This window comes from Jaculus jaculus, chromosome 1 (assembly GCF_020740685.1).
Source record: "Jaculus jaculus isolate mJacJac1 chromosome 1, mJacJac1.mat.Y.cur, whole genome shotgun sequence".
NCBI lineage: Eukaryota > Metazoa > Chordata > Mammalia > Rodentia > Dipodidae > Jaculus > Jaculus jaculus.
In genome coordinates, this window is record NC_059102.1 from 223,682,497 (window position 1) to 223,811,665 (window position 129,169).

General features: G+C 50.8%; 5 protein-coding genes and 1 pseudogene across 9 annotated transcripts; 3 read left to right on the top strand and 3 right to left on the bottom strand.

Annotated features, from left to right (window-relative positions):
- Window positions 1-5,295: 5,295 nt before the first annotated feature.
- On the top strand, window positions 5,296-67,224 carry Ell (elongation factor for RNA polymerase II). The gene is made up of 12 exons (XM_004666019.2): window positions 5,296-5,452; window positions 47,842-47,889; window positions 53,243-53,364; window positions 53,518-53,681; window positions 53,998-54,263; window positions 56,813-56,937; window positions 57,902-57,989; window positions 58,309-58,780; window positions 64,379-64,439; window positions 64,553-64,724; window positions 65,544-65,588; window positions 65,713-67,224. Exons 1-12 carry the CDS (start codon window positions 5,318-5,320, stop codon window positions 65,827-65,829), a joined length of 1,815 nt encoding a protein of 604 aa, XP_004666076.1. The 5' UTR covers window positions 5,296-5,317; the 3' UTR covers window positions 65,830-67,224.
- LOC101593722 lies at window positions 35,809-37,097 on the bottom strand (annotated as a pseudogene).
- A 3,283-nt stretch (window positions 67,225-70,507) lies between the features above and the next one.
- Isyna1 (inositol-3-phosphate synthase 1) lies at window positions 70,508-73,387 on the top strand. Its single transcript, XM_004665928.2, has 11 exons — window positions 70,508-70,667; window positions 70,750-70,878; window positions 70,978-71,139; window positions 71,317-71,449; window positions 71,554-71,747; window positions 71,915-72,064; window positions 72,136-72,351; window positions 72,435-72,599; window positions 72,671-72,784; window positions 72,861-73,078; window positions 73,147-73,387. Exons 2-11 carry the CDS (start codon window positions 70,759-70,761, stop codon window positions 73,328-73,330), a joined length of 1,656 nt encoding a protein of 551 aa, XP_004665985.1. The 5' UTR covers window positions 70,508-70,667; window positions 70,750-70,758; the 3' UTR covers window positions 73,331-73,387.
- Window positions 73,388-73,427: 40 nt separating this feature from the next.
- On the bottom strand, window positions 73,428-82,702 carry Ssbp4 (single stranded DNA binding protein 4). Of its 3 annotated transcripts, XM_045147086.1 has the most exons (17): window positions 82,609-82,702; window positions 77,470-77,542; window positions 77,245-77,306; window positions 77,082-77,166; window positions 75,849-75,938; window positions 75,282-75,341; window positions 75,130-75,199; window positions 74,970-75,040; window positions 74,814-74,881; window positions 74,573-74,618; window positions 74,461-74,493; window positions 74,324-74,378; window positions 74,177-74,244; window positions 74,023-74,101; window positions 73,922-73,950; window positions 73,745-73,849; window positions 73,428-73,582 (listed from the first exon to the last, which is right to left on the bottom strand). In XM_045147086.1, exons 1-17 carry the CDS (start codon window positions 82,662-82,664, stop codon window positions 73,553-73,555), a joined length of 1,080 nt encoding a protein of 359 aa, XP_045003021.1. In that variant the 5' UTR covers window positions 82,665-82,702; the 3' UTR covers window positions 73,428-73,552. The 3 variants fall into 3 exon arrangements, with proteins under 3 accessions (XP_045003021.1, XP_045003013.1, XP_045003028.1); XM_045147078.1 differs by lacking the exon at window positions 73,428-73,582 and having other exon boundaries at window positions 73,622-73,849; XM_045147093.1 differs by lacking the exons at window positions 73,428-73,582; window positions 77,082-77,166; window positions 77,245-77,306; window positions 77,470-77,542; window positions 82,609-82,702 and adding an exon at window positions 76,861-77,055 and having other exon boundaries at window positions 73,622-73,849.
- Window positions 82,703-97,203: 14,501 nt separating this feature from the next.
- Window positions 97,204-105,468, top strand: Lrrc25 (leucine rich repeat containing 25). Of its 3 annotated transcripts, XR_006636073.1 has the most exons (4): window positions 97,204-97,361; window positions 97,825-98,642; window positions 103,136-103,454; window positions 105,452-105,468. XR_006636073.1 is itself a non-coding variant. In XM_045144783.1 (3 exons), exons 2-3 carry the CDS (start codon window positions 97,834-97,836, stop codon window positions 103,272-103,274), a joined length of 948 nt encoding a protein of 315 aa, XP_045000718.1. In that variant the 5' UTR covers window positions 97,204-97,361; window positions 97,825-97,833; the 3' UTR covers window positions 103,275-103,761. The 3 variants fall into 3 exon arrangements, 2 of the variants coding, with proteins under 2 accessions (XP_045000718.1, XP_004665987.2); XM_045144783.1 differs by lacking the exon at window positions 105,452-105,468 and having other exon boundaries at window positions 103,136-103,761; XM_004665930.2 differs by lacking the exons at window positions 97,204-97,361; window positions 105,452-105,468 and having other exon boundaries at window positions 97,574-98,642; window positions 103,136-103,761.
- Gdf15 (growth differentiation factor 15) lies at window positions 105,427-108,322 on the bottom strand. The gene is made up of 2 exons (XM_004666020.2): window positions 108,067-108,322; window positions 105,427-106,185 (listed from the first exon to the last, which is right to left on the bottom strand). The coding sequence occupies exons 1-2, from the start codon at window positions 108,320-108,322 to the stop codon at window positions 105,542-105,544; spliced, it is 900 nt and encodes a 299-aa protein (XP_004666077.2). The 3' UTR covers window positions 105,427-105,541.
- Between the last annotated feature and the right edge of the window lie 20,847 nt (window positions 108,323-129,169).

Sequence of the window (129,169 nt, forward strand, 5' to 3'; positions counted from 1 at the left end):
GGTAGTAGGATCGCTGTGAGTTTGAGGCCACCCTGAGACTACATAGTGCATTCCAGGTCAGAGTGAGACCCTACCTCAAAAAAAGAAAAAAAAAGATTGGGGGCCCCTGGCCTAGCATGCATGAGGCCCTGGGTTCCATCCCCAACACTCTAGAGAGAGAGCTGGGACCCAGTCAGGGAATGTGATCCACCTGGATAAGGTGTTTGGGGCCTGAAAGTCCTTGGCCACAGGGTGTGTGGGTGGAGCAAGCTGACAGCCCCACAGCTGAGCTCAGTGTTGTCAGTGCAAAGGCCTTGCGGGTGGGTCTTGTGCAGAAGATCAGTTTGGGGGAGGGTGCTTATTAGGCAGAACTGGGGCCTGCAGTGCTTATGGGGCATGGAGAAAGGAAGGAAGATGGGTTTCAGGGGCTCCCCCTTGTCCTGCAGGACTACCCATAGCCTGGGACTATTGTCAAACATTCTCCATAAACGCTGTCATGCATCATCCTTGCATGGTGGAGCTGGTGCAGGGCCTCAGCTCAGGGTGATCACCTGCTGTCTTTCCTGTTCCTGCTGCCTCTTGGATGAGGGGATCCCTTGTTGGTCCCCTATACTGAACAGAACAGTGATGGTTTGGCCATGAGTCCTATGTGCCCTGGGCTCATAGGACCTGGGTGGCACATAGCCTGTTTCTTCTCTATGCATGGTGCTCTCTGGCATCTCCTGTGTCTTCACAACATGGGGCTGGGTGACCCCACAGGCTGCCCCCTATTCTCTGTGTCACAAGGTGTCTACCTCTGTCCGCTGTGCACTGGCCTACACGGTGACTAGGGTGACCTTCCAGTTTCATCCTGCATGAAAACCAGAATTCTACTTGCTTTATTTTTGGTTTTCTGAGGTAGCATCTCACTCTAGCCTAGGCGGACCTGGAATTCACTATGTAGTCTCAGGCTGTTCTCAAACTCAGTTTCCTTTGCCTCCCTAGTGTTAGGATTAAAGGTGTGTGCCACCACGCCTGGCCTTGCTCTTTTATTTTTTAATTAATTTGTTTTTTGGTTTTTCAAGGTAGGGTTTTGCTCTAGCCCAGGGTGACCTGGAATTCACTGTGTAGTCTCAGATTGCTTTTTTTTTTTTTTTAATTGAATTTTAGCTTTTGAGACAGGATCTTATGTAGCCCAGGCTGGCCGCAACTCACTATGATTTAGGCAAGGATAACCTTGAATTCCCCGAATGCTGTGACATGTGCATCACAGCTGGCTTTTACTCCTTTAAACTTCCTTTTTTTTTTTTTTTTTTTTAGTGATTCTGGTGATGAAATGGGAGGTCTGCTGCTATTACTGTCCCATTTCCCAGGAACCCCCAGAGTTCAGAGAGAGACAGTGCATTTTGCAAGGTCACACAGTAAGCAGCTCAGCCACTGACCAGTTGTCAGTAGGTCCCTCCCATGTTCTCCTCCACTCAGCAGACACTGCTCCACCCTCCTGACCTTTGCTACAGATCTCTCTGGCCCCAGCCACCCTGCCCCTGCCCTTTTCTGGCCCTCTGGGCAGTGTAGCTCTGCTAACACAAGTATTGGTCTTGTCCAGCCCCCAGGATGAACAGCTGGGCACAGTGAGCCCACATGGCTTCCTCCCTGGGTAGAGCTGAAGTTCTGATGTTGGCAGCAGTTTGGGAGCCCTATAGTCTGTAGTCTCTTCAAGTCTCATCCAGGATCAGCTCAGAGCTATGATGGTCATCTATCTGCCCCGCTGGGCCCTGTCTAGGGATGTTCAGTGAGGAAATCATCCTTTGAGGGACATTGGGTCCAGAACCCTATGTGGATACCCAAATCTTCATGCCCACCTGTATATTATCTACACACATCCTTTTGCACACTTATGTACTTAGAAACAGTGTTGCTGTGTAGCCCTAGGTTCAGTTCTCCTGTCTTAACTGTCTGAGTAGCTAGGACCACAGACTTGTTCTACTAGGTCTAGCTTATTTTATTTTACAGAGCTGGCCAGGCTGAGAGTCCAGAGGCTTCATTAGGCAATCAACTGCAGAGCTGGGCCACCAGGCCCTTTCTGGGGATTCTAGGCTGGGCTGTAGCACTCTTGGAGGTTCAGCTGGTACTATGAAGAAGGCTGTGGAGCTATGTATTGTATACCTGTCATTAGCACTTGGCAGGTAGGTAGAGGCAGTAGGATTTGAAGTCCAGGCCTGCTTGGGCTATATAAGACCCAGATAAGGAGAGCCTGTCTCTTTTTTTATTATTATTAAGAATTTTTTTTACATATTTTTTATTTATTAAGTTGAGAGACAAAGAAGCAGAGAGAGGCAGATGCAGAAAGAATGAGTACGCCAGGGCCTCCAGGCACTGCAAATGAACTCTAGATGCATGTACCACTTTTTGCATCTGGCTTATGTGGGAATTGGGGAACTGAACCTGGGCTCTTAGGCTTTACAAGGAAATACCCTAACTGCTAAGCTCTCTCTCCAGCCCCCCCCCCTCCTTTTTTTTGAGACAGGGTTTTGCTCTAGGTCAGGAAGGCCTGGAAATCTCATGCATCCCAGATTGGCTTTGAATTTAGCTCAGCATCCCAAGTGCCAAAACCACAAGTGTTTGCCACACAGCGCAGCAATATAGTCTTGAAAAAAAAAATAGAGTTCTGAATAAAAAAAATATGTATCCAAATTCAAGCCCTAGTCTGATGGCTGCCTTTGTGGCTGAAGCTTCAGTATCTTCATATGTAGACAAGAGCATTAATGTCAGGCACCTGGAATGTCTGACTCAAGCATTTCCTTTGGAGTGAGATTCTGGGAGGAGGTTGTAGAACTAATGAAATGCCTGGAAATTACAAGACAGGCTCCCTCTATCCCTGCTTTTTTTTGAGGTGGGGTCTCATTCCTCACTCTAGCTCAGGCTGACCTGGTGGTATTCACTCTGCATTCTCGGGGTGGCCTTGAATTCATGCAATCCTCCTACCTCTGCCTCCTGAGTGCTGGGATTAAAGGCCTGTGCCACCATGCCTGGCGTGTTGTTGTTTTTTTTTTCTTTTTTGAGACAGGGTCTCACTCTAGCCGAGGTTGACCTGGAACTCAATGTGTAGCCCAGGATGGTCTTGAACTCATATCTCTGCTTCCTGAGTGCTGGGTTAAAGGTGTGTGCCACCACACCTAGCTCCAAGACAAGTCATGAACCTCACCTTCCTTGCTCACTTCAAACCATCATAAATTAGAAAAATCATAAAGCCTAATGTGGCCACACACCTGCTAATCGCAGCACTTGGGAGACTAGGGCAAGAGGAACACAAGTTAGAGGCCTATCTCAAAGAACTAAAAAAAAACAAAAAAAACAAAACACAACCACGAAAAAATTCATTATTTTATTAATGTCTGTGATTGGCTTAAAGCAATAGGGAAAAAGACCTAGTAGATTCCCTGTCATTGGCTCAGCCAGGAACCCCAGCAGTCACTTGCTGCATGAGTGCACAAGTCAGGCTAACAGCTCCAGCTCTGTGAACAGTACAGGAGAGATCCTGAGAGAAACAATTAGTATTTCCTCAAAAGGGACAATATAGACTTTCTGGGCAACTCAGCAATTCATCAATTAATTAGTGTGCACAGAGGCACAGAAGGAACTGAAAGTCTAGTTCATGTAATGGACTACCTATGTACTCACCTAAAAGGCACAAAGCAGAGAGGGAGGCAGGAGTTTGTACTGATAGAGGACAGGCCTCTTTTCTTGGGGGGGGACGACGACGTGGAGGACAGTGTTCCAGATTTGGACGCTCTTGGTGGTTTCCTAACATGCTGAAACCCACTAGTCCACACATGTTGAAGTAGGCGACTTTAGAAGTAAATTGTAAAAAGTTGGTGGAAGATGGAATATACTTAATCACTCAGGCAGGGCCTGTGGCCAGGTAGGTGGGAGTTTATCCTATTATTAAAAGAGCAAGGTGGTGCATGCCTTTAATTCCAGCACTTGGAAGGCAGAGATAGGGGGATCGCCTTGAGTTCGAGGCCACCCAGAGACTACATAGTGCATTCCAGGTCAGCCTGGGCTACAGTGACACTACCTTGAAGCCTCCCGCCCCCCAAAAAGCTACCCTTACCAGAAGAAAAGTTCAACGGACCGCCCTATTCTCAGCCCTCCCCCCCCCCCCGCCCCTCCCCGGGCCTAGCAACCCTGAGTCTGGGAATTCCACCCACCAGCCTTAAGGGAAACGCTAGGGGCACAACCCAGCGTTCCACGCGCGTGCCTCCTTTACATATCCACACCCAGCAAGGCTGGGTGCCTCAGGCCCGAGACCCGCCCTCCGCAGGTTGCGTGCTGACTGCGCGCCTCCATGCTCAGTCGGCGGATCGCCGCAGAAGCCTACGAGGGAAGATAAATCTCATAAATAATGCACTGCAGAGCGGGGCGTGGTGGCGCACGCATTTAATCCCAGCACTCCGGAGGCAGCGGTAGAAGGATCACCCTGAGTCAATTCCAGGTCAGCAAGGACTAGAGTGAGACCCTACCTCGAAAACCCAACCCCCCCCCAAAAAATCGCGTCAGTGCCCGAAGGGGCGTGTGTCGACGAGCCCAGAGAGTCAGGGTCAGGAGTAACAGAGGTGTGGCCTGGAGGATGCGCTTGTGTGGAGGCGGAGTTTGGAAGTGGAGACCTGGAGAGATGAAACCATCATTGCTTGATGAATATGCAAGATCAGGGGCAGAGACCTTGGGGCTCATTTTGTCCGTGGGGAGCGTGGTCAACCGCGCCTCAAGGACAACGTAGCACGGCCCGGCATCTACAGCGAGTGTGGTGACAGCTACGGGGTGTGGCCGGCCACGCTGAGCGCCAGCGATTGGTTTTGTCATCGAGAGCGGGCTCGGCGAGGGCCGAGCTCATGAATAATGCAGTAGGTCAGCGCGTCGCCTAGCCGCGAAGGAGGGCTTCCGGAGAGCCTGGGGGCGTGGTCAGCGTGCCGTGCGTCCGTGATTCGCTCGTCAGCGAGGGCGGGCTTCGTGGCTGCTCGTGGGGGCGTGGCCAACTCCTAGCGTGCGGCCAGTCCTTCGGGCCTCAAGCGCAGGATGGGCGAGAGCCTGGGGCATGAGCAGCTCGCCTCATGAATAATGCAGTAGGTTAGCGCGTCGCCTTGCCGCTAAGGCGGGCCTCTTGAACGTTCGGGGCGTGGCCAGCGTGGCAACAGGCGGGTGAGCGGTTCGTCAGTGCCGAGCGTCTTCATTGCGCATTGAGGGCGTGGCCAGATGCGCCTCATGAATAATACAGCACGTCAGCGGGCGGCGGGGCGGGGCCTTCCTGGCGCGCCGGCGCAAGACCGACTAGGGGAGGCGGGGGAACGATGGTCGCAAGATGGCGGCGCTGAAGGAGGCTCGGAGCTACGGGCTGTCGTGCGGGCGCGTGAGCGACGGCAGTAGGGTGTCGGTGTTCCACGTGAAGCTCACCGACAGTGCCCTGAAGGCTTTCGAGAGCTATCGTGCCAACCAGGTGAGCAGCGTGTCGTTCCGGGCCGCGTCCGGCCTCGCGTGCCTCGGGCCGCGGTGCTCTGGGTTCCGCGGTCCTCGTCAGTCCCGGGAGTTGACACTGGCGGGTGGCAGGGATCGCGACACGGGGGCTTCTGGCCCTGGGCGTTCCTATCGTGTCTGTCTTCCAGGGAAACAGTTTTCCTGCTCCCAGGCCTGAGGGCGAGACGGGCCACCGCCTTGGGGACACCTGTGGGGTCCATTTGGGGGGGGATTGCTGTGTCTGTTCCTGGAGGTCGTGCTGACACTTCCCAGTATCATACCTCCGGGTCAAAACACTCTTCCGATCTTTTCTAGAAGTCTCGCTATGTAGTCCAAGCTTGCCCGGAACTCGTGGCTATTCTCCTGCCTCAGCTTCTCGAGTAGTGTGTGCTGGGATGACAGGTGTGTGACACCTTGCTGGGTTTGGACCCAGTGTTGATTCTTGGAAGGCCATAGAGTAGGCAGAAACTGACAGCTTTTCCCTAGATCCTCCCACTGCAGGTGATCCTGTCTTCCTGTAGCTGTGTGGTGATGTTTTCTTGAAAGGGATTTGTTGGGGAGGGCATGTTGGCTATGGTGATTGAACACAGGCTGTGGCCGCCACACCTGGTCAGTGACGCTCACATTTCTCAGCCGATGTGGGCCATTCTGGGAAGTTTGAGGCTTTTCGGTTCCGTCGCCCGGCTGGGGATGGGGACACTCCTGAGTCCTTTATCTGGACACCTGGGTGCAATCACAAACTGGCATCTTCCCCTTTCTGCATGTGTCATGGCACTGTCCATCTGCTGGGACAGAAATTGCTAGTCCTTAGAGAGCAGGACTTGTGGTTTGAGAGTGTTATACCTTCTTTCCCAGAAAGTCTGGCCTTCATCTTTATGATAAAGTGCCTGGAGTATGGGGTCCGACCCAGGCTAGAAGATGTGTGTTTGTATCTGTAGGGGCGGGGCTGAGTGAGGGGAGGCGGGGGTTGAGAGAGTAAGGAGGAAGGAATGTGGCTTTCTTCCTGCTGAGGGCCATGAGCTCAGCTGGGAATTTCTTTCCCTGGATTCGCATTCCCCGGAGCCCACCCCTCCCTCGCGTTGTCCCACTTTTTTGGGCCACTTCCTGCCTGCCCTGAGTCTCAGCTTTCCCCTTTTTGGGAAGCGTCCTCGTCCTTCTTGCCTTGTCTTAAAGGTTCCCCAAGATGAGGCTTAAAGCGCCCCTGCAGGTGAGGAGGAGGAGTTGTGGCTGCCCGGTGACCAGCCAAGCCACTCTTCCTGGTGGCATTCCAACCCCCCTCCCCCCGCCCATTCTGACTCGTCCCTATGGAAGGCGGCTTTCCCAGAAACAGCTGAGACTAAGGTGTGACTCATGTCAGGTAGACTTGGTACCTGGTGGCTTCTCTTCAGCACTCTGTGCCATCCTATTTTAAACTATTTTTAAGACCGGTGTGGGTTACATCCCTACTCAGCCTGGGTTGCTCTTGTGTGCTGCTCGTGTGTTCCCTCAGGAGCCCAGCTGTGTGTGGCTGCCTACTTGACAACTGGCCAGAAGGGCTCCCTCAAAGAAAGAACTTGAGCCAGCCCCCCAGTGTGACCAACTGGGTTCAAATCTGGGGCAGCCCAATCTTGTGTTTATCCAGAAGGCTGACAGAGCATTGAAGTGGCCTGGCAACTGTCACATTGAATCTGTTGTTGGCATAGTAAACCCAGGCAGGCCTCAAACTACCCACTTTCCTGTCTCAGCCTCTCTTGTGCTGGGATGGTAGGTGCTACCAGCGTTCCTGGCTTCATAGTTAATCTTACCCTTGGACAGTTTGGGGAATTACGACTAGAGTATCTTTGTGTCATCAATTTCAGGATGTGTCTTGATTTACCCTGATTTGGGTGGTGGGCATGAGGAAATAGTGTGTGGGTTGTGGCAGCACTGTCAATCAGGTCGGGCATTTCTGCTCTCTGGGCTGTGGCTTGATTTTACTTTTGTTTCTTTTTTTAACCACTGAGCTTTATTCCTAGTCCTCAGTTTTACTTTGTTTTATGTAGCCCAGGTTGGCCTCAAACTCTAGATCCTCTTTCTTCTGCCTTGTGCATGCTGGGATGCCAGATGCACAGCATTGCACCTGACTTTTATTTTTTGTTTTATCTGTGGAGGCTTTTCCAGGGCTGGAAAGGAGCTTCCTGTTGAACGACACCAAGTCTCTGTGCAGGGCTGTCAGATGTGTGTGCACTGGCTCAGTGGCCATGCTAGGTTTTGGTGCAGTAATACCTGCAGCTTCTACTCACATTCATCTTGGCTTTGCGGTTTCTGTTTGAAAATGCCAACTTGTATCTGGGCTTGGTCTGGTGCTGCACCCCTTTCATCCCACAACTTAGGTGCTGAGACAGGAGAATCCTGAGTTTGAGGCCAGCATGGACTGCAGAGCAAGGCCCTGTCTCAAAAGAACAACTAAACTGGGTTTGGGCTGTAGTTCAATGGGTAGTGTGCTTGTCAAGCATTAGCAAAGCCCTGGGTTTGATCCCTAGCACGGCATAAAGTGGGTGTGGTAGTGCACACTTGTCACCCTAGAATTCTTGAGGTGGAGGCAGGATCAGAAGTTCAAGGAAAGCCTGCGCTACATGAGACCCCCATCTCCAAACAAATTCCCAACACTTCTAAGCTAATGGTTTGAACTCATGGCTATCCTACCTTTGCCTCCCAAGTGCTAGGTGTGCACCATCACACCCAGCTCATCTATACTTTTTGGTTCTGGTGGGTGGTTCATTGACACACTTTTTTTTTTTTCTTTTTTGGGTTTTCTAGATAGGGTCTCACTCTGGCACAGGCTGACCTGGAATTCACTATGTACTCTCAGGGTGGCCTCGAACTCACAGCAATCCTCCTACCTCTGCCTCCCAAGGGCTGGGATTAAAGGTGTGCACCACCACACCCTGCTTTTTTTTTTTTTTAATTTAAAATTTTTTGTTTATTTGAGAGTGACAGAGAAAGAGGGAGAATGGGAACATCAGGGCCTCCAGCCATTGCAAAGGTACTCCAGATGCATGTGCCACCTTGTGCATCTGGCTTATGTGGGTACTGAGGAATTGAGCCTCAAACCAGGGTCTGTAGGCTTCACAGGCAAGTGCTTAACTGCTAAGCCATCTCTCCAGCCCATCACTGACACTTTTTGGTCTTGCGGGTCACTTCTAGGAGAGAAAAGAGGAACACAACTCATTCTCCCAGGACAGAGCCCACCACCTCCTGGATTGCAGTTTGTCATTGTTGAGTTAGGAGGGGATCTGTAGTGACATGCCCTTTCCACATCCTTGGTGGAGAAGGGCAGAGTAGTTGGGCAAAATTGAGGGTTCAGGCAAGGTCCTATGAGCCCAGGGGATCAGAGCCTCTGTCTAGCTGGGCAGGGTGGTCACATGCCTTACCCCTCCACCTTCTAGTTCTGCACATCCCAGGCCTGATGCTCAGCTGACCTGGGGTGGCACCCCTAGAACTGGAGAGAAGGATCTAGAGCTGTGTCTCAGTTGGAGAGCCCTGCCAGTACAGGGCCAGTCCTTCGGGACTGGGCCCCACAGGCACCACCAGATGGGCTTCTTGTATTATGGGCAATAGAATCTTTGGGTGAGGAGAGGCCACAGAGATGGGCAAGACAGACTCTCCAGGGGTGGTGTTAGGAGGGAGGTAAAGTAGGTGGCATGACGGTGAGGGATCTGCTGGGCTGCCTGCTGCTAGGAGGGGCCTGGAGCCAAAATGGAAGCCCAGGCTTCCCAAGCACTGCAGGACAGTGCTCAGTTGGGAGGCTTCAAGCAGGCTTCAGAGTTCAGATCTGTGCTGTGGGTGGCAGTAGGAGTCCCAGTTCATCATGAACCCTCCTCAGGCTCTTCTCTCCCAGGTGGGTGCTGCCTCTTGGTCCTAAGCACCCTGTGTTTTCTGTCCTTCCTTAGAAGTCTCCCATGAATGTTTTCCGTGTGCCCAGCATTCCTGAAGCCTGAATGGAGGTGGCTTGTGGGTCTCCTTCATGAGGGCATGGCATCGTCCTCTGTCCAGCTGCCCTTCAGTGCCCATGCCATATTCTTGTTTGAGGCTGGGGTGGGAACTTGGGCACAAGGACACAAGTCTGAAAGGGAGACTCCTTATAAGCTTCACTACCAGTAACACATTTAGTGTTCCAGATCCCCATACATTAGTGACATAGGTGACCCTTGCAGGTTCTTCTTGTCACTGGTGCATCTGCTTTGTGCCCCATCCTCACAGTAAGCTACAAGGTGACAGAGGACCATCTTTATCTGGTAGCACCCCCTTGCCTGCCCCTTGTGCTGTCTTCCTATCACTTTACTGGCCCTTAGGGAAGTGTTGCCCATACTCCAGGTAAGGACACCAACAGTGGCTCTGGAGGCTGAGTCACCTCCTAGGACCTCCCAGGGGAGGTAGCCAAGAAGCCGAGCATTTCCCAGCCCAGCTGCAGCTGCTGCCTCAGAAGGACTGTATCCTGGCTGGCTGGGCTGGGTGGAGGAGGCTGGCATGGACATTAGGATTATGGTGGCCTTGTGTCTCTGGTTTGACAGGATGTGGATTCTGCTGTATGCGTGTGGTAAGGTGGGTGCTGGTGGTTCTGGGGATGAGTCCCACTCCCTGAAGGCCCATGACAGAGCCAGTCTGCAGCCGCCAGCTGATGTCTGTACATTGGTGGGTAAGGGTATATATGCCATGGGTGTTGGGGACTAGCCCTTCCCTGGCCATTGTGACCCTTGACCATGCTTCCGGCTGCCTGGCAATGCCACAGTGATGGTGTATAAACAGCAGGCAGATTGTGGAACCCACCCCTCTGTTGACTCATCACAGGTCAGAGTTCATCTTCCTCCAAGCAGTTTTGACATCACACTAGGATTGTGACATCCCTGCCAGGAACCAGCCAGCATACAAACAAGACTGCTCTTCCCTCTGCTCTACCTAGCCCTGAGCTGCAAACCAAACCTGTAGGAGAGCACTGGTGGGTGGCAGGATCATGTTGCCCTGTGACCTGTACAGGAGGTCAGGCCCCTAGTCTGAGGAAGGGAGCCTTCCTCATCTGCCCTGCAGGGTAGGAGAATGCTGACTGCTTAGCTGCACTGGGAGGATCTGTGCTCTCTCCCCTCTCTCAAAGATAGGATTTCTTTCTTTTTATTTTTTCGCTTTGTTTATTTATTTTATTTATTTGAGAGAGAGGCACATAGAGAGAAAATTGGCATGCCAGGGCCTTCAGCCTCTGAACAAACTCCAGAAGCATGCACCACCTTGTATGTCTGGCTTATGTAGGTCCTGGTGAATTGAACCTGGGTCCTTTGGCTTTTCAGGCAAGCACCTTAATCTCTCAGCCATCCCTCTAGCCCAAAGATAGAGTTTCATGTAGCTTGGAATGGCCTTGAACTTCCAGGTACTGAGTGTGACCCTGCACTCTTTGCCTCCACCTCCCAAGTGTCAGGCTCCATTGTGCCTGTTTTTCTCATTTTGTGTTGAGACAGGATCTGGCTTTATGGCCTAGGTTTTCCTGAACCTATGATCCTCCTGTCTCTGCCTTCGGAGTGCTGGAACTGTCAGCCTGTGCCACTGTGCCTGTTGCTTTACCCTTCTTCTTGAAACAGTGGCTTTTCCAGGAAATTGAGTTTCCTGCTATGGACCTCGTGGTCCTCCCACATCCGGGAGTGACTTCAGGTCCTGGCCAGGCTCAGTCACATTAGGCTGGCATGGTTTCCCTGCAGATAAGGTTATATGGGGAAGGTCTTTAGAAGTGCCTCCTGCCCTCAACCTCTCTGAAATGTCCCCAAGGTCCAGATGGGGTGGGGGGTTCGGCCAAAGTTGCATCCACCTCTGGTTGCTCCGTTTTTCCAGGAGATTAGTGTTGGGGCACATTTGGTCTCAGATCTCCCTGCTCCTCCGTTCTGTCCCAGCATCTGTAGGGAAGGTTCTCTGTGGTCTCTGTGATAGCATCATGTACCTGCTATCTCCTAGCTTCACAGAATCTGTAAGGACACTTGTAGCTGACTGTGGCCATGTAGTCTTTCTGGTGTCAATCTCTGAGTTGATACAAGCTGATTAAATTGTGGCTGGCCCTGGAGCCCAGCAGTCAGCCCTGTCTTTGTAGATAAAGGTCTTTTTGTTTTGTTTTGTTTTTGAGGTATGGGCTCACTCTAGCTCAGGCTGACCTGGAATTCACTATGTAGTCTCAGGGTGGCCTTGAACTCACAGCAATACTCTCACCTCTGCCTCCCAAGTGCTGGGATTAAAGGTGTGCACCACCATGCCTGACCTTAGATAAAGTTTTATCAGGACACTTGATGCCTGTGTGGGAAGGCTGCAAAGCTGGGAGCACTGGCTCTAGCCTTGCAGGGAAAGTCAGCTGTCTGTGTTCTTGAGTCCTTGGGCCAGCCAGGTCCACACTGAGGCTAGGAGCCTCCTGGTTCTAGCATCTTCATTTCACTAGTAGGCACCTGGAGGGTGACATCCAATTACATTATGTGGTCTGCACAGGTGAGTGACATCAACCTTTCTCAAGGACAGAGATAAGCCTGGGCAGCTTCCTTTATAGCTGTGACCTTTGCCATTTTAAAGTGGACAGCCCTGTGTATCCTGAACAGGAGGGCCAGCACCTTTCTTGCTGTGATAGAAGAGGAGCAGTGTGATGTGGAGGCCTTCTGGGCTCTTCTCTTGTAACAGAGTCCTGCTAGGGGTTCCCTTGCTGTGACCTGTGCATTCTGGGTCTGGCTGTCAATGGACAGTGACTATAATTCTCTGGTCCTGTGGAGCTGGAGCTGCAAGTCAAGATTCAGTGGTTTGCATGGTTAGGAGGGAGCTGCCCTCCTCAGGACCAGACAGCCATGTCAGGGCTTTCAACTCCAATGGCCCCTGTACATGGTGTTGGGTAGACATTGTTCTTCCTCGGGAGTGGGCTCACCCTATGCTAGGGGCTTTGGAGAACCTTCCAGAGCCTTCTCAGCTCAGGACAAGTGCTATATGTCATGATATTTGAGTCCCTGGTAGGAGTGTGGCTCATGTTGCCTGGTGGCCTCCTTATCATCTCTAGTTGTCCCTGTAATGGTGTAAAGGTGGGTGTGGCTAGCTAAGGGACCTTGCATAGAGCCATCTGAGGGCAGGGGCATGTCGCAGTGAGAATAGTGTGTTCTCTGCCCCTGTGGCACTATTTTTGGAGTTGGCACTAAGTGCTGGCCTCTTGTTCCAGGGAAATGTGCTTGGATTCCAAAGCCTCTGATGAATGGGAAGGGACACCAGCCCAGCTCAGGCAGCTGGCTGAAGAGGGTCCCATTGGGCAAGGGCCTGTGTGCAAACTCCATGAACTGAGGCTGTCCTGTTCCAGCTCCTTGCAGACAGGACACAGAACTGTGTTGAAGATTTTGAGGTGGCACCTGTTCTTCTCTGCTGTCCCTCCTGTCTCAACACCTCTGGAGCAAAGTGCCCCATTGTTTCTGAGCAGGTGTTCATAGCCCCTGCAGGGCATGGAGACTTGGCTGCTGTCCTTTGGTGAGGTGGCTGACCTGGGACTTAGCTGTGGATCTGAGGATACTTGTCCTGTGACGCCTGGTGCTCTTGTCATCTGCCTTCTCAACCATACTTGATATGTGAGCGCATCAAGGCTTAAGCACTCTAAGGTGACAGGAATGACCAGTGAGGACTTTTGGGCAGTGCCCAACTAGGCTCAGCTGTTGAAGGGTAGACCCTCGAGTGCTATGGGCATAGCCATCCCTGTGCCATATTCCTTGGGTTGAGTCAGGTGTGGCTGGTGTTTCAGGTGGAGGTGGAAAAGAGCCTGAGGGCATTGCAGGCAGGTGACCAGAGATGCCTGCCCAGGGCTGGCTCCCCACCTACCTGAAGGCATGGCCCAGCTCCAGAACAGCAGCCTGGCACACTACTAGCAGAAGCTGTTCACTCCCCACGGCCTCTCTAGTGTCCAGGCTGAGGCTGGGATGAGGGCCAGGCCCCCTCATTCCTTTCTCTGCAGTCAAAAGTCAGCCAAACACAGCTGTGGGGTCTGTGAGTATTACAAGGCCTGTCTATTGGGTGTGTTACTGGTAGGATCTCGTGGAGGGTGTACTAGAGCACGATTTTCTCATAAGAGGTCTTGGACATAGCTCACCTGTCACTACAACAGGGAGAGGTATATTTTTCCTTGTGACTTACTCACACTGATCTGCCCCATGGGTAGTGCCAGCCTCTGTTCAGGGTTGACTGTGCCCAGTGATAAATGTGTATTCTGGTTCTGAACCAGCCCCTCTCCAGCTGAGATGGATGCTTTGGGCAGGAGGTGGACAGTAAGGGATGTGTGCTGAGGACTTGGTAACCCTGAGTTCGTGATTGCAGTGCTGCACGCTGTCAGCACACTCACTCTATGGCCCACAGCCCCTGTGTCCAGAGGTTGCTCCTCGTTGCAGCAGCCCTCCTGCCCAGCCCTGATCCCTCTGTGCCAACTCAGGCACTTGGGCACAAGTAGGCAGGCTTGAGAGGCTGAAATGATACATTGTGTGCACAACAAAGATGGTACAGGCGTCACACTGCTCATTTGGACTGCCTGTGGAAGGATCTCCTGAACTGCAGGGGAGTGGTGCTGTGGGCAGGAGCGGGAGCCGCCAGCCACAGGGCTGTTGGCTTGTAGACCCAGGTCAGAATGGCATTGCGTTTAGTGGGGGCCATGTCTCTGATCTTGCTAGGCTCCCAGCTGTGACCTCCACAGCCTGGCACTGTAAGAGACAGCCTCTGCTCCCATCTAGCCTGCGTGCTGGAGGCTTCCCAGAGGAGGCATCATCGGGACCTGTAGTGCTGCCATCCCAGCACAGAGGGAGTGGCTAGTTTGATAGGGGACTGGCTGCCCAGCATCCTGTCACTTTGTGGCCATCTCTTTGTGTGGCCCAGACATGCTGTGAGGTTTGGAATCACATGTGGTGGCTTATTGTCCCCATAGACAGTGTATTGTGTCTGCACTGTCCAACTTGGGCTTCCCGGGCCACTTCTGGCCACATCTCCCACCACACTGTGTGCAGTCTGACTTGGCCACTGCGCCAGCGCTGCCAGGTGCCTTTACAAAAGAGCTGCACTGCCCCCTTGTCACGGGCTAATGGCTTTCACCTGCCAGGGGCCACACTTGCTTCCCACTGTCCAGCACTGCCTGGAAGGCCAGAGCCACAGTCCCTACCCTGACTGCTCACTTCTTGAATTGGGCACCAGCAGTTCTAGCACTTTCTGTTCTTTTGGGGGTGCTCGAGCCATGTGTGTGCCAGGCAAGCCTACTACTGCTGAGGCACTCTCACCTGGTACTTAATCTTTCTTGGGGTATGGAGGGAGTGCAGACAGGGTCTCACTCTAGCCCAGGCTGACTTGGAGCTCACTAGCCTCATAATTATGGTGCTCTTCCTGCCTTAGTTTCCCACCCAAGTGCCTGACTGCTGGGTTGCCTTTTTACCAATAAAATAAAACCAGCCACTAATGCCACCTTATTAAGCAGATGACAGCTGCTCTGAAAGAGGTTCTGCCCAGGAGCTATGGTCCTCTGCAGGTCCCACATAGTGTTCCTGTGTTGGCACCCCACTCCTGTGACTGACTGTGGTGGGCAAGCTGTCCATGGAGCCCTCACACTTCGGGTCTGAGGCCATTGCTTAGCTCTGGCCAGGTCTGACCAGTGGCCCAGATTCTCTCACAGGGTGGTAAGGTCTGCACCTTTATCCAGATTGTAGTGAAGGAAAGTCCTTAGGGTCCTGGACAGATCTACATTGGTCTGGCACCTATAAAGTGACAGGTGGCAGTTGTTGCTGGGCCCTCTCCTTTTTCCTTTTGATCTTGGAAAGGCCCCAGTTTTGGGTGCTCAGTTGGGGATATTTAACCATTGTCACATGTTGGCTCCTACTTTGGCTGCTTGTGGGTTTTTCCATGGTCAGGGTGGAGGTTCCCTATTGGAAGAAGCCACTCCAGGAAACTCAGCTCTGGGTCCTGGTGATCCCATCTGCAACACCACCCAGCACTGTGCACACAGGCTGTCCCCTCACTGTGTCCATGGCCCTCAGGACAGAGTGTTTGCAAGAGGGCTGGCCACACTGTAGGCTATTGGAGTGGGCTTCCTTTGGCTCAGTGTTGAAGTCAGGTTCTCATTGCTGGCTGAAAACACCTGACCAAGAACAGCTTGTAGGAGTAAAGGATTTATTTAGGTGTATAGACTCGAGGGGAAGCTCCATCATGGCAGGGGAAAATGATGGCATGAGCAGAGGGTGGACATCACCTCCTGGCCAACATCAAGTGGACAACAGCACCAGGAGAGTGTGCCAAACACTGCCAAGGGGAAGCTACTTATAATACTCAAAAACCCACCCCCAACAAGACACTGCCTTCAGGAGTTTCTAATTGCAAAATTGCCACCATCTGGGGGCCTAGCATTGAGAACACATAAGTTTATGGGGGACACCTGGATCAAATCACCACATTCAGGGTCTCTCCAAGCTGAGAAGAGCTGTCTGCGTGCAAGTTGCAGGACCCTCCTGTCTGTCATTTGCCATTCCCATTGGGTCATTGGAAGGGCCTTCCTACTACCCCTGCCTGTTGTAGCTGCCCAATTTCTAAGTGGCAGTAGGCTGCAGTTTGTGGGCTGTTTTGTGTCTTCTGTATTTTGCCACTCTGTTGGCACATAATTGCTATTTCTTGCTGGGTGTCTGGCCTGCTGTGGACATCTCTGACTCAGGTAACCCCACGACTATACCTCCACTGCTGGCTGAATGACAGAGGGGCAGGTGTTCTGGAAAACCCACTGGGCTTGCTGTGATGAGCATCTTGCCCCTTTCTGCTGTGAGGTTTTTTCGGAGTTTGCCAGTTGGAGGCTCTCCCATACTCCTCGTGGGACCCATGAGGATTCTATGGGACACTGGCATCCACGTGTCCTCTTATCAGTTGTGATCAGGGCACTGGTATATGTATGGTCATACCAGTGTCTCTTGCCACTGGAAATGCCTGTTCAGCTTTGTATGGGTGCCTGGGGGATTAAGCCTGGGCTAGCAGGCTTTGTAAGTAAGCGCCTTTAACCACTGAACTATCTTCTCTACCCCCAAGCTGGTGTTTTTTTTTTTTTTTTTTTGAGACAGGGTCTCACTCTGTAGCCCATGCTATCCCAGAGCAAGCTCACCATGAAGTCCTATGGCATTCTTGAGGGCAAGCCCACTCTGTTGCCAACATGCAGTAGCATTCTGGGAGTAAGTTCCTAGAGCCTGTCCTGATGTCAGCCTGGTTTTCTGGAAGGAAGCTGACCCATTTCTGTGTGCTCAGTGTATACAATCTCAGACCAGCTGACAAGGGGCTGGTGGAGTTATGGCCTGTGTCCTAGTTGTGAGCTCTCTCATCTGGCTCATGGGGTTCATTTGAAGTCTAAGACAGGCACAGGCATTCTCAGGCCACACCCACTATGTGCCATACCTGCCACAGGACACACCCACACAGATGTCTTCCTAGATGGCTAGTCTTCAAGGTCATGGGGACAGTTTTGGGAAAGGCCATTGTGCTGGTTCTGTGGTCAGACAACTCCCCCTGGCTGCTCTTCCTTATCTATTGTGGCCTGTCTAATCAATAGTGTGCCCAGAGCCCCAACTTGTCCTTCCCTCAGCCATTGTCCCCTGAGGTCCCACTGTGACCTTGGCAGGAGAGCAGATACTCTGAGTGGTGGGGCCCTGGCTCCCACAGTCCCTGCAAGGCCAGCTACCATTTCACAGATGATAAAACTGTCCTGTGTCAAGGTCATGAAGCAGGATATATCAGAGCATCTGTGGGGTTGGCCTTGCCCCAGGTAATGTCACTTGTTTTGTTTGAAGATTTTAAAGAACATTCAGAAAAGCAGGAGCTGGAGGGAGTTGAGGTCCTGATTGTCAAGTGTCACAGAGGCTGTTGCATGTATTGTTAATGCAGCCTGGCAAGTTATGATGATAATATCCAGGGAGGTTAAGTAGCTCACCAAGGTCACACAGATGAGAAATGGTCAATCCCAAGTTGGGACCAAGCCTTTTGATCTCAGATCTTTGCCCAAGATGGAAGCTTGGCTTTGATCTCTCAGCTTCTGCTGAGCCCAATGTCTCCTGCACTTGAGCCCTTCTGCCATGGCTCTGCTGGGTGGTTGAGACAGAAGCTACATGTGAATATTTGCCTCTCTCTCAAATAAATAAAATATTTTTAGAATATTTATTTATTTATATGAGAGAGAAAAAAATGAATGGGGTGCACCAGAGCCTCCAACCACTGCAGACAGACTCCAGATGCATGTGCCACTTTGTGCATCTGACTTTTACGTGGCTACTGGAGAATCAAACCTGGGTCCTTAGGCTTTGCAGGAAAGTGCCTTAACTGATAAGCCATCTCTCCAGTACAATAAAATATTTATTAAAAAGAATTCACAGCACTTGGGAGGCAGAGGTAGGAGGATCACCATGAGTTCGAGGCCACCCTGAGAATAAAGAGTGAATTCAAAGTCAGTCTGGACTAGAGTGAAACCCTACTGAGAAAAACAAAAACAAACAAACAAGCAAAAAGAAAAAAAAGAATTAAGATTTTTTTTCCCGAGATAGGGTCTTACTTTAGCCAAGGCTGGCCTCAACCTCATGGTGATCCTCCTACCTCTGCCTCCTGAATGCTGGGATTAAAGGTGTGTGCCACCATGCCTGACTCTGAAGGTTTTTCTGAATTTTTAATTTTGTTATTTATTCATTTGAGAGAGTCTGATAGAGGAAAAGAATGGATGCACCAGGGTTTCTAGCCATTGCAAACGAACTCCAGACACAGGCACCACCATGTGCATCTGGCTTACATGGATACTGGGGAATTAGACCTGGGTCCTTTGGCTGCTCAGGATAGTGCCTTAACTGCTAAGCCATCTCTCCAGCCCTGAAGGTTGTTTTTTTAATGCAGTTTTTAAGTTTTTAAAATTTATTTATTTATTTATTTGAGAGAAGAGAGAGAATATGGGCATGCCAGGGCCACCTTGTGTACCTGGCTTATATGGGTCCAGGGTAGAGTCAAACCTGGGTCCCTTGGCTTTGTAGGCAAGTGTCTTAAGTACTAAGCCATCTATCTCTCCAGCCCCTAAAAGTAGTTTTTAATTATAGAGATTTTATTAGATTAAAAGAAGGAAAGAGGAGGAAGTACAGAGCTTCTGCCCATAAGAAGGTGGGAGGGTGAAGCCCCTTGAAAGCAGTTTTACTCTTATAGTCCCCCACCTGTGGCTGTGAGGAAACCTGCATGGATGCAGCATTGTCCCACCTCAAGGCTCTGGTTAGATACTTTCCTCATCACATGACAGAATACCTGACAGAGGCGTCTTAAAGGAGAGAATCCCAGGGGCATGGTGATGGCACACCTTTAATTCCAGCACTCTGGGAGGCAGAGATAGGAGGATCACCATGAGGTCGTGGTCATCCTGAGATGACACAGTGAATTCTAGGTCAGCTTGGGCTAAAGTGAGATTCTACCTCAAAAAAAAAAAAAAAAAAAAAAACCACAAAGGAGAGAACCCCCAATATATGTGCATACCCCTTGTCCAGGTACTCTAGAGGGAGGCAGGAACAGGAGGCTTGCCATGAGTCCCACCCTATCACGAGGCCATGTGTCAAACAACTCTAGCCAGCCTTCCTTCCTTCCTTCCTTCCTTCCTTCCTTCCTTCCTTCCTTCCTTCCTTCCTTCCTTCCTTTCTTCTTTCCTTCCTTTCTTTTGAGGTAGGGTCTCACTTTAGCTCAAGCTGACCTGGAATTCATCATTGTAGTCTCAGGGTGGCCTCAAACTCATGGTGATCCTCTAACCTTTGCCTCCCAAGTGCTGCGATTAAAGGTGAGCACCATCATACCTGCCTGGCTTTTTTTGTTGTTTTGTTTTTTGATTTTCAAGGTAGGGTCTCACTAGCCCATGCTGACGTGGAATTCACTATGTAGTCTCAGGGTGGCCTGAACTCACAGTGATGTTCCTACCTCTGTCTCCCAAGTGCTGGGATTAAAGGCGTGTACTACCATGCCCAGCTATTTTTTCTTTTTTGAAAAATATTTTATTGATTTGAGGGAGAGGCAGAGAGAGAGAATGGGTACACCAGAATGTAGCCACTACAAAATGAGCTCCACTTACGTGTGCCACTTTGTGATCAGGCTTTATGTGGTTACTGGGGAATTGACCTGAGTCCTCAGGCTTCACAGGCAAGCTCCTTAACTGTTAAGCCATTTCTCTAGCCCCTTTCTGTATTTCTTTACTACTCTTTGTGCACAAGTGCTTCTTGCACATCTCTGTGGCAGGAAGGCCTGCAGTGGATGGTCTGGGTGGTGGGAGCAGCAGGTCACTGCAGCCCAGCAGCAGATAGGGAGCAAAACTCAGGTGGAAAGTAAGTTGTCTTAGAACAAGGCCTGCCCCCAGTGACCCACTTTCCCCACTCAGCACGACCATCTAGGGGTACATGAGCTCATGAGGGCATTCACAACCAAACTGTAACATTCTATCCATGGTTCTAACTTCAGAGGTGCTGTTAGTCTCAATAGTTTAAACACTGTTCAGAAGTCCAGAGTCATGGGGCAAACTCACAACAGCAAGTCACCAGCTGAGCGTGATGGTGCACACCTGTCATCCCAGTAATGGAATGGATGCCAGAGGATCAAGAGTTCAAGGTCATCCTTGGCTACATAGTGCTAGGCTAACCTGGGCTACGTGAGATTCCCCCCCCCCATTTCCAAAAAAACAAGCCAACAAACAGAAAACAAAACAAAAGTTACCTACTTCTCACATACAATGGTTCAGAGTAAACTTTCGTGTCCCCAGAGGGAATTGGAACAGTGCAAAGAAAGAATGGACCAAAGCAAGGCCCAAACCCAGGAGAGTGACACCAAACTGCACAGCTCATGTCCATTCCTGTGGCCTCACTCACTCACTCCATGCCCGTAGCTGTCCTTTGTGGATGTCCCTTGGTCCTGTCATTTCCAAGATCCTGGGATCTCCATTACAACTTAAGCTTCATACCTCTCCAAATCTGTCTGCAGGGCCTTCTGTGCCACACATAGCCTGACCACATGGACTTTTCTGAAACCTTGGTGCTGCCTCCGGAGCCGGTTGTGCTGGTATCCTGCAGGCAGGCCTGGAATATGGCTGCAGTGGCCTCTGATGTCTGTGTATCTGAGCCAGGGGGAGCATTTCCCTAGGCAGCTGTTTGGAGAAAAGCAACCCCCAGGCCTGCTGCTTCACTCACACTTTGCAAAAAGAAATGTTTTTCAGATGGGTTTTCAGTTTTGTACCCAGGAACCTTTGTTGGATAGCATCTTGCCTTTAAGGCACCTTTCCTGTTATCAGGATCTAAAGTATGTGGCTCTTGGCTGGTGTGATGGCACACACCTTTAATCCCAGAACATGAGATTGAGAGTACATAGTGGATTCCAGGTCAACCTGAGCTAGAGTGAGACCCTACCTCGGGGGGGGGGGGGGTTGGGGGTGGAAAAAAAAGTATGTAGCAGCTATCTTTAATGGTGCTGATCTGTGTTTTTTTTTTTTGTTTTCAAGGTAGGGTTTCACTCTAGCCCTTGGTGACCTGGAACTCATTCTGTAGTCTCAGGCTGGCCTCAAACTCACAGTGATCCTCTTACCTCTGCCTTCTAAATGGTGGGATTAAGGGCATGCACCATCACACCTGCAATAGTCTGTTCCTTTAGAATTGAGCCCAGTCAGGTTCTCAGGACACGGACAGGATGCAGCCTGCTAGACTGTAACACAAGTAGCCCAAGCCCAGTTCCCCATGGAGTCCTCCTGCCCCCTTAATCCTTATGAAGTGGGCTTTCACCATGTACATTGTGGGGGTTCTGGTTTGCCCAGCTCCCCAGGACAACCTGCTGTCCACCTACAATACTCTAGCTCTAAACTCCTCCACACTCCCCACCTTCACAGGCTTAGAGCCCCAGAGCCAGGTTCTTCACCACCACTGCCTCCTGCCCTTGGTTTTCTGTACTGGTCGCTTCTGACAGTAAGCACCCTAAAGCGGGAGAGATGTGTCATGGCATTCAGCTCAGGGGATACATATAGTCCATCATAGCAAGCAAGACGTAGTGGTTGAAGTGGCATGGTGTGTGGTAGCAGGAACTCATGGCTGGTCACATGTGGCAGCAGGCAGGAAATAGCTCAGGCTGGAAGTGGGGCCAGGCTGTAGCCCTCAAGGCTGGTCCCTCAGCCACCTATTTCCTCCAGCTAGGTCCCACTTCCTACTGGCTACATCACCTGCCAGTACCACCAGCTGGAGTCCAACCATGTGAGCCTGTAGGGAACATTTTATACCCATAACAGACTCACACATGGTTTATTCTGTGGGTTTCAGCAAATCTGTGATGAGCTGAACCTGCTGCATAGTCATAGACACTTAACTGCCCTGAAGGTCCCCATGCTTGTCCCTTCACACACCCAGCACCCTGGAACAACTTTATCTTCTGCTGTTTTAAAATGGTCTTACTGTGAAGCTGGAACTTGCACCTTGCCTGCCTTAGCCCCTCTTCTGCTTCTGGGCTTACAGCTGTGCACACATGTGCAGCCCCTCTGATCTTTCCATCATCTCATGGCGCCGGCCTTCTCCAGACAGATGGAGTCAGATTCAGGCACCTGGTGGCCTGGTCAAACCCCTTTATTTAGCTCGAGTTTGTGGGATCATGGCTTTTCACAGCTTGCTGGCTAGCTCATTTCTTTTTCTTTTTCTTCTTCTTCTTCTTCTTTTTTTTTTTTTTTTGTAGTGCTGTGAATAGAACCCAGGGCCTCATGCATACTGTGCAAGCACTTTACCACATACTGAGCTCTCCTTTAGTTTTTATTTATTTTTATTTTTATTTTTTAATTTTTATTAACATTTTCCATGATTATAAAATATATCCCATGGTAATTCCCTCCCTAGTTTTTATTTTTTGATGCCAGGTCTTACTGTAGCCCAGGCTGACCTGGAATTCACTCTGTAGTCTCAGGCTGGCTTCAGATTTATAGCAATCTTTCTACCTCTGTCTCTCGAGTGCTGGGATTAAAGGTGTGTGCCACTACACTGTGGCTTTTTTTTTTTTTTTTCAGTCAAACCATTTTGTTAGACATGAAGTTGGGGAGGGGCTTGAAGATATCCATGGAGTCCCATATCCTTCACAGCACTGATCTCCATCTTCCCCTTGTCACTGAAAGCCTGGCTCATTTTTTTAATTGTTAAAATTTATTTGTGTGTGTGTGTGTGTGTGTGTGTATTTGTGTATATGTGCGAGTGCAGGTGTGTGTGTGTCATGATGCATCTGTGGAGGTCAGAGACAATTCTCAGATCTATACTTGCCATTCCACCTTATCTGAGGCTAGATTTCTTTCTATATTGCTTGGTGTTACCCTTGGCTGAGCTCACTGAGAAGTTCTGGGAGATTCTGTTTCTACCTTACACCTAGTGGGATTACAGAAGCCCACCATGATTTCCAGCTTTTTATGTTGGGTTTGAGGATTGGACTTGGATACTCAAGATTGAGTGGCAAGTGCTTTATCCATTGAGCCATCTCCCCAGCCCCTAATGTTAATTTTCTTAGATTTTATCTATTTATTTTGAGGCTGGGGTGGGTATTCTAGGGTCTCTTGCCATTGCAAAGGAACATCCAGCTTTAGAGAATTTAGTGAATTGGATCTGGGCTAGCATGCTTTGTAAATAAGTACCTATAACTGTAGAGCCATCCACCCCCCCCCCCAGCCCATTTATTTAGATTTTTTTTTTTTTAAACTTTGTGCCTCCCAGGAAAGATTTGGTGTCACAAGCCACAATAATAGGCCGCTGTGCTGCCTGACGTTGGGCAGGGCTTTCTCCAACCCAGACAGAGCAGCTAGGGGCTGGCCTCAGTTGCTGATGGCAGTGCTGGAAGGGTCCTGCACCTTTTCTGTATCTCTCTGTTGCCTGCCCTTGAGCTTGAGCCAGGGAGAAGGCTGTTACCACAGGATGTAGAGGAGATGGGCTAGGACTGCCACAGGCCAGGTCTCCTCCAGTTCTGCTTTCCCAGTGTCCCAGGAATGCTTCTGCCTGGCTGAGTCACTCAAATCTCAGTTTCCCCTTCTGTAGATCAAGTGTAGTGTTTGAGGGCTGCCTCACACACCTTCCATCCTCTGGAAGAAACTGCCGTTCTGCTATCTTTGCACCCCTCCTTTTGTCCTACCCAGCCCCCCTCTCCCCCGGTGACCTGTGTGGTGCAGATACCAGGCTTTCAGAAGGCCTAGAGCTGGTGCTTCCATAGAACCACACTTCATGTTTGTAGCTTTCCCCCAGCCTGGCTTTGGTCATTTGAGGAAACAAGGTCACTTTGGCTATCATCAACCCCAGTGCAAGCCCCTCCCCAAAGTGCCTGTGTATTGCCTTCCATGTGCGGGGCTGATAAGGAGGCATGTGCAGAGTGGCTCAGTGGTCATTCAGAGCACCTGTCATGTACCAGGGAGGCCATCCCCAGCACCACAAGTGAAATAGTGTGGCCGGGCCCAGCCTGCAAGCCATCTTCCTTAGGTCCTGTGTCACCTTACTGACTCAATGATCATACCCACTCAAGGTTAAGCACCACACCCTGTGTTCCAAGCCCAGTAGTCATGGCACAGTGGTCACAGGGCAGTCTTAGGCTCTGAAGGACAGAAGTACCATTATGCCCCTCCCCCCAGCCTAGGGCCAGTCTGGTAGCTGCACACAGAAGCATCTTTTCTGGAATGTACCAGGCAGGGCTTCCCTTTTTGACTTGTGGGTAGCTCTAGCGCCCTTCCCCCATCCACCACAATCCCATCCCTGAGCTCCCCTGACTCTCTGTCCCTGACCCATTTCTGTTTTTACTTTCTGAGGTGAGTCTTTGGCCTGCTAGAAATGGTGATGTCCATGGGAGCCTGCTTAGCCTTGTCAGCCCATAGGCTGGACCCATGCAAAGGGCAAGGGCAGGTTCTGTGCAGTCCTGCTGCTTCGAGGGTCCTGGTGCATGGGAAGCAGCAAAAGTCTAGGTTCTCAGTCTTTGTGTGTGTGTGTGTGTGTGTGTGTAGTGTATGCATATGTGTGTATAGGTGCACATGCCTGTGCACATGGGCCAGAGATGTCTTTTCCACCCTATTTCCCTGAGGCAGAGCCTTTCACTCAACTTGGAGCTCTTGCTGTTTTTCAGTTAGATCTACTGATCCAGCAATCCTATTTCTACCCTCCTCAGTGCTGTGGTTACAGTCATGTGTGGCCACACTGAGCTTTATTTTTTTTCCCCTGATTTTTCGAGGTAGGGTCTCACTGTAGCCTAGGCTGACCTGGGATTCACTATGGAATCTGAGGGTGGCCTCGAACTCACTGCGGTCCTCCTACCTCTGCCTCTTGAGTGCTGGGATTAAAGGCGTGCACCACCACGCCCGGCTTTATAAACTTTTTTTATTGACAACTTCCATAATTATAGACAATAAACTGTGATAATTCCCTCTCCTCTCTCACTTTCCCCTTCACAAATCCACTTGGCTTCATATCCCCTCCCTCTCTCAATTAGTCTCTTTTATTTTGATGTCATCATCTTTTCCTACTACTATGAGGGACTTGTGTAGGTAGTGCCAGGCACTGCAAGGTCCTGGATATTGAGGCCAATTTGTGTCTGAACAGTTGCATTGTAAGCAATCCTACTCTTCCTGTGGCTTTTACATTCTTCCTCTCCCCTTTTCCGCAGTGGACCCTGAATCCTGGAAGACATGATAGAGATATTTTAGTGTTAAGCACTCCTCTGTCACTTCTTCTCAACACTTTTGAGTCATTCCAGTGGTCACTACCATCTGAAAAGAGAAGCTTCTCTAACCAAAAGTGAGAGTAGCATTAATATGTGGGTATGAAAGTCAGGCCTCTGCTACCGATTTTTACTCCAACTTACAAGTCTAAACGTTTGTAGCTTGGTTCCACATATGGCAGAGAACATGCAGCATTTGGCTTTCTGGTCCTAGGTTACCTCACTACTTAGTATAAACCTTTCCAGGTCCATCTGTTTCCCTGCAAGCTTATTTTTTTTTCTTTTAAAAAATTTATTATTTATTTTTTTTCCAGCAGACTTTTCATGCAAAAGCCATTAAGCCATCTCTCGAGCCCCAGGCTTCATGCTTTTTAAATATTTTTTTTATTTATTTGCAAGAAGAGATAGAGAGGGAGGGAGAGGATGGGCAAGCCAGAGCCTCTAGCCACTGCAAACTCCAGATACATGCACCAGTTTTTGCATCTGGCTTTATCTGGGTACTAGAGAATTAAACCCAGGTAGACAGGCTTTCTAAGAAAGTGCCTTTAACCACTGAGCAATCTCTCTAGCCCCCAGACTTCATTTTTCAAGGTATGGGAAAACTCAGAGGAATCTTGATCAGGAAAGAAGAACTTTTATCACACAGCTCCCTACAGAGGTAATATGTCATTCATATAGGGCCACAGGGCAGCAGAACAATCTGGGCAGGTGGAGGGAGGGTCTAGGGCCCTGTGTGCAAATTTAATTTTTCTTTATCACTGAACAGGACTCTATTGTATAAATACACCACATCTTCATTGTCCATTCATTAGTTGAGGGAGTAGGCTGATTTGATTTCCTAGCTATTGTGAATAGAGTGGCAGTAAACATGGTTGAGCAAGTATCTCTAAGGAAGTGAGAAGAGTCCTTAAGATATATACCTAGGTGTGGTATAGCTGGATCATGTGGTAAATCTACTTTTAAAAAAATTTTTTTTTGTTTATTTTTATTTATTTACTTGAGAGTGTCAGAGAGAAAGAGGCAGATATATAGAGAGAATGGGTGCGCCAGAGCCTAAGACTGCCCTGTGACCACTGTGCCATGACCACTGGGCTTGCAAACCAACTCCAGATATGCACCCCCTTGTGCATCTGGCTTATGTGGGTCTTGGGGAATCAAGCCTCAAACTGGGGTTCTTAGACTTTACAGGCAAGCACTTAACCACTAAGCCATCTCTCCAGCCCTGGTAAATCTGTTTTTAGCTGTCTCAGAAACCTCCACACTGATTTTATTTATTTATTTATTTATTTATTTATTTATTTATTTATTTATTTATTTATTTGTGACAGAGTAAGGGAGAGAGAATGGATGCACCAGGGTCTCTAATCACTGTAAACGAACTCCAGACACATGTATCATGATGTGCATCTGGCCAGTGTGGGACCTGGAGAATTGAACCTGGGTCCTTAGGCTTCATAGGCAAGTGCCTTAACTGCTAAGCCATCTCTCCAGCCCAACATTTGTTTTCTTGATGGTAGCCATTCTGACAGGAGTGAGATAGAACCTCAAAGTATTCCCTCATCTCCCCCTTCCCAGGTAGGGTGTCTCTCTGTAGTCCAGGCTGACCTGGAATTCACTCTGTAGTCTCTGGGTAGCCTTAAAATTCATGGTGATCCTCCTTCCTCCGCCTCCCAAGTGCCAGGATTAAAGGCATATACCACCATGCTCAGCTCAAGGTAGTTTTAATTTGCATTTCTCTGATGGCTAACATGCTGAGCTTTTTACATGGCTGCTAGGAATTGAACTCAGGTCCCCATGCTTGCATAGCAAGTGACCTTGCCCACTGAACCATCTCTGCAGCCCCACCCCCAAAGTTCCCTTCTGTTACCCTTGCAAGGGACAGGTGGGAAAAGTGGTCATCACACACCCTTTCCAAGTCTTCATGGCCAGTTTTCTAGAAGAGGAAGCTAATACTTAGAGCTCACTGCTTGGCCCAAGTCTGCTCACAGAGAGCTCTCTCTGAGCCTCCCATTTGCAGTGCTGCCTCTGCCAGCTTCAGTCTTTCATGTCTTTTCCTCAGGAGTTGAATGGTTGGGACATCTTTTACAGAGAAGGCACTAAGCCACACACATGAGCTCAGAGTAGTTACCAAGGTTTTCAAAGCCATGTGTGGCCTTGGAACACTGCGCCTCATGGATTCCTTAATAATGGCATCCACAGCAGATCAAAGTAGTGGAGAGCCACATGGCGTGGTAAAGGCATGTCAGAGTCACAGCACTGGGTTCTTTCCCAGCATGCTGCCTGCTGAGCTGTGTAGCCTCTTCTCTCCTGTTCCTTCCCTTCATTTGGGTTCGTTCAAGGACTCAGATGTATGCCCTGGGAGCTGTCAAGACCTCTGAGAGCCACTGTCTGAAGGATGATGGAGCTTGCAGGGCTTGGAACCCAGCCTCTTCAGAGAAGTGAGGTCTCCATGCTGGGGCCACTACAGCAGGGTGGAGTCTAAGCTGCCTTCTGGTGTGGACCTCAGGGAGAGGGTAGGTGTGGTTCAGTGGTAGTGTTAGGCCCACAACAGATGTGGGATGCTGGTGGTGGCCATACTCTCTCAGAGATGCGGCTGCCCTCCAGTGGCCAGGAAAGTGGTGTGTGCACCTGTTGCCCAGATAGCTGGCCAGCTAGAGGGTGTGGCTCTTGCAAATGTGTTGTTGTGGCTCATCAGTCTGTCTGAGCTTGTTTCTACAAGCTTCCTGGAGAGGAAACAAGACCAGGCTCTCCCCCAAGGAGCAGCCAGAAGATACAGGATTCTTTTCTTGCCTGGCCTTGCATCCAGTGTTTGAGGTCCCAAAGCTGCATGGTGTCAGTCAGACTAGTGAGCACTTGTGCTTAGGCAGTGTCAGATCCACACTCACATGACCATGCCAGTCCATTAGCCCAGAGGTCATTAGTGACAGGATGGCCTCTTGGTATCAATGAGGAGGGAAGAGACCACTTGGACTTCTGATCCCAGAGGTGCCAGTGGACTGTCCTATGGGACTCTCCCAACTTGAGGGAAGGGTGGACCAGGTAGCTCTGAGGAATAACATGTGGTGACATGAGTGAGTACCACATGGGCTGGCATTGCCATGTGGGGGTGCAAAACTACACTGGCTGCTGTCAGGACTTTCTAGCTATGGTATGACAGGTGCCTGGGCAAGGGTTGGGAAGCTGGTGGCGGGGGAGCTGTGGGGTCATGGGCTGGTGGATGGGATGGGAGTAACTGGTGCACCTGGTAGGGCATGGCTAGCCCAGCGCACCCCCTTCTGCCTAAACTACATTCCTGCAGCTTTTCTACAGTAGAGATTGTCTGACATGACAGAACTTGAGAAACTTCTGGAATGATGCCAGGCTTCTGGAGGACACCCCCTCTGCAGAAAACTCATGCAGAACTGCCTCTAGGCAAATACTGTTGGTTATCTTGCCACCTTGAGGGAGATGAGCCAGTTTTGTGGTTTTGTTTGAAGGCAGCCACAAAGCTTTCTGCACTCCAGTCAGCTGGCTCGCCTCCTGCTGTCAGGTGCGTTTTCCCCTGGGTGACAGCTATGATCTACTGATACAAGACACCACGTGCCAGCAGCCCCAGCTGGTGACCCCATCCCCATGGAAGACACACTCTGAAGCAATAGAGGGCCCTCCAATATCTGATCCACTCTCCCTGGCATGCGGCCCTGTCCTCAAGTCACATGAAGAAGTTTCTAGCATTATAGTGCTCCCTGGCCTATGAGGCTCTCTGGCCTCTCAGACACCTCTGAGCTTCAGGACTTGCTCTGTGTGGCCCTGATAGCAAATGTCTGTAGTCATAGCTGAGTCTCATGAGCTTCCTTGTCATGTCCTTCTCTCTATGGATTCTAAGTTTCAGCCTTCTGGGTTTTGTGTTGCAGGGATAGGAGCCCAGATAGGTGAGATTGCCCTTTAGCACAGGTCGCCCTTGAACTGCTGATTCTGCTGCCTCAGCCTCCTAAATAACTGAGGTCCTAGGTGTGTACCACTGCACTTGGCTGCAGTGACATTTTGTCAGCTCTCTGTCCCAGGTGAACTCCCCTCTTTCTGGGAAAGAGTTAGTTGGTATATCTTGGTGTTTGCATTTGCACCACCTAACCTAAAGCAGAGCAGGTCATCCCAACCCAGGACACATGGCAGGTGGCCGGGGATAGTCCCTCCTGAAGCCTGTTATCAGAAATGCTTGTCAGAGCCAGGCATGGTGGCTATGTAGACAGCTTCATGTTGCTGGGATGAACATCCAAACTAGGCATAGTTTATGGAAGGAAGGGGTTTATTCAGCTTACAGATCCAGGGGAATATCATTTAATGTCAGAAGCTGCTGATTCCATACATGAAGCCAAGCAGATAGAGGAACCACCACCAGCTAGCAAACACAAGACCAACAGAAAGCAGGGACCCAGGAAAGAAGAGCTCAAACTTCCTTGCATACCTTTGGGCTGGAATTCAGAATTGCCCCCAAACACACCTTTGGGCTAGACCCCAAGATCCACCCCCAGTTACATCCAGCTAGGTGGCTAGAGGCCCAAGGTACAAGCTTTTTTTTTTTTTTAAACTATTTTATTTATTTTATCTTTTTTCACAATTTTTATTAACATCTTCCATGATTATAAAAAATATCCCATGGTAATACCCTCCCTCCCCCCACTTTCCCCTTTGAAATTCCATTCTCCATCATATCCCCTCCCCATCGCAATCAGTCTCTCTTTTATTTTGATGTCATGTTCTTTTCCTCTTATGATGGTCTTGTGTAGGTAGTGTCAGGCACTATGAGGTCATGGATATCCAGGCCATTTTATGTCTGGGGGGAGCATGTTGTACCCTTCCTTTGGCTCTTAAATTCTTTCCATCACCTCTTCTGCATTAAACCCTGAGCCTTGGAAGGTGTGATCGAGATGTTACTCAGTACTCTAGTCACTTCTTTCCAGCACTATGATACCTTCTGAGTCGTCCCAAGGTCACTGCCATCTGAAAAGAGAAGATTCTCTACCCAAAGTGAGAGTAGTGTTAATATAAGGGTATAAATATTAAGAGAAGTGCTTACTGGGCAGTTTGATAAGCATAGTATATACATTTATCCAGACAACAGCAGATGTTACACCCCTAGACCTCATGACAACCCCTGTTTTAAGTTTTCAGTATCAGGGTTGTATTCCCTCCCTTGGAGCGGGCCTCTAGTCCAATTGGAGGGCAGTTGGTTTCCACCATGATAGATGTGCCACTATTGCACCCGTTGGCTCATTTGACCTGGCTGACCAATTATAAGGCTTGCAGTGTCCACTGTTGAGTATCTTTACTGGTGATATCTCTTAGGAACAAGTTTTAATAAGACATCTGAGTCTATGGGGGCATACACTTAAACTACTACAGTGGTGCATGCCTTTAATCCCAGCACTCAGTGGCAGAGATTGGAAGATTACCTTCAATTCAAGATCAGCCTGGGACTACTGAGTTCTAGGACAGCCTGGGCTGCAGTGATACCCTACTTCAAAAATAAGTAAATAAATACATGTTGGTCAGGAGCCAATGACAGTGAGGCCTGGGCTACCCAAGAAAGGGTCAGAGCCCAAACAGGCTTTGCTGAGCAACATGCAGGACAGTGGGTGGAGGGCTCCTTGTGAGGGAGGTTGTCAGAGCCAGCTGGATGGGAACATGGGCTGCTTCCTGGTCCAAAAGCACAGACTGTACTGGCCAGAAGACTTCATTGACCTGCAGGCCATCACCTGGCCCCATAAAGCCAAGGAAGGGTTCCCAGGATTGATGTTCTTTCTTGAGCCTACTTGTTCCCCAGGCCTTTTCTGCTAATATGGCCAGTTCTGGACCCTCCACACTGTGCAGCAAATGAAGAGAGGGCTTCCATGGGCAGTGGACTAGGCAGCAGGACAGATGGAGGCCACCTCTCTCTGCAGGCAGCTGGGATCCCTGAACCTGGGCAGAATCTAATTGTGCTCAAAGGCCAGGCAGGTATGGTGGGCTAGTGCTGAGCAGTCTTTCCTCATGGGAGTGAGTTGGCCCAGAAAGGATTGGGAACCTCTTGGGGACAGGACATCTGCACACCTCCAAATGCTTCCATGTATGGTGAGCTGTGTGTGTTATCGGTGACTAGGGTCTTCAAGTTGCACGACATGCTGTGACCAGAGTGGATTATTTTCACTTGCGGGCTCAGGCCTGGGGAAGGTCTGTTCTGATCCCAAGGGCCCAGGTGACCTCCCCCAGTATTCCACCTGAACCAAAGGGTGTGGCAAGGTAGGGCTGTTGGGCAGGGCAGGACTTCCCCCTGCTCCCTTAGACATAGGCCTGGGATGTGGGTGTGTGGTGGAGGAGGCTAGGAAGCCATCCCAGGGAGACAGGGGCTATGTTCAGGATCGAGCCAGTCGAGGGTATAGTTGCACCAGAAGTTGTTTAGCATACATTCCCCTATCTCACATGTGAGGTTCATGAGTGGAAATAAATTGTAACATGTGTAAGATCAGTGGCACTGTGGCCAAGCTTATCTTGCTTGGGGACAGGGGGTCTTCTGGTCTTTCTGTGAGGTTGGGTCCCTGTGCATGCCCCAGGCAGCTGTGCCCCTCCCCCCCCCCAGAAGATGGACGAGGGGTTTGTAGTACCTTGACTGACACTTGGATTGTCATTTCTATTGGAGAGTCCAACGAATGTGCCCTAATGGGACTGTCACACGGAGACACAGCTACCCTGGGCCCTAGGTAACCAAGGCTTGTCTGTGCGACGGAGGGAGGTGCATCATCTGTGGAAGGCAGGTCTGGGTCATGACTGCACTGCTACTGCCAGGTGGGAGTCTGCAGACAGGCAGCACTGAGGGAGAGCAGCCTGGGGATGTATACCACTGCTCTTTGGGGCTGTTGGAGCTGGTGGGTATTTGGGATGTTTGCACAAAGCACAACTCATTTAAAAATGATTTAAGGGCTGGAGAGATGGCTTAGTGGTTAAGCGCTCGCCTGTGAAGCCTATGGACCCCGGTTCGAGGCTTGGTTCCCCAGGTCCCATGTTAGCCAGATGCACAAAGGGGCGCACGCATCTGGAGTTCGTTTGCAGAGGCTGGAAGCCCTGGCGCGCCCATTCTCTCTCCCTCTATCTGTCTTTCTCTCTGTGTCTGTTGCTCTCAAATAAATAAATAAAAAATGAACAACAAAAAAAATTTAAAAAAAAAATGATTTAAAAGCTGGGCATGGTGGCACATGCCTTTAATTCCAGCACTCAGGAGGCAGAGGTAGGAGGATTGCCAAGTTCAAGGCCACCCTGAGACTATGCAGTGAATGATCAGCCTGGTCTCGAGTGAGACCTACTTTGAAAAACCAAGGAAAAAACATTGTAATTTATTTTTTGTTGGGGGATGCACATGTTATATGTGGGTTTATACATATGGAGGCCACATCAGTGTTATCTTCAGTGGCTCTTCCAATGTTTTTCTTAAAATATTTTATTATTTTTTTATTGATGGGGGGGGGCAAAGAATGGGTGTGCTAGGGCCTCCAGCCACTGCCAATGAACTCGAGACATGTGCCACCTTGATCATCTGGCTTATGTATGTGGGTCCTGGGGAATCGAACCTGGGTCATTTGGCTTTGCAGGCAAGTACCTTAACCACTAAACCATCTCTCCAGCCTGTCTTCCACTATTTTGGATGCATATAAGGTATTTTGATCATGGTCACCTCCATTACCCTCTTGTCTCCTCCCACCCCTTCCTCTGAACTAGTCTTTTCTACTTCCATGCGACTCACTGAGGTAGGTGAGTGTTGCCTGCATGAGCATGGACGAGTATTTACTACACTGTGGGCAACTGGCCAGTGGCCACATTGTTGAAGAACATGCCTCCTCTTACCCCTTACTTTTTTTTTTTTTTTTAAGATGGGTTCTCTGGCTGAACCTGGGACTCAACTCATCAATTCAGCTAGACTAGCCATCAAATCTCAGAAATAGCCCTGTCTCTGCCTCCCCAGTTTGGGATTACAGGTGTGCCTTCCCAGACTCAGCATCTTCTGTAGGTGCTGAGGGTCTGAACTCTGGTTCTCAAGCTTACATGTATGACAAGCTGATTAACCACTGAGACACTCTCCTTGTCCCTCTTGATTTTAAAAACTAAAATAGAGCTGGAGAGATGGCATAGTGGTTAAGGCACTTGCCTGTGAAGCCTAAGGACTCATGTGTGGCTCTCCAGGTCCCACTTAAGCCAGATGCACAAAGTGACACAAGAACACAAGGTCACACATGCACACAAGGGGTACTCATGTCTGGAGTTTGATTATAGTAGCTGGAAGCCCTGGCATACCAATTCTGTCTGTCTGTCTCTGTCTCTCTGTCACACACACACACACACACCCCAAAAAAAATACAACACAGGGCTGGAGGGATGGCTTAATAGTTAAGGTGCTTGCCTGCAAAGCTAAAGGACCTAGGTTCGATTCCCCAGGACCCACATGAGTCAGATGCACAAGGCAGCACATGTGTCTGGAGTTTGCTTGCAGTGGCTAGAGGCTCTGGTGTGCCATTCTATCTGCCTATCTCTTTCTCTTTTTCTCTCTCTCTCAATGAATATTTAAAAAACAAAAACAAACCAGCTAGGTGTACGTGCCTGTAACCCCACCACTGGGGGCTGAGGCCATCTTGGGTTGCATAGCAAGTTCCAGGCACACTAGCTATAGCTACAAAACAGAACCAAAAAAAAAAAAAAAAAAAAAGCCCAGCTTTTAAAAACTGGATGAAGCTTTGGATCACTTTGGTAGAGAGGATAAAAGAATGAATAGTTGGCTCAAGCAAAGACACTCAGCACAGCCAGTCTTCAGGGAGGTGTGAATCAGAGCCCCACACTGAGATTGTTTCCAGAACCCCAGATAGCCAAATAGACACTGTTGAGTTTGTGCACAGCAGGGGACAGCTGGAGCTAGGGGTGCTGTTGCCTAGAACAAACTACACACTTCCCCCAGAGACCAGGAAGTGTCTCCAAAGGAAAATACTTTTTTTTTTTTTTGGTAGTCAATAGCATTTATTTTCCCTTTCTGAGAATTTAACAATGAAAAACATGTATCTCAGTAACATACAACAGGAAAGTAAGGAGAACTCCCATTTGTACATGTATGGGTGTATGTGTATATATATACATGTATATATACATGTGTATGTATACACACACACACACACACACACATATACATACACTTTTATACTTTTTAGATGCCCTTTTTTTGCTCTGAGACTATTAATCATAACAATAACAATCTCTATAACATTTAACAACTTACATGCATTTGTTTGCATGCATTCTAGGTTGAAAGACATCTGTGCAAAGTCACTGTATTTCAGGTTTGTGTTTGTAAAACTGTGATCATCTTCATGAAGAAACAGTTAAATGTTAGATGATGTATCAGTCAAATTTATATTTTATTCAAGTCTAATCCACCAAATTAAATTTAGCAATATAACCAAGTTTTTGTTTTATTAAGCTCAATAGCATTGTTTTGGTTATTTGTTGAAATGTAGTCCTGCCACTCTTTCATAAAACACAGTAACAATTTTCTTTAAAGTTGTATTTTTTTTCCTTAGTACTCGTCCATCAAGTTTTAAAGAAAAGTGATAAGGACACCTTCCTTTTCTCTTTAAGTGCACCCATTTCAGAAAACAAAAATTTAAGCAAAAACTATAAAGAAAAAAATAATTGAATAATTGCAATCACTATTTATGGCTAAGAAGAGGCACAAAATCCCAGTTGAAACTTAATTTTGTCTTTTCTAAGATAAGTCACTTAGACATGAAAGGCAAGTGAGTTTTCTTTAAGTATACAATTTGTAAATGTGTAAACAGTAATAGCTGTCATGATTATTCTTAAGTGTAGCTCTAAAAATAGTGTAATGATCCATACAACTATGTAAACCAACCTTTACAAATACATGACAAATTTTAAGTTGCTGACACTGAAACACTGGGTTTGATGGGGACAAGAATGCTATAGTTGACTGAAACTTTTGGTACCTTGGCTTTCGATGTTTAACTCTTATGTTCAAGCAGAAAGTAGATGTCATTTTATCCACTAAGCTGGTCTACAAGTAGGGGTGAATAAAATTCCAAATTACATGTGAATACACAAATGGCTTTATATATAATACATATATACAGCCACTAAAATAGTTATACATAAACAATACAATCTAAAATGCTTCATCTCTTTATAAACTGTCAAATCTAATTTGCAGTCTTTTTCAATGATGACACAATTTGTTTGTTTAAAAGTAAAACTTCCTGATAACATATACTGTATTAAGAATAACATACCAACAGGAATCTAAAAGGTAAAATAAACATGTAACAAATATTAAGGTCAGGTAAAAAAGATTCAACTCACTGAAATTTCACCTTATACTTGATAATTTTTTGCTTTTACCCAGAATCAATTTTAGTTCAGCATGAGTTCTTCACCAAGTTACTTCTTATGATGATTATTTTTATTGACCTTCCAAATTTAGAATAGTTTTGATCTAAATATATGTGCTTATGACTTAATGGAAATAAAAAGTTAGTATAAGGAGTATGGACTTTTGCTACCAGTTTCTTTTCAATACACTTTTATTTTCCATCCAGTATTTCATTTTTATCCCTCATAATTTCATAGCTAGTTATCCAGATTGTATCTTCTGGACTGAGCAGTGATAGAACCTAACTCTCAAATGCTATTTTGAAGAAGTGTGGAGTAAATGATTTTGGTAATCTGTAGGACAGCTGCATGCAGTGTGTACTGAATTATAACAGCGCCAAATCCCTTATAAAAACCAAGCACTCCTTCCGCCTGCTTTATGGTATTGATACAGTCTCTCATTCCCTCATATTGTGTATTAATTGGAAGCACTTCATAGCCAAGGTCTGTATTGTCAATTATTGTGCGTGTTCCTTGGATGTTTCCGGTGGGTAAAGTATAACTCAGAGCAAAGGCTAGCTGCAAAGTTAGCAATCAGTTCTGGAAAATAAGCATCCAGCATGCTCTGCATGGGGCTAGTGCACTCGGGAAGGTGGCTATTGTAAGTCTTTCTCTTCAGAATAAATAGGACCAGCTTCTGGATGACTGAGCTGATAATGTAATGAAGAACTCCATGCAGCACTGTGGGGAAGATCAAGGAAAGCAGCGGGAGGAGTCCCTTGCTATGAGGCACACCCAAGCCTATCAGTCTTCCAATTCCTTCTTTAATACATTCCAGTATGCCAGCATTGTCTCGGATTATCTCACTCTGTACTGTTTCAATCAGACTTGCTGAGTAAAAAGGCATTGCCACAATATATGTCAGGGATTTCAGTAGAAGATGTTCATCTATTTGCTTAGGATTCCATTTGTGGGAAACCTCCCTTGGTAAAGGAGTGAATTCACTAATTATGCCTTTGGCTCCAAGCGTGATTCCCTGGACAATAAATGTACTTCCCATTCCTTTCCATAGGGCTGGTGGTCCCTGAGTTTTGTTGAAGCTGTACATAATGCTGATAACAGTAAATGGGGTGAGATGATAATGCTGAGCATGGTAATTAACCTGACATTGCACCGCAGAACAATGCAAGGGTGGGCCAGAACATTTTCTGTAAAGAGACTTGCAAGTCCAATACCAAATCCAGCAAATCTATTCAACTGTTCGCTGCTCTGGGCCTGCGCGCCACGGCCGTCGCTGGGGAAGGGCTCGTTGGCCGGGCCATCATATGGAGTGGAGGCGGAGGGCACGCGGTAGGGCGGGCTCTTGTCGCCCCAGTGCAGGTTGCGGCTGCCGGGGATGTGGGGGGGGGGGTCGTCACCCAGTGACCCAGCTCCGCGCCCGCACCGAAGGATCTGGCTGGGAACGTACCGCCCAAGCCCGGCTCGTCCCTGGCGCCTCCCCGATAGCCCTGGCCGTTGAACCCGCTGGGACGCCACGGGTGCATCGTGGCCAGCGTGGAGGACGCAGCCCGGCCCCTGAACCCGCTGCCCTTGGCCCCCTCCGCCGTGGGCCGCCCAGGGCCCTTCCGCTTCCCCTCCGCGGCCGCCACCCCGGGCTCTCGGGAATAAATACTCTTGTCCACAGAGTGAGACCCTACTTCAAAAGACCAAAAAACAAACAAACAAAAACCCTCTTGTCCACACCCACTTGACAGCTAACCTCTTTATTTATGAATTTTTAGTCAGAAATAGCCCCTTCCACGTGGCTTCAGTGGGCCCAGGGATGGACAAAAGGTGGCACCTCTCTCAGCAGCATAGAGATGTGCTGTCAAGGCAGCCAAGACCACAGACGAGTCCCCACGGGTGTGCATGGTGGTGTGGGTAGGGGCTAATCCTAGCATCTCAGAGTGTGATCTTGTGTGGAGAAAAGGAGAGAACTCTGCAGAAGGAGCTTGAAGTGGGCTTTGTGAGAGGGAGACTCCACACAAATGGAAGAGGGAAGGCTGGATGACTACTCTTGGTGGAGATTAGAGCGACAGTCAGTAGTTGGGCAGGTGGAAGGGGCAGAAGGACAGGGCCTGTGATACCGCATCATTAGCCCTGAACACTGGCCTTAGTTTCTGGCTCTGATCTTTAGAAGAACACGTATGTCTAATGTTGAAGCCCCAAGTTGGAGGCTTTTGTTATAGCAGCCACAGGGTGCAACCTCCTGGCCTCAATTTAGGAATAGGCAAAATCACAGGAGCAGAAAACAATGCGAGGTCCTGGGATTTGGCGGAACAGTAAGGTAGCCCTGTAGACCACAGTGCTTTGGCCATATGTTTGGTGAGGTCTGGGGGTTGGGGGGTTCTGTACCTGATGGTGGGGTTTCCATCAGTTTTCCATGTTTTCTGCCCTCTGGCTTCTCCACTGCATGAATCACCTGGCCAGCAGCTTGCTATCCCTCTGTGGGAGGGTACATCTGTCCAGTGCTACTCTTGGGGGCTGATGGTGGGACTGCAGAGGGAGGGGCTTCCTCTCTGCTCTGCCTGACTTGCTCAGGTGACCAAGACCTCCAGACTTCCCTGGGTGGGATTTCTGAGGCCCACAGCATGTGGGCCCCAGTTCCCCTAGCCAACAAGCTCCCAAGGTCCAAACAGCTTTGGCGACCACACAGGTCCTGCCAGGAAGCCATGGAGAGGATTCTTGACCATCCATCTTGGCTTTACTATAAGAAGGTCACTTGCCAGGAGGTAGCTGGCCTGGGCTCAGCTTGGCTCCTCCTCCCCTTCTGTCTCCAGGCCTCTGGGAAGTGTGGCTAGCTCTGAACAAGTGTTTGCTCAATGCTTTAACCCACATCCACCCTCCCACCCTCTTCTTAGTCCCTATCATGGAGGTGCAGGCAGTGCACAGTGAGGGGAGGTGCACTACCTAACACTGCTGACACAACCCAGGCACTTCTAGACTCAGAGTAGGAGATACTGTGTGCCCTGGGTTTGCCTCAGCCTAGGCTGGTAGGGTCCCTAATTCACACTGTCATCTGTATCCCACGTCCTGTGGATTGTTTAATGTCTGAGCAGTCACACTGGTCTTGCCCCATAACAGCACTTCAGACTGGTTTCATGAAGCCAGGATGAGTCAGTTCACACACTTCTCAAGCCCTTGGCAATTTTTAAAAATAATTTATTTATTTATTTATTTGAGAGTGATAGAGAAAGAGGCAGAAAGAGAGAGAGAGAAAGAATGGGTGTGCCAGGGCCTCTAGCCACTGCAAATGAACTCCAGATGCATGTGCCACCTTGTACATCTGGCTTATGTGGGTCCTGGTGAATCGAGCCTTGGACTGAGGTCCTTAGGCTTCACAGGCAAACGCTTAACCACTAAGCCATCTCTCCAGCCCCCTTGGCAAATGTTTATTTATTTAGAGAGGGGGCGGAGAAGTATGGGCATGTCAGAGCCTCTTGCCACTGCAAACTTGACAGATACATGTGCCACTTTATGTGCCTGGCTTTATGTGGGTACTGGATAATTGAGCCCTGGCCAGCAGGCTTTTTGAGCAAGTGACTTTAAGTACAGAGTTATGTCCCAGCCCTTTTAAATAGCTTTTGTTTTGTTGAGGTAGGGTCTCACTCTAGCCCAGGTTGTCTTCAAACTCTTTAGTCCAAGTCTGACCTCCTACCTCAGCCTCTTGAGCACTGGGATTAAAGGCATGCACCACCACACTTGGAAAATAAGTATCTTTTAAAAAATTTATTGTAAGCCGGGCGTGGTGGCGCACGCCTTTAATCCCAGCACTCGGGAGGCAGAGGTAGGAGGATCGCCGAGAGTTCAAGGCCACCCTGAGACTACATAGTGAATTCCAGGTCAGCCTGAGCCAGAGTGAGACCCTAACTCGAAAAAAAAAAAAAAAAAAATTTTATTGTAGCTATGCATTGTGGTACATGCCTTCAGTCTTAGTACTTGGGAGGCCAAGGTATGAGGATAGTGAATCCCGGGTCAGCCTGGACTAGGGCAAGATGCTACCTCAAAAAAAAAAAAAATTATTGTAGCTGGGCGTGGTGGTGCATGCCTTTAATCCCAGCACTTGGGAGGCAGAGGTAGGAAGATTGCCATGAATTTAAGGCCACTCTGATACTACATAGTGAATTGCAGATCAGCCTGGGCTAGAGGGAGACCCTACTTCAAAAAAATTTTTAAAAATTATTGTGAGGAGGAAAGAGAAAACAAAAATAAGAATAGGTGCTCCTGGCTGGAGAGATGGCTTAGTGGTTAAGATGCTTGTCTGCAAAGCCTAAAGATCTGTGTTATACTCTCCAGATCCCATGTTAACCAGATGCACAAAGATGAAGCAAGTGCAAGGTTGCACATACCCACTAGGTGGCTCAAGTGTCTAGAGTTAGATTTTAGTGGCTGAGGCCCTAGTATGCCAATTATCTTTCTCCCTCTCTTTAAAAAATTTTACACACACACACACACACACACACACACACACACACACAAATATTTTTTAAAAAAAGAGCCAGTGTGGTGGTGCATGCCTTTAATCCCAGCACCACGGAGGCAGAGGTAAGAGGATCACCAAAAGTTCAAGACTGCCCTAGGCTGCATAGTGAATTCCAGGTCAGCCTACCTCGAAAAACAAAAACACACAAAAAATAGAATAGCTAGGAAATGATCTAGTGGCTAAAGGCACTTACATGTAAAACCTGCTGGTCTGAATTTGATTTCCTGGTATCCACATAAAGCCAGATGCACAAAGTGGCATATGCAGTCCTAGAGCACCCATTCTTTTTTCGGGGGGGGGGTGAGGTAGGGTCTCCATGCCTGGCCCCAGCTATTGTATTTTATTTTATTATATTTTTTGGTTTTACAAGCCAGTGTCTTGTTTTAGCCCAGGCTGACCTGGAATTCACTACGTAGTCTCAGGACTGGCCTTGAACTAACAGTGATCCTCTCTCTGTCTCTCAGGTGTTAGGATTAAGAGTAAAGGCATTATGCCACCACACCCACCTCTATTTTTTTTTTTCCAAGGTAGGGTCTCATTCTGGTCCATGTTGACCTGGAATTAACTATGAACACACAGAGATCCTCCTACCTCTGCCTCCCAAGTGCTGGGATTAAAGGCATGCACTATCATGCCCAGTTTAGCACTATTGTAAATATATATATATATATTTAAATATTTTAAAATATATTTTGTTTATTTGAGAGAGAGGGAGGAAAGAGCAGATTGAGAGAGAATGAGCACACTAGGGCCTCTAGCCACTGCAAATAAAGTCCTGACATATGCACCACCTTGTACATCTTTACGTGGATCCTGGGCAATCAAACCTGGTTCTTGAGATTTTGCAGGCAAGCACCTTAAGTGCTGAGCCATCTCTCCAGCCCTGTCTTTTTTTTTTTTTTTAATTTTTATTAACATTTTCCATGATTATAAAATATATCCCATGGTAATTCCCTCCCTCCCCACCCCCACACTTTCCCATTTGAAATTCCATTCTCCATCATATTACCTGCCCATTACTGTCTTATTTTTGAGATAGGGTCTCATTTACCCCAGTTAGCTGTTACACTGGCTGTATAGCCAAGGATGCTCTTGAATTTCTCAGCCTCCAAAGTGCTGGAATGACAGGCATTTGCCACAAAATGTGGTTTATGTTAAGGATTGTGGGAATGTAGTCCAGGGCTTTGTGAATGCTGGGCAAGCATCTAATCATGGAGCCCCTGTTTTACTCTGTCTGTCTATCATCTATTGTTTGTGCCAGTGTCTTTTTGGATGGCCCAGGCCGGGTAGGAAGTCATGACCTTCTTGCTACAGGTCTATGTCCCAAGCTCTGCTGAGATGGTTGTCTGTGGCCTCTGCCTTGGCTCTGCTGAGGGGTCAGGTGGTTCTCAGGGTGGGCACACTGGACGCTGTGCCCCCATTGGTGACTACCATGATCGTGTGCAAACATGGCCAGCAGCACATGGCCAACAGCACTTGTGTAAACTGTTGCTGGCCTAGAAGTGGGTTTCACAAGCCACCTCCCATTGCTTCACCTCAGAAATGCTCTTCTCCCTGAAGTTTCTGGGCCAGGACAGCTTCCTGCTGGTCTTTCCTGTGTTTGCCGAAAACTGTCTTGGGCCAGCCTTACTGGGGCCTGGGCTCCTCCCACCACCATCCTCACTATCACCATCGTATTAAATTACATGGGTCTGCTTGAGGGTACTGCAGAAGACTGCTCAGTAGCCTGAGGGCACATAGGCACCCAGAGCAGTGACCACAGGGCAGACAGTTGGATCTCAGCCTCCTTATAGCCTGGTCCCCATGAACACAGTGCAGGCCCACTGCTCACAAGTCCTTTTTTCCGAGGTAGCCCAGGCTGTATTCTCAGGGTGTATTCTCAGGTTGTATTCTCAGGGTGGCCTCGAATTTACAGCAATCCTCTTACCTCTGCCTCCCGAGTGCTGGGATTAAAGGCGTGCACCACCACACCCGGCTCTCACAAGTCCTTTCTGTGTCTGTCTGAACACATCTGGATGTCACCTTTTCCCCTCACCCCCATGGCATCTGTTGAAGTGAAAACACCTGACCAAGAGCAGCTTGTGGGAAAAAGCATGTGTAGCAGACAGCTTCAGGTTCACTGAGATGAACTTTCAGACCAGACACAGTTATGGAGGAAGGGATTTATTGACCTACAGATCCAGGGGAAGTTCCATAAATGGCAGAAGAAGCTGGCCTGTCTTCACAGGACCAAGCAGAGAGAGAAGTACAAGCCTAAAGGTCAAAAGCCAAAAGCCACGCAGCACACTTCAGGAACTCCAGCTAGGCACACTTTGCATATCTTTAGATTGAAATCTAAAACCCACCACCACACCTTAAGATCCACCCAGTGACACTGCCTCCAGCGATGTGGCAAACAAATAAAAAACAATATATTGGGGGCCATCTATTCAAACCATCTCAGCATGTATTTTGCCTTACAGAATCAAAGGGATGCTCCATGATGGCAGGGGAAAATGATGGCACAAGCAGAGGGTAAACATCACCTCCTGGCCAAAATCAGGTGGACAACAGCAACAGGAGAGTGTGGCAAACACTAGCAAGAGGAAGTTGACTATAACACTCATAGCCCCGCCCCCAACTGCCTCCAGAAAGCTTTAATTCCCAAATTGCCATCAGTTGAGGACCTAGCATTCAGAACACCTAAGTTTATGAGGGACACATGAATCCAACCTTCACAGCATCTCTGGAGCATTCTTCTTGGCAAAATGTGGGTGGTGGCTGGGCATCCCACCTGGGCCTTGCCTTACTCCTGGGCCTGAGGGTGTCTACAGAAAGTCGCCAAGCCTGTTGGATTTGCGTGGTCTGCTTTCTGCTTGTGCCCCCCACTGGACTTCCAACAGTACATATTGCTTTTCTCTCCCCCCTTAGGTTTGCTTTTCTGAGACAGGGCCCCATCTGTAGCCCAGGCTAGCCTGGAATAGGAGCTTGCCTCAGCCTCCTACGTAGGGTGCCAGGGTCCCAGGCGTGTGCCACCACACATTCCCTGAGCTCTCACCGCCCTGTGTTGCCCTTTGGTGCTGTGGCTTGAGGTGTTGGGTGTCCCATGGGGAATGTCCAGCCGGGTTCTTGTCTTCCCTGAGCATGCTAGGTTTTCTTTTGGCCACTCAAGGGATTCTACTAGGGATGGCTCAGCCTGACCTACTGAGCTTATTCCAGTAAGGGGAGTTGGAAGAAGCGTCATGAGACTCAGGGAGCCTTGGGCTCAGTACCAGGGGTGGGTGGCATATAGTCCAGCCCTGTTGTGTGGACGCCTCTGAGTTGCAGGACCCACCTGTCCCAGCTGCTTTGCCAGCTCCCACCTTTCCAATGATCACTGATGGGACACCAGGCCTGGGTGTGTTTCTCTTGCTTTCCCTCCATTGTAACCAGTGGGAGGCACGGTGGGCTTGGCTCTCTGCCATGACACCTGTGCCTGCTTCCCTGGTGCCAGAAGGATATGGAGATGAGTGTCCATCACCACCTACCCTGCTGTCTTCAGCAAAGGTTTGTCAGGTTGCTGTGTGTGAGATGGGTAGGCACAGTGCCATCAGCCGTCACTGTTCTCTCTGAGTGGTGCAGAGCCTGCATCCCATTCAGAACGGAGCTTCCACCAGCCACACGGTTACCTTGTTAGAGGATGCGGGTGTCTACTGAGTACCCAAGAGCTGTGGGCTCCAGCCTTGCGGGCCTGCACCCCAGAAGTTTAGGTGATGAGGGCCTGGGGCAGCCCTGCTGAAGTAATTTATTTGCATGTATGTTATGTGTGTGTTTGCATGTGTGTGTGCATGCATGTATGTTTGTTAACATTTGGATTTGGGGCTGGGATTTGGTGTGTGTGCATGTGTGTGTGCATGCATGTGCAGGCTCTGAGGTCAATGTCTTCCACATTCACTCCTCCTCATTCTTGGATATAGGGTCTAGAGTTCCCCAATTTAGACAAACCAGTAAACCCCATGGGTTATCCTGTCTCTTCTCTGACGCTGGGATTATGCCACACTCATCCTTACACTTGTAAGGCCAACACCTGACTGAGTCATCTCCCTAGTTTCCTGTTTTGTTTATTTTTGTTGTTGTTTTGTGTTTTGAGACAGGGTCAGGCCCAGCCAGGTTGGCCTTGAACTCACTGTGTAGCCAACGAAGGAGGACCTTGAACTCCTATCCTCCTGCCTCCACCTCCCAAGTGTGTCACCCTGCTTAGCTCTAGGCCACTTCTTTCTCAGGGAGCCTTCTAGAGCAGCTGTCACTGCTTGCCATATTTTCTGAGCTGCCAGTGTGTAGCCACCACTCAGTGGGAAGACCCTAAGTGGCCTTGGTCAGCTCCTGCCCCAGTAGCAACTGGCTTAGGGTAGGTGGAACACTACCTGAGCCATTCAGCTCCCCAGTTCCGCAGGGCCTATGCCCTTTTGTACAGTGGAGTGTGGAAGCTGGACTGCGTCCCCATCAAGATACCACCAGCCCAGAAGGCAGGGCTTCTGCCAGAGCCCAGACCTGACCCAGGGGGTGGGGCTCCCTTCCAGAGATGGATGTACCATGAATCATTCAGTGAAGTTTGCTACACAGCACTACCTCAGTGCTCAGGACTACCATCACCTTGTTCTAAAGATAAGACATGCATGCCCAGGACCCCTACTCCCAGCAGAGACACTGGTGGCTTTAAAACACTGAGAATCGGATTGGAGAAATGGCTCAGGGGTTAAGACACTTGTCTGCAAAGCTAAGGACCTGAGTTCAATTCCCCAATACCCACATAAAGCCAGATGCACAAGGTGGTACATGCATTTGGAGTTCATTTGCAGTGGCTGGAGGCCCTGGCATGTCCATTCTCTTACCTGCTGCTTTCTTTCTCTCTCAAATTAAAAAATAAAAAATACTAAAAACAAAAAGGAAGGGAGGAGGGCACTTAATAGGTTGGTATTGTATATATGTAAGTACAATAATTGAGATGGGGAGGTAATATGATGGAGAATGGAATTTCAAAGGGGAAAGTGTGGGGGGGAGGGAGGGTATTACCATGGGATATTTTTTTTATAATCATGGAAAATGTTAATAAAAATTAAAAAAAAAAACAAGCAAAAAATAACTTTGGGAACACTGACTTCCCTCAAGTTTCCCATGAGTCAAGTTTCCCATGAGTCTGTACTATCTGGTGTAAGTGCCTCCAGTCCAGAGCCTAGTGTGAGTGAATTCAGAGACTCCTGCAGCCCACTGGGGTCTTTGGAACCTTTGTTTCTGCAGGGCACACACTGGTGAGTAGGCAGCTGACTCTGGTGCCCTGAAGGGACATTTGCACAGAGGGTCCGGCCACCTGCCCTGGGGCAGAGGAGTTGATGTTTGAGAGCTATAACCTGCCAGCAGCTGCTTGGTCACTAGACCACTTGCCAGAGTGGCAGCTCAGTGCCAACCGACAGGCTAGCTAGCCCTCAGTCAGATGAGCTCCCTGACACTGGTTAATCCAACTGGCAGTCAGCTGTTGGACACACAGTTTAAGTACCATTGGGGACAACTGATGTCATCAAGTGTGTTTGGGCACTTAAGCAGCACCCTCCTGTTCTGATGTCTAGTTGTCATTGCTTTTATTTATTGACTTGTGTTTCACTGGGGCTTTAAAGTGTCACTGTGAGTTCTATCTGTCTGTATCTCTGTACTTTAAAGTTAGAGGGTGTCACTGATGTCCCACATGGGTGTATCACTGTGCTTTGATCATTGACTGGATTTTCAAGGCAAACACTCGCTCTCATCGCTCTTGCCATAGCCTCCCCCACATGTTGGACTGAAGAGTGTGCACTACCATGCCTGACTTGTTCTAATGTTTTCCAAGGCCATTTCCTGTACCCAGCCCACATGTGAGCTGCATGGCTTCAGCCAGAAGGTCTGGGTGGACATCTTATTAGTGGTTGCAGAGATAGTGTGCAGCATACAGCCCTTGTGTCCACATGGATTACTTGTTGTTGACAAGCAGGGCAAAGCCTGCCAGAAGGAAGAGACCACAGAGGCCACGTGTCTGTGAGGACAGCCAGTTCCCATGGGGACAGCCACTTGAGGTCAGCCATTGGTGTTTTAGAGGCAGGCTGGGCTCTTAGATGTCTTAGTCCCTGGCCTCCTGTGTGTGGAGTTCCATGTGTGGGGCATGCCCTTCAAGAATATCTTCAGAGGACCTGTGTGTCATCAGCTTGCAACATGTAGGGAAGTGCTTGCTTATCAGTGTGTCACTAGCATGGTGGCCCTTGTGTCCATAGCTACCTATATGCAGTTCCCAAGTAGGACAATATGGACACTGCATGGATGGTGGGACCCTGACCCATGGACCTCTGCAGAGCACACTGCGCAGGCACCCAGTGGCCTGCTAGAGGGCCAGTGTGCTTAGCAAGTATGGGGCAGGTGGCCCCTAATGGTCTGAGCCCCAAGGAGGATACACACTGGCTGGGCTCAGTGCTGCAGAGCTTGTCCTTTGGGACAGGACTGTCAAGCTTGCTCCAGACAGCAGGACCTTAAAAGCATATCAGCAACAGAGGGGGCTGTTAGTGCCTCATGTCCTGGTCTCCTGTGTATGTTGTACATAGCACTGGTCACAGGTCCTTGCTAAGCAGACCCACCGGGCAGTGCCAACATGGACCCTGCATGGAGAGGCCATTTCCTTGTCCCATTGACCTGTCTCCCAGCAGCAGCTCCTGCCAACAGGCACTGGCACTAGCTTGGTGCCTCCTGTAGTCCCTGGGTGTCCCAGGCAGGTGTAAGCCCACCCTCCTGGGAGAACACACTCCACCTCCAAATAGATAACCATGAGATGGGTGGGTGTCAATACTTGGACCACCCTGTGGCCCTATCCCCATGTGCAGAGCATTTCCACTTCCAGCCTTACCATTCTGCTGACACAGGCAGAGCTGAGTAGGGGCTGGGAACCGGGAGTGGCTGGATTTGAGGCTGAGGGTGTGTGGTAGCCCATCAAGACTGTGCCCTGGGGGCTAGGGAGATGGCTTAGCAGTTAGGGCGTTTGCCTGCATAACCAAAGGATCCCGGTTTGATTCTCTAGGACCCATGTAAGCCAGATGCGCAAGGGAGCACAGGTACCTGGAGTTCATTTGCAGTGGCTGGAGGGCCTGCGCGCACGTGTGTGTGCTCGCGCGCTCTCTTTCTCCCTCCCTCCCTCCCTCCCTCCCTCCCTCCCTCTCTCTCTCTCTCTCTCTCTCTCTCACGCACACACAAATAAATAAAATTAATTATTTAATTAAATTTATTAAAAAAGAAAAAAGACTGCCCTGTGTTGGCAACAGGGACACATAGGCTACCTGCCACAGCCCCAGTTTGGGGATGGTCCCCTTGGCGCATCATCTTTCCGGAGTGTTTTGGATTGAGTGTGGAAGTCTTTCAGTGCAGTCTCCCTGCAGAAACTCTGCTGCCCAGACTTGGTGCTACAAGGTCCCCTGCTGAGCTGCCAGTTTAGGCACTTGCCCTGCGCAAGGCCACGAGGCCCCCAGCACTCTGAGCTCTGCCCTCCCTCCCATCCCCATGATTGTCACAGGCCAGCAGTGACTTCAAAAGACACAGAGCAAGAGCCCTGGGTCCACTCCAGCCTCTCCCCTTGGGAGAACTGATCCTTCAAAACCTACTCCCGTGACCCCTCATGGAATTTTCAGGCCTGGCACCTTTTCCCTCTTGTGCTGAGGATGTAATCTGTGCCCCACGCCCGTGTGACTGAAGTGAGCTTTGATTTTCTATTGATTTGCCGTCTTTCTGTTTTCTCATAGGACTCTGTATCTCGGAGACCATCAATCCGATTTGAAGGAAGTCAGGGGGTGAGTCTGTCTTGTCCTCACACAGGGGCTGTGGAGCCTAGGCCAGCACATGCAGCATTTCAGCCCTGTCCACCTATATGGGAGGCCAACGTGCGTTCAGTTGAGGTCATCGCTTCTGGATGTCCCCAGGCTGGTCCTTCAGACAGGTCACCCAGACTAGACCCTGATGCCCACTGTAGGCCATTTGGGGGTGGAGGGCAGTCATCCCCCCAGTGCACCCTGACGGCTCCACCTCCCTGCAGTGGGTGTCCACCCTGCCCCAGAGCCCCTATCTTTGAACTCTTCACAGCATTCTCCTAACACTAGGGGAATGAGCATGTCTGGTTTTGGTGGTGAGGGAGTGTAGACTCAGTACTCCATATTCATTGTATTTGAAACATGCTTCCTTCTACCTGACCATCTGTCTCCCAGAAACCCTGGGGATGTAGGTTGAATGTCTTCACTCCTGATCCTAGGTCTAGGGTCTCCCCCCACCCACACCTTGGAACACTTTAAGGGCTTTGTACTCACCAGGCATTTATTTATTTATTTACTTATTAATTAATTCATTATTCTTTTATTATTATTATTATCTGGGTTTTCTTTTTTTTTATTATTTGGTTTTTCAAGGTAGGGTCTCACTCTAGTCCAGGCTGGCCTGGAATTCACTTTGTAGTCTCAGGGTGGCTTTGAACTCACAGGATCCTCCTACCTCTGGTTCCTGAGGGCTAGGATTAAAGACGTGTACCACCATGCCTGGCTTTTTTTCTTTCTTTCTTTTTTTTTTTTCTTAAGTAGGGTCTCCCTCAAACCAGGCTGACCTAGAATTCGCTATGTAGTCTCAGAGTGACCTTGAACTTATAGTGATCCCTATCCCTGCCTCTTGAGTGCAGAGACTATGTGCACCATGACCGGCTTCTGAATATATGATGTGTGTGTGTGTGTGTGTGTGTATATGTACATATATATATGTATATGTATTATGTATATATACATATACATTATATATATACACACATATGTATATGTATATATACATATACATTATATATACATATACATATATGTATATATATACATATATATACACACACATATACATACATACATACATACACACATACATACATACAAGAGAGATGGAGAGAATGGGCATCCCAGGGCCTTTTGCCACTGCAAACGAGCTCCAGATGCATGTGCCACCTTGTACATCTGGCTTATATGGGTCCTGGGAAATTGAACTGAGGTCTCTGGCTTTGCAGGCAAGTCCCTTAACTGCTAAGCCATCTCTCCAGCCCCTGCTTTTCTTTTTTAAAATAGTGACTTGCATCAGGGCATGATGGCACATGCTTTTAATCCCAGTCCTTGCAGGGGTAGAGGTAGGAGGATTGCTGTGAGTTGGAGTTCACCCTGAGACTACATAGTAAATTCCAGATCAGCCTGGGCAGAGTTGAGACCCTACCTCGAAAAACCAAAACAAAACCAAAAAACTGACTTGTTAAGTTGTCCAAGGTGGCTTGAACTTACTATATCCTCTAGCCTGTACCCCAGGCTGGACAGGTAGGGTATACATGCCCATGTGGGCAGTGCTCTACGTAGGCAGTAGTTTCATGTGTGATGGCTACAGTCTTTAGCATAGGCTAGGGACTCCTAGACATCTTTGAGGGCAGTGTCTGCTTAGGGATGTTTAGTATCAATGGGTCACAGTCCATGGGCCTTTCACAAGAGGTTTCAGTTACCTGTCTTTCCTAGACTCAGCCCAGCTCCTGTCCCCAGGGAAGTCTCAGTCTGCCGAGTATCTGCAGCTGTGCTTTACTCCAGGGTGGGCCTTGAGGCTGGCCCCATCCCAGGGTTAAACTTAAGGGTTCTCCTCTCAGCCTCCCAAGTGTGCCCATGACAGCAGTATATTCATGTAGGGTCTAGGTGTCACTCACCTCCCTAGGTGGATGTCAGATTTCTACCTTTCAGATCCCCAACCCTGACATAAATGCCACCAGTGCCAGGCCAGCAAGGCTGCAGTGGGCAGCTCATGCCTGCACAGGGCCCAGTGCAAGCAGGTTTCCAGAAGTGACTGCATGTCATAAGCCCCTTTCTCCTGGGAAGCCACCCTACAGAGCCCACCCAGCCTTGCCTTGCTTGCCATGCCCTTACCTGGACCCCAAATGAGCCTCTCTGGGTGACCAAGGCCACCATCTCCCCAGCACTCTTCAGCATTTAGTGTTGGCACTGCTTGGACACTGGGCCTGCATGCCACAGTGGAACCCATGCTGCCAGTGCTTTATGGCAGGTGTGGCATGGCTGTGCAGATGCATCATTGCCGTCTACATGTCCAGGAGAGGAGCCTGAAGAGCCATTAAGATAAACCTCAGGGTATGCTTGTAGCCCTGTCCTTTGTAACAGGGACAGTGCAGAAGCAATCTGAAAACTGTCCAGAATGGGTGAGAAAGGAGGCCAACTGGCCTGGGGCTGCCTGCAGGGACAGTGGATTTCTGCTGACCCACAGGAAGGGCAGGAAAGCCAGGCACTCCTAGCTGTGGCTCCAAGGCCATGCTCTGGATAGGAATAATGCAGATAGCAATGTCCCATCTGTTTCTACCTTGTTTTTCTTTGTGGTGCTGGTGATAGCACCCAGGACCTCATGTGTTCTGGGCAAGTGCAGCATCCCAGACCTGCATCTTGCAGGTGCATGCAGGCAGGCCAGAGATTGATGTATTGATGTAGAATGTCTTCCTCAATTGCTGTTCACCTTAGTTTTTGAGATAGGATCTCACTGAACCTGGACCTCACTAGTTTGGTTAGACTGACTGGCCAGGGATCCTCTACCACCCTAATTACAGGCACATGCCAATATGCCTGGCATTTACATGGATTCTGAGGAGCTAAACTCAGCTCCTCATGCTTGCATGGCAAGCAGTTGACCTATTTTCCCAGCCCTTTGTCTTGTTTTCAACTGAGCACAAGTTAGAAACTTTTTCCTCAATTGTTTTACCAGAGCTTAGTATCCACGTTGGCCATCCTCTCCTCTTGTGCAGGTGCCCACTGATTCCATCTGGGGTATGTGCAGAGTGCAATGATGAGCCCAGAAACTCTGCTAGGGGGTTGGCGCCCCCTGGTGACTGGGGTTGGGCTAGCAGAAAGGCTACAGCCTGCAGCTTCAGTATACTCCTACTAAGCAGTCCAGAACCATCTGGGGCCATTATCCTGCCCCTGGCACTCTGCCCCTGCAGATGTAGAGGCTTATGTGATTCCCATGCTACAAATAATTTAGGGTGGGGCTGACCTCCAACTCCAGAGACCTGCCATTGTCCGGCCTAAGCACACGAGTCTCAGCTGGCTGAGATCCTACCCTAAAGGCATGAGTGCCAGCTGTGTGGCATCAGTGTTTCATGCTGTGCATCCCAGAGCATGGGTAGGCTCTGAGCTGCTTCCTGCCACACAATGCTGCACCCCCGCCCCTCCTCCAATCCCAGGCAACAAGACAGCTGGAGCCCATCGAGCCCCTGGTTGGAGCAAGTTACTGCACTGGCCCTGGGCAAGTGTCTGCCATCACTCCACCCCTACCTGGAGGAGATGGGTCTCAAACCTTCTGTATCTAACCTTGTCATTGGCAACTTGAAGCTGCCACCCACTGTTAACCCCATGTCCTGAGTCCACCCAGAAAGAGACACAGTCACTGCACACTCAGGTACTGACTGGGCACACACAGATGCCCCTGCTTGTCCCCTATGAGGGCCCTCCTGTACCTGCATGGACAGGCAAGTGTCTGAGTGATTGGCCTTGGCAAGTCCTGCCTGTCCAGGTGGGGTTCCAGCTGTTACTTGCTGGGGACAGGAGCCATGCTCAACTCAGTATTTTTGCTTGGAGATAATGCTGGGGAAGTCCCCATGTTCCACATAGCTCCCTCAGAAATGCCATGTTGCCATGGTCCCCAATCTTCCCCCATTGCTACATCATGCAGAATAAGTTCACCGTGTAGTCTTCTGAGTCACCACAGAGACACTTAGTCTTTAGTCCCCAGTCTAGGTAGCTACTTCCAGTAGAGAGCAGATATCATCCAGGAGAGGCACAGGTGCCTGTGCTGGGTAAGGAGACACTTGGCAGGTCTAGGAGGGCTGAGTCTGGACAGCCACGGTCCCCTGCATGGCTCCTTGCAGCTGCAGTGTGTGCATGTGTGCATCTGCATGAGTGTTAATGTGCATGTAGCTGTGTGTTTATGTTTGTATGTTTTTTTCTGTATGTGTGCATGTCCTCAGACCCCAAGTGAGTTGTTTCAGGCAGGTCTGACTTCTCTAGACACTGAGTGCATCATTCCTCTCTGATGTTTGTTGAACAAGGGAGGTCACTCACTGAGTAGAGGGGCTTGCCCTAGCTACCATACCATACCATAGCTACCATGCAGGAAGCTCTGGGTTCCGTTCCCAGCAATGCACAAACCGTGTGTGATGGTACATGACTGTAATCCCAACACTCAGGAGGAGGCAGGAGGATCAGAAAAGTTAAAGGTCATCTTCGAGTACATAAATGAGACCCTGTATCAAACAAAGCATGTCAGCATTCAGACCTGGGTGATGGGAGCTGGCCTGCTGGTGTTTTCCTGAGGGTCTCAGGTGGGGTCTGGGCTGTTGCAGAGACCAGTTTTGCTTCTGTGCCAAGGCAGCAGACCAGATGGAGAGCAGTGGCCATGTGTAGGGCAGGAGGTCTGCAGACCTGTGCACAGGTGCACAAACTTGAGGGCCCTCTGAGCCCTGTAGTACCCTGGCAAGAGCTTAGGGAAGGTCACCTGGGTAACAGGACTTTTGGGGACCCTCCTCCAACATGAGCAGTAGGTCTGTTGGCTCGGCCTACATTACAGTAGCCTCTAGACATCATGCTGTCCAGCACCCGGCCCTGCGTCTGTATGTGTACTGGTCTGCCTGCTGCAAACTGTTGGTTCCCCTGAGGAGGGCCATGGCTTTACCCCACTCAGATGCAGAGGTGCCACCTGCAGTCAGGTTTCCATGAACAGTGAACCAGGGCACACAGTGTTCACAGTATGCAGGGCCATGGAACTGTGACTGGACACCAAGTCTGTCCCACAGGGTTGTGAAGGAGCTTAGGGTGCCCTGCTGGCTGCTGATGCTATGTGGGTGTATTTCATCTACTGGAAGCCCCAGGTCAGGTGTGTCCCATATGTCAGGTGAGGAAACTGAGTCACCACCATGATTGGGGTGGGGCCCCTGCCTCTGGATGGAGCTGAGCCTAACCAGAGGACAGTGCCACTACAGAGTGGGGCAGAGTGGGGGGATACTGCCCCTCCTGCTGGAAAGCTGAGCACTGACAACTAGTGCACGGTATCTGAGTGGTGCAGGCCACTGATGACACCATCTCCACACAGCACATCTGCATACCCCAGCCTGACTGCCCTAACGAAGTGCGGACCTTCTCCTTCTACCTCTCCAATGTCGGCCGTGACAGCCCACAGGGCAGCTTCGACTGTGTGCAGCAGCATGTCTCCAGGTGAGGCCATCTGGGCCAGGTCCTTCTCTCCCCTGCCCAAGTTGGCATGTTCCTGTTGCCACATCATTAGAGACTGGAGCCCATGTCTGGGCTAGGTGTGGGTATGGTTTAGGCTCTGTCGTCCTGCTGGTGACCCAGCTCTTGTCCATGTAGCCATGGAGACGTCCACCTGGACTGCCTGGGCAGCATCCAGGACAAGGTCACAGTGTGTGCCACTGATGACTCCTACCAGAAGGCACGGCAGAGCATGGCACAGGCAGAGGAGGAGACACGGAGCCGCAGCACCATTGTCATCAAGGCAGGAGGCCGCTACTTGGGTGAGTAGCCAGTTTGGGGGGAGGTGCATCTGGGGCCAGGAAGAACAGGGTGGGGGCTGTGGCCATTACTGCCCTGTGAACCCAAGGTGGGTGGAGAAGCAATACCATGAACTCTGGATTGGCTGTTTCTCTCCCAGCCATGGACTTAGGGACCTTCATCCATTGGAGAGGCTTCTGCTTAGAAGTCCTTGGATTGTGGGCCATGGGCTTTGTGCTACACAGCGGGCTGTGGCAAACCATGCTCTCAGCCCCTGTTCCCAAGGCCCAGGCAGCAGCTTGCACAGGACTGTCTCCTGATACCCTTACCCTGTTGCAGGCAAGAAGGTTCAGTTTCGGAAGCCAGCGCCAGGTGCCACTGAAGCTGTGCCCTCCCGGAAGCGAGCCACCCCCATCAACCTTGCAAGCGCCATCAGGAAGACAAGTGGGAGTGGGGCTAGTGGGGTGTCACAGAGGCCCTTCCGTGACCGAGTGCTGCACTTGCTGGCACTGAGACCCTACCGGAAGGCTGAGTTGCTCTTGCGGCTGCAGAAGGATGGCCTGGTGCAGGCTGATAAGGACGCACTGGATGGCCTGCTGCAACAGGTGTGTGGGGGCCCAAGCGGGCCTAGGGGTTGTGTGATAAGCTCACCCCCACTCACTCTCCTTAGCCAGGCTTCATGGACATAGCTATGAGGTGGTAACACAGCTGCCTATGTTTTGGCGGGAGGCAAGGGGATGTCTGGGGTCACATGGAGCATGAGTGACATTTCCAGTAGCAGAGAGCACACACATGACAGGCTGTAGCATCTTTCTCTGAGGTTGTGTCTACCATGTTCATCATGAAACATCTCATGTTTGGTGCAGCTGAGCTCCTTGTAGATATTACAGCATGGTTGTTGGTCCATAGGACACTCTTAACCATTTGCCATCAGCCACCTGGCTTCTCCCACATAGCCAAGACAACATCTGCGGATATGGGGCTTCACACACACTCTTCCTGTCCAAGGGTACACAGTCAGAAAGGACGTTTACTTTTCTCTGAGAAAAGAACAGAGCCAGCCATTCCAGGCAGGGGACTTCAGGGTTCCCATAGTGCTTATAGGGTGCCTCTGAGCCCATGACTTCCCAGGCTGCTGTCCTTGAGTTGAGTAGAGGACGTATCAGCAAGGACCAAGTTGCATGCCTTGCCCTATTGTCTCCAGCATTGCAGAGAGATGAGCCTGCCTGGCATGTTGGTCAACTTGTGATCCCAACATTTGGAAGATAGAGCCAGGAAGATTGCTACATGCTCTGGGCAGGGTCTGACACAAAGAGTCCGTCCCTGTCTCAAGTAGCCAAAAAGGAAAAATGAAAATGACCCAAGCCTCATGGCCTCAGTTTGCTTTGGCGGAGGACTCATCATAGCCTCCAGAAAGCTCCAGAACCAGTCGAGGCCTCCACAGAGGCTTGGCCTCAGGACCTTGGAGAGAAGCACAGGGATCCTGAGCATCATGAGGAGATTAAGGCAGGCTGGCTGCTGGTGGGGCTCTTTGTAGTTCTCAGGGGCCCCATGTTGGTCAGGCCATGTCATGCCACCCTGCCTTCTCTAGGTTACTGGTTTGGCTGTTTGCTTTGTAGGGAGCAGCCAGCATACATTCGCCATGTTTCTTTGCATGCCCAACCCATCCATCCAAACAGTCTTGTCTGCCTCATGCTCTGGATTTATGATATGGCTGATGGACACAACAGGATTCCACCAGTCATCTAGCCTCCCCAAGCCAGCAGGGACTCTGAGGACCATCAGTGACAATACCAAAGCCTCCAGGACTCCCTTGCAGGGTCTGAGTTGCCACTAGTTGGGTCTGTCCTACAGTGGAGTTTGGTGGTAGGTGACATTTACCAAGATCATGAAGTCAGAAACAGAGCCTTTGAGCTAATCCTGTCAAAGGACCAGTGCCAATGTGGAAGAGAAACTGGCCACAGTGCCATCACCAAACTGATAAAAATGTTCCCTGTGAGCCAGGCATGTTTGTGCATACCTGTGATCCCAGCACTCTGGAAGCTGAGGTAGGAGGTTAGCAAGCTCCAGGGCAACCTGGGCAACTGAGAGGTAGTCTCACAAAAGAAGAGAAAAAAGGAGCCAGGGAGTTGGCTCAGCAGTTAAAGGAAGTTGTTTTCAAAGCTTGCTAAGGTTCAATTTCCTAGCCACTGACATCAAGCTAGATGGGCATTTTTTTTTTTGCGGTGACAAAGAGACCCTGGTGTGCCTATACATGTGCAGATAAATTAAAATTAAGGGCTTTAGTGGTTAAGGTGCTTGCCTGCAAAACCCAAGGATCCATGTTCAACTCTGCAGATCCCACATAAGCCAGACGCACAAAGATGAGGCAAGTGCATGAATGTGTCCACTAGGTGGTGCAAGCGCCTGGAGTTTGATTTCAGTGGCTGAGGCCCTAGCTAACCAATTCTCTCTCTCTAAAATAATTTTTTTTTTCGAGGTAGGGTCTCACTCTAGTCCAGGCTGACCTGGAATTCACTATGTAGTCTCAGGGTGGCCTCGAACTCACAGCAACCCTCCTACCTCTGCCTCCCAAATGCTGAGATTAAAGGCATGCATCACCCTTCCCTGCTAAAATAAAATAAAAATTAATTAAAGTGAAAACAGACAATAGAAGCTGCTCACTATGGAAACCAGCAGGGCTCAGAGCCTTTTAGGCTGAGGCTTTATGCAGAAGGCAGTGATTGCTCCCTGTGTGCTACAGATCAGGGCTCCCACAAAGCTGCCTCAGATGTAGCACTCAGGACCATGGCCGTGGCTCCCTCATGCCCTTGGAAGCACGTGTCAGCCAGCAGACTTGGGGGTGAAAGCAGGGCTGGCTGGTGGCCGGGACAGGCCTTGGCTCTGGCTCCTGTACCCAGGCCACCATCACAATAGCTGCCATCTACAGGGGTGGAGCCAGCCTGCCCCCATATCTGTAAGACAAGAATCTAGACTTCTGGGCATGACCCTTCTTGTCCCTTCTATTCCACAAGAGTCACATTTGGGAGACTTAGGGTTGGGAAGAGCCTCAGTGTGTGCAGACCTCGCCCTCCCTGTCACCATCTTCTGTCTTGTGAGCACCCACTGCTCCTGGCTTCCCACATAGAGCCACTGATAGCTGCCTGTCTTGCAGGTGGCCAACGTGAGTGCCAAGGACGGCACATGCACACTGAGAGACTGCATGTACAAAGACGTGCAAAAGGACTGGCCCGGCTACTCGGAGGGGGACCAACAACTGCTAAAGCGGGTGCTGGTGAGGTAAGGCTGCTACCCAGGTACACTGGGGTGGCTCACCTGGTCATGCAGTCCTCCTAGGATGGTCCCCACAGATTCCTGCTGACTGCACAGGAGGGCGAGTCACCAACCAGAACCCCAGGATCATGGGATAAGAGGTCTCAGCCCTCAACTTCCAGTGCCACCTCTTCCTAGGCCCAGAGCATTATGTCCCTAAAGGCTTCTACTGAACTCCCAGGGCTCCAGCAGCCACAATTTAGTCATGTTAATTAAACACATCCCGGGAGGCATTGGGCCCAGGTCAGGAGCAGTGCTCCAGGGAGCTAACCATTCCATGTGAGTGCCACGAGGCACTGGAAATGGGCCATGGCTAATTACTTCTTAAGTGATTTCTCAGCGCTGTCATTGAATCCTCAAAGTTTTAAGAATTAGCCTGGCAAACAGTAAAGCTGAGATGACTCCAAGAGGACCCCTAGAGGTCCCATGGGTCACTGTTCTGGCTGGCTGGAGGCAATGTCCTACGTCCTCATGGGAGGCTGGCAGCAGACATGGCATTGGCAGAGACCTTGCCCTTTGGTTTGCTGTCACTTCAGGAGGCATCAGGTCCTGTCCCCTGCTGTATAATTTTGGGCAAGGGGGCCCAGGTTTGGTTCGGTTTTCTTGAAACAGGGTCTCATGTAACCCACACTGGCCTCAAACTCAGTCTTCCTAAGTTCTGCCACCACAGGCATGTGCCACTTTGCCTGGACAGAGTTCAGTATTAAGGTTGCATGCGTACAGTCTGCCCTCATCCATCCTCCCCTGGGCCCTGCTCCATGTGGACCTCAAGGGTACCAGGCCTTCTCTCTTGTCCACGGCAATAGGATGAAGTTTCCACCCCTGAACCATATCCAGACCTCAGCATGCCCCAGGCAGGAGGTTGTCCCATGGGCCATGGTTGCTGTTTCTGTCTGGGTGGCACGCCTCTGAGCCTGCTGCTTCTCCACAGGAAGCTGTGCCAGCCGCAGAGCCTCTCCACAGAGCCAGCTGCCTGCAGCCCACCCCGTGAGCACGGACGCTCTGTCTCACCCTCTCAGGTAGCCAGGCTGTCTGGGTGGGTGTCGCTAGTGCCCCCATGACTCTTACCCACTGTCTGTGCCTTGTTCCCTGGCACAGGTCTAGGGTGTCCATGAGCACAGGCCCTGCTCCTTCACCTTCCAGCTCCTCAGAGCTACCGGTGAAATAGCCTTTATCAGGCTCTGTTGGGGTCACTCCTGTGACCACCCAATTGGGGAAGGGTCCAGAGTACCCAGGTGCTTCTAGCACTGGTTCCTGGGTTGCTTGGTGTGCTGATGCCCCCATGTGGCCACAGAGGGCGCCTCACTGCCCTGAGCATTATCTCTTATGGCTTTGCAGAAAAGACTGCAGCCTCCTGATGTCATTGACCCCTTGGCCAGCAAGAAGCCCCGGATCTCCCACTTCATGCAGAGAGCACAGCCCACCCTCAATGGCAAACTGGGTGCCTCCAATGGCCGTGAGACTCTACTACCCCCCCAGGGGCCACCAGCCACCACAGACATTCTCAACTCTAGCCACCTACCCCCACGACTGGAGCCTCCGCGAAACCATGACCCTCTGGCTGATGTCAGCAATGACCTGGGCCATAGTGGTCAGGACTGCAAGCGCACAGAGGCCTCCCTGGCCCCACACCTCGACCTGCCCCTGCTCACAGACTGCACCCAGCTTGAGTCGCCTGCTGGTTCCACACACAGTAGACCCAAGAAGAAGTCCAAGAAGCACAAAGACAAGGAGAGGCAGGTGGAAGACCAGCCCAAACACCCTCAGCCAGATGTGCCCGCTGCCCCCGTGCCATCCCCAAACACCCCAGGTAGGTGCTGACAGACAGATAGGCCATGGCCACAGAAGGTGCTGCCCAGGTCCTGAGAACCAGTACTGTCTGTGCTTACTTCCTGGTATGGAGGGGCCTGTCCTGCCACCCAGTTGCTCCTTTGCCCCTCTGTAATGTGGGTTTAGAGTGTGCCCTGGGGCTAGGACTGGTGCTTTGCAGTTTGCTACCTGCTGCCCAGTGCTCAGAAGGGCCACGTGCCTGGAAAGGAATGGTGTGTATAGGAGGAACCAGCTGGGCACTGGGGGTGTACTAGACATAGGCTGGGCCACAGATTGGTACATGGAACTGATGGGCATAGGCAGCCTACAGGCACACAGCCTACTGATGGTGGAAAGCAAGGCAGAGCAGAGCTAGGTTGTGGGCACAGTGCCTGTGAGCCTCTGTGATGGGAGAATATGCATGGCACCTCACAGCACTGCCCAAGAAAGCTGCTGGCCTTGGGTCTCCTGCACCCAGTGTCAGAGCACCATCTGAACAGCCCAGCCCTACATGCATGTCCATGTAGTTCAAATAGTATAAAATAACAGTCAACATACAGCCATGCTGGTGCACTTGTGTGCTTAGCACACCATGGGATGGGAACAGCTGTCTCATCAAAGTTGTCTGTGGATCTGTAGGCCCACGGTTCCTCAAAGGCATCCAGGCAGCCGTGGAGAGCAGAGTCTTGAGCGGCTGTGAGAGATGACTTCAGAGAGTAGTTCTTGTTTATTCAATAGGCAAATGGGTTTATAAGCAGTTGAGTGTGGTAAGAGGGTCCTAAGGCGATTGGTGGGCTCAAAGGTTGCTTGCTGATGCCTAGGAACATTCATTCCAGCACATAGGGAGTGCCAAGTCATATACATAGTGGTGGGAAGAGGGTCGCAGGACAATGGACTGAATGAAGGCTGCTGGCTGACACCATATGAGTTTCCTAGACAGCTGGCTAAAGGTCACAGGGCTATGGGGGAAGCCTAAGTTCAGGTGTGCTGGGCTTGGAGAGGGAGTGGCCTCCTGTAACTCAAGGACCCTTAGCCATTCCTGGCAGCTCAGGCCCGTCTCCTGAAGGCTCTAGCCTATGCCTGGCAGTGACCAACAGTCTTCTGCCTCCTAGCTCAGATGGCCTGTCTCGTGCTGCTGCTTTTGGCTTGTTCCCCAAGAGGACCCCAAGCTTGGGCATTCCTGGGGCAGAGGCTATGTGAAAATTGTCCCACTGTCCCACAAAAGGCCATGCCACTGCTATCCCTGCTGGATGAGCAAGTAGGAGCCCCAGCTGGGCTACAGGCTATACTGGAGCTTCAGAGGTGGCCCCCGCCCACCTGCTATGCTCTGCCCTCCGGCAGCCTGTCTAGCCCCATCCTGCAGCTGACCCCACTGGGAATGTGTGGCCCATCAGGAGAGGCAAAGAGGATCTGCAGACAGCTCAGTGGCACGCACAGTACTGTCCTCCATGTGCAGGGCCCCCACATCCTGTCTGCACTGCACAAATAAATGGGCTATGGCCTTGGCTTGGTGGGTAGAATGCCTTCCTAGGAAGTGTGAAGCCATGGGTTCATTTCCAGCCCTGCAGAAACTTGGTGGACATGCTCTATTGTCCCAGCACCAAGGATGTAGAGGCAGGAGGATCGATTCAAGGCCTGCCCTGGCTACACAGACTAAATATGACAGTCTCCTGTGTCAGGACAGCCTCTGGCACCCCAGCCATTTTTCAAGTTTATATATTTATTTGTATGTGTATGGATATGCCAGGGCCTGCCGCCTCTACAAACAAAAACTAGATATTTGTGCCACCTTTTTACTTCTAGCTTACGTGCTTATGCCACTTTTTTAAAATTTGTAAGCAGAAGGGCCAGGCATGGTGGCAGCATGCCTTTAATCCCAGCACTCGGGAGGCAGAGGCAGGAAGATGGCTGAGAGTTCAAGGCCACCCTGAGACTACATAATGAATTCCAGGTCAGCCTGGGCTAGAGTGAGACTCTACCTCATAAAATCAACCCCCCCCAAAAAAAAAAATTGCAAGCAGAGAGAGAATTTGAGTATGGGTACATCAGGGCTTCCTGCCACTGCAAATGAACTCCAGACACACCAACCTAGGCCATTAGGCTTTGCAATCAAGCTCTTTTAAACACTGAGCCATCTCTCCAGTCCTGCCCTTCAGCCATATTTTGCTTTTACTTTTTAAAAATGTTTTATTTTTATTTATTTATTTGACAGAGAAAGAGGGAGGGGGAGAGAGAGAGAGAGAGAGAATATATGGGTGCACAGGGCCTCCAGCCACTGCAGACGAACTCCAGATGCGTGCACCCCCTTATGAATCTGGCTAATGTGGGTCCTGGGGAATTGAACCTGGGTCCTTTGGCTTTGCAGGCAAAGGTCTTAGCCACTAAGCCCTGCTTTTACTCTGTTAAGACAGAGCCTCATGCAGACCATACTGGCCTTGGACTCTCAACCAACTCCTACCTGATCCCACAATCAGAGCCTAAGTGGAGAGTATGGCATGGGACTTGGGAGTGTTCCTGGCTTGGCAAGAACATGAACACTGTGTTTCAAAGGCCCCTTGGGAGACCCACATGTGGTGGTGCATCTCTTTAATCCCAGCACTCAGGAGGCAGAGGTAGGAGGATCACCATGAGTTCAAGGCCACCCTGAGAACTACATAGTGAATTCCAGGTCAGTCTGAGCTAGAGTGAAACCCTACCTTGAAAAACCAAAACACAAACAAAGGCCCTTTGGGGAATCTCAGCCTTCAGTTTTAAGCCCATCAGGGATGCCATGGCCTTTTAAAGGTGGCTCAGAGGAGCAGCCTGTGTCCAGTCTGGGCTAAGCTGCAAAAACACTGGGGACTGTGTGGTCATTATGAAATCCTGTGAAAGGGATTGGCCCTGTGCACACAGTTGCCACTGTCTGCAAGAGGCCTCTGTCACCAGCTGTCTGCTAGGTGGGCTCTTGTGGGAGGTGATGGTTCCAAGGGTAAGAAAACACTCAGAGCCTGTCGAGAGTACCCACAACCCCACCCCAACCAGAAGTCCAGGGAGCTAAGCTGGGGTATGTGTCATCTGCATATTGTAGCCATGATACCTACCATGTCTGCCCATAGGAAGGAGGGAAGGGGTATTCTGTCATGCAGTGATTGCAAGGACTGGTGCTCTTGGGTAGACATCATGTTGGTGGGCTTTGAGGAGGTTGTGAGCCCATGGCTGGGCAGTTAGCAAAGGTAGTGTGGACCAGTGGGCTGGTATTGCCACATTCGGTGGGGCTGCCCAGCAGTGGTTTGGTGCTGGGAATCCAGTTTCACATTCTTGGGTGTCCTGGGAGAGCCCAGCCCATGGTACACAGAGTCAACAGTGCTTTTTGCTGTTTGTGAGGCAGGAGGGTGCTGTGGCCATTGGTGGGAATAAGGTCCCTTGAAAATCATGGGCATATGCCTGACCTGCTAGAGGACATGTGTGTGCGCAATGTTATCACAGCACTCAGGCTGAAGCAGGATGATTGTGAGTTCTAGGCCAGTCCAGGCTCTGAGTGAGACTCTCAAAAAGCCAAATAAGCCAGGCATGGTGGCACATGCATTTAATCCCAGCACTCAGGAGGCAGAGGTAGGGGGATCTCCATTACTTCAAGGCCACCCTGAGACTACATAGTTAATTCCAGGTCAGCCTGGACCAGAGGGAGACCCTACCTCAAAAAACAAAAACAAACAAACAGCAACAACAAAAATCCAAATAAACTGAGCATGGTGATGCACACCTTTAATCCCAGCATTCAGGAGGCTGAGGTGGTATTGCTGTGAGTTCGAGGCTAGCATGATACTAATTCCAGGTCAACCTGGGCTAGAGCTAGACCCTACATCAAAAAAACGAAAAAGGGGCTGGAGAGATAGCTTAGCAGCTAAGGCATTTGCTAGTAAAGCCAAAGGACCCAGGTTTAATTCCCAGGATCCACGTAAGCCATATGCATAAGGTGGCACATATGTCTGGAGTTCGTTTGCAGTGACTAAATGCGCTGGCACATTCATTCTCTCTCTCTACTTCTTTCTCCCCCTTCCTTTCTCAAATTAAACAAACAAACAAACCCCAAAATACCAAAAACAAACAAAACGGGCATGGTGTCTCACACCTTTCATCCTAACACTCTGGAGGCAGAGGTGGGAGATTGCCATGAGCATGATGCCACTTGAGCTAGAGTGAAACCCTACCTCAAAAAAAAAAAAAAAAAAAAAAGGCAGGGGAGATGGCTTAGCGGTTGAGGCACTAAAGCCAAAGGGCCCAGGTTCAATTCCCTGGGACCCACATGGGCCAGATATGGGAAGGGTGCATGCATCTAGAGTTTGTTTGTGGTGGCTGAAGGCCCTGGTGTGCCCATTCTTTCTCTGTCTGCTTGCAAATGGGTGAATATAATTTAAAAAAAAAAAAAAAGGCAAATCTAGGGAGACTGTTTAGCATAAAAGACACTTGCTTGCAAAGCTTAAAGGCCTGGGTTCTATTCCCCAGCCACCCACAAAAAGCCAGATGAGCATTCATTTCCAGGGACAAGAGAGCCTGGTGTACTGTAACATAAGCATAAATAAAAATTGGTTTTATGTTTTGGTTTTTGAGGTAAGGTGTTACTCTAGCCCTGGCTGACCCTGAATTAATTGTGTAGTCTCAGGGTGGCCTTGAACACAGTTATTCTCCTACCTCTGCCTCCCAAGTTCTGGGAATAAAGATATACAGCACCATGGCCAGCATAAATTTAAAAGCAATTATTTTTAAAATTTTTTGTTTATTTTTATGTATTTATTTGAGAGCAACAGACAGAGAGAGAAAGAGGCAGAGAGAGAGAGAGAGAGAATGGGCACACCAGGGCCTCCAGCCACTGCGAACAAACTCCAGATGCATGCGCCCCCCCTTGCGCATGTGGCTAACGTGGGTCCTGGGGAATCGAGCCTTGAACCGGGAACCTTAGGCTTCACAGGCAAGCACTTAACTGCTAAGCCATCTCTCCAGCCCCTAAACAATTCTTTTTAAATGTTTTGTTGTTGTTGTTTGTTTGTTTTTTTGTTTGTTTTTGGTCAAGGTAGGGTCTTACTCTAGCCCAGGTTGACCTAGAATTAACTATGTAGTCTCAGGGTGGCCTCGAACTCACAGCAGTCCTACCACCACTGCCTCCCAAGTGCTGGGATTAAAGGCATTCACCACCATGCCTGGCTTTTTAAAATGTTTTCTAAAAGCCAATTAAATGACTTAGATGTAAAGAGCCCTCTGTGGTGGCTGAAGGAGGATTGGTGGAGTGTCAGGGTGTGGCCAAAGTGGGACAGAAAGCCTGCTTGGGTGGCCTACTCTGTTACAATGAGAGGGACTAGCTCTAGGAGCCATTCTGTCTTGCCAGTGTGGCCAGGACACAGGTCTATGTGTCTCCATCTTGAGTTTCACATGCCTCCTATGCAGGTGCTAGTACCATCATACACTGCACAAGTTTGCAGGTATCACTTCACATTGGAACCTGTACTGTGAGTACATAGTGCATAGGCAGCCTTAGCACATGCATTAAACAGTCAAACAGAACTTGTGCTTACTGTTGGTGGCCCATAGACAAGGCTAAGTCTGAGGCATGTTGGTCTTGCAGGTCTCAATGGAGCCTGTGCCAGTGTACCCATGTCCACGTCGGAGATACCAGACTACCTGCTGTGAGTACTACAGTGGCCTGTCCATCAACCCAAACCCTGTAGCTACTCAGCTCACGTGTTCCTGGTTCTCCACTGTGGCCCGAGCCCCAACAGCCCTTCTCTCGCCCCCTCAGGAAATATGCAGCCATCTCCTCCTCTGAACAGCGCCAGAGCTATAAGAACGACTTCAATGCTGAGTACAGCGAGTATCGTAACCTGCATGCCCGCATTGAGCAGATCACACGTCGCTTTACACAGCTCGATGCACAGCTCCGTCAACTGTCCCAGGGCTCCGAGGAGTATGAGGTGGGCCATGCACCTGGCCATACCCTGGTCATCCAGAACCCAGCTCTTGCCCAGGCATAGGTTCAGGCCACCCACATCTGCAATGTAACAGTTGCTACCCATTCCCTCAGGAGGGCAATAGGCACCCAGGCCCCATCATTATGCAAGGAACAGCTCCTGTGTCCTGAGTGTGCACACACAGGCACCAAGCCAGGCACTTGGGACTCCCTTGTGTGACTAGACACTTGTTAAAAGTTACTAGTGCAAGTATAATCTGGGAAGCTTGCCTGTTTGGTGTGGAATCCTGGATATCATCCCTGTTTCATAAAGCAGGAGAGGAAGGAAGGAAGGTGACACCGTAGCACTTGTTGGAGCAGATGTACTCTTGGTTGGGGGGGGGGGTCCCTCTGTGGGCTCCCACAGAGGAAGTAGGTGAGAGCCAAGCTCAGGATAAAAGGGTTCCTGCGGAACAGGCTGGGGTCCCACTGTGTCACTTGGTGGGGTGGCCTGGCTGGGCCCTGGCTACACTCTAGCCAGGCTGGAGTCTGCATTCATCACCACACCTGCTGGTCCACCCACCTGCTTTGCAGAGCTGGTGAACGCACAGGGCTGTGGGTGACAGTCGGGATCTGTGTCCCAGCCAGGGTACTGGTCCCAGACCATTGGAGGAAAATAAGAGTGTCCAAGGGTGTGAGGCCCATGGTCTCCTGGGGTTTTGAGCTCCTGGTGCTCCCATGTGGCTACTCTACACACACTATCCCCACGCACCCCTGCGCCCTGTCACCACCCAGGCTCCTTTCAGGGCTTCCCACAATTCACCTTTCTGTTGTTTCCCTCCAGACAACCCGCGGACAGATCCTACAGGAATACCGGAAGATAAAAAAGGTGAGTATCTGGGTGCAGGGAGCTAAGCCCTGCTCTTCTTCCTGACTCAGGGAGCTTGGTTGCATGGTGGCATCATGGTGTCCCCAGGTGTGCCTGACCCATAGCCCCCACCACTGTCTCACAGACCAACACTAACTACAGCCGGGAGAAGCGGCGCTGTGAGTACCTGCATCGTAAGCTGGCACACATCAAGAAGCTTATCGCAGAGTATGATCAGCGGCAGCTGCAAGCCTGGCCCTAGCTGCTGCCTCCGCCACGGCCATGGGCTCCAGGACAGCTGGACACCTGCAGCCCAGACCTTGGCTGCCCTCTTGCCCCAGACTTGGGCACCGCCTGCCTTTTCTAGTTTTATACGAGGTCAGCCCCTTTCAGCTGCCACGCAGAGACTCATCTATTTTTGTACATCTTTTCTATACTGTGCCTCCTGTCCCTGGCCCCAAGCCTTCATGCAGTGTTATGGACGGACAGACACTGCCTGGAAGAGGCTGGACAGGCAGGCGTGCTGTGAGAGGTTCCATTCCCATTGCAGGATACCAGCTGGGCCCCACAGCTGCTGTGAGCCTGGGGCCGCCAGTTGTCAGGGTCACCGGTGGCCATGCTGCAGCTCCAGCCCTCAGCAGAGGTGTCAGCTGTACCGATTCCCTTCCATACCTGCTCCTCACTTCACACCAAGGCTGTGTGGTCTCCATGCTGCTGTTCTCGCCTGTCCCTGTCCGCTTGTGGGTCCTGGGGCTGTCCCAGGGTGCCCCTGCCAGGGTCATACACTCAGGGAAGACTGGGGCACCACAAGGATGACACCCTGTCTGCCCGCTGGGATGCAGGCTCTGCGGACTCCCAATTGCTGCTTTGTTGCTGTGCCTAGTCTCCTAGTCCCCCCCCAAAAAAGCACTGGGGGACGTGTGTGTGCATGTGTGTATGCGTGCACACATGTGCGTGGTGTGCCTGTGGTCTGAGTGTGCATGTTCAGGGCCAAGTGAAGCCATGCTGTGAAGGCGGTGGGGGCAGTGATGACCAGGAGGGGTCACATAGATTCCTGCTACTCAAAGTAGTGGGCTAGGGAGTACGGAAACCCACCAACACAGATGTGTCTATTTTTCTAAACTGGGGTGTCTTCTGATGGCTGGGAAGCGCCTGGCACAGTCAGTGGCTTTCCTCTGGGACCTCCATGCTTTAGTAGCTCTTGTTTCTTATTGGGGCGGTGGGGGCAGGCCCAGCACAGGATCTTCATGGCTCATGGAAGGGTGGACCCAGTCCAGGATGCTCCCGCCTCTCCTCACCCCATCCCGCCCTAGGAAGCCCATTCCAGGGAATCAGTCCTTTCATTGTCCTTTGTCCTCAAGCATTTATGAAATTAAGGAAATGCTGTGCTTTGGGCGGACAGATGGACAGCATTGATGGATTAAATATGCTCTAACTTATTGATACTGGGTTTCCCCCTTTTAATGTTGTACTGTGGAGAAAATCTATTTTGAGCCATGGAGTTGGTGTTTACAAGAATTTTTCACTTTTGCCAAAATGTTACAATCAACAGGTGTCCCATCTTCACTGATATTTTCTTAACCTCTCCAGCGGCCTTTTGTACACAAAGAAGGTGAATGCCAATTTCCAACAATAAATATCACCAAACTGAACCCCACCATTCCTGCCTGTCATGTTTTGTGTGTCCCAGCGGAGTGTGGGGATCCTGGTGTAACCTGGGTAGGCTGGACTCTACAGGGATCTGGCCTGGAGCTCCTGTGGTAATGCAGTGGGAGCAGCTGACCAAGCTTCTGCTCATCTCCACAGCATAGCAGGCTGTGGGTGGAAAAGACAAGAGAGGCAGGTGTGAACACTGCAGTATCCATTCCTTGGCCAGGGCAGCTGTGTCCAACAGGGCCTCTCATAGCACAGGGAGACAAGGTGACTAAGGAGGCTGAGGTGGCAGGATCTCTTTGAACCCAGGATTTCCAAGCCAGCCATTTTAGTAGAGACCATATCTCAAAAAAGAAAAGAAAAATCAGGGCATGGTAGTGCACACCTTTAGTCCCAGCACTCGAGAGGCAGAGGGAGGAGGATAACCATGAGTTCAAGGCCACCCTGAGACTACATAATGAATTCCAGGTCAGCATGGGCTAGAACAAGACCCTACCTCAAAAACAAAACAAAAAACCTGCAGGGGCTGGGGAGATGGCTCAGCACTTAAAGGTGCTTGCTTGCAAAGCCTGATGGCCCAGGTTCAGCTCCCTAGTACCCACATACAGCAAAAGGCTCTGCTGTGCCCATTTTTTTTTAAGTATATCTTTATTTGCATGCAGATAGAGATAGCAGGCAGACAGAAGGGGCCAGCCGGGGCCTCCAGCCAGTGCAAACGAACTCCAGATGCATGTGCCATCTTGTGCATCTGCCTTACATGGGTCCTGGAAGATTGAACCTGGCTCCTTAGGTTTCACAGGCAAGTGCTGTAACCATTAAGCCATCTCTCCAGCCCTAATTTGTTTTTGTTTTATTTCAATAACCAGTATTGGCAGCATCTTTTACTAATGTTCCTCTCAAGCTGGCACACTGCTGCACTCCTGGTGACTGGGACACAGGCAGTATGTGCATGGCCATCCTCCCACGTTCCAGGCAGGGTGTGGAGCTGGGCCTGCCTGGAGGAGTATAAGGCCAAGTGTTTGTTTTCTTTAAGGAAAAAATACTTGAACAGCAGGGTGAGGGAAGGGCCGAGGTCAGCAGGCAGTGACCTTGGCCTGAGTTCTGAGACAGTTGGGTATGGAGAAGTGGGAGGAGAGCAGGGTGGCTCCATGAGGTGCAGTATTCCCTGCTGTGGGGGCAATCAGGCCTTGCTGTTCCCAAGGGTACCATTTGTCCCACCAGCCCCTGCCCCCCAGTCCTACAGACCAGATGGGTGACATCTCAGCCCTTGTCCTCTTGGACCTTCCAGCCACAGCATTTCCTGACTACCCCTCCTGTCCAGGCCAGTCTCACATGGACCTAAAAGGGCCTCCATCCCAGTGACCTTAGGCAGAATTCTCAGGCCCTGCCTTGAAGTGCCCTCTCCTTGGACTTGCCAGCCCCCATTGTTGCCTTCCTGCACCTCACTGCTGCTCTTTACAGTGCTGATCATGAGGCTTGTCTCTTCCCATATCTGTCCCTGTGACAGATATGTATGGGCGGCCTTGGGCCTCTACCTCCCTCCCCCCATGACCCTCAGATGCTTGTTGAGCATTCCAGCAGTGTGATCCAGTTCCCAGGCAAATGGCAAGCTCTAAATTGTGGCCCAGCCCCTACTTTGGGGCTGAGACAGTCTTTTAACAGCCATGTGCACAGAATGTGGACGTCTGTATTTCTGGACCCCTCAGCATTCTATAGGGAGTTAACACAAGTCCTGAAAGAACGATCCAGGCCTGCCTCAAACATCCTGGAGCAAGAACCCCCCCCTTCCCCAGGGGTGTCCCCAGTGATAGTGGCTGAGCACTTCCCCAAGCGCATGAGGCTCTAGTCATACAAAAGAGAAGACTGGGAAAAGTAGTACTGATTTATTGCCCTTAACCCAAGAGACGCTGGTGTAGGTCTGCAGTTGTGATTGTTGAGACAACAGGCACTCCCTTTCCCAACCTACCTTTGTCTTACACAGCCTCTGTTTTCACTACTGGCTTCAGGAAAGGCAAGAATGGCCTCCCACTTCCTAGGTCTTGTGTAATCCTCCTGCGTTGGCCTCCCAAGTACCAGGATGACAGACATGTGTAACCATGCTCAGTCTAAGCCCTGGGATTTTTTAAATTTGAGAGAGAGAGGCAGAGATAGAATGGGGACACCAGACCTGGCCTCCAGCCACTGCAAGCGAACTTCAGATGTATGTGCCACTTTGTGCATCCGGCTTACGTGGATACTGGAGAGTCGAACCTGGGTCCTTAGGCCTTGCAGGCAAGTGCCTTAACCGCTAAGCTATCTCTCCAGCCCAAGCCTTGGGATTTTGAATATACCATGTGACATGCCTTGGGATGGAGTGTTTTGAACCCCAGCAGTATCCCTGCCTAAAATGTGACATTAAATTACTGGCCATTGCCATTGAAGTTGGTCTCCAAGGAAACAGGAAAAGACCAACTATTTTGATAGTACATTGGCTGGTCCCCAGTCCTAAGTCCTACAGTCTACACTGCCTCTCTCTAGGTCCCACAGGAGAGTCTCTCTTGCACCTGAGCCCGTCCCCAGGACTTTGCTTTTGAAGGTGCAATGGGTTCTTGGTAACCTCATGATACCTCAAAACCCCTCCCAGCGGCTCTTTTGGGTTTCCCTTCCGGTGGGAGATGCCCACTCCTCTTCCTCTACCTTCAAACTGAGCTCCCTTTAGTGTTGAGCTCTGAAGTCCAAATCTCGGAACCCCAAAGGCAGGCCCCTCTCTGCCTTCTCCCTTACACATCCCAACTATGCACCTTTTTGGACCAGCTCCAGCAATGGAAACTTTCCTCTGGAAGAGGCAGCTTGTTTTGGCAAGTTGTTGGGGGAGCCTCCCCCGGCTGCCTGCTGGGTTCCCAAGCTCCTTATCGCTGTGCTTTAGGGGCTGTGCTGGCCTCTCTCCTCCCCGCCCCAGCAAACTGATCCACCCCTCCAAGACAAGCCCTTCTGCTTATGTTGGCGAACCCGAGAACCCATGCATGAGCCCATCGAGCATCTGTTGATGGGAGACGAGAGTGGACACTAGAGCTCCCTGACTTGGAGGTCTTCGGGCCAGGCTCATCCATTTACAGAGCCCACCTCAAACGCAAAGACCACCGCCAAACCCCGGCGCAGCTTTCGCCGGCTCCACCCCGCTGGCTAGTGGATGACGTTCATTGGTCATCCCCTTCTTAACGCGCGTGCTGAGTGAGCCAATGAGCGCGGGACTCGGGCCCGAGTCTACGGACAATTTCCGGCCGCCGTGGCTGGGGAGACAGCGCCTGGAACCTCCCCCGCCGCCAGCCTCGCCCCCCCGCCCCCCAGGAGCTGGAGGAGGCGTGGCCGGGGCGTCCCGGGGCCGTGGCATTGGCTCTTTTCTCTCCAGCCCGCGCGCTCCAGAGCCTGTGCTGACCGCTGCTGGCCGTCCGAGCAGATTGCGCACGGGTGAGTGCGGTCCCTGGGAGAGCCAGGCCGGCCGGGCGCGGTCGCCTCGGTTCTTCACTAATCTAGTCCCTCCCTCTCTCAGCAATCCGCGATGGAGCCCACTACCCAGATCGTGGTCGACAGCCCAGGCGTGGTGTATAGCCCCGAGGCCATCGAGGCGCAGTATGAGTATCGGACGACGCGCGTGAACCGCGAGGGCGGCGTGCTCAGGGTGGGCGCGGACGCGGGGGCCGGCTGGGCGGGCGGGCGGCGGGCAAGACGAGGCTCTCCACGTCTCCATGGCTCATTTGGCCGTACTCCCCCCCCCCAGGTGCAGCCCACGTCCACGCGCTTCACCTTCCGGACCGCACGGCAGGTGCCCCGTCTCGGGGTCATGCTCGTCGGCTGGGGAGGGAACAACGGCTCTACGCTCACCGCGGCCGTGCTGGCCAACCGACTGCGCCTGGCGTGGCCCACGCGCACGGGCCGCAAGGTGGGGGGCGTCGGCGAGCACGAGGGGGCGGGGCAGCGCGGGCCTCAGGCAGAGGCTCTCCGCCCACAGTCGTTTCCGCTCTGGCTGAGAGCCCGGAACTGAAAGTACCGGGAGGGGCGGGGCTTGTGGGGCAGCGCAGACCCCCGCCCCTTACCGCGCCGCCCTGCCGCCCTGCAGGAAGCCAACTATTATGGCTCGCTGACTCAGGCCGGCACCGTGACCATAGGTTTGGATGCCGACGGCCAGGAGGTGTTCGTGCCCTTCAGCGCGCTGTTGCCCATGGTGGCACCCAACGACCTGGTGTTTGATGGTGGGCAGAGCTATGGGATGAGGGGCGGGGCTCTGATGAGGAGCTGCAGTTGGGACTGGGGTCCTCTCTGGGCCCATTGCGAGAAATCTCCCTTCTCTACCCAGGTTGGGACATCTCATCACTGAACCTGGCCGAGGCGATGCGGCGCGCACAGGTCCTGGACTGCGGCCTGCAGGAGCAACTGTGGCCACACATGGAGAGCCTGCACCCGAGGCCCTCAGTCTACATTCCTGAGTTCATCGCCGCCAACCAGACGGCGCGTGCTGACAACCTCATCCCGGGCACGCGTGCGCAGCAGGTGCGGCCTCGGCCTGCCCGCGGCCCTGGTTCCCTGCCAGTGTAACTGGCCACCTGTTCCCTCCCTCTTGCTTCCTGCTCCCATCCCCAAGTCCAGGTTTCCGAACCCTGGCATGTGGGTAACTCTCTACCAACTGGGGGCTTGGACAATTTCCCACCCTCTCGCAGCTGGAGCAGATCCGCAAGGACATCCGAGACTTCCGCACCAATGCCGGACTGGACAAGATCATTGTGCTGTGGACAGCCAACACGGAGCGTTTCTGCGATGTAGTCCCGGGCCTCAACGACACTGCCGAAAACTTGCTGCGCACCATCCAGGTGGGCACGCGGGACGAGTGGGGACAAGGACAGGCTGCATCCCTTGCTGATTCCCTCTTCCTCTTCCGCAGCTTGGCCTGGAGGTGTCACCTTCCACACTCTTCGCTGTGGCTAGCATCCTGGAGGGCTGTGCCTTCCTCAATGGGTCCCCACAGAACACGCTGGTGCCTGGTGCGCTTGAGCTAGCGGCACAGCGCCACGTGTTCGTGGGCGGGGACGACTTTAAGTCTGGCCAGACGAAGGTGAAGTCTGTACTCGTGGATTTCCTTATTGGCTCTGGCCTCAAGGTAGCGAGAGCTGTGGCAAGGAGTCTGGAGGGGGCCAGACCCTGAACCAGGCAGGTGCGTCGCCACCATGTCTCTGTCCACAGACCATGTCCATCGTGAGTTACAACCACCTGGGCAACAACGACGGGCAGAACCTGTCTGCGCCGCAGCAGTTCCGCTCCAAGGAGGTGTCCAAGAGCAGTGTGGTAGATGACATGGTGCAGAGCAATCGCGTGCTCTATGCGCCTGGAGAGGAGCCTGACCACTGCGTACGTGAGGTCACGAGGAGCTGGGTCTCGATGGGGTGGGATTGGGCCTGAGACGTGGGACTCCCCTCTAGGTTGTCATCAAGTATGTGCCATACGTGGGGGACAGCAAGCGCGCGCTGGACGAGTACACCTCGGAGCTGATGCTGGGAGGGACGAACACGTTGGTGCTGCACAATACCTGCGAGGTCGGTGGGTGGGGCTGCGCCGGGCGGGCGGGCGGGGCCACGAGAGGTCATGCCCTGATGCCCGCCCGCCCCGCAGGATTCGCTGCTGGCGGCGCCCATCATGCTGGACTTAGTGTTGCTCACTGAGTTGTGCCAGCGAGTCACCTTTTGCACGGACGCCGACCCCGAGCCGCAGGGTTTCCACCCTGTGCTGTCGCTGCTTAGCTTCCTCTTCAAAGCGCCGCTTGTGCCGCCAGGGAGCCCGGTGGTGAATGCGCTCTTCCGCCAGCGCAGCTGCATCGAGAACGTGCTCAGGTGCGCGCGCGGACGGGGTGGTACGGGTGGTCGGGGTGGGCGGCGTGCTGAATCCCCGTTACCCACAGGGCCTGCGTGGGGCTCCCGCCGCAGAACAACATGCTGCTGGAGCACAAGATGGAGCGCCCGATCTCGGGCGTCGCCCGAACCGGGGCTGTCGTCTCCCTGCCATGCAAGGAGCCCGCACCCGCCAACGGCTGCACCGGCGACGCCAACGGTCACGCACGGGTGCCCGAGGTGCCCAGCGCTTAGGTTGCCCCTCCCCGCTATCCTCGCCTTCCCCAGACAATAAAGCCCGTCCCCTGCTGGGCCCTGTGTTTCTTCCGCTCAGTGAGGGAGTCAAAGCCGCTACCACGAGCCCGCAACGAGCGGCGTTTATTGGCAGCGCCTGTGACCGCCGCGGGTCCACCAGCCTCGAGTCCTTGCCTGCTAGAAAGTCCGCGGCCGGAGCGGAGCCGAGGCGACCCCACCGCCTCACACGCTCATGGCCACGCCGGGGGAGTACTGCGGAGAGAGGGCGGCCGGCGGGCGGCTCAGCTCCGGCTCGTGCACGGCGGGGACCCCCTCCGGTCACGGTCTCGCTCGGGCCCCCCGGCCGCCCCGCCGCGCTCTGCCCGCAAGGCCCCTCAGGCCCGCCGCGGGGGGCGAGGCGGCGCCGTGGCTTACGCTTTCGCTCGGGAACGGGTGCAGGAAGGTTCCGGCAGCTGTTATCTCGCCATCATCGCGTGGGGTGCCCGGGGTGTTGTTCAGGCTGGCAGCGTCAGGGGATCCCTGCAGGCAGCCGCCATCAGCGTCCTTCCCAGGCCCCGCCCCGCCCCGCCCCGCCCCAACACGGGACCTCACCTTGGACAGCATATCCTGGTCGGTAGGACCTGAGGAGGAAGACACAGTTCAGCAAAAGTGCAGGGAGGGACAGGGTCCCCAGGGCAGGCACTGCCACTCACCCAGGGATCCGTTCGCTTGCTGCTGCTCCATCGCGCTCAGGGCAGCCATTGGGGCTTCGGTTCCAGCACCAAGTGGGAACTGCGGGCACAGCGTGATGTGGGTTTGAGTCGGGAGTCTGTTGTCCCCAGCAGGGTCCCTCAGCCCCCTACTCACATTAGCACGGCCTGCACTCGGCCCCACAGAGTTCATGATGGAGAACATGTTTTCGCTGGAGCTGGAGTCTGCGGGGATATTGGAGGCCGTCTGGACGTGTGGAGTGGGCCTCTCCCCCCCACCCCCGCCACACCCCACAAGACTCACCTCCAGGGCTGGCCATAATGGGCGTCCCTGGAGGACCACCGCCTCCTGGGGGTCCCTACAGCAAAGCAGACAAGGTGGTGAGGACGACCCCACCCTGACAACCACCCCCCTTCCCTGTTTCCCTTGACACTACTGACCGTGTAGCTGCCAGGAGACGAGGAGTACGGGACCTGGGGCCAAGGAACAGTGGTGAGTGTCGGCAGGGGCTACCCCACACTCCTTCCCCGGCTCAACTTGCCCACCACTCACCGAGCTGCCACTGGGGCTGTTCCACGGGCCGCGCATGCCCTGGCCCCTGAAAGAGACAGGCTGCTTAGTGCCCACCAGCAGTGGCCACATAGGGTCCCAAGTCCAGCCCGTCACTCCCTAGGGCCAAATGGCACTTTAGGCCTCATTCCCCACCCTGCAGTAACTGGAATCCAGGTTTCCCACAAATGCAAGGTCAACCCTAGCAGAGGGACCCAACAGCTGGGGAACCCTCGGGCCTTACATGTTCATTGCCAGTAGGCCCGGGCCAGCGATGGTATTGGGTGTAGGTCGCATGCCACCTCCGTAGCCCTGGGGAGGGAAAGGGGCCATGGGCAAAGTCCTGGCCACAGCCCCTTGGTCGACCCCCACACACACACTGAGCCATACAGCCCCTTACCTGGGGTACAGTGTTGGCCATGCCCCGTGGTGGAGTCACCCTCTGCATTGGGCCGCCCAGGCTCGGGTGCCCTGGGCATGGAGCAGAAGAAAGAGGTTCAGACCTCAGCCAAGCTCCCAGGAGCACAGTCCCTCCCTTGGGTGAGTTCCTCTCTACTCACCCTGAGCACGAGGAGATGCCTCCATGGCGCCAGGTAGGAAAGGCTGGGAGCCAGGAAGGCCCACAGGAGGCTGCAGAGGGGCGCGGCACTGAGTGGGGGGGGGACGGACACCCTGGCCCCCTCAGCCTCCCTTTACCCTGTCACCCTCTCACCTGACTTAACATCCTCAGGGAGGGCCGTTGGCCCCCTGGGAACCGCGGTGACATGAAGGGCTGCAAAAAGGGGTAGAATCAGCCTCATCGAGGATCTGGCCTATCCCCTGCTTCCAAGCCAGCCCAAAGGTGGCATGAGTGACTTAGGAATGGTGCTAGCCCTACCTAGTTGTGAGGTCTCATCATAGGGGTGTTGGGGCTCTGGTGTGTGGCGGGGAGGGGGGAAGGTTAGGAGTAACACAAACCAGGAGTACACAAACGGGGGGTGCAGACGGCAAGGCCACCTAAGCCGGGTTTTTCCTGAGCCTAGCTAGGGAAGGGGCAGGTGGGTTCCATATAAGGATGGTGGTCCGGCCTGGCGGGTATAGTCCTTGCAGGATTGGAACCAATGAGCCCCAATACAAGTTCAACTCACCCACCTCCCCTTGTCCGGTACTAAACTAGGGAGCTCCATCGCTGGTTGGAACTAGGTGCACATGTCCACTGTCACCACAGCCTTTCACTCAGTTCCAGCCTGTAACTCTCCCCTCCCTAGGCTGGGCTACCTGAGACCCCAGGTCACAGTACCTGGAAAAAACCTGACGCCATGGGTCCTGCAGCCATTGGATCATTTGGGGCCATAGTTCCCATCACAGGGCTGGGGGCCGCTGTCGTGCTCTGCAAGGGTAGGGAGTACATTAAGGACCACGGTGCTGCCGGCACCGTGATGTCCTGATTGCTACAGATAGCAATGGGACAGAGGGCCATCGTGTGGTCAAGCTGGGATTCAACAGCCCTTGCCATCCAGTGATACAGCCAAGCTCTTCCGATGGAGTAGCCACCCTCAGGTAGCCTCTGCCCTTTTGGTGGTAGTACACCCCTGTCAAGTCCCATCACCTCCAGGAGAGAAGCCCTAGACCGCTCAGATGGAGACTGGGAAAAAGAGCTAGAGAGGAATGCCTATGTCTGCCAGGGGTGAGGCTTCAGATGACACACCCAACAGGCCCTGGGGGCCGGACAGGTCACTTGGGCTTGATCCCAAATCCCAAGCCTCTGGCTGCCCACAAGGCAGACGGGGAAGGAACTGGACCTGCCTTTCCCAACCTGCACCAGTGGGCTGCACATTCCCAGGGGCTATGCATGACTGCCCTGCTCCAGGGGTAATCTGGCCCTCAGTTCTCCCAGAGGGAGTGTCTGGCGACCAAACCCTCTCCCCCGCAGCCGCCTCCCTTCTGCCACTTCCGAGATTGGCTCCAACTCTGACTTCCGGGAATCTGCCATGAAAGAGCTCTCCCAAGTCCCTGGGTGACTGGTGTCGCAGCCCCAGTGCCAAGCTGTCAAAAGCTGCACCAGGACCTAGGCTTGGGCGCCTGCAGCCACACCCCCATGTCAATCATCCTCCAGGAGCACGGGCCTGCTCGCATGGTCAAGGCAATGGGCAGGGCCCCCCGTGTTTCCAGGCGACAACAAGGCCCGGAGCGAAGGCAGGCTAGCAGCAGCCGAGCCCCGCCCTCCCGCTGCTATGGTTACCGACGCCATGGTAAACCCGCTATCCTTCTGGCGGCTCTGCAGCGTGGCGCTGCACCTCAGCTCCATGCACCTGAGCAAAGTACAGGGTGGCAACTTGATGGCAAGGTGCGGCCTCTGCACACAGGCCCGGGAGGTAATGTGTGCCACGCTTGGTCTGCAGGAGCGCGACTTCCCTGCACCCTGCCAGCAGGACAGGAGGGTGGCTGTGGTGGAACGGGCCTCCGCATCCTGGGAAGGACCCTGGATGGATCCCGGAGGTCACCCACAAGTGGTCTGGCTCCAGGGACTCACATAGTCTTGGAAGACCTTGGCCTCGCTAGAGTGCTCGCAGGCCTCTCTGCGGTCTGGTGCCGCACAGTACAGGTCCCAGAACACACTGCAGAGGAGAGGAGACACGGTGAGCCCACGCACACACTCGACCCTCCCGCCTCACTCCCCACAGCCCCGCACGCACCACCACCAGGAATGCAGGAAGCCCGGGGGCTCGCCCACTGTGATGTTCTTCTCCCATCGGATCTGTGGGCAGAGCAGGGCACGTGAGGGCCCACCCGACAGGGAGGGACCCATGGGACCCACAGACAGCCTGACAGTACGACCGATGCCTAGGGCCCACCTGCCCAAACAACAAAGTGAGCATAGGTGGGTGAGGGGTGGAGGAAGGCCTGGCAGGGCGACTCACCTCGGATAGGAAGGTCTGCGCTGACTTCTGGGCGCCCACATGCAGCAGGTACTCATACACGTACAGCGCCAGCCTACGGAGCAGGGGCAAGTGGGCTCAGGCTGGCCATCCTGCCTCATCTGCTGACCCCTTCGAAGACCCCCCTTCTTCACAGAAGATAGCTTCCTCAGCCTGCTGTTCACAGGGGCTCAACCCCTATACACCCATCAACACTCCACCTGTAGGCCCTTTCCCAAGGGTACCATTCTCTTAAGACCCAGCAGCAGCTGTAAATTTTCCCTCCTAAGGCAGGATCTCACTCAGCTGTAACTTCCTTAGGCAGCTCCAGCAATGCAAAGTACCACACCCCTGGGGAAGATGGGCACAGGGAAATGGCTGAAGGGAGGCAGGGCCACCAGCCCTCACACCAGATCCCTGAAAGAGCATTTAGGGACTCCCTGGTCTGGCCTCCCCTCTTCCCAGCCAGCGCCCTCTGGTGAGAGAACAAGCTGCCCAACTACTGTGGCATCTCCCACAGCAGGGGAAGTCCCCAGCCTCAGGTCACCAGTTCCCTATGCAAGGCTTCTCTCCTCACAGAATGTCTGTCCTATGGGTGCCCCACTGCCCTGCCTGGCCCCATGGGGACTCATGAGAGACACTCTGAAGACCCAGGACAGCAGACCTTCGGGTCCCCAGGGGCCTCCCCTCAGCTGACCACACCTCACTCTTCCTGGCTGATGGCCCCAACCTAAAACAACCAGTCTTTGATTCAGAAGGCCCCACGCTCCAGCCGGGCTGATCCTCCCACCACCTTCACACCATGAGTCCTCATAGACCCTCACCTCTGCTCTCTGGCCCGCCCCAACTCTGGGAAATCAATGTAGGTATCTGGCATCCCTAACCAACCACTCTGGCTGTGCCCTTCCCTGCACCCTCATCATTCTTCCATCCCTCTCTCTGTCTACTCCCCAACCCACCCCCACAACGCGCACACACACACGCCTCCTTGCTCAGTAAGCACACCCAGCATTTGTCCTTCTGGCTGCCACTTATCACCAGTAAAAGATAAACAGACCCTTCAACCCTTCAAAGGGGTTAAGAACATAAGTCCTTGTTGGGGATCAGGGTGGGCATCTGGCTCAGGATGAGGGGCTGAAGGAGAGCTGCCCAGGACCAGTCTGGGATTAAAGATGTATATGAGTGGCCTAGAGATGGCTTAGTGGTTAAGGCACTTGTGGGCAAAGCCAAAGGACCCAGGTTTGACTCACCAATACCCATGTAAAGCCAGGTACACAAGGTGGCACATGTGTCTACAGTTCATTTGCAGTGGCTAGAGGCCCTGATGGACCCATTCTGTCTCTCATAAATAAATATTTTTTAAAAGATGGATATGAGAAGGGTAGAGAGATGGCTTAATGGTTAAGGCACTCGTCTATGAAGCCTAAGAACTCAAGTTCAATCTCAGGTCCCATGTAAGCCTCCACGTAAGCAGTGACACAAGCATTTAACATGCACTGGAGTTTGCAGCAGATGAAGGCCCTGGCATGTCCATTCTCTCCCTCTGTCTGCCTCTTTCTCTCAAATAAGTAAATATATAAATAAATGTATTTTTTTTTAAAGATGGATATCGCGTGGTGGCACACACCTTTAATCCCAGCACTTGGGAGGCAGAGGTAGGAGGTTCTCTGTAAATTCGAGGCCAGCCTGAGACTACATAGTGAATCCCAGGTCAGCCTGGGCTAGAGTGAAACCCTACCTCGAAAAAAAAAAAATACGGATATGAGGGCTGGAGAGATGGCTTAGCAGTTAAGGAACTTGCCTGCAAAGCCAAAGGACCTTGGTTCCATTCTCCAGGACCCATGTAAGCCAGGTGCACAAGGTGCTGCACTATCTGGAGTTTGTCTGCAGTAGCTGGAGGCTCTGGTGTACCCATTCTCTCTCTCTGCTATCTCTCTCAAATAAATAAATTAAATATTTTTTAAAAGATGGATATGAGAGATGAAAGCTGAGCTGGGTGTTTAGAAAGGATTGGGAGGGCTCTTCTCAGGGCTTACTAATGCTCCTGAGATGACCCCTGGGTCTTCTCTGAGGATTTGCTTCATTCTTCCCCATTCCCTTCCCGAGATGGCCCAGGTTGGAGCCCTGCCATCCTCTCCCTGCCCCCATTCTCCCTCTACCCTACATAACCACATTCATGGAGCCTTCAGACTGGCCTCTATGCTCCTTCCACCTCCCACTCCAGTAGAGCCTATGGCTTGGATGTGCCTGCTTAAGCCACCTCCCACCACCTCTAAATAGTACAGTGAGGAGTACCGATGGACCCTGCCACTTGGAAGGCTGAGGCAGGAGGATAGCTTAAGGAGTTCTAGACCAGCTTGAGCGACAGAGCAAGGCTGAGTGCCAACACACACATACACTCCCTCCCTCCCTCCCTCTCTCCATCCCTTTAGCCCCTATCCCTCCCCTCCATACCACAGTTGGCCTGGACATCCAATATATAACACTTGGACCTGTAGTCTGCACCTCCTCCCACCCCAGAGTCTTTGTATATACTGTCTTCCTTCCTGGGGCACCTCCCCAGATTCCAATGTCACCTCTCAGCATGTTCCTGCCACGCCTGTCCCTCACTCTGCTCCATGTCCCCAGTAAGCTTATCTGCATGCTAAGGGCTGGGCATCCCAGGCCTGGGTCCTGAGCCTACACTCACACAGCCTCCCAAACACCCCAATACTCTTGTAACAGGGGTAGGCACACAAAGGGACAGGAATGGCACAGGGTATACTCCCATCAGAAGAACAGCATTGGCCTGGGGTGCTGGGGCTGGGCCCTAGAGTAGAGGCCTAGGCTGCTAGGTGCCAGACATGGCACAGTGTGTGCACCTAGTGGCCTCACAAGGGCCATAGTAATTATGAAGAATTACCATAGCAGCAGACCCTAGTGACACCCCTTGGATGTAGGATGCCAAGGCCAACAACTGCCCTCAGCTACTGTAACCATTAGGATCCTACTGCAATCCCCAAAGTGACCCTGCAGCACACAGCCCTTTCTTTCAGGGTCACCAGCGACCACCCAGCCCTGCTGGGCTTCTCTTAGCACAGGTTCATCAGGGCTTCTCTCTCAAGCCCTCTACCTCTCAGGACTAGTGACCAGAATCCCCCAGGTGCACAGGGAAGCCCACAAGACCTGTTGGGCAGCAGGGGGAAGTTCAAGTATGGTCACACCACATTTTGGCTCACTGCATCCCTTCTCACATGTGGTCCACTTGGACCCAGGGTGTGTCTCCTCACTCCAGGGCAGGGACACCCCACAGGTGTCATCCACCAGACCTAGGGCTAAGACATGCACACCTGGAGGCTGGGAGGAGGGCAAGGAGACAACAGGTCATGGCATGCCTTCTTCCAGAGGCAGGGTCCCCAAGGAGGCAAAACCCAGTACTGGCATTGTGACCCCTCACCCCATTTTGCAGAAGCGGAAACAGACTAAGATAGGAAGTGGCTGGCCACTAAGGGGCCGCCAGTGTAGAGTCTCCACCTGTGGTCTTTCCCAGGTCCTGAGACCCCCAAAAGGCCAGTGGGCCACACTTCAATGAGGACACTGAGGTAGGGCCACCAACTTGCCTCAGGCCTTCAGCAGGCTGTGTCCTCTCCTGGGTACCCTGACCACCCACAGAAAACTGGCACTTTCCAAGCTGTCTTCCACACCAGTTCCTCCCACCCTGCACCCTGAAGCACTTCCCAGCACACCAGGGAGACCTTGCATTTGGGGTGGAACCCCTCTGAAGTGCAGAGGCTGGGTTCATACAAGCACCATCTAAGTGGAGTCCTAGCCCCAGGGCTCCCACCACAGACTTCCTGTGGCCCCAGCTGCCTCATGGCCCCCAGCCTGCCAGGCCTCCTTCCAGCCCTCTAGGAGCCTTCAGTCCCAGTGCAGGCATTGGTTTTTCTGGCCCTGAACTGAAGTTCCTGCTGCCCCAGCTTCCCAAATGTACTTTTGCACAAATGGGTCTCCCTATGGCCACAGGCTACCTTCTTGACACGCCTATCTCACTGGCCAAGCCCCAGGGCCACCTGGCCTCACACCCTTTCCTCTCCCTTCTGGTCCTTCATTGCCATCTTGCGATTCTTAATGACCCCACAGGCTTGAGTGGTGACTAGGATCCTGCCTTACTACATTCGGATTGGGATTAGACTGCCCTGGCCAGCAGCCCCCAAGGCCCAACCTAGCCAGACCTGCTGACCAGCTGAACCATCCCACCGTGGGGACATGGCAGAGGTGAATGACCTTGATAGACACTCCTGCTTCCCACCAGGCAACAGCTAAATGCCATCATCAGTCACTGGGGGCCTCTTCAAGGTGTAACTGGGGCCCCCCGAGGCCTGTCCCACACATAGGACTGTTCTGAACAGCTCAGTTATGGGCCACTGAGCACCGTGGCAGTGTGGGTGGCTGGGCTCCCAGCATTTCAAGTTCACAGCTCCACGCGGCGCTCTGTGTGGGTGGCTGGGGTGCCACGCATGGAACAGGGGACAGGACTGCCCATGCCCCCAGCACGGAGAACTTGTCTTGCACCAGAACCTCATGCACGAAAAAGTCTTGCTGCTAAGGAGTTAATTGCGAGCCCAAGAAGATTCCCCCCGACCACCTTCAAATCTTGCGCCACAAAAAAACCCTTCCAGTCCCTCTCGTGCATTTCTGGTCTCAGGTGACCCCAGAGCCTCACACACCCCCTTCAAATTTGGGGCCTTCGGTCTCGCGTGATTCCTGGAGCTTCTTGAATCTCGCGCCCGCCCTTAGGATCTTGCGTGACCCCCGTGCCTCCTCGAACCTGGCACCTCTCAGGTCGCGCGTGACCTCACGAACCCTTGGAGTTTTCACACTCGGTGACTCGGGCCTACCAAAGTCTCGCGCGCTCCCGGCCTCGTGTGGCCCCACGAGCCACTGTGGCGTGCCCCGGGTCTCTCCACCCCCTGTCTCCCGTGAACCTGCCAGTGCCTGGGGTCTCGCGCCCCCGATCCTCGGGTGGACCCTTGCACCTTTTGGGCTTCACGCGCCCCCTCCAAACTGGCCATTGGGGTGTCGCGTGACCCTTAAATCTCGCGCCTTTCTGGTCTCGCGTGACCCCGGAGCCCCTCGAGCCTCCCGGGCCGCGCGCGCACTCACTTCTCGCGCGCCTGGCCGTCGGAAGGCACGGAGCCCTTGCCCGTTTTGCCGTACATACTGCCCCGCGCGGCCCACGCTGGTCACGCGGCGCTCCCCGTCGCCGTGGCCATCGGCGGCCCGCGCTCCGGCACCCCGAGCATCGTCCGCTCCGGCGGGAGCCGCACTTCTCGCCGCGATGCCCTCCGCGCGCTGTTCCGGGAAGCGCGCCCCTGTCAGCGCGCGCGCTGCCCTTAAAGCGGCGATGGCGATGGGGCCCGCCGTCGGGAACGCGGGCCGGACGCGCAGGCGCAGTGCCCGCGACTGGGGTTGGGGTGGCTCACCTGAGTTGGGGCACGCCGGGGACGCAGCTGCAGGGACACTCTGCGACCAAAGCTCAGCTAAGCACCTCGGGCTGATCCACGGAGCCTCAGACCGTCTCGCCGGCTGTGGCGTCACTCTCAGAACCATCCGCACGCTACACGCGTGGGGGTCGCGCACGCGGATGCGATCCACACGCACGCACAGTGGTCGGCAGTGGGCCGTGGAGATGCACTCCGTCGCGTCACCTTAGCTGAGGCAGGAGAATGGCCGCGAGTTTGAAATGAACCTCCTTTTTAGTGAGAAGTCTCCAAAAAAATAAATAAATAAATAAATAAAAAGGCACTTGGAAGGCTGAGGCAGGGGAATCAGTAGTTCGAAGCCAACCTTGGCTTCAAACCCTGGCTCAAAAATCTAAAACCAAGGCTGGAGAGATGGCTTGGCGGTTGAGGCTTTTGCCTGCAAAGCCGAAGGACCCCGTTTCGATTCTCCAGGACCCACGTAAGCTAGATGCACAAGGTGGCGCATGCATCTGGAGTTCGTTTGCAGTGGCTGGATACCTGGCGCGCGCCCATTCTCTCCCTTCCTCTCTCTCAAATAAATAAAATGTATTTTTTTAAAAAATCTAAAACCAGGATAATAGTGTGGAGTACACTAATCCCAGCGTTTGGGAGATACTGAGGTAGAAGGCTTGGAATGAGCTCAAGGGTAGCCTGGGCTAGAGTGAGAGCCTGTTTAAAAATAAAATGCTAGCCGGGCGTGTTGGGGCACGCCTTTAATCCCAGCACTTGGGAGGCAGAGGTAAGAGGATCGCTGCGAGTTCGAGGTCACCCTGAGAATAAATAGTGAATTCCAGGTCAGCCTGGGCTAGAGTGAGACCCTTCCTCCAAAAAAACAGTAACAACAGTAATAATAACAAAATGTTAAAAACCAATAATAATAAGGATGAGAGGAAAAAAAGAATGACAAATTCTTAGCCTTTAATCCCAGCATTCGCGAGGCAGAGGAGGTAGAAGGATAGACATGAGTTCCAGGCCAGCCTGGACTACAGAGTGAGTTCCAGGTCAGCCTGGGCTACAGTGAGATTTTGCCAAAAATAAAAAGTGGAGGCTGGGGAGGTGGTTCAGTGGTTAAAGGCACTTGCTTGAAAAGCCTGCTGGACCAACTTCAATGCTCAGCACCCACGTAAATGCCAGACCCACGCAGTTACTTTGCAGCCTCAAGAGCCCCCGACACGCTCATTCTCTTTCTTCCTGTAAGACTCCCAGCTATGCCCAAGGCCACTGGGAGGCGCCGGCCGAGCTTCCTGAGTGCAGTCTGCTCGACGCTTGGTGTTTCGCTGAAGCCCCCCATAAGAGCTCCACAGTTTTGGGGATACCCAGGACACACACAGCGCCACCCCAGGGTACAGCTGGCCCTGCCTTTCAGCCGCGGGGTAGCCAGCTGCAAGTGGGGCACCCTTTTTTCCTTTTTGAGACAGGGTCACATGTAGCCCAGGCTGGCCTCCATGGACGACCTTGAGCTCCTGATCCTCCTCCCTCCGCGGGCTTCTTCCCCGGGTGTCACGCAGGTCATGAGTGCAGGGGTGCGTGCAGGCTGCCGGAATGCAAGCCAGTGATCGCCGACCGGGGCTGTCGTGGTTTTTCCAGCGCGTGGTCGAGTGCGAGTGCGTTCGACAGCCCCCAGGGACGACCCTTTGTGCAATGCCTCGCGCACCCCGTGGGGCGCGCGTGCGTGACAGAACGGAAGTTTCCCCCGGGTGACCCCTCCGAAGGCGCCTCTCTACCCCCCACAGGGGTCGGCGGGAAGTCGGGTGCCTCCGCCTCGAGGGCCGTTTCCGGTCCAGCCCGCCGCCCCTCCCGCGGCTTCCGGCCGCCCACGGGCACAGCACTTTGCAGCACTGAAGTCCCCACTCGTGGGCACGGGCCGCCCTGGTTACCCACTCGTCTCGAGCTAGGCCCGGGGACCCAGCCGGGACACGGTGCCGTCACTCGTGGGGGGCAGACAGTCACAAGTCTGCAGGATGATTCCAGAGAGTGCCACACGCTGGGGAGGGGAACACGGGCAACTGAGGGATGGAGGCGCCGGCGCGCTTCCCAAGGCAACCGTGGGAGCAGCCCGGGGCAGCGGGCGCGCCGGCGGAACGGTCAGAGAATAGGGCCTCAGGGAGCCCAGCCCCGGGGCCGCCCCACACCCCCCAGAGACGAGCAGTCGCGGCCAGGGCTGCGAAGGGAAGGGACGGACTGGAAGACATAGAAGCACTATGCCCCTAAGGCGGCAGCGGAGAGCGCAGGGGTGCTGAAGGCGGAGCAGGCCAGCTGCTGCGCGGCGCGGGGGAGGGCGCAGGAGCCCACCCACGGGCTGCACGGGTGAGCTGAGAGTTGTTTCCGGAGCCGGGAGAGTCTGCAGCCTCTACGGTGACGGGGAGCGGCCACGGCGGGTTGATGACGACTCAGAAAACCCTGCTAAGACATGAGAAAACTTTAAAACAAGGCTGCTGATCCGGGTCCCCTGTGCTTTCTCTCCCGAGTGAACTTCAGGCCAGTGAGAGATTCCATTCCTTTATATTTATTTATTTACTTAAGAGAGAGAAGAAGAGAGAGAATGGGCATGCCAGGGCCTCCAGCCACTGCAAACAAACTCCAGATGCATGCGCCGCCTTGTGCATCTGGCTAACGTGGGTCCTGGGAAATCGAACCTGGGTCCTATGGCTTCTCAGGCAAACACACCTTAACCGCTAAGCCATCCCTCCAGCCCCATTTCTTTAATTTTATTTATTTATCTTATCTTTTGGTTCTTTGAGGTAGGGTCTTGCTAGTTAACCTGGAATTCACTGTGTAGTCTCAAGGTGGGCTTGAACTCACAGAGATCCTCTTACCTCTTCCTCCCGAGTGCTGGGATTAAAGGCGTGCGCCAACGCCCGGCCTCTATTTATTTGCAAGCAGAGAGAGAGAGCGCGTGCAAATGGGCGTGCTGGGGGGCTTCTAGCACTGCAAATGAATTCCAAGGACGTGCGGCACTTTGTGCATCTGACTTTACATGGTTACTGGGGGATTGAGCCCAGGATGTCAGGATTTGCCAGCAAACGTTTTAATCGCTGACCATCGCTCCAACTCAAGAGACACCATTTCAAAGGAAGTGGAGGGCTGGCGCGATGGCTCTGCGGTTAAGGCACTTGACAATGCCCATGTAAAGCCAGATGTATAAAATGACACATGGATCTGGAATTCGTTTGCAGCACCTAGAAGCCCTAATACACCCATTCTCTTTATCTTTACTTAAAAAGAAATAAAATATATATTAGAGAGATGGCTTAGCAGTTAAGGCACTTGCCTGCGAAGCTGAAGGACCGAGGTTCGATTCCACTAGATCCACGTAAAGCCAGTACAAAGTAGCACATGTGTCTGGCATTTGCCGTGCCTGGAAGCCATGGCATGCCCATTCTCTATCTGCCTCTTTCCCTCTCACCTCTCTATCTCCTCTCAAATAAATAAAATTAGAAATCCCAGCTGGACGTGGTGGAGACCCTACCTCTGGGAGGGGCGAAACATACTCAGTGCTTGGGATACGTTCTAAGCATGCAATAAGCACTGATGGTGCCTTCTTCTGCTGCACAATTGTGGGTGGTTTAGGGTGTGCCTGTTTTCAGAGGGCACAGGGTAGCTAGGACTGCAGTTCCGGAAGGGGCCGCGCAGTGGCAGCAGAGAGCAAAGCACCGCGTATGCGATCCTCCACCCTTTTTTAAAAAAAAAATTGTTGTTCATTTTTATTTATTTATTTGAGAGCCACACAGAGAGAAAGAGGCAGATATATATAGAGAATGGGCGCGCCAGGGCCTCCAGCCACTGAAGACGAACTCCAGACGCGTGTGCCCCCTTGTGCATCTGGCTAACGTGGGTCCTGGAGAATCGAGCCTCGAACTGGGGTCCTTAGGCTTCACAGGCAAGCATTTAACCGCTAAGCCATCTCTCCAGCCCCCTCCGCCCTCTTGATGGATCAGGGTATTCCAGAGGTCCCACGTTTTTCTAGGTAGGGTCTCACTGTAACTCAGGCTGACCTGGAATTCACTATGGAGTCTTAGGGTGGCCTTGAACTCTCAGAGACCCTCTTACCTCTGCCTCCTGAGTGCTGGGATTAAAGGAGTGCGTCACCACACCTGGCTAGACATCCCACTTTGGGGGGGGGGTCGATCTTCCGAGGTAGGGTCTTGCTCTAGCCCAGGCTGACCTGGAATTCACAATGTAGTTTCAGGCTGGCCTGGAACTCAAAGCGATCCTTCCGACTCTGCAAGGGATTCAAGGTGTACACCACCACATCCCACAAGACTTTTAACAACACATTGCTTGTTTTAATTTTTATTTATTTGAGAGAGAGGGAACAGGCATGCCAGGGCCTCTAGCCATTGCAAACTCCAGACACATGTGCCTCTTTGTGCAGCTGGCTTATGTGGGTACCAGGGAATTAAACCTGGGTCCTTAGGCTTCGCAGGCAAGCGCCTTCACAGGCAAGCACCTTCACCACTAAGCCATCTCTCCAGCCCCTTTTCTTGTGTGTGTGTGTGTGTTTTTTTTCCAGGCAGGTTCTCACTCTATCCTGGGCTGACCTGGACCTCACAGCAATCCTCCTCACTCAGCCTCCCATGGACTGTGGTAGGAAAGAAGCTAAAAGTTAACTTGAGTCAGTGAGTTAATGTAAGAGTTCATTGATGGGCCAGGCGTGGTGGTGCATACCTTTAACCCCAGCACTTGGGAGGAAGAGGTAGAAGGATTGCTGTTAGTTCGAGGCCACCCTGAAATGACATAGTGAACTCCAGGTCAGCCTGAGCTAGAGCGAGATCCTACCTCAAAAAAATAAATAAATAATAATAATAATAATAGAGGGCTGGAGAGATGGTTTAGCGGTTAAGTGCTTGCCTGTGAAGCCTAAGAACACCCGTTCGATGCTCAATTCCCCAGGACCCACGTTAGCCAGATGCACAAGGGGGCACATGCGTCTGGAGTTCATTTGCAGTGGCTGGAGGCCCTCGCGCGCCCATTCTCTCTCTTTCTCTTTATCTGCCTGTTTCTCTGTCACTCTCAAATAAATAAAATAAACAAAAAAATTTTTTTTAAATAGAGTTCATTGCTGAGGAGCTGAAATTTAGCAGATGGAAAATCCCAAAGAGAGAATTGTCCAGAAAGGGCCCAGAAGGATGATAAAAAGGAAAGATAGTTTAGGCTAAAACCAAGTAAAATTGAGTTCATTGTTAGGGTGGCCAGACTACAGAAATGACAGATATGCAAATTGACACATCTTGTTTGTTCACTTAACCCTGCTCTTGGCTATGAAAACTATAAAATGGAAATAAAATCTCAGCTTGGGGGGGCAGAGTTCTTTTTTTTTTTTTTTCATGGTGGCATATGCCTTTATTTCCATCACTTGGGAGACAGAGGTAGAAGAATTTCCCTGAGTTCAAACCACCCTGAGACTATATGAGTTCCAGGTCAACCTGGGCTAGAGTAAGACCCTAACTTGAGAAACAACAATTTAAAAAAAATCATAGAAGATATATATTTAGTATAGATAATTCAAAAGTAAATTAAAATGTAGAGGTAAATACATGAAAAAGCATAACAATCACCTATAATATTCTAAAAACCTAGAGAAATAACACCACTGAAGTTTGGAAACATATTTTTAAGGCCACTTCTTTAAGCATACACATACACACACATCCTTACTGTATGAAACATGCAGTCATACTGAGCTGATTTTTTTTTTTTTGCAATTGAAACAAAAACTTTAAAAAAATATTTATTTATTTGTGAAAGAGTCAGAGAGAGAGACAGAGAGAGGGAGGGAGAGAGAGGATGGATGTGCCAGAGCCTCCAGCCATTGCAAATGAACTCCAGATGCATGCATGCGCCACCTTGTGCATCTGGCTTCCGTGGGTCCTGGGGAATCGAAGCTGGATACTTTGGCTTTGCAGGCGACTGTCTTAACTGTTAATCCATCCCTCCAGCCCGAAACAAAAACTTTTAGCCAGTGCCAACTGTGGCAGTTTGAATGAGATGGCCTCCATAGGCTCATGTGTTGTCATGGCTTAGGAGGCCTTGGCTGGTGGCACTTGGTGAGGTAGAGCTTTGCTGGAGGAGGTGTTACTGGGGGGTGGGCCTGAAGAGCGGGGGGTGGGGTGGGGGGGATGGCAGAGTTCTTTAGAGCACTATCTCAAGCTCCTTGGTCCCTGGATAATAAACTCTACTTTCCCTCATCCTGGCATTGGAGTGATCTTTTCAGAGAATTTCGGGCTGGAGGGCTAGCTTAGCGGTTAAGGCGTTTGCCTGCAAAGTCAAAGGATCCCAGTTCTGTTCCCCAGGACCCACATAAGCCAGATGCACAAGGAGGCGTATGCATCTGGAATTTGCAGTGGCTTGGGGCCCTGGTGCGTCCATTCTCTCTGCCTCTTTCTCTCCCTCAAATAAATAAATAAATACATTTTAGAAAAGGAATTTCTACCACAGGATCATAGGTGGCACCACCACACCTGTTTTAATTTACTTTCATGATCACTGCATGTCTTTTCTGGAATCGCAGCTCCTCAAAGAAGAGACAGTAAATATTCATGGAAGGAATGAGTTCTTACCCAATATAAAGAAGTTTAAAAAAAAAAAAAAGCACACCTGTCAATCCAGCAACTCCAGAAGTGTAGGCAGGAAGATCATACCTCCCAGCCAAGCCCCTCTCACTGGAATTCTAGCTGGGGAGCCCACCTCCAAGCCACGCCCCCTCCACACTGGGATCGGAGGCGGGGCTCTACCTCCCAGCCACACCCCCAACCCCTGCAGGAGGCTCCAGCAAGCTGCACCTGTGTAGGTCTTGGGAAAGGCCTAACCAAAGCTCTTGCACTGTGGTTCAGAACACTCCCCAGAGAGCCCTGCGGCTGGTTTTCAGATCCAGTCCAAGCCAAGAAATGCAGTCATGCAAATGGGACATGCTAGGCTGGCTAACCATGGCTTTTTGATGTCATAATTTATTTACAAGTGGCTTCGTGGGGGTACATGTCTGTCATACCAGCATTGGGGGAGGATTGAGAGTTCCAAGCCAATATCCTCTATGAAAACTAAATCATGCTTCAGCATTTTTTACCTTCTAAATTCAACTTTTGTGCAATGGTAGACTATATTTAACCTGACCCTTCATCACAGGTCACAGCTCTTATGACGGTCATTCTGAGGCCCCACCCACCCACCAAAGGCAAACTTCAGGCTTATGTTCACACAGGTCTCTGGTTCCAGTCCTCATTACCACCCTTCAGGGCTACCCTATTGACCACCCTGTCATTACTGCCCTCTTGTGGACAAGGCACAGAGGTTAAGGCACTGGGTCACAGGGCTGCAGATTTGCTGAGCAGACACCTGTTGAATAAACGCCTGTTGGCTCATGTTCAAAGGTTTTTATTTTAAGTCTGTCCAGGTAGAACATTTGGTTGTCATTCCTGCCTTTGGTCCAGACCTCTGGCTACCAAGTCCCTGGAGAGGACATTTCCAGCTGCTGTCATAGAGGTGACAGGAAACCAAGAAAGTGTAACATGACCTAGGGCCTGGCCCAAGGAAGGGCTGCGGAGTGGGTAGGATAGATAGGGTGCATTAGACTGTTAGTGCAGTAAAGGGAGTGAAAAAGGGTCCCTAAATGGCTCAGCAGACATGAACCTACTGACTGGGTACCAACAGCATGTAAGGCTTCAGGGGCCTGGCAGCTTCAGAACAGGACAGTTAGAAGGGCTTGGGGACATTTGGTCAATGGGTCTAAATTGTGAGGTCACACATTGGGGTGTTGGGTGGTCCCAAGATCTCTTAGGGTTTTTCTTTGTATCACTAAAGGTTCTAGGAAATTGAGTGTCTCTGGGGGCTCTTTTTTTTTTTTTTTTTTTTTGAGCCCAAGTTTCTTTACTCTTTTTTTAAAATTTTTATTAGCATTTTCCATGATTATAAAAAAGTCCCGTGTCAATTCCCTCCCCCCCACTTTCTCCTTTGAAATTCCATTCTCCATCATATTACCTCCCCATAACAATCATTGTACTTACATATATACAATATCAACCTATTAAGTACCCTCCTCCCTTCCTTTCTCTTCCCTTTATGTCTCCTTTTTAACTTACTGGCCTCTGCTACTAAGTATTTTCATTCTCACGCAGAAGCCCAGTCATCTGTAGCTAGGATCCACATATGAGAGAGAACATGTGGCGCTTGGCTTTCTGGGCCTGGGTTACCTGACTTAGTATAATCCTTTCCAGGTCCATCCATTTTTCTACAAATGTCATAACTTCAATTTTCTTTACCGCTGAGTAGAACTCCATTGTATAAATGTGCCACATCTTCATTATCCACTCATCAGTTGAGGGACATCTAGGCTGGTTCCATTTACCAGCTATTATAAATTGAGCAGCAATAAGCATGGTTGAGCACGTACTTCTAAGAAAATGAGATGAGTCCTTAGGATATATGCCTAGGAGTGCTATAGCTGGGTCATATGGTAGATCAATCTTTAGCTGTTTTAGGAACCTCCACACTGATTTCCACAATGGCTGGACCAGATTGCATTCCCACCAGCAGTGTAGAAGGGTTCCTCTCTTTCCACATCCCCGCCAACATTTATGATCATTTGTTTTCATGATGGTGGACAATCTGACAGGAGTGAGATGGAATCTCAATGTAGTTTTAATCTGCATTTCCTTGATGATTAGTGACATAGAACATTTTTTTAGATGTTTATATGCCATTAGTATTTCTTCCTCTGGGAATGCTCTATTTAGCTCCATAGCCCATTTTTTGATTGGCTTGTTTGATTCCTTATTATTTAACTTTTTGAGTTCTTTGTATATCCTAGATATTAATCCTCTATCAGATATATAGCTGGCGAAGATTTTTTTCCCATTCTGTAGGTGGCCTCTTTGCTTTTTTCACTGTGTCCTTTGCAGTGCAAAATCTTTGTAATTTCATGAGGTCCCAGTGATTAATCTGTGGTTTTATTGTCTGAGCAATTGGGGTTGTATTCAGAAAGTCTTTGCCAAGACCAATATGGTCTCTGGGGGCTCTTTCAATATCTTTGGGTGTCTATGAGGATCTTGAGGTGTTTTGGAGGCCTCTGGGGGGTTACATGGGATATTTTCAAGTGTCTCCGGGTCTTATACTCTTTGGGTATTTGGAGATACCTCAAGATTTCTAGGGGTCTCGGGGACATTTCTGTCTTTTGTCTGGGATACCTCCAAGGTATCCAGAGGTCCCTGCGAGTAGTTAGGTCCTGCCTGGACCTGGCAAGACAGGCAGGCCAGAGAGGATCCTAGAGCTGTCCCCTTCCCTCAGACCTTGATAGTCCAGGGCTCATTTCATGTCAGTACTTCCACACTTTGGAACCCAGGGCTGAGCTTTCCAGTCCCCCAAACCCTTGACCTAGGCCAAAGCCCTCTCATGCCACCGCTTGAGTGCTGCCAGCCATGCCCTCCTCCCCACGTCGGGCTTTTCTGAGGTGTCCACTCAGATTCCAAGCAGCCTATGGGCCTCAGTGGATCCCCAGGTCATGGGCCCCAGAGTCACATTGAAATGGATCCCCCCCACAAGATAGGTAACTAATCATTAACATAGGGGAGACCCAGCAGAGAAGCAGGGACAAGCCACTAAGGGGTGCTTCTAGTTCAGGGTTCTGCCTGGGAAGAGCTCCCACCTGCTGGTCTGGGCCTGCCTCAACCAGTAGCAGCAGATCTACTGGGAAAGAATTCCCCCCACCACACACACACACAAAGGAGGTGGAGAAGGAGGGAAACTGCGCTAGCCTCCAGGAGAGACCCCAGAACAGATCTCACTTCACAGTCCTAGGCTCCACTGCAGCCCACAGGAAGGCTCCTGGGAAATCCTACTTCAAGGCACCAGGTAGTGGGTAACACTGAGTATTCAAGCCTGAGTGGGCTTTCTCCCTGTACATGCCTGACCAATTGCTATGAACAGGTAACCACCACACTCCTGTTGAGCCTGCCACACCAGCCCTGCAGCCCTAGAGCCCCGGTGCTAGTCACACTTCAATGTCCCCAGACAGTGAATAGCAATGGGAGAACAGGGCCCTGTCTGGACATGGAGCAGGAACAGGGCAGGCCACCCAGGATCATCCCCAGACCTGCCTGGAGGCTACATATAGGAAGGACCCTGCTCAGGCTCAAGTGTACCCAGCCCAATCACACCAATAGACCACCTTCCCACTCCCACTTTGACCAAAGCTAACCAGGCTACATAGCACAGGCACCAGGTAAGCTACAATTGCTGCACTCTTAGCAAAACAAGGGACTTTCTAGAGGTGGACAAACCCCAGTGCAAAACAACACGAGACACGAAGCCAAGAGATGCCCACCGAAAATGCCTTGTCCCACTGACAGAAAGCTGAAGAAACCATTCTACGTGCAGTTAAATGGGAGAAAGAGATACCACCAGTGAAGATACTCAACAGTGGACAATGCAAGCCTTATAATTGGCCAGCCAAATGAACCAACGGGTGCAATAGTGGTGCGTCTATCATGGTGAAAACCACCTGCCCTCCAAGTGGACTGGAGGCCCACTCCATGGGAGGGAATACAACCCTGATACTGAAAACTTAAAACAGGAGTAGTCATGAGCCCTAGGGGTGTAACATCTGCTGATGTCTGGAAAAATGAATATACTATGCTTATCAAACTGCCCAGTAAGCACTTCTCTTAATATTCATACCCTTATATTAATGCTATGCTCACTTTGGGTAGAGAATCCTCTCTTTTCCCATGGCAGTGACCTTGGGATGAGTCAGAGGTATCATTGTGCTGGAAAGAAGTGACTAGAGTACTGAGTAACATTTTGATCACACCTTCCAAGGCTCAGGGTCTAATGTGTCGGAAAGAATGTAAGAGCCAATGGAAGGGTAGGACTCCTTACAATGTGCTCCCTCCAGACATAAAATGGCCTGGATATCCATGACCTCATAGTGCCTGACACTACCTACACAAGACCATCATAAGAGGAGGAAAAGATCATGACATGAAAATAAAAGACAGACTGATTGAGATGGGGTGGGGATAGGATGGAGAATGGAATTTCAAAGAGGAAAGTGGGGGAAGGGAGGGTATTACCATGGGATTTTTTTGTTGTTGTTCATTTTATTTATTTATTTATTTATTTGAGAGCGACAGACACAGAGAGAAAGACAGATAGAGGGAGAGAGAGAATGGGCGCGCCAGGGCTTCCAGCCACTGCAAACGAACTCCAGATGCGTGCGCCCCCTTGTGCATCTAGCTAACGTGGGTCCTGGGGAACCGAGCCTCGAACCGGGGTCCTTAGGCTTCACAGGCAAGCACTTAACCACTAAGCCATCTCTCCAGCCCACCATGGGATTTTTTTATAATCATGGAAAATGTTAATAAAAATTGAGAAAAAAAAAAAGAATGCCTTGTCCCATGCTGGAAACTGCCAATGAAAACAGATGATACTCTACATATGGAACCCCAAAGAAAACCATGATAAGTATATCTAACATTCAATGGGACTGTGAACAATGAGCTGGATGAAATGAAAGAGAAGCAACAAAAAACTGAAGAGAGGGCTGGTTAAGGTGCTTGCCTGCAAAGCCAAAGGACCCAGGTTCTATTCCCCAGTACTCATGTAAGTGGCACATACTTCTGGAGCTTGTTTGCAGTGGCTGGAGGCCCTGACACATCCATTCTGTTTATGGGGGAGTAAAGTAAATAAAAAATTTAAAAAAGAGAGAGAACTAAAGCCGGGCATGGTGGTGCACACCTTTAATCCCAGCACTCAGAGGCACAGGTAGGAGAATTGCCATGAGTTCAAGGCCACCCTGTGACTACAGAGTGAATCTCTGTCAGCCTGGGCTAGAGTGAAACCCTACCTCGAAAAACCAAAAAAAAAGTGTTTTTTTGTTTGTTTGTTTTGTTTTTTACTTTATTTATTTATGAGAAAGAGAGGGGTCGGGGAGAATGGGTGCACCAGGGCCTCCAGCCACTGCAAATGAACTCTAGATGCATGTGCCACCTTGTGCATCTGGCTTAAGTGGGTCCTGGGAATCAAACGGGTCCTTAGGCTTCACAAGCAACTGCTTTTTTTGTTTGTTTGTTTGTTTGTTTATTTGAGAGAGAAAGGCAGATAGAGAGAAAGAGAGAGAGAATAGGCGCGCCAGGGCCTCCAGCCACCTAAGCCATCTCTTCAGCCCCACAGGTTAGCGGTTAAGCACTTGCCTGTGAAGCCTTAGGACCCCAGTTAGAGGTTTAATTCCCCAGGACCCGTTAGCCAGATGCACAAGGTGGTGCGTGCATCTGGAATTCGTTTGCAGTGGCTTGAGGCCCTGCCACACCCATTGTCTACTTATCTGTCGCTCTCAAATTAAAAAAAAAAAATACATGTGAACAGAATATGAAGGAGTTGTGGAATACCTTTAAAAGACCAAATATCCAGGTCATGGGCATACAAGAAAGGGAAGAAATACAGCCAGAGGCATAGAGAACATCTTTAACAAAATTATTGAAGAAAATTTTCCTAATCTCACAAAACAGAGACCCATCCAGATACAGGAGACACATAGAAAATGCTCAACACTAAAAAAAAGTCCGGAACATTCCCTCCTCTTGAAGGAGAGCTGTCCCCATCAGCAGTGATTCTCATTCCCTTCCCCAGCCTCTGGCAGCCACAGATCTACTTCCTGTCTCTTGTGTCTCTTCCTGTGCTTCTTCTGGCTGACATTTAGTGTCAATGAGATGACACAGGGTGGCTCTTGTGTCAGTGACATGTTTTCTTATTGAATATATTTATTTAAGAGACAGAGAATAGGTACACCAGGGCTTTCTGCTGCTGCAAATGAACTCCAGATGCATGTGCCATCTGTGCATCTGGATTTAGTGAGTACTGGGGAATCCAACTGGGGCCATCAGGCTTTGCAAGCAAGTGCCTTAACCACTGAGCCATCTCTCCAGTCCCAGCATTATGGCTTTTGTCTGTTGTTTTGTTTTGTTGGCTTTTCAAGGTAGGGTTTCACTCTAGCCCAGGCTGACCTGGAATTCACTATGTAGTCTCAGGGTGGCCTCAAACTCACAGCGATCCGACCTCTGCCTCCTGAGTGCTGGGATTAAAGGCGTGCACCCCCACACCCGGCTCCAACATTATGTTTTTAAGGCCACTCCACATTGCAGCATGTCAATGCTCTGTTCCTTTTCAGAGCTGGGTAATCTTCCACCGGATGAACAGACCCTGCTTTTTCTTTTTTTTCGAGGTGCTTGAAAATTAATGGAGATGATAACCTGATACACAGATGAACAAAACAGGATTTGTGTATTCGGTTCTCATCCCCATTAATCTTCAAGCACTGGAACACCCAGAGTGAGGTTTCCAGGAGCAGCAACAAGGTCCTAACTACCCTCTCCTGTGCCTCATTTTGGCCTGCTCTGCAATCACCCCCCAGCAATGTTTGGTGTTGCCTGTATCCCCATTCCCCCCCCAAAAAAGTTCACTTGGTCACACTCCCTTGTATCTGACTCAGGCCACTGGATCACTCGGGGAACCTGACCTCTTTCCTACAACTGGGACATACCCTGTGGCTTTTGACGCTGCTCCTTCCCTGCTCACACATCTGCCTTAGCTCCCATTGGCCCCAGGACAGCCCGCTCCCCCTCCTTAGCCTGCCCACTCCACCAGTTTTTCCTTTTGTCTTCTCTATTCCTGTCAGCTATGCCTCTCCAGCCACAGGTTTTTGCTCTGGTCATGTCTTCTTGCGTTCCTTTCTACCCACCACTTCCGTTCATTGCCTAAGCCCCAGAATCAATGTCCTCTCCCAGAAGAGGTGGCCACAGCCTACTCCAGCACAGAGGCCCCATCAGACACAGGCTTGAACTCCTAGTCTGTGTGGAAGCTTGGGAATATGGCAGCCAAAACAGAGTTTGAAAAATTCTTGGCAAACTCCTATGCATATGTTGCAGCCCCTATTCTAATGCCTTCCCCTCCAGGAAGCCTTCCAGGATCCTGTCCCTTGTTGGCCATGTCCTGCCTTAATGTTGGGGGTGGACGGGTATCTGTGTCCAGCTCTTTTCTTCGCCCAAGATTAGGTACCCCCTGAGGACCTGGCCAGGACCGAGGTACCCCTCCTCCCCCAGGGCTGCTGGACGTGAGTTAAAGAGGAAGCGCCTGGAAAGAGGCCCCGGAGTCGCCGGCTTCCAGTAAGAGGGAAGTGGGACCCTGGCGGCCACTCCTCCTCTCGTGAGAGCTGAGGCCCTGCCCAGGGCGGATCTTCTCTGCTCCGCATTCCGCCGGGGCATCGGTTCCTCTTCCCCAGGAGCTGGGCGCTAAGCGGAGGAGAGCTGAGTCCATCCCAGGCTCTGCACCGGGCACCCAGGTGAAGCCCAGCCCAGCCCCGAGGCACCGGCACTGGTGACATAGCCGACACAAGGCGGGACCGTAAAGGTAAGACCAAGGCGCTAGGGCTTGGGCCGCGCTGGGGACCCCTTTGCACCCACATCCCACCGCCGCGGGACGCGGACCCCACCGAGCTAGCATAGCGTTCTGACAGCGGATGGCGGATTGGGAGTTGCCAGGCAACCGCTCATTTGCATATAGCCCCGTCGTGGCCAATGAGAGCGCACCAAGCAATCTACAGCTTACCAAGGCCCCTTGGTCTGGTACTGGCCTACCAGGCCCGGGCAGCTACTGGAATGATGGACCCATTTCTCAGAAGGGAGGACAGAGGCTCAGGAGGACCAGAGTCGCCTAGGGACAGGTGACAAGTGAGGGGCTGCGTGTTACCATTTCAGAAGTAGCCTGAGCTGGTTTGAGCTATTAAAAACAACACACAGTGGGCGACCCAGGCTGGGAGAGGGAGGTAATGACAGGGTTTAGGTCACAGGTGGACTGTGATGACCTCGTGTAGGTTGCTCGGATGGGAGCCCCGCGGGTTGAGGTGCCGTTGCCATCTCTGCTGTTGCTGTTGCTGCTGCTACTGCTGTTGGGCCTGCAGAAGCTGAGGAGCCAGGAGCTGTCCTGTGCCGTGTTCCCTGGCCATGTGGACTGGAATCAGGAGTTCGATGCCTCGTGCCTCAATTTCAGTGGCCGGGGCCTGCACCTACCGAAGAACCGGTCCCTGCAGGCCAGCCGCCTTCAAGTTCTCGATCTGTCCTGCAATGGCCTGCGAGAACTCCCTCGGGCCTTCTTTGACAGTCTGGAAAACTTGCGTGTCCTGGATGTCACCCACAACCCGTTGGGCAGCGTGGACGCGGCACTGGCCACACGCTGTGACCGCGACCTCAGGGCCGACTGTGCCTGCAGCCTGTTGGCCTGGCAGGTGATCCGCAGAGACAACTGCTCCCACCAGCCACCCCTACTATGTCTCCAGGGAGATACCGGGATCTGGAAGAACCTTTCCACCTTCCTCCAGGTCAGCTGTCCTCCGGGCTTGGCCCCAGCAACCATAGGTGGCTTAGTGGCTGGTGGAATTCTCTTCCTGGTGTTTGCCATCACTGGCCTGGTGCTGGCTTGGAGACTCCAAGGACACCGAGCGGCCAGTGGCCAGGGTCTGGGCAAAGCCTGGCAGGGTGGACCCAGACCTGGGACAGGCTCCCAGGACCGTTATAGCAGCCGCCACCCCAGCCCCAAACAGTCCGTGGACACCCCAACAGGCAGGAACACTCCTGAGTATGAGAACATATTCCTGGGCCAGCCAGCCGACGGACACCAGTGGATGGCACCCAGGTGAGTGACCACTGCCGAGATGTCAGTAATCTACCTGAGAGGTAGAGGCAGGAGGATTGCTGCAAGTTCCAGGCTAGACTGTGGTATGTAGTGGGACATTATCTCAAAATGAATCAACAACAAAATATCCCAACTCTGCCTCTTGCAGACTGTGATCTTGGGCTCTGGTGCTCAGTCACTTTGCATGTAAAATGAGGACAATAGCGGGTCTCACCTCAGGTGTTGGGGTGAGAATTAATTAAGTTCTTGTCTAGAGGACATGTTCCCTACTTTATGAGCTGCAAACCATGTTTCTGACTCCCAAGGATGGGGAGAAGAGGGAAGGCTCAAAGTGAAGTGGGGGCTTGGTGGTAGCAGTTAGTGGTCTGGACTTATGTGACCCACAGCTCTCTCAACCTTTATTTATGGGGACAGCGTCCCATTTCCTTTTGACACACATATTAAGCCAAACAGGTCATCTAGATTCTTCTCACACAACTGCAGAGAGCTTGATGAGATGAGTTCAATTCTTACAGGTTGAATAAAGAAGTGTGGTGGTACAAGCCTGTCATCCCAGAATTCCAGACAGGAGGCAGAATGATCAGGAGTTCAAGGCCAATCTGAGCTACATGAGCCCACAATATTAGAATAGCAAAGGGTGGAGAGATGGCTCTGCAGTTAAAGGCACTTGCTTGCAAAACCTGCCGGCCCAGGTTCGATTCCCCAGCACCCACTGAAAGCCAGATGAACAAAGTGGTGCATACTTCTGGCGTTTGCACTGGCAGGAGACCCTGGTGTGTTCAGTTCCCCCCTCCCTCCCTCTCCTTGGAAATAAATAAATAAATAAGAAGAAAATTGAAAGAAGCCAGGTGTGGTGGTGCACGCCTTTAATCCCAGCACTCAGGAGGCAGAGGTAGGAAGATTGCCATGAGTTCGAGGCCATCCTGAGATTACATAGTGAATTCCAGGTCAGCCTGGACTAGAGTGAAACCCTACTTTGGAAAACAAAACAAAACAATTTAAAAAACTAAAATTAAATTATTTAAAAAAAAAAAGAGAGAGAAAGAGAAAGAGAAAGAAAAAAAGGACTTGGGGTCCTGAGGTGTAAAGGTGGGATGTGGAAAGTACCGGGTACCCTGGCAGCTACTGGAGACCAGAAGCAGAAGGGAAGAATATGCAAAGCAGATGCAAATATGTAGAAAGCGGAAGTGGCTGCCTGGAATCACGGACCTCAATAAGGAAGCAGTGGTCTGATATTGGGCCTTGGCCCAGTCCCCTTCATGCCCCTCACCTCCAAAAATACTCTGCTGGGAACTGGATGTTGGTGGTGTGTGCCAGCCATTCCAGCACATGGGAGGCAGAGGCAGGAGGACTGCTGCAAGGTCAAAATCAGCTTGAAGTATACAGCATGACCCTGTCTCAAAAAAAGCAAAAGAACAAAAAAAGGAGTATGTCAGGTTGGGGCAATAGCTTTGGTGTTGGTTTAATCCTCAGTACATCCCCCCAAAAAAAATCAACTGTGATTTTCCATCCTATATATTTATTTTTATTTATTTATTTGCAAGCAGAGTGAGATAGAGAGAAGACAGACAGACAGAATGGGCATGCCAGAGCCTCCAGCCACTGCAAACAAACTCCAGATGCATGCGCCACTTTGTGCATCTGGCTTTACATAGATACTGGGGACTTCAATCCATGTCATTAGGCTTTGCAGGCCTTAACCACTGAACCATCTCTCCCAGCCTCCACCCTATATATTTTTTAAAATTTATTTTTTGTTTTTCGAAGTATGGTCTCACTCTAGCCCAGGATAACCTGGAATGCACTATGTAGTCTCAGGGTACTTATTTATTTATTCAAGGGGTGGGGGGAGAAAGAGAATGGGCACACCAGGGCTCCAGATGCAAGTGTACTTTGTGCATCTGGCTTGTGTGGGTCCTGGGGACTTGAACCTGGGTCCTTTGGCTTTGCAGGCAGTTAATTGCTGTTGCAGCCAGGTTCACATTGCTGGCAGAAGACACCTGACCAGTAACAGCTTGTGGGAAAAAAATGTTTATTTTGGCTTAAACAGACTGAAGGAGAAGTACCATCATGGCAGGGGAAAATGATGGCATGAGCAGAGGGTGGACATCACCTCCTGGCCAACATCAGGTAGACAACAGCAACAGGAGAATGTGCCCAACACTGGCAAGGGGAAATTGGCTATGATATCCATAAGCCCGCCCCCCAACAATACCCTGCCTCCATGGAGTGTTAATTCCCAAATCTCCATCAGCTGGGAACCTAGCATTCAAAACACCTAAATTTATGGGGGACCCCTGAATCAAACCACAACCACTAAGCCATCTCTCCAGCCCAATAATTTTTTTATTTTTGGCTTTTAGAGGTAGGATTTCACTGTAGCCCAGGCTGACCTGGACCAATAAATTTTTAAAACATTTTATTTTTTGGGGGGAGGGGGTTCGAGGTAGTGTCTCACTCTGGCCCAGGCTGACCTGGAATTAACTTTGTAGTTTCACGGTGGCCTCGAACTCATAGTGATCCTCCTACCTCTGCCTCCTGAGTGCTGGGATTAAAGGCGTGCACCACCATGCCTGGCTTATTTATTTATTTATTTATTTGAGAGGGAGAGAGAGACCCACCCTATATTTTAATGTAGAATTGGATGCTCCCGGAGGTAGAGGGATGAGTTGCATAAGGTCACATAGGGAGTCAAGAAAACAAATAATGGGCTGGAGAGATGGCTTAGTGGTTAAGGTGCTTGCCTAAGAATCCAGGTTTGATTGCCCAGGACCCACATAAGCCAGATGCACAAGATGGCATATATGTCTGGAGGTTTTTTTTGCAGTGGCTGGAGGCCCTGGCACACCCATTCTCCATCTCACTCCTTTTTGCCTCTTTCTCTGTCTCTCTCCAATAAATAAATAAAATATATTTTAAAAATGGAAACAGCCGGGCGTGGTGGTGCACACCTTTAATCCCAGCACTTGGAGGTAGAGGTAGGAGGATTGCTGTGAGTTCAAGGCCACCCTGAGACTACCAAGTGAATTCCAGGTCAGCCTGGGCTAGAGCGAGACCCTACCTTGAAAAAACCAAAATAAACAAATTAATTTAAAAATTAAAATTAAAAAAGAAGACAAACAAGGGCTAGGTGGCAAACCCTGAATTCCACAGCATTGCACACCAGTGTAGGTGCTTCTTACCCAATGTGACTTTTTGTTTAATTTGCTTTGCTTTTATTCATTTATTTGTGTATGGGGTGTGTTTGTGTGTGAGAGTGGGGTGCATGTGTACCATGACACAGTGGCGATCGTCTGATTTGAAGTAGGTTTTTCTGGATCTCGCTGTGCTGCTGTTTTTGTTGCTTGCTGAGAGCTTCAGAACAAGCATCTTGTCTCCACTGCCCATCACCGTCAGCGTGCTGATGTTACAGAAGCATAGCTTCTGGCTTTTTAGCTGGGTCTGAGGCTCGAACTCAGGTTCTCAGTTTAAGTGGCGAGTGCTGTACACGCTGAGCTGTCGCCCCAGCCCCTTGTTTGGTTTTCCTGAGACAGGGTCTCACTTTAGCCCAGGTTGTCCTGAAACTCACAATGTAGCCCAGACTGGTTTATCAGCTTCCTGAGTTTTGGGATTACAGGTTTAAGCCAGCATGCCTGGCTCCAACTTTTTATTTTATTTGTTTATTAATTTTTTTTCCAACGTAGGGTCTCACACTAGACCAAGCTGACCTGGAACTCACAGTGATCCTCCTCCCTCTGCCTCCTAAAATGCTGGGATCAAAGGTGTGCACCACCATACCCAGCTGATGTGTATCTTTATACCAGGGGCCCAGGCAAAAGCATTTTCTCCTAAAGGGCCACAGCTTCAGGGTTTTCAAGAGAAAATGGAAACAGATACCACGGTAAAAATGAGCGTAGGGCTGGAGAGATGGCTTAGCGGTTAAGCGCTTGCCTGTGAAGCCTAAGGACCCCGGTTCAAGGCTCGGTTCCCCAGGTCCCACGTTAGCCAGATGCACAAGGGGGCGCACGCGTCTGGAGTTCGTTTGCAGAGGCTGGAAGCCCTGGCACGCCCATTCTCTCTCTCTCCCTCTATCTGTCTTTCTCTCTGTGTCTGTTGCTCTCAAATAAATAAATAAATTTTAAAAAATTGTATAAAAAAAAATGAGCGTGGCCCCAGTTTTAAGGAAGGAAGGACTGTGCCCCAGGCCCATGTCTTCAGAATCCACACTGTGTCATTGTCCTCTAGACTTCCTCAGAGGGAGATGGGCCAAGTAGAGACAACACTGCTCCCTACATAAACCAGGGATGCCAACGTCTATCATGCCAGCACTTGGGTGGAGGCACAAGAACCAGAAGTCTAATATCATCCTCTGCTACATCCTCTGTTCAAGGTCAGCCTGGACTACCCGAGGCTCCCAGGCTCTGCCTCTTGAAGGCTATGTGACTTTGGACCAGTAACTTCTTTTCTCTGGGCCTCCTTCACCACCACTCACCTCCCTTTGTCTGTCCCCACAGAGTCCACCCTCCTGAGGATAGTGATGTCTACATGAACTACAAGGGAGCTCACCTGGACCATCAGCCAGTCTATGGCAACCTGGAGGCCCTGGGGGGCGCTTGTCCTCAAGAAGAGGAGAATGTGGTCCATGGGTACTGAGCTTGGGATACCTCCTCTGCTCCTCAGGAGACTCAGTCAACCCCATCAGAATGATGGGGACAAAGAGCCCATCCTCAAGGCTCCAGGATGTCCTGCAGGACCCTTCTCAGTCCCCATTCTGCTCCTTCGTCATCTCAGCTGGCAGAGAGGGTCAGGAGAGACTCCAAAAGTAGAAAGAGGGTCAGTGCCTGAACCCTCTTGTCAGAATACAGGTGGTGCTCAATAAATGCTTTGGGATGGATGAGGCAGCTGCTGGTTAGAGTTGTATACATGACATGTGGTAGGGCTTCCTGAGTCATAAGAGCTCATCTTTCCATGAGACTCTGAGGTGCTCTGTACCCCAATCCCTCCAGGTCCCTCTGGAGGCCCTGCCCTGAGGACTCTAAATGTGTGAGGCCTAACTGGCTCCTCCTGTCACATGCCAGCCATAGCTCCCCTGTGCTCCTACCTCTATGCTCTCCATTCCTGCTACCTGGACTCATCCCCACTAACCCAAAACATACAAATTAAAAATATATATATTTCAGTGTCAGGCATGGTGGCACACACCTTTAATCTCAGCACTTGGGAAGCAGAGATAGGAGAATCACTGAGTTCAAGGACAGCCTGAGACTACATAGTGAATTCCAGGTAAGCCTGGGCTAGAGTGAGACCTTACCTGGGGGGGGGGGAGTTTAAGAAGGAAAGGGGGGAGCCACTGCAAATGAATTCCAGATGCATGTGCCACTTTATGCATCTGGCTTTACACGGCTACTGGGGAATTAAGCCTAGGTCCTTTGGCTTTGACAGCAAGCACCTTAACTACGAAGCCATCTCTCCAAGCTCCCAACAGCTTTTTAGTAAACAAGAATACTTAACTCATTCTTCAAGGATACAAGGCTGCTGCCCCCAGAAACCTTTCAGGGTCCCTCAGAGTTCGCTGCTCCCAGAGCTCAGTATCAGTCAAGATTCTACTACACTTCCTCCCTCGGCTGTCAGATGGTGCTGTCTCAAGGATGCTGCCCCCCATATGGGGGACATGACACTGGTCAGAAACACCCCATTTTAGGCTATCAAGACTGGTAAAGATGAGACTAAGGTCCCAAGAGGAAAGCAACCAAAGATGTTTGAACAAGGGAATTTATGTGTTTTTTTTTAATTAAAAAAATTTTTTTTGACTTTCTGAGGTAGGGTCTCGCTCTAGTCCTGGCTGATCTGGAATTCACTATGTAACCCCATCTGGCCTCGAACTCATGGTGATCCTTCTACCTTTGCTTCCTGAGTGCTGGGATTTAAAGGCATGGACCACCATGCCTAGTTAAGTTTTTATTTACTTATTTGGGAGAGAGAAAGAGGCACACAATGGGTGTGCCAGGATTTCTAGCCATTGCAAAGGAACTCCAGGCACATGCACTACGTTATACATCTGGCTTTATGTGGGTAGTGTGGAGTAGAACCTGGGTCCTTTGGCTTTGCCGGCAAGTACCTCAACCTCAAGGTCATCTCTCCAGCCCTGTGGTAGGTTTTGAAGGATGTGGAGGGATTTAAGAAGTGGACAAGAAAGAGCCTACCGGCCAGTTAGGAACAGAGGCTTGGGGACAGACTCAAGCGGATACTGCTTGGCCTTGAACTCAATTCTCGGGCATTTAGAAATTTTGCTACAGGAACTCTTGCGTGTCCCCAACCCAGGGCCCTTGCACGCGCTGCTGTATGTGCCTGGCTTTCCCCTATTACTCAAGTTTCCCTGAGTTACTTCCTCTGACTTCAACTCAAACCTCCCCTCTTCAGGGTGGCCTCTCACCCCACCACCTCTGTTCCTTTTACTTATGAATGGGGAGTGGCCCCTCTACAAATCTCAGGGTGCTCAGGCAGGGGCGTGGGGAGCATGGCTCATATCATCACCTTCCAACCAAGGGAAGAGTGCACCACCCGGCCTCATGGTATGTGAAAACGTTCCCTGCAACGTATTGATTTCCACTTGCTCTTTTCATATGAGGGACCAGGGTATCATTATGAGAGGAGGCTGAGAACAGGAGGGGTAGCGACCACACACACCCTGGCCAGAAACAGCATTAGCACAGTCAACCCGATGGCCGTGGCTGTGGTTTCAGCCTGTTTGGAAAGGTGCTTCCTCCACGGCGCGAGGTGTCCTGGGGAACAGGCTACGCCTCCGTAGAAATGACTGCTTTTATTTACAGAGTCCTCAATAAATACCCGTGGCGTCCCCTCAGCGTGACCCGCAATAAATTAACGACGATAAATAGGAGTGAAGAGAGTCCTTGCCTAGTTCAGGCGCAGTGACAGCTGCGGGCCATGAGGTCGTCGTAGGTGCGCAGAGCCACTCCCGAGTCCGTCCGCTGCACGAGCACCACGGGCGCGAAGGCCGCAGGCACGCAGCACGGCGCGGGCACGCGCAGAGGCTGCAGCCCGTGGAGGCGCCCGCGCACCTGCGCATGCGTGTTGGCGGCGCGGTACAGCTGCGGGCACTCGCCCGCGCACACGGCCACCTGCAGTTGGCGCGGGGACAGCACCCAGTCGGCCCAGCCCAGGTCCTGCAGCGAGGCGGCCACCGTGTGCAGGCGACAGCAGCGGCCCGGGCCCAGCGGGCAGGCGTCCCGCGCGTGCGCATGCGTGCTGCGACGCCCCCTGGCGCCCGCAGCCTGGAACTGCAGCTCGAGTCGCGCGCTGCCGAATGGGGGGGACTCCGTGCGCGCCTCGCCCACTGGCGCAGACAGGCGCAGGCGCAGTGCGCCGCCGCGCGCTCCTCGGAGGCTCAGCTCGCGCAGCAGCGGTCGCGTGATGTCCCACGGCTCGGGTACCGCCCGCGACGGCTGCAGCAAGGCACGGTGCAGGCGGTGGGATGCTGGCAGATCCTGCGTGAGCCACGGCAGCGGAATTCGCAGCAGCAGATGGCCGTGGGACCCCTGACGCACTGTGGGAAGAAACGCGGAAAGCTCGTCACCTTTTATCACGAGTGGGAGTGTGCATCCCTGTGCACGCGCCGCGCTGTCTCCGGCCACAGGCTCTTTGCACAGCGCTGTCCCCGGTGCCTCCCGGTCCACCAGGAGCCCTCCCCCGTGCCCTTCATGTGAACAGTACACAGTAGGTGCCTCTTGAATACTCGATGCAGTGAGTGCATGTCCACTACTTAAACTGATTCAAAGCTCGGCCCGGCGTGCAGGCTCACGCCATTGATCTCAGCACTCGGAGGCAGAGGTAGAGGATCGCTGTGAGTTCCAGGACACCCTGAGACTAAAGAGTGACTTCCAGGTCAGCCTGGACTAGAGCAAGACCCTACCTTAGAAAATCAAAAAAGCTTGGCACCTCTTCCTTCTCACAAATAAACTTATTTTCAAGGCTGGAGAGATGGCTTAGAGGTTAAGACGCTTGCCTGGGAAGCCTAAGGACCCAGGTTCGATTCCCCAGGACCCACGTAAAGCCAGATGCACATTGTGGCACATGTATCTGGAGTTCATTTGCAGTGGCAAGAGACCCTGGCATTCTCTCTCTATCTGCATCTTCCTCTCTCCCTCTCTCTCTCAGATAAATAAATAAAAATATTTTCGAGGGGCTGGAGAGATGACTTAGTGGTTAAGGCACTTGCCTGCAAAGCCAAAGGACCCAGGTTCGACTCCCCAGGACCTACAGCCAGATGCACAAGGGGGTGCACACATCTGAGTTCATTTTCAGTGGCTGGAGGCCCTGGCATGCCCATTCTCTCCCCCCCCCCACCTGCCTATTTCTGTGTCTCTCTCAAATTAATAAATAAAAATAAAATACTTATGTTTTTTTCAAAAGTAGCATAATGGGCAGATACCTGTCACCTTAGCACTAGGCTGAGGTAAAAGGATTCCCATGAGTTCGAGGTCAACCTGGGCTAGAGTGAGAACCTGTTCCCCCCGCCCCCCCCTTTTTTTTTTTCCAAGTACGGTTTCACTGTAGCTCAGGCTGACCTGAAATTCACTATGTAGTCTCAGGGTGACCTCGAACTCACTGCTATCCTCCTACCTCTATCTACCTCCTGAGTGTTGGTCAAAAAAAAATTTTTTTTAAATCCAGGGCTGGGGAGATTGTTCAGTGGTTAAGCCACTTGCCTGCAAAGTCTAACGACCCAGATTCAATTCCTCAGTACCAACATAAACCAGATACACAAAGTGGCGCATGTGTCTGAGTTCGTTTGCAGTTGCTAGAGCCCCTGGCGCCCATTCTCTCTCTCTCCCTCCCTCCAAATAATATAAAATAAATTTAACCCAATTCGCTGTTCTTTTGTGGTAGGGTCCCCTCAGTAACCCAGGCTGGCCTCGAACTCAGCCATCCTCCTGCCTCCACCTCCCCAGTAGCTGTGATGACCGGGCCACCACACCTGGCTGGTACAATGTGGCGGGAGGGGGATGCTGAGCTGTGAGTGCCCTGACTCCAGGCTCTGGGATCCGAGGGGGTGAAGGACCCCCTCCCCCCCCGTCACACAGCCTGGAATCCGCCCCACCTCTCCCGGTTCCGGTCCTGCGCTCCTCCAGGGTGCCCGTTGACTAGTTGACTTGGGGGCATGAGTCTTGGCCAGCGATTGCATCAGACTTGCAACAGGCTCTGGGACACTCTCTCCTTCCTCCCTCCTCCCTCCATCCTCCTCAGGGGACCTGCCAATCCAGGACAGTCATTCTGCCCGTTGCAGACGAGGCAGCGGGGACCCTGAGACGCCCCCAGGAGGATAGGCGATCCCACCCGGGGCGCAGCTGGGGAAACCGAGGCTCCAAGGCTGGGCTGGGGCCTCTGTGACTCGGGGGGCGCCTGGGGATCCCCAGATGCCACTCACGTTGTGGGGTGAACACGCGGACGACGGGCGCGGGGCCGGGCCCCGGATTCGAAACCTCCCGGCTCTGGTTGGCAAGCAGCCTGTTGAGCAGCCGCTCGATGCTAGCGCGCAGCTCCCGCGACGCGAAGGGATCTTGGTGGGCGTCGGGGCCGGAGCCCACGGCGTCCCCTGGCAACGGCCGGGACATCACCACCGTCAGCAGCAGGAACGGGAGGAAGCGCAGCTGCGAGCCGCGTGTCCTCAACGGCGGGGACATGGCTCGGCGCGGTGTCCGCGTCTCTGAGTGGACACCCGCTGCTCGGGGCCTTTATAGCGTCGGGACTTTGTCCACCCCGCCCAGGGGGAGGGGGGAGGGACTTGGGGGACAAGCTCGGGCACCTCTCAGCCCAGTGAGGAGCACTGGGGCCCAGGCAGGCCGGTGACCTGGGCCAGCCCTGTGAGGACCACGTGACCAGGTCCAGATGGGGGCTGAAGTTCAGTGTCTCCCCCAATCACCTCTTCCCTCTGCTTGGGGTCAGGTGTGTAAACTCAAGACAGCCGGGAATGGGCAAGCGCGGGCATGTCCCCTTCGCCAGGCCTGAGTGTCCCCGCGGGGAACGTGCCGGCTTTCTGCGCCGAGGACCAGGCCAGGCTCACAGTAGAAGCTTAGCAAGCTTGGCTCATCCTCGAAAACCCAGATCCACGCGCTTTCAGCCCAGAAATGTCCCCAGACCCGAGGCTCCCATGGGAAGACTTGGTGGTGCGTGCCCCAGTCCTTGGGCTCTGCTCAGAAAGTAGATGGCAGACACCCCTGGAGAGGAGAGAGCGAGGGTGCCCAGGGCCCTCCCCTTCCCATGCTTCAGCCAGTTGCACCTTCCAAGGTGCACGTGCACAAGCTGAGGTGACAAGGCCCCCGCCCCTGCCACTCACACCCCGTCCTGTAAATCCTGGCCTGCTCCTGGTCAGACCCCTGTACACCACAGGCCCTGAATACTGGACCACAACCCCCACACGCAATCCATAGGTTGTGCCCTTGCCCCCAAGACACCCTAGATTTGCTTCGGTTGATTCCAAGCTCCGCCTCCTCACAGTAGGTCCCTCCCCTGAAGGCCATGCCCCACTCCCTGTAATCCAAGGCCCCGCCTCATCAGCTATGCCCCGCCCTTTACACATCCCATATCCCGCCTTCTTGCACTAGGCCCCGCCCCTCAACATCTCAGACCCCCCACCCCTGCAGCCCGTGACCCGCCCTCTGAACACCTACACCACGCCCCCTTCCTGCAGTGAACCAAGCCACACCCCGAGAACATCTGATTGATAAGTCACCCTCACATGGCTTGCCGCAGGTAAGATAGAGTCACCTTGACTGGTACCCAGGGCCCTTCATCCGAGTCGTAGTCACTTCAGGATCAACTGCCCTGTGGACGTGCAGCTGCGCCGGCCACTCCACGCCGAGGGTGGCGTCGATACCTCATGCCTGTGGCTGGGACACGTCTGGGACACGTCTGGCCTTTCGAGGTCCCCAAGGGATGGTGTCTTAGAGAACATTCATCTGTGATCGCTTTCCCCAAAATTCAAGTCTCAAAAATGGAATTCTTTGTGTGTACAGAATCCACGGTCAGGAGCTGAACCTGCGGTGACCTCGGAACAAGGGGTTTCAGCTGGTGGGTCCTAGCAATGTCCATTGCCAGGCTTGTAGGGTGACTTGAAACTTTTGCACACGCTACGGACAGACCATGGTTCAAATGCCAGCCCTGTTCCAGTGGTTGCTGTGTGACCACGGGCAGGTTCCTCAACTTCTCTGTGCAGCAGAAAAGAGGCTCCTGGCTTTGCAGAGGGAGGACAGTCGGTGAGAATTTCTCACTGCGGATGGTGGGAAGCAAAAGTAGGACGATCACGTGGCACAGATGGGTAAACTGAGGCTGGTGGGCAAGCTTGGGGCTTTGGGGAATGGATACACTGGGCAAATGTGGGGGCATCACAGAAAGAAGGGCAGAGATGTCCGGCGATCCGCTCGCGATTCTGGACCGGGACAGGTTGGGAACCTCGGGTTTGCGGCCTCATCTGTCAGCTCCTGCTGCAGCCCCTGCTAGCACTCACGAGGCGCCCCCTGCAGGTCGCTCAGGGAGCGTCACCAGCAGCCCCTGTGAGCGCGCACGAGGCTCTCCCTGCAGGCGGCCGGGGGACTTCGGCCCTTCCCACTTCGCAGGGCCATGGGTCCTGCCGCTCCACGCCACTGAGTGCTGGCTCTTTCCTGAGCCGAGCCAACACGCTTTAAGTTCCCTACATTTCTGACTCCAGCTTGGCCAGGTGGCATCTCAGAACCGTCTTCCCAAGCATGGATTAGTCGCTGCAGTGCTCTGGTGGGAAGAAAGGGTTTTGTCCTCAGAATGACTTCAGGGCTGGGCTGGGGCGTGGCTCAGTGACAGGACACTGTCCTCACACGCATGAGACCCTGGTTTCTGTCTCCAACCTCCCAAAATACCTCACTGTGTGCTAAGTTGCATCCCAGTAGCTAAACCGGTGCCCACCGCATGGTTTCTGTCCCTTGGATGATGAGCCCCAAAGAAGAAAAGACTAGAAAGAGGCAGTGAGCATGTATACCCGTATTTCTCACCGAGGAGATGGTGCAGACTTCCTCTGGCATATGGTCAAGTGAAACCCCAAGGACGAGGCCAGGCCCATAATAGATGATTAACAAGCCAGGGGGTTGTTGCAGTTATCCATTCTCACCTAGGCAACTCCTACTCATCCTTCAAAACCTGTGTGAAAAGCTTCCCTTCTAGGAAGTCTTCCCTAACTTCCTTTCTAGCCTCAGCCTCCATTGCATTGGGTCATCACAGACTGTGGCAGATGTCAAGACTCCCATGAGGAACCTTCCAGGCATACAGTAGGCAGGCATTCAGTAAAAGTACCTACTTGCTCATGTGGCTGCTATTCAAACGTGTGACCATTGCAGCGTAAGGAGACCACTACACAAGCTTCAGGCTGGTGTCAGAAAATGTTCGGGTGGGGGGGGGGAGCAGGTGTGGTGGCACACACTTTTAATCCCAGCACTCAGGAGGCAGAGGTAGGAAGATCACTGTGAGTTTGAGGCCACCCTGAGACTACTTAGTGAATCCCAGATCATCCTGGGCTATAGTGAGACCGTCCCTCAAAAAACAACAAAAAAGTGCTCTGGGGGTGCTGGGTCCCCTGGGGACACAAAGGTCATATAGGAATTCATGGAATTCATAGAAAACAAGATCTTGTTTGAGTTTTTGGAGACAGAGGCCCAGAACTCCTCCTGAGTGCTGGGATAACAGGTGTACACCACCACCCCTGGCTCATGCCCTCTTACCAGGCTGTATAGTATTCCACACCACCCAGAGTGGTGCCACTGGCCTGTGAACAGGCATCAAGCACTTTAAGAACAGCGCCAGCAGCCTTCCATTCTGTGATTCATGGAATTTTCCCCAAGGGATGCTAAAACTGTGAGGCCTTGTGGGGTCCCCTCAGATATGCACCAACCCCCACCAGAGATGTAATTTCCGGTTCACCAAACCCTGGAATGTGGCAACCTGCCAATTTGGGTTTTCTTCCCCTAATTTGTAGCAGGTGACCTCATAGCTGGTCCCGTGGCTAAGCTGAGAGGTGAGTGGCTCAGGCAGGAGGCCAGCCATGACTTCAGCAGCCTGACACTGCTTTCCTGGACTGGGCCACGGGATTGCACTGGGGCAGAGGTGAGCAGGTCTCCTCACCCTGGTTAGCACCGCCCTTGTCAAACAAGCACAGGAAGACAGATCCACTTCTACTCATGACTGGAGACAAACAAACCTCTGGCAGAGCATCTGACATTATTTGAAAATGTCATCCAAGTTCCCAGGGGCCAGGATGACCTGCAGTCCCAATGGCATGACTGTGTTTGGGGGTCAGTGTAGGCCTCAGCCATTCCAAAGGCCCCCAGAGCCCAGCCAGGTGGGTTTAGGTCCTGGGGCTCAGCCCAGAGTTGGTGAGGCTTGATGAAACAACTATGATCCTAGTGAGCTAAGTCATCGTTACAGCAGTCCTGGGCCACAATTAAAACAAATTTCTCTGGTGAATTCCTATTAATCTCTTAAACCTCTCCTTCATTGCCCCATCTCTCTAGAAGCCTCCTTCCCTCCTCCCCCTGTGTGTTCTTTCAGATTGAGACACTTTTCTCTGGCCTCTATCCTAACCATGCAACGTTGAGAGGTCTGTGTGGTCTAATGTGGGAGGTGTCTCCAAGGAGGGTCTTCTCAGGGGCCAGGTCTAGCAATAGCTAAGAACATCAAATACAACAGTTTATTCTGTGTCCTGAAGGCCACAGGCCAAATTCAGGGCATCACCTGACCATTCCCCTTTCCAAGAAGGCCTGTGCAAACCCAAGTTCACAATGCCAGGATAGGTGGGATGGGAGGAGACACCAAGGTTCAAATCCTGGTGTTGCTAGTTCCTAGCTGTATGACCTTGAGTGGACAGCCTGGCCTCTGTATGCCAAGATCCTGATCTCTGGACAGGCCAGAGCTTCTACGAGGTGCTGGGTTTTCTGCTTTAGAGAAAGAAGCTATTCACTCATTCCCTTCATGGATTGTGCCTCAGTGCTAGGGATGGAAACCCAAAGCCAGACTCAAGAACACTGCCAGGCGCCTGCCCCTGCGCCACCCCAAGCCTTGGGATGATTTTGTCAGTTTGTTTGTCTGTTTTTTTTTTTTTTCTTTTTTTGGTTTTTCGAGGTACAGTCTCCCTCTAGCCCAGGCTAACCTGGAATTCACTATGTAGTCTCAGGCTGGCCTTGAACTCATAGCAATCCTCCTACCTCTGCCTCCAGAATGCTAAAATTAAAGGTATGCACCACTAGGTTGGCTTAATATTCTGGACTTTCTTTGTTTCAATATTTTTTATTTATTTGAGAGGGAGAAAGAGAAACAGCATGCCAAGTTTTCTTGCCATTGCAAATGAACTCCAGACACACATGCCAGTTTTTGCGCCTGACTCTATATGGTTACTGGGGAATCAAATCTGGGTGTCAGGCTTGAAAACCAGTGCCTTTAACCACTGACCACTGAGCAATTTCCCCAGCCCTTGCTTTTTATTTTATTTATTTATTATTATTATTATTATTTTGAGTTAGGGTTTCACTTTATCCCAGGCTGACCTGGAATTCACTATGTAGTCTCAGAGTGGCCTCAAACTCACAGTGATCTTCCTACTTCTACCTCCCAAGTGCTGGAATTAAGGTATGCACCACCACGCCTGGCTTGACTTTGTCAGTTTTTTGTTTGTTTGTTTGTTTTTTGTTTTATTTTTCAAGGTAGGGTCTCACTCTAGCTCAGGCTGACCTATGTCGTCCCAGGGTGGCCTCGAACTCATGGTGATCTTCCTACCTCTGCCTCCTGAGTGCTGGGATTAAAGGCATGAGCCACCATGCCCGGTGACTTCGTCAGTTTTAAATGCACTAGTTTAAACATTTAAGTGTGCAGTTCCAGGTACAAAGCTCTGAGCTGCAAGTGAGCAGTCCCATCTCCCATGCCTGGTTTGGTCATAACCCATCAGTGCTGCACCCAGCTCGTGACTGCTAGTCCAGCTGGTCACTGTGACAGTCCAGACCACACCAAAGGAGTGATGACAGAAACAAGCCACTCAAGAGTTGAGGCAGGGGCTGAAGAAATGGCTCAGATATTAAGGCACTTGCCTGCAAAATCTAAAGATTTAGGTTCGATTCTCCAGTACTCACATAAAGTCAGATGCACAGTGCTACATGCATCTGGAATTCATTTGTAGTGGTTGGAGGCCCTGGAGAGCCCATTCTCTCTCTCTCTGCTTGTAATAAACAAATAATTAATAATAATAAAAAGAGCCAAAGCAGGAGGACTGAAGTCCAGGCCAGCCTGGGCCACATAGGGGACTGGATGCTGGACTGGGGAGACTGCCCCATCCCCAAATAATACACAGAGAGCTGGGACAGGCTGTGTGAGGGCTGCCTCAGCACACACAAGGCACTCCCCAGAATAGATGGATGGACAGAAGGAAGGGAGGGAGGAACAGAGGGAGAAAGGAAGGTAGAACAAAAAGAGAAAGAAGCCTGGCATGGTGGCACACACCCTGAGACTTAGGGTGAATTCCAGGTCAGCTGGGGCTACAGCAAGATACACGGGGTGCTATGAAGTGAGAAAGGGAAACCGCAGGTGTGGGTGCCTATGGAGTAAAAGGGGGCAGATCTGAAATGAATAACCTGACTTTTACACCTCAAAGAAGTAGAAACTGACTAAAGTAAGTTTAGAGCTAGTCAAAGAAGGAAACAATAAAGATGGGGCTCAGATAAAAGTGAGGTGTGAGTATCAAGAACCTTGAAGTGCCCCATGGACAATGAACTCAGCTGGGCGAGGCCCTGAGCTCCTGCTTCAGCATTGGGGAAGCAAAGACAGGAGAATGGTGAGTGCCAGGTCAGTCTGGGATATTTGGTAAGACCCAGTCTCAAGGCAAAAGAGCAAGGGCTGGGGTGTTTCTCAGTGGGTAGAGCAGCCACCTAGCATGCACAAGGCCCTGGGGTTCATCCTCAGCATTGCATGAACCCAGTGTGGTGGCGCACACTTGCCATCCAAGTGCAGGGAGATAAAAGCAGGAGAATCAGAAGTTCAAGGCCACCTTCAGCTACATAGCAAGTGTGAAGTAGATGTCTCAAAAAAAAAAAAAAAAATCGGAGCTGGACATGGTGGCACACACCTTTAATCCCAGCACTTGGCAGGCATAGGTAGGAGAATCGTTGTGAATTCAAGGCCAGCCTGAGACTACATAGTGAATTCCATTCCAGGTCAGCTTGGGCTAGAGTGAGACCCTACCTTAAAAAAAAAAAAAAAATCTAGAATAGGTGTGGAGACTCAGTGTTTAAAGCACTTGCCTGAAAATCCTAACAACTGGGGCTCAATTCCCCAGTACCAACATAAAGCCAGATGCACAAAGTGGTGCATGTATCTGGAGTTCATTTGCAGTGGCTATAGGTCATGGTGCACCTAGTCTCTGTCTCTCTCTCTTTCTGCTTGCAAATAACTAAAATATTTTTTTTAAATATCTAGAATAGCTGGCTGGGGAGATGGCTTAGCGGTTACGCGCTTGCCTGTGAAGCCTAAGGACCCCTGTTCAAGGCTCAATTCCCTAGGACCTATGTTAGCCATATGCACAAGGGGGGGCACACACATCTGGAGTTTGTTTGCAGTGGCTGGAGGCCCTGGTGCGCCCATTCTCTCTCTCTCTCTCTCTCTCTCTCTCTCTGCCTCTTTCTCAGTTTGTCTGTCACTCTCAAATAAATAAAAATGAACAAAAACAAATTTAAAAAATAAATAGAATAGCTGGCGTGCTGGCACACTGGCACACAAGCTCAGGCCAGCCTAGAATTCACTATGTAGTCTCAAGCTGGCCTCAAACTCACAGCAATCCTCCTACCTCTGCCTCTGAGTTCTGGGATTAAAGGCGTGCCCCACCATACCTGGTTGAGTTTGTTCTTTTAAAATAAAGCAAAAAAAGTAGTTGGGCATGGTGGTGCATGCCTTTAATTCCAGCACTCAGGAGGTGGAGGTAGAGGTAGGAGGATCACTGTGAGTTTGAGGCCACCCTGAGACTACATAGTGAGTTTCAGGTCAGCCTGGGCTACAGTGAGACCCTACCTTGAAAAACCAAAAAAAACCACCTTATTTCATAGTATGAAGGAAAGAAAGCCAACTCCTCTTCGAAGAGGGGGCTTCCAGAGCTAGAAAAAATAAAAACCCTAAAATCTTTTGTTTTTCAAGGTAAGGTCTAGCTCTAGCCCTGGCTGACCTTGAATTCACCATATAGTCTCAGGGTGGCCTTGAGCTCTTGGCAATCCTCCTACCTCTGTCTCCTGAGTGCTGGGATTAAAGGTGTGTGCCACCACACCCTGATTTCCCCACAGACACACTTTTTGGAAACAGGGTCTCATGTAAGTCCAGGCTAGACTCTGGACTCATGGTATAGCTGAGGCTGTCCTTGAACACCTGATCCTTCTGCCTCTGCTGGGATGACAGGCACCTGATACCACGCTGGCTTTCTTCTATTTACTTCCGTTCTTGTCTGTGATGAGGTGAGCCACTTTGCTCCAAAACAGTCCCAAGACATGGGACCAAATAGCCATAGGACTGAACTCTGAAAATGTATTTCAATGAATGAATGTAGTGTGTGTGTGTGGGTTTCACAAGGGTACTGGGGAGTTGAACCTGGATCATTAGACTTTGCAGACAAGTGCCTTAACTGCTAAGCCATCTCTCCAGCCCTCAAACTACAGTTTCTACTGGACATGTTACTTTTGTGCCATGATTAAGTTGAATCAAGGCAAGTTGGAACACCTGCAACTAGTTAAAAATACACATTAGGCCTGGAGAGATGGCTTATCAGTTAAGGTGCTTGCCTGTGAAGCCTAAGGACCCGTTCACTTTCCTAGTACCCATGTAAACCAGAGGCACATGTGTCTGGAGTTTGTTTCCAGTGGCTGGAGGCCCTGACACACTCATTTTCTCTATCTGCCCCTCTCTCTATATATATCTCTATCTCTCTCTGAAGTAAATAAATAAAATATTAAAAATGGGCTGGAGAGATGGCTTAGTGGTTAACCTAAGGACCCATGTTCAACCCATGTAAGTCAGACACACAAGGTGATGCAAGCGTGCCAAGGTGACACATGTCCACAAGGTGGCACACATCTCTGGAGTTCTAATGCAATGGCTGGAGGCCCTGGTGTGCCAATTATCTCTCATAAAAAATATTAAAAACAAAACAATCCATGTTAGGTGCTGGCTCTCACCTCTAACCCCACATGAGAGGAGGAGGCAGGAAGATTGCCTCTAGGTCAGCCTGAATTAGATTGTCTCAAGAAAAATAGTGGGGGTGGGTGCTAGGGAAATGGCTCAACAGTTACATGCGCTTCCTGCCAACCCTGGCTTGATTCCCCAGCACTCACATGAAGCCATATGCACAAAGTGGCACATGTGTCTGGAATTCGTTTGCAGTGATGAGACCTTGACACACACACACACACACACACACACACACACGCAAATAAATGAACTATTTAAAACCAGCCATGTGAAGTGGACACCCATGTAAGGTCCTGGGCAAGAAGCACAGTGTTAAGTCCCAAGACCAGTGACAAGTGACAAGAATGGCTGGAGCCACCAGAGCCAGGAAAAAACCCTGGGACCCTTGTGACTGTGACACCTTTATTTTATTGTTTTGTTTTGTTTTTGGAGAGAGAGAGAATTGGCCCATTAGGGCCTTAGCCACTGAAATTGAATTCCAGATGCTTATGCCACCTAGTGGGCATGTGCAAACTTGTGCTTGCCTCACCTTTGTGTGTCTGGCTAACATGGCCTCTGGAGAGTAGAACATGGGTCCTTAGGCTTCATAGGCAAGTGCCTTAACTGCTAAGCCATCTCTCCAGCCCACACCTTGATTTTTTGTGACCTCCATAGTATGAAGGCAAGTTCTGTGTCATGTTGTTGCTGTGTGTGGTGTTTGCACATGTGTGGTGTTTGCACATGTGTGCAGATCCATTCCCCATCTGCACACATGCAGAAGCTAGAGGAAGGCATCAGGTGTTGTCCATTGCTCTTCACCTTAGCTCCAGGAGATGGAGTTTCTCACTGAACCCAAAGCTGGTGTCTTCAGTTTGACCGAGGAGCGAATCCCACTCAGGGCTGGGATTATAGCATGAACAGCCATATGTGGCTGGGTATGGAATTCAGGTCCTCATGCTTGTGTAAAACGTGCTGTTACCTGCTGAGCAACCCCCAGCCCCTCTATTGTTCATGTGTGGTCAGTACTGTGGCCTATGTGACCATCTCAGGAAATAGAGACATTTGCTCATTTAACTGCCATTTTTCTCCCCTTCTCAGCATTGACATCTGGGAGGCCCTCAGATGTTCTTGAACATTCTCCCAGCTCAGTTTCACACAGGCCAATGTCTGCTTGAGGTCTGTGGCTTGTCTTTTCAATTTCTGTGTGGATTTATTGATGTCTAAGAGTTTGAAACTGTCACCGAGTCTAATCGTTTTTATAATTTTTCGAGTCTGATCTTACTTCCTTCAACCCTCCCTCCCATGGTAACTTTTCCACTTGTCCCTGTAGCATCTGGATTCTCAATCCCCTGCATGTAAGAGCAGCTGTGACCCCCCCCTCTCCACCTGGGCCTGGGCCATGTCAGCATCCAAGACGGGACAGGTAGTGGCAGTTGAGCGTGACTCAGCAGCTCTGGCGCTGTGGGAACGGAAGTGGTCAGCTGAGGCCCTGGGATGGGCTGTGTGGACGGGTTCTTGGCTCTGAGACCATGAGGGTGGCCAGAGTTGGGCAGGAAGCAAGTCAGCTGAGATGTCTGCAGGAGGTCTGCACGTGGGCCTGGCTGGAACCCACAGCTTCCTGATCTCTGGTTCCCAGGCCCAGCTGGGTCATCTTGACACCCGCCCTATGTATATATGCAGCGCCTGCTGGATGCCAGACCCTGGATAGCCTCAGGTGTGCAATATATAGGTCTGAGGCGCAGCTTTGGGTCTCTAGGGAAAACTGAGGCTCACAGCAAGGCAACCCTGTGCCTGGGGTACTTCACATCCCAAGTCGTGGCTGGCCAGGGCGTTCTCTGTCCCTTGGTATTCTCAGTCTAAACATAAAAGACTTTAGCAGCATTGGGAGCTGGAGGCAGGCGGATCAGGAGTTCAACCTGGGCTAAATGAGAGCCTGTCTCAAAAAGACAAAAACAAGCCAGGCGTGGTGGTGCATGCCTTTAATCCCAGCACTCGGGAGGCAGAGGTAGGAGAATTGCCATGAGTTCAAGGCCACCCTGAGACTACATAGTGAATTCCAGGTAAGCCTGGACTACAGTGAAACTCTACCTCGAAAAACCAAAAAAAAAAAAAAAAAGACAAAATCAATTAATAAACATGAAACTCCAGAAGACGAGATGTCTAGTCTAGAGAGTTTCTGCCCTTTCTCTCTGTTCTCATTTCCCCTTCCCTCCTCCCTCTCCCCTCCCCTCTCTTTCCTCTTATCAGGAGTTGGCGGTGATCACCACTCCATGGAGCTGGGGACATGTCTGGGCAGGTCAGAGGCACTCCTCTGTAGCACATCCCAAACCAAAATGAACAGAAGACCACCTAAATAAAAATAAAAAGGAGGGCTGGAGAGATGGCTTAGTGGTTAAGTGCTTGCCTGTGAAGCCTAAGGACCCCAGTTCAAGGCTCCATTCCCCAGGACCCACATTAGTCAGATGCACAAGGGGGCGCACGTGTCTGGAGTTCGTTTGCAGTGGCGGGTCCATTCTCTCTCTCTCTCCCCCTCTTTCTCTCTCTGCCTGTCGCTCTCAAATAAATAAACAAAATAAATAAAATAAAAGATAAAAAGGAGGGCTGGAGAGATGGCTTAGCAGTTAAAGCACTTGCTGGCAAAGCCAAAGGACCCATGTTCAACTCCCCAGGACCCACATAAATCAATGCACATCTTTTATTAAGCCAGCCAGCATCTTTCCCCTCACAAAAGGAGGAAGAACAGCCCAGTCCTACTTTTACAGTGAGATATTTTTTTAATTTAAAATTTTTTTGTTATTTTTATTTATTTATTTGAGAGTGACAGACAGAGAGAGAAAGAGGTAGAGAGAGAGAGAATGGGCACGCCAGGGTCTGCTGCCACTGCAAACGAACTCCAGACGCGTGCGCCCCCTTGTGCATCTGGCTAACGTGGGTCCTGGGGAATCGAGCCTCGAACCGGGGTCCTTAGGCTTCACAGGCAAGCGCTTAGCTGCTAAGCCATCTCTCCAGCCCTACAGTGAGTTTTTTTTTTTAATTTTTTATTAACATTTTCCATGATTACAAAATATATCCCATGGTAATTCCCTCCCTCCCCATCCCCACACTTTCCCATTTGAAATTCCATTCTCCATCATATTACCTTACAGTGAGTTTTTAAAGGCAAAAAACCACAATCCTTTACAATTATCTGAAAAGCCCCTAGCCAACCCCCTCACACACAATTTTCTTTAGCAAGAGCAAGTGAGCAAGCATGATTACAAACCAATTTTTTTTTCAAATTTTTTTTCTCAATTTTTAGTAACATTTTCCATGATTATAAAAAATATCCCATGATATACCCTCCCTCCAAAAAAATTTTTTTAACAACTTCCATGATTATAAAAATATCTGATGGTCATGCCCTCCTTCCCCCCACTTTCCCCTTTGAAACTCCATTCTCCATCATATCCCCTCCCCCTCTCAATCAGTCTCTTTTATTTTGATGTCATGATCTTTTCCTCCTATTATGATGGTCCTGTGTAGGTAGTGTCAGGCACTATGAGGTCATGGATATCCAGGCCATTTAATGTCTGGGGGGAGCACGTTGTAAGGAGTCCTACCCTTCCTTTGGCTCTTACATTCTTTCCTCCACCTCTTCAGCAATGGACCCTGAGCCATGGAAGGTATGAGAGAGATATTGCAGTGCTGAGCACTCTGGTCACTTCTTCCCAGCACCATGATGCCCTCTGAGTCATCCCAAGGTCACTGCCATCTGAAAAGAGAAGGTTCTCTACCAAAAGTGAGAGTATCATTAATATAAGGGTATGAACATTAAGAGAAGTGCTTATTGGGCATTTTGGTGAGCACAGTATATACATTTAGTCAGACAGCAAATATGTTACACCCCCAGGACTCATGACTACCCCTGTTTTAAGTTTTCAGTATCAGGGATGTATTTCCTCCCATGGAACAGGTCTCTAGTCCAATTAGAGGGCAGTTGGTTTCCATCATGACAGACATGCCACTATTGTACCCATTGGCTCATTTGGCCTGGCTGGCAAAATTTGAGACTTGCAGTGTCCACTGTTGAGTATCTTCACTCTCTCTCCCATTGAACTGCATGTAGAATGGCTTCTTCCAGCTTTCTGTTAGCTGGTCTACATGGGGAGGTTCTCAGCTCAGTTCCAGCCAGATTTCTCAGTAGCCTTGCTGCCCAAGTATGTGGAGTCTTCAGCAATAGGGTCTTACCATCTATTCCTGGTGGGAAACCAAGGGCTTATAATGTTTTAGGGGCATCAGGGACCTCCCTGGACAACCACTCACTGGAAGGTATCCCATCCCTGGCTCTGTGCTAATCTTTAATCTCTCTCTCTTTTTTGAGGTAGTGCCTCACTCTGGCCCACACTGACCTGGAATTCACTATATAGTCTCAGGGTGGCCTCAAACTCATGGCGATCCTCCTACCTCTGCCTTGTGGCTTAATCTCTAACTTCTTATGGTTCCTTGAGAATGTCAAGATGGTTGAGTGGCCTAGGATGGCTTCCTTTAGGTCTGTTCACCAGAGGTTGTTTCATTCTCCACTGGTTTTAGTAACTGAGTCAAATCTTAGACTCATCATATACTAAGTCAGGTAACCCAGGCCCAGAAAGCCAAGCGCCACATGTTCATTCTCATATGTGGATCCTAGCTACAGATGACTGGGCTTCTGCGTGAGAAGGAAAATACTTAGTAGCCAGAGGCCAGTAAGTTAAAAAGGAGGCATAAAGGGAAGAGAAAGGAAGGGAGGAGGGTACTTAATAGGTTGAGATTGTATATATGTAAGTACAATGAATGTGATGGGGAGGTAATATGATGGAGAATGGAATTTCAAAGGGGAAAGTGGGGGGGGGGGAGGGAATTACCATGGGATATTTTTTTATAATCATGGAAAATGCTAATAAAAATTTAAAAAAAATAAGGGGCGGATTTGAAGAAAAATGGCAAAGTGATAACTAATGTTATAAATTTGGGTAGAGCTACCTTAAATAATTTTCTAGACTTTTCTGCATATTGAACCATTTCAATATTTCAGGCAGTTTTCTCTGGGGAGGGGAATGGCACCTTTATAATGACACTTAGGCAAGCCTGGAACTTGATCCTCTTGCCTCAGCCTCCCAAGCCTGACCATGCAAATTATTTTTAAATTTATGCTTTTAATAATGTGTAATTCCATGGATAAATGTTTATGCTATATTGTTCCAGAATAAAAGCATGACAAAAAAAATCTTAGACTCATCAGTTACTATAGCCTCATACTTTGCCCTGAGAACCATTAATTTTACTAAGGAAATTCTCTGTTAGATAAATGTCATTAGAGCATTTAAAATGCAGGGGATGTCAATCAATCGTAAAAATAACAGAATTATTGGTCTGGAGATGTCAGTAATCAGAGTGGTGAACCAGAGTGACCAAAAAAACAAATTTTCATACAAGCAGACAGGCAGCTGGTTTACAGAAGCAGGATGTGACAGTTAGCTTGTGCAGTCTATATGATTCAAAACAATTTTTAAAATGTACCTATGAACCACCATGCATATGAATCATGTACTTGGGTCAGCCTAACCAGGAGCTTTATTGTATTCTATTTTAGCCTTAAACTGTCCTTCCCTTATCATCCCTTTGGGTCCCCATAGACAGTTTTCTCTTTGGGATTCCTCCAGCTACTGACAGATAAGTTCAGCTCCTTTGCAGTTAACTCTTACAACAACTTAGTGCATCGGTCCAGCTTTCAGTAACTTTCCCAACCAGGCACAGTGTACATCATGCCTTTATATATACATATATACATGCATTCATATATATAATGTTGAATTCCTCAAGCTTTTGCCATGCGTAGGCTAGTCAGCTTCCATAGTGACTACAGCAGGGTTGTAGTCTCCTTGTCAGGGGCAGATGTCCTCCAGACCTTGACGTGGAGGGGACCCTCTGGGCCTCTGGTAACCTGGTAGCTGCTACAATTGGCCAAGAACACTGTCCTCTGGACTCTGGTGTGATGAATTTATACCCCTTGGCTGATGGGTATGGACCCAATTCCCTGAGTGTATGTGGGTCCCCTTGTGTTACAAATTTTAAGGGCACACCATTGATGGCAGGCGAATCTGGCTTATCTCTATAAATCTGAGAAAAAGGCACATTTTTAAACACACACACACACACAGGCAACTTCTGTACTTACAGACAAGAAAACACGGTATTTCCCTCCCCTCCCCCTTCCCCTTCATAACCTGCTCGCCATCATGTCCCCTCCCTCTCTCCATTAGTCTCTCTTTTAATTTGATGTCATCATCCTTTTATAAGGGTCTTGTGTGGGTATTTCTAGGCACTGTGAGGTCTTGGATATTGAGCCCAAAATCTGCCCAGATAGTTGTGTGTAAGGAGTGGGTACCCTTCTTTTGGCTCTTTCTTTCCGCCACCTCTTCCACAATGGACTCTGAGCCTTGGAGGGTGTGAGATGTTTGCAAAAGACACCTTTGAACAACCAGTACTACCCACATCAGCAAGTACAAACAGCTAGAACTCTAAATTGGTTTTACATGTCAGGATGGGGGTCTGAGATTTGTCCTTAGTGATATTCCTCTTTTAATAAGACAGATCAAGGAGAGATTAGAGTAATACAAATCAATAACTATCAGGTAAATATAACCAGTGAGGACAATTTTTGTTTTTTTTTTAAGTTAAAGGCAGCAGTGGCTGACTAATCAGAGACAGATGGCACAAGTTAATGTTAGAGTTTAGTATTGCAACAGCACATGAGACAGGGGCCTGTTAGTCTGCATCTTTGTTTATATTGTAGTTCTATTTTCTTACTGGCTGATTAAAAGACCATTCAGGCTGCCAAAATTAACTGTGTATTTTGAGGGTCAACAATGGCTCTGTAGGAGAGACTTTTAGGGACATGTGAGGAATTCTATGACTCTCAGCATTGTCATATGCTAGGATAAGTCAAGGCCGTGCTGACCAAGTGGCCCCCCCTCTTTTGGGAAGCCTGGAGGACTGATTTTCCTCCGATGTGACTCTCCTGTTGCAGATACATTGATTTGGAGTCCATCTCTGGGTCTCTGGGTCTTCCCTGATCAAGAAGACAGGCAACATATCAGAGGCTACAAGTTAGCAAGTGTCCCATCATCTCCTGTGGCCTTCTGACCTGGGAGCAGGAACCAAAATATTGTTTATCCTTTTAACTCCAATGTCTCCAATTGACTTTGGCTTCTATATATGGTTATTAATCACTCAGAGAGACTGTACATATCTGATTCACAAAAACAGATTTAGTAGTCTCAGGATGGCCTCGAACTCATGGTGATCCTCCTACCTCTGCCTCCCGAGTGCTAGGATTAAAGGCGTATGCCACCATGCCCAGTTGCTTTCATATTTTTAAAAAAAAAATGTTTTTCAGGGCTGGAGAGATGGCTTAGCAGTTAAGGTGCTTGCCTGCGAAGCCTCAGGGCCCAAGTTTGATTCTCCAGGTCCCACATAAGCCATATGCACATGGTGGTGCATGCATCTGGAGTTCATTTGCAGTGGCTAGAGGCCCTGGCATGCCCATTCTCACTCACGCTCTGTCTCTCTCTCTCTCTCTCCCTCTCTGACTCCAATAAATAAATTTAAAAAAATGTTTCAGGGAAGTTATAAAGAAAAGAATTTCCAAAATAAACAAATGATAAAATCTATATTTATATTCTGGTTAAACAGTATAAGTCAAGTCTGGTCTACTCTTTTTTTGGGGGGTCAGGTTTCGAGGTAGGGTGTCACTCTGGTCTAGGCTGACCTGGAATTAACTATGTAGTCTCAGGGTGGTCTCAAACTTACGGCTATCCTCCTACCTCTGTCTCCCGAGTGCTGGGATTAAAGGCGTGCACCACCATGCCAGGCGTGGTCTACTCTTTTATAAAAAGTTATTTCAAACAGCCTTTTGATGGCTGGAGCGATGGCTTAGTGATTAACTTGCCATCAAAGCCTAAGGTTTGACTCCCCAGTACCCATGTAAGCCAGATGCACATGGTGGCACATGTGTCTAGAGTTCATTTGCAGTGGCTAGAGGCCCTGACTCACCCATTCTCATTCTCTCTCTCCCTCTCTTTCTGTCACTCTCTGCTTACTCTCTCTTTCAAAAATACATAATTTTTTAAAAGGCTTTTGAAAAAAACTCAAATGATCATATTAAAAGTCTTATAATGCCAGGAGTGGTGGTGCAAGCTTTAATCCCAGCACTTGGGAGGCAGAGGTAGGAGGATTGCTGTGAGTTCAAGGCCACTCTGAGACTCCATGGTGAATTCCAGGTCAGCCTAGGCTAGAGTGAGATCCTACCTCAAAAAACCCAAAAAAAAAGTCTTATAATAAGGACAATGAAATTTTTTGTTTCTAATTATGAGACAAACTGACTAAGAAAAATAAACTGGAGAGAAAATTTTAAATATTTATTTATTTATTATTTATTTGACAGAGAAAGAGGGAGAGAGGGAGAGAATGGGCATGCCAGGGCCTCCAGCCACTGCAAACGAACTCCGGCTGCGTGCACCCCTTTGTGCATCTGGCTAACGTGGGTCCTGGGGAATCAAACCTGGGTCCTTTGGCCTTGCAGGCAAACGCCTTAACTGCCAAGCCATCCCTCCAGCCCCGAGAAAATTTTAAATATTGGTAAATGTTTGATGAAGAAGATTCTATAGAATGGTTACATAGATTGTAAAAGTATATGAATGAAGGTACAAGTAAAGTGTGTGGATGAGCTGGGCATGGTGTGCACGCCTTTAATCCCAGCACTTGGGAGGCAGAGGTAGGGGGATTGCCATGAGTTTGAGGCCAGCCTGAGACTACATAGTGAATTCTAGGTCATTTGGGGCTACAGTGAGACCTACCTTGAAAAAAGAAAAACAAACAAACAAAAAAATTAAGTATGTGGATGAAGGTATGAGTAAGCTCAAACAGGTTGAAGATAAAGTTGATCTTAAAGTATTTGATCAGAATACAGACTTCTTGAGATATAAACTGACTATTAGCCTAGGCCTTACATCAGACTAACAAAGGATGGCCCTCCTGGTAGCAGGTTGCTATTGTATTCAGGTTGTAAACTTAAAACTTTAACTCACTGATGTTAATCTGGTCATAATAATAGATATAAAAGACTGACTTTAGAGTACTCAACCAAATTAGCTAGGTTCTTCAATCTGTCAACCTTTTAACTAAATCTTAAGGTTAAAATTGGCTCATTAGTATTTAATTCTCTCATAAGGTTATTATATCTAAAACTCTGCCTCAAAAAAAAAAACCTCACACGGGCTGGAGAGATGGCTTAGCGGTTAAGCGCTTGCCTGTGAAGCCTAAGGACCCCGGTTCGAGGCTCGATTCTCCAGGACCCACATTATCCAGATGCACAAGGGGGCGCACACGTCTGGAGTTCGTTTGCAGTGGCTGGAAGCCCTGGCATGCCCATTCTCAATCTCACTCTCTCTATCTGCCTCTTTCTCTCTCTGTCACTCTCAAATAAATAAATAAAAATGAACAACAACAAAAAAAAACAAAAACCTCACAGAATTATTCATTCTCTTTTCTTATTTTATAAGGTAAACAGACAACATTTGGAGACACTGAACATTTATCTGTCATACACTTGGAAATTATTTACTTCATGGTGAATAGTACAAGAAAATTCTAAACAAAATTATGTTGTGATTTTAAGATGTAATTCAATTCCTCCAACAGTCTTAATACTTTAGATTTAACTTATGTTATTACTGAGCAAGTTTACCAAAGTGCCACACATTCACACACACATGCATGCACACACATATCCACCCCTCTACACACATACACACATGCACACATCCACCCTTACACACATATGCCCCCCCCCACGTATGTACACACACGCACATGTGTCTTAGGCAGGCCCACTAGCTACTTGCTACCCAGCATGATGTAACAGGCAGTGATGGCAGGTGGAGGAGGTACCAGGGCACCTGGAGCCATAACAACTCATGAACAGGAATTGTTTGAACAGCTCACACCTGAGGCAAAAACCCTGCAGAGTGCCTGACCTTGGCAGAGAAGACACCTATGACTGTGGAGAAGTGGAATGTGACGGGCCTAACAAAAATTACTTTGGGTTATTTTGGGCCATTGAGCAGCTACTTAACTCTTGTACCTGATGTCATAATCTCGTGGCCACCAGAAAATCTTTGGACTGTGCCCTCAACCACAGGGCTGGTAAAATAGCATTTCCAGAGCTTCAAACATGTTTTGACCATACTTTCAACTGTTATATTTTTAAAGAGAAGATATACATGATTTCTATTTTTTACCTATGTCTACAATGTCACCAAGCAACTTAAATTAGAGGTTTGAATGACTAAGCTTTTAGCATTCTTTAACTCCATGTGTTTTACTGAAGACAGAGAGCAGATGTGTCTGTAGCCACCTTTCTCCAGCCCACAACTGTCCTTACTTAGTCCTTTTTTCTTTTAAGTTTTTAAAAAGTTATTATTTATTTTCAATGAGAGAGAGAAAGAGAGAAAGAGAGGGCGGGGGGAGGGAGGGAGAGAGAATGGGAGTGCCAGGGCCTCTAGCCACTGAAAACAAACTCCAGACACATGTGCCACCTTGTGCATCTGGCTTTACATAGTATTGCAGTCAAGTTTGCATTGCTGGCAGAAAACGCCCAACCAAAGGCAGCTTGCGGGGGAGGGACGGTGTTTTGGCTTATAGACTCGAGAAAAAGCTCCCTGATGTCAGAGGAAAATGATGACATGAGCAGAGGGTGGACATCACCTCCTAGGCAACATCAGATGGACAACAGCACCAGGAGAGTGTGCCAAACACTGGCAAGAGGAAGCTGACTATAACACCCATAAGCCTGCACCTGGAAATACACTGCTTTAAATCCCAAATGACCATCAGCTGGGGACCTAGCATTCAATACACCTAAGTTTATAGGGGATAACTTAATCAACCCACCATATTCTATCCCTGGTATTTCAGTGCTGAGCACGCCTCTGTCATTTCTTTTCAGCACCATGGTGCTTTCTGAGTTATCCCAAGGTCACTGCCATCTGAAAAGAGAAGCTTCTCTAATCAAAAATGAGAGTAGTCTCACTTTGGGTAGAGAATCTTCTCTTTTCAGATGGCAGTGACCTTGGGATGACTCAGAAGGTATCATAGTGCTGGAAAGAAGTGACTGGAGTACTGAGTAACATCTCAATCACACCTTCCAAGGCTCAGGGTCTAATGCGGAAGAGGTGGCAGAAAGAATGTAAGAGCCACAGGAAGGGTAGGGCTCCTTACAACATTCTCCCTCCAGACACAAAATGGCCTGGATATCCATGACCTCACAGTGCCTGACACTACCTACACAAGACCTTCATAAGCAGAGGAAAAGATCATGACATCAAAATAAAAGAGAGACTTATTGAGATGGGAAGGGGATATGATGGAGAATGGAATTTCAAAGGGGAAAGGGGGGGGGAGGGAGGGTATTACCATGGGATATTTTTTATAATCATGGAAAATGTTAATAAAAATTGAGAAAAAAACTAAAAATATAAAAAAATGAGAGTAGCATTAACATATGGGTATGAACATTAAGAGAAGTACTTGCAGAGCACTTTGGTGATCACAATATATACATTTAGCCAGATACCAGCAGACGTTATACCCATAGGGCTCATGACTACCCTTGGTGTAGGTTTTCAGTATCAGGCATGTATTCCCTACAATGGAGCGGGCTTCCATTCCAATTAGAGGGCAGTTGGTTTCCACCATGACAGATGTGCCACTATTACACCCATTGGCTCATTTAGCCTGAGTGGCCAAATATAAGGCTTGTAGTATCCACTGTTGGGTATCTTCACTGGTGATTTCTCTCTCTCCCACTGAACTGCATGCAGTGTGGATATTTCCAGCTTTCTGTCAGCTGGTCTGCATGAAGGAGGTTTTCAGCTCAGCTCCAGCAGTGATGTCTTAGGTCTTTTTAATTTTTTTTTTTTAATTTTTACTCATTTATTTATTTATTTACTTGTGTGAGAGAGAAATACAGAAATAGGGAGAAAGAGAGAGAGAGAGAATGGGCACACCAGGGCCTCCAGCCACTGCAAACAAACTCCAGATGTATGTGCCCCCTTGTGCATCTGGCTTATGTGGGTCCTGGGGAGTCGAACCTGGGTCCTTTGGCTTTGCAGGCAAGTGCCTTAACCACTAAGCCATCTCTCCAGTCCAGTCTAAGGTCTTTTAACTGAGTGGTACTATCAAAAAATAATTTAAAAAAAAAGCAAAATGGTACAGAATAAACATTCACACTGCAAAATATG

What these genes read in the sequence shown, in the direction of transcription:
- Ssbp4 (XM_045147078.1), bottom strand. Translation starts at nt 82,664, where the DNA reads ATGTACGGCAAAACGGGCAAGGGCTCCGTGCCTTCCGACGGCCAGGCG. An exon ending in CCCTGAGGATGTTAAGTCAG is followed by an intron (nt 75,200 to 75,281) that starts GTGAGAGGGTGA and finishes GCCCCTCTGCAG; the next exon opens with CCTCCTGTGGGCCTTCCTGG. An exon ending in CGAGTGCAGGCCGTGCTAAT is followed by an intron (nt 74,102 to 74,176) that starts GTGAGTAGGGGG and finishes CTGTGCCCGCAG; the next exon opens with TTCCCACTTGGTGCTGGAAC.
- Isyna1 (XM_004665928.2), top strand. Translation starts at nt 70,759, where the DNA reads ATGGAGCCCACTACCCAGATCGTGGTCGACAGCCCAGGCGTGGTGTAT. An exon ending in CGGGCACGCGTGCGCAGCAG is followed by an intron (nt 71,748 to 71,914) that starts GTGCGGCCTCGG and finishes ACCCTCTCGCAG; the next exon opens with CTGGAGCAGATCCGCAAGGA. An exon ending in TGCTGCACAATACCTGCGAG is followed by an intron (nt 72,785 to 72,860) that starts GTCGGTGGGTGG and finishes CCCGCCCCGCAG; the next exon opens with GATTCGCTGCTGGCGGCGCC.
- Gdf15 (XM_004666020.2), bottom strand. Translation starts at nt 108,322, where the DNA reads ATGTCCCCGCCGTTGAGGACACGCGGCTCGCAGCTGCGCTTCCTCCCG. An exon ending in CCGCGTGTTCACCCCACAAC is followed by an intron (nt 106,186 to 108,066) that starts GTGAGTGGCATC and finishes TTCTTCCCACAG; the next exon opens with TGCGTCAGGGGTCCCACGGC.
- Ell (XM_004666019.2), top strand. Translation starts at nt 5,318, where the DNA reads ATGGCGGCGCTGAAGGAGGCTCGGAGCTACGGGCTGTCGTGCGGGCGC. An exon ending in AGAGCTATCGTGCCAACCAG is followed by an intron (nt 5,453 to 47,841) that starts GTGAGCAGCGTG and finishes GTTTTCTCATAG; the next exon opens with GACTCTGTATCTCGGAGACC. An exon ending in GGCAGGAGGCCGCTACTTGG is followed by an intron (nt 53,682 to 53,997) that starts GTGAGTAGCCAG and finishes ACCCTGTTGCAG; the next exon opens with GCAAGAAGGTTCAGTTTCGG.
- Lrrc25 (XM_045144783.1), top strand. Translation starts at nt 97,834, where the DNA reads ATGGGAGCCCCGCGGGTTGAGGTGCCGTTGCCATCTCTGCTGTTGCTG. An exon ending in CACCAGTGGATGGCACCCAG is followed by an intron (nt 98,643 to 103,135) that starts GTGAGTGACCAC and finishes CTGTCCCCACAG; the next exon opens with AGTCCACCCTCCTGAGGATA.